This window comes from Rhinopithecus roxellana, chromosome 19 (assembly GCF_007565055.1).
Source record: "Rhinopithecus roxellana isolate Shanxi Qingling chromosome 19, ASM756505v1, whole genome shotgun sequence".
Taxonomy (NCBI): Eukaryota; Metazoa; Chordata; class Mammalia; order Primates; family Cercopithecidae; genus Rhinopithecus; species Rhinopithecus roxellana.
This window is the reverse complement of record NC_044567.1, coordinates 46722564-46866742: the sequence shown is the minus strand read 5'-3', so window position 1 is coordinate 46866742 and position 144179 is coordinate 46722564. Positions and strand designations below refer to the sequence as shown.

Sequence of the window (144179 nt, the reverse complement as noted above, 5' to 3'; positions counted from 1 at the left end):
GAAGTGTCTTATTAGTGCATGCCTAACCTTTCATACCAGTTTTCTACAATGCTTCTGCTGTCTCATTTTTCCCTGCTGCATGCCAACCTCCACGGGGCAGCCAGATTTGTCATCCTGAAGCAGTTTTCTCAACCTGATTTTTTCCATGATCACTACCCCCACAATACACATCAGTGAATTTTTTTTTTGGCTGGAGTTTCACTTTGTGGCCCAGGCTGGAGTACAGTGGCACAATCTCAGCTCACTGCAACCTCCGCCTCCCACGTTCAAGCGATTTTCCTGTCTCAGCCTCCCGAGTAGCTGGGACTACAGGCGCCCGCCACCATGCCCGGCTAATTTTTTTTTTTGTATTTTTAGTAGAGATGGGGTTTCACCATGTTGGTCAGGCTGGTCTCAAACTCCTGACTTCAGGTGATCCAGCTGCCTCAGCCTTCCAAAGTGTTGGGATTACAGGCGTGAGCCACCGCACTCGGCCACAGCAGTGAAATTTTAATACCACAGAGATATTGTATGTCTGTTTGCTTATCGTACATACATCTGTGCTTTATACACAAAAAGTACAATTTTTTTTTTTTTTTTGAGGCGGAGTCTCGCTCTGTCACCCAAGCTGGAGTACAGTGGCCGGATCTCAGCTCACTGCAAGCTCCGCCTCCCGGGTTCCCGCCATTCTCCTGCCTCAGCCTCCCGAGTAGCTGGGACTACAGGCGCCCGCCACCTCGCCCGGCTAGTTTTTTGTATTTTTTAGTAGAGATGGGGTTTCACCGTGTTAGCCAGGATGGTCTCGATCTCCTGACCTTGTGATCCGCCTGTCTCGGCCTCCCAAAGTGCTGGGATTACAGGCTTGAGCCACCGCGCCCGGCAAAAAGTACAATTTTTTACTCCCCCAGAACCAATTTCTGCCCCTTTGGTAGCACTATTTCCCCACACTGAGCATGTAGTTTGCTAAAAAGAATAAGCCCAGTTTTCCCAGACTGGCAATTTAATTGCTCTTAGCTGTTGTCTTACTCCATTCCTGCTACTATAACATAATACCTCAGATTGGGTAATTTATAAATAATATAAATTTGTTTCTCAGAGTTCTGGAGGCTGGGAAGTCTAGGGTCAAGGTGCCAGCAGGCGCTGCTTTGGGCCAGGCATGGTGGCTCACTCCTGTAATCCCAGTACTTTGGGAGGCTGAGGCAGGCGGATTGCCTGAGGTCGGGAGTTCAAGACCAGCCTGGCCAACATAGTGAAACCCCGTCCTTACTAAAAACACAAAGATTAGCCGGGTGTGGTGGCACATGCTTGTAATCCCAGCTACTCAGGAGGCTGAAGCAAGAGAATCGCTTGAGTCTGGAGGCAGAGGTTGCAGTGAGCCGAGATCGTGCCATTCCACTCCAGCCTGGGTGACAAGAGAAAAATTCCATCTCAAAAAAAAAAAAAAAAAAAAAAAGGTGTCAGCCAATTTGGTGTCTGGTGAAGGCTTGCTCTCTGCTTCCAAGACTGTGCCTTGCTGTATCCTTACTTAGCAGGAGGGCAAAAGGGGGACAATTAGGATCCCTCAAGCCCTTTTACAATAACACTAAATCACTTCCCGTAGGCCTCGTAGTACCAGCACCTTGTGGGTTAAGTTCCAACGTATGAAGTTTAGGGAGACACAAATATTCGGACTATAGTAGCTATGCTCTTTGTGTAAAGCCATTCAATGATTTCTGAGGCATGTTTAGTTGATCCATTCAATCTGGTGGCTCCGGTAGTGTGACAGTGACATGGCTAGCTGGAAAGTTACAGCATGGATGAAGGGTACCCCTAATGGAAGCCCTGTAAGTCAATGGTTGGATCAGTTCTCTATCATTTCATAACAATTACCCTGAAGCTTGGTAGCACACACACATCATCTCTTTTCTGTGGGTGAAGAACCTTCGTGTGATTTAGTTGGGTGCTTATGCTTAGGGTGTCTCACAGGTTGCAATTGAGGTGTCCGTCAGTTCAACTGCGGAGGGTCTGCTTTCAAGGTCACCCCGTGGTGGTTGGCACAGCTCAGTTCCTCACAGGTGAGTGGACTAAGGACCTCAGTTCGTTGCTGACTGTTGTCTTCAGGCTGTCCTCGGTCTCTCCTTCACATATGAGCCTTCTCATGAGGCAGCTGGCAACATGGCAACTTGCTTCATCAGTGTGAGTGAGAGCAGGGAGAGGGGAGAATGGAGAGAAAGAGAGATAAATATGGGGAGAGTAGCAGAGGGGGAGAAGGAGAGAGGGAATTTGACCAAGACAGAAGTCACAGTCTTTAGAAGCAAGACACTCCAGAGAGGGGATTGTACAAGGTGTGAATAGCAAGAGGCAGGATCATCACTGAGAACCTTTCAGAAGCTGCCTACCATGGTGGTCAAGCCAAAGTCAGGAAACACACAAGTCACAAAAGTCATTGGTGGTCTAGATTGGGTGGATGATCAATAATTGGGCAAGCAGCCAGGACCTGCCCTTAAGGCAAATCCATGGGCCAAGAGCAGGAAGGTGGCATGGAATCAGGGGTCAGCAGGAGTCCGAATTCCAAGCAAGGCATTGAGTCAAGTCAAGAAGGACACCAAGGACTCTGGGAACCATCACTGGTCAAGCAGCCCAGGCAACAGAGATGAGTTAGAGTGGTAGGAAGATTCTTTTTTTTTTTTTTGAGACGGAGTCTCACTCTGTCGCCCAGGCTGGAGTGCAGTGGTGCAATCTCGGCTCACTGCAAGCTCCACCTCCCAGGTTCATGCCATTCTCCTGCCTCAGCCTCCCGAGTCATTGGGACCACAGGCACCTGCCACCATGCCCAGCTAAATTTTTTTTTTTTTTTTTTTTTTGTATTTTTAGTAGAGACAGGGTTTCGCCGTGTTAGCCAGGATGGTCTGGATCTCCTGACCTCAAGATCCGCCCGCCTCGGCCTCCCAAAGTGCTAGGATTACAGGTGTGAGCCACCGCGCCCGGCGGAAGATTCTAAAGCTAGGTAATGGCTTTGTCAGCCAGGAAGCCTCTTATACAGCAATTCCCTGGTAAAAACTGCCCCCAGTCCCTGGTAGGTCTAGGGCCTGGAGATGGGAGCAGTGATCTTCTTAGGAAGCTGTGAGAATTGAGCACCCTAGAGACAGAGCTCAGAGCAAATGGGGAAGCAGCACAGAGAAGATTCTAGAAACAGACAGGTGGGCTTTGAATGCCAGCCCAGCTACTTGCTACTTGTGTGGTGTTAGGTGAGTAAATTGACCTCAAACATGAGTTTTCTTTTCTCTAAATAATCCTCAATTCATAGTAAGGCTGACAAAGATGAAACAGGATACTAAAATCTTAGTATAGTGTCTGCTACAGAGCAAGCATTCAATAAATGTTTATTATTGCCATAATTCTTATTATATAAAGGTAATATATTTAGGGGAAAAACAATGCATTCCTTAAAATCAAAATAACACCCACCAACAAGAGCCTAATATTCCCTGATTGAGAAGATGCCAATTCAAAATTTAACCCAATTTCATATTTACTAATAAAGGGTGACAGGCAGTATGGGAATTACAATTGTTAAAGGGCTACTTCATGTCAGGCATTGCTCTAGGTGCCTTGTAAAGCTAACTTCATGCCATTCTTTCAACCAACATGCGAAAGTGGAGTTGGTATTCCCATGTTATAGATGAAGCAACAGAGACTCCCAAAAGTTGAGTGAGTTGCTGAAGATCATGCAGTTAATAGGAGATAGCACCGGACATTTGACACAGGCTAGTTGGATTCCAAAGCCCAAGGCCATCAATCCTATTTTATGCTAACACGGTTGGGGGGAGATGTTAACCAGAACCTACACAGCTTGCTTATGACATAGGGAGGAGCTGAAGAGTGAGTCCAGGTTGCAAAGAATGTGACAAGAGGAGCCAAGGAATCAGTCAACTCCCAAGGGCAAAAGAATGATGTTTTCATTCATCACCATCAGGAAAGAAAACATATTTCTCCTTAGGAAATCAGAGTCAGAATCCAAGATAGAACCAGCACAAAAGCCGGGCGCGGTGGCTCACACCTGTAATCCCAGCTCTCAGGGAGGCAGAGGCGGGAGGATAGCTTGAGCCCAGGAGTTCGAGACCTGCCTGGGTAATATAGCAAGACCCCGTTCTCCACAAAAAGGAGAACCAGCACAATAATAGCTTGACCTTATTAACAGGAATCAGTTCTTTAATATTTGAGTTTCCCCTGGGAAGGAATAATCTCTCCTCCAGTGCGTTCTCACCCATGAACAGACCTAATTTTACATCTAGTATTCAGAAGGCTTCTGGGCTGCTAAAGAGATTTTCACCGTGGATGGACAATTCTCTAACACTATTTTTTAGATACCACAGCTCGATCACAAGCACTGTCGGTGGATGTACATATACTAAAGATCACTGCCAATTGTAGCTATACCAGTCAAGTTTCTTAGTTGCAGAAAAGTTTGAGCAGAAAGGGATTTACAGCTGGGTGCAGTGGTTCACACCTGTAATTCCAGCCCTGTGGGAGGCTGAAGCGGGTGGATCACCTGAGGTCAGGAGTTCGAGACCAGCCCGGCCAACATGGTGAAACCCCGTCTCCACTAAAAGTACAGAAATTAACTAGGCTTGGTGGTACACACATGTAATCCCAGCTATTCCGGAGGCTAAAGCAGGAGAATCACTTGAACACGGGATGCAGAGGTTGCAGTGAACTGAGATTGTGCCACTGCACTCCAGTGTAGGTGACAGAGTGAGACTCCATCTCAAAAAAAAAAAAAAAAAAAAAGGGATTTACTACCAGGTATTGTATTATTTTCGGTATTTCTAGGAAGACTGGAGAACCAAGCTTGGATGTCACATGGCCAGGAACAATGCAGCCCAGCCAACCATGTTGCAGCACTTTTCTGGTTTTAAATTCTGTATTAGAAGAGGTTTGGGACTGGGTGCAGTGGCTCACTCCTATAATCCCAGCAATTTGGGAGGCCAAGAAGGGTGAGTTACTTAAGCTCAGGAGTTCGAGACCAGCTGAGGCAACATGATGAAACCTCGTTTCTATAAAAAATAGAAAAATTAGCTGGGCATGGTAATGTGCGGCTTTAGTCCCAGGTACTTGGGAGGCTGAGGTGGGAAGACTGCTTGATTCCAGGAGGTAGAAGTTGCAGTGAGCCAAGATCATGCATGGGTGACAGAGTAAGACCTTGTCAAAAAAAAAAAAAAAAAAAAAAAGTGCCTGGAATTTGCTTTGAATATGGAAATGGAGAGTAGGGGTACAGACGAAAATAAGTTGACACAAGTTAATAATTATTGAAGCTAAAACAGGTACATGAGGTTTCATTTCGCTAGTCTTTTGTTAAAATAAATTTATTGAGATATAACTTAATGAGTGCAGTGTACATTTAGTGATACACTAAAAGCCCAGACTTTACCACTATGCAGTATATTCGTGTAACAAAATTGCTCCTGTGTTCCTTAAAATTTTACAAATAAGATTTTAAAAGGGGAAAAAGAAAAAAAAAAAACAGATTTATTGAGATATGATGTATATGCTATAAAATTTACTCATTTTAAACTGTACAATTCAATGCTTTTTAGTATATTTACAGAATCGAGTAACCATCACCACAATCTAAATTTGGAACATTTTTATCACCCCCCAAAAGAAACCCCATGCGCATTAGCAGTCATTCCCAATTCCTTCTCTTTCCAGCCAAGGGAAACCTGTAATCTACTTTCTGTCCCTATAACTTTGCTTATTTGGGATATTTCACACAAATGGAAATATATAATATGTGGTCTTTCATGACTGGTTTCTCTCTCTTAACAGATTTTCTAGGTCCATCCATGTTGTAGCATATATTAGTAGGTTATTCTTTTTGACTGTTGCATGATACATACATTCAGTTGTATGTATGTCACATTTTGTTTAGCCACTAATTAGCTGGCAGGCATTTGGATTGTTTCCACTTTTTGGCTATTATGAATAATGGTGCTAGGAACATTCATGTGTAAATGTTTGTATGGACACTTGTGTTTATTTTTCTTGAGTATTCCTAGGAGTGGAATTGCTGGGTCATATGGTAACTTTATGTTTCACATTTGCAGGAACTACCTGGTTGGTTTCCAAAATGGCTGCACCATTTTGTACATTTCTACCAGTAACGTATGAAGGTTCCAGTTTCCCCACATTGTTACCAACAATTGTTATACTGTTATTAAATTTTTATTTTTTATGTGGTAAAAGACGTACTACTTTAACATGTACTACTTTAGCCTTTTTTTTTTTTTTTTTTTTTTAAGACAGAGTCTCGCTCTGTCACCCAGGCTGGAGTGCAGTGGTGCAATCTCAGCTCACTGCAACCGTCACCTCCGGGGCTCAAGCAATTCTCCTGCCTCAGCCTCCCGAGTAGGTGGGATTACAGGTGCATACCACCACACCCGGCTAATTTTTGTATTTTTAGTACAGACGGGGTTTCACCGTGTTGGCCAGGCTGGTCTTGAGCTCCTAACCTCAAGTGACCTGCCCGCCTCAGCTTCCTGCACCCTGTCTGTTTTAGTCATTTTAAGTGTGCAACTCAGTGCCATTAAGTACATTCACAATATTGGTTGTATAACAATCACTACTCTCCATTTCTAGTATGTTTTCATTGCTCCAAAAAGAAACGCTATACCCTTTATACAATAACTCCTCATTCTCCTTTCTCCCCAGTCCCTCTCCTTTCTGTCTCTATGAATTTGCCTACTCTAGGTACCGCAGATATGTGTAATCATATAATCTGTGTCCTATTGTGTCTAGCTTCCTTCACTTAGCGTAATGTTTTCAAGGTTCACCCATGTCGCAGCGTGTATCAAGATTTCATTCTTTTTCATGATTGAATAATATTCCACGTTACCTATATACCACATTTTACTCATTCATCTGCTGATATACACAAGTTGTTTTCCCCTTTTGGCTATTGTGAATACTGGTGCAAAATAGCTGTTTGAGTTTCTGCTTTCAATTCTTTTGGGTATATACCCAGAAGTGGGATTGCTGGATCATATGGTAATTCTATGTTTAACTTTCTGAGGAGACGTCAAACTGTTTTCCACAGCAGCTGCACTGTTTTACATTCCCATGAGCAATGCACAGGAGTTCCAATTTCTCCACATCCTTGCCAATACTTGCTATTTTTGATTCTAGCCATCCTAGTGGGTGTGAAGTGGTATCTTATTGTGGTTTTGATTTGCATTTACCTGATGGCTAATGATGCCGAGCATCTTTTCACGTGCTTATTAGCCATTTGTATACCTTCTTCAGAAGAATGTCTATTCAAATCCTTTACACATTTGAAAGCGATTTTTAAAAAATCTTCTAATTTGAGTTGCAATACTTCTTTGTCGATTCTGAATGCAAGTCTCATGTCAGGTATATAATTTACATATGTTTTCTTTTCACTTTCTTGATGGTATTGTTTGAAGCACAAACGTTTTTAATCTTGATGAAGGCCAGTTTATTTTATCCTCTATTGCTTACGCTTTGGGTGTCTTATCTAAGAAATCATTGCTTACACCGATGTTGTGAAGATACACTATTATGTTTTCTTAAGAGTTTTATGGTTTTAGCATGTCAAAAAGGTCTATGATCTATTTTCAGTTAATTGTTGTGTATAATGCAAAGGTCCCAACTAATTCTTTTCCAAGTAGATATTAATCCCTCTACATTTGTGTATGGTGAGGCTTTCCCATAATAAAACCTTAACTTAAGAAAAAGCAGTTCGGGCATGGTGGTTCATGCCTATAATCCCAGCATTTTGGGAGGCCAAGGCAGGCAGATCACTTGAGGTCAGGAGTTCGAGACCAGCTTGGCCAACGTGGTGAAAAACTCTGCCTCTATTAAAAATACAAAAATTAGCTGGGTGTGGTGGTAGGCACCTGTAGTCCCAGCTACTCGGGAGGCTGAGGCAGGAGAATCGCTTGAACCTGGGGAGGCGGAGGTTGCAGTGAGCAGAGATGGCGCCACTGCACTCCAGCCTGGGTGACAGAGCAAGATTCCATCTCAAAAAAAAAAAAAGAAGAAGAAGGAAAGAAAAGAAAAGCGATGACAAAAAAGTTATATACTTGGTAGGAACTGCTTTTCATTGTTAATGACTTCTACCTAAAAAAAGAGTGTCTTTAGCACTCTTATGTTTGGTTTTTAAATTTATTTACTTTAAGTAAAAGAAGTTCAGAGGTAGGCAGAGCTGATAGGGCCATTCTATTCTATCTATGATTGTTGTTGACCCAGGACCCTACTATTTGTTTGTTTCAAAATTGCTACACGTGGCATCTATCCTCAAGGTTACCATGGTCATGATGTAGCTGCTGGAGCACCAGCAACACCTTTGCAGTCTAAGCAGGAAGAAGAAAAGTTAAAAAAAAAAAAAAAAAAAAAAGCCGGGGGTTGGGGAGCTGGGAGAAGGAGAGTTATCCCTTTGAACTACTTTTCCCCAAATTTAATGTAAAGACTTGAGTTTATAACCCATTGGCTATTCCCATAGTAGGGAGGCTGGATACATTAACATATTCATCAGCACAAGAGTCCTAACATTAAATTAAATGAGGATGTGTGGTGGATATCAAGTAGCCAAGGCAGGTGGCTGTGGTGTGGGGTGCCACCTGGCCACCCACGACCGATTTTTAGTCCTCTTAGTGGCAAATAGGATTGTGGGATTAGACAAGCCAAGTATTGCTAGAGCTTCCAAGTTTTAGAGGCTTGAATTCTACATTTAATATAAACTCTCCAGATTTTTCAATGCTGGTAACCAATCCAAAAAAAACAAAAGTTTAACCTTGTCTGGGCCAAACACAGTACGTCTATGGGCCTGTTCCACCTCTGTGCTGCCTGCTGGCATCCTCTGTTTCCGGGTGAACATTAGAGCTCTTGAGACATCTGAAGGGCCCAGGAGTGGTACTACAATTCCCCTGTGTGGCTCCGAGCCAGTGGGTAGAAGTCACAAGGAAGTAGATTTTGGCTCAACTTTAGGAAGAACTCCATCCGCAGAGCTGTCAAAAACAGAAGGAGCTGCCTGGGGAGGTAGGAAGCTCTCTGTCGCTGGAGGTGTTTGAGCAGATGCCAGAGAAGCACTTGGCAATGACGTCTGAGGTCTTCCCAACCCCAAGAGTCTCTAAGGCTATAAGAAAATTACTGTGATGACTACTGCTGCTTCAATGACTCACTGAAAGGAGGACCCTGTAGGAGGCAAGAGGAGGATGAGACGCCACACATCTGGATTGCTAAGGAGCTAGCAACCTACCAGCTGCGGTGTCCTGCCCTGCAAAGGGCAAGGAAGGGGGAAATGGGAAATGCCTTCACCGTGGGGATGACCTCTATTCAATGTAGCCTGTAGGGTAGCAAAGAGTTCCTTCCCAAATATTTACAAGCATGATTTGTTTCATCTCCATGCATTGCATAGGGATACACAACAGATATGTGGCTTTTCTTATGCAGGATGATTCAGGTTACTAAGCTCCACTCTTTTATTTACTCCTACTTGCAGGTCTGGCTTCCTGGTATGCGACCTGTGCAGGTGTAGAGGGCCCTGCACTCAGAAGGACCTGATGCTTGGTTTAATGCTCTGCTATTACCATCTTAAAATTCTCATTTTTGAACAAGAAGTCTAAAATTTTCATTTTTCCCTGGCCCCTGCAATTATGCAGTGGGTACTCCACACTCTTACTCAAAATGTACTCAACGTAGAAAATGCTAAGCATTGGGGGCCAGGCACACTCTGTCACCTGAACTGGAGTGCAGTGGTGTGATCTCAGCTCACTGCAACTTCTATCTCCCAGGCTCAAGCAATCCTCCCACCTCAGCCTCCTGAGTAGCTGGGACCACGGTGGCATGCTGGCACACCCAGCTAATTTTTATCTGTTTTGTAGACGTGGGGTTTCACTATGTTGTCCAGGCTACTCTTGAACTCCAAGGCTCAAGCCATCCACCTACCTCAGCCTCCCAAAGTGCTGGGATTACAGGCATGAGAAAATTTATATATTTCAAGCCACTGCATTATGGAATCTTTCTGTTAGCCTACTTGACCAAATACCGTAAGTAAATAGGAGTTAATTATGTGAAAAAAAGGGAGAGGAGATAGACTCCAAAGTGCTCAGTCCAGGGAGAATGTGGCATATTCAGGGAACTGGGAATGGTTCAAGATGCTTGATACTCTGGTTGTGGGAGGGAGAGTGGTGACTTAGTCAGCTCAGGCTGCCATAACAAAACATACAGACTGGGGAACTTAAACAACAGACATTTATTTCTTTTTTTTTTTTTTTTTTTGAGACGGAGTCTTGCTCTGCCGCCCAGGCTGGAGTGCTGTGGCCGGCTCTCAGCTCACTGCAAGCTCCGCCTCCCGGGTTCACGCCATTCTCCTGTCTCAGCCTCCCGAGTAGCTGGGACTACAGGCGCCCGCCTCGTCGCCCGGCTAGTTTTTTTGTATTTTTTAGTAGAGACGGGGTTTCAGCGTATTAGCCAGGATGGTCTCGATCTCCTGACCTCGTGATCCGCCCGTCTCGGCCTCCCAAAGTGCTGGGATTACAGGCTTGAGCCACCGCGCCCGGCCCAGACATTTATTTCTATCTCTCTCTTTTTTTTTTCTTTTGAGACAGAGTCTTGCTCTGTTGCCCAGGCTAGAGTGCAATGGTGTGATCTCGGCTCACTGCAACCTCCGCCTCCCAGGTTCAAGTGATACTCCTGCCTCAGCCTCCCAAGTAGCTGGGACCACAGGCACCTGCCACCACACTCAATCAATTTTTGTATTTTTAGTAGAGACAGGGTTTCACCATGTTGGCCAACCTGGTCTCAAACTCCTGACCTCAGGTGATCCACCCCCCTCGGCCTCCCAAAGTGCTGGGATTACAGCTGTGAGCCACCGCTCCCAGCCCAGACATTTATTTGTTACAGTTCTGGAAGTCCAAGATCAAGGTGCAGACAGATTTTGTTCCCAATGAGGTCCTTCTTCCTGGCTTGCAGATGGCCACCTTCCTGCTGTGTTCTCACATGATGGAGAGGGGGATGGAGGGGGAAGGGTGGGAGAGGAGGGGAGGGAGGGGTCTGTTGTCTCTTCTTCTTTTTATGAGGGCACTAATCTCATCTTAAGGATCCCCACCCCCACCCCAAATACCATTACATTGTGATTCAGGACTTCGAACACATGAATTTTGGGAGGACACAGACATTCAGACCATAACATGTGGGCCACGTCACCAAGAACCTTGCATGTCAGGTGTGGAGCCTGGATATCATTCACTGGACGGTGGGAAATCAAGTCGGGCACTGACATCCTTTCTCTTTTGCCAGCTTGGGTTGCAACCTGTGCTAAGGTTTGCTATGGTTTATATATTTATCTCCTCCAAACCTCATGTTGAAATTTGATCCCTATGTTGGAGATGGGGCCTAATGGGAAGCACTTGGATCATGGGGGTTTGATGCCATTCTTGAGGTAATGAGGTCTCGGTCTCATGAGACTGGACTTGGGGAGGGGAGTGTGTTATGAAGCCAGGATGCCCTTCAGGTTTACTTTCTCTTCTGACGTGTCTGCTTCCGTTTTGACCTTGTCTGCCACGTTTAACTCAGCACAGAAGCCCTCACCAGATGCCAAGCAGATGCCGACACCATGTTTCTTGTACAACCTGCAGAAGTGGAAGCTAAATAAACCTACTTCTTTAGAGATTATTCCTTTGGGTGTTCCCCACACAAAATGAACTAAGACAAGCTGCAGATTTTAAAATGTATGAAATGTTTCATAAGACTGGCTAATAATACAATGAGCGCTCACGCACCCACCACCCAGCTTGAAAAACACGTTGCAGATAAAGTCTCCAGCGTTTTCTTCCTGATCCCATCTTCAGTTGAGTTTTTTTTTTTTTTTTTTGAGACAAAGTATTGTTCTGTCACCAGGCCAGAGTACAGTGGCGTGATCTCAGCTCACTGCAACTTCCGCCTCTCGGGTTCAAGCGATTCTCCTGCCTCAGCCTCCCAAGTAACTGGGACTACAGGCGCCTGCCACCACGCCCAGCTAATTTTTGCATTTTTAGTAGAGATGGGGGTTTCACCATGTTGGCCAGGATGATTTCGATCTCCTGACCTCATGATCCGCCCACCTCGGCCTCTCAAAGTGCTGGGATTAGGGGTGTGAGCCACTGCACCCGGCCACTTCAGCTGAATTTTTATTTTGTTTTGTTCTGTTTTGTTTGTTTGTTTTGAGATGGAGGGTCGCTCTGTTGCTCTGTCACCCAGGCTGGAGTGCAGTGACGCAATCTTGGCTCACTGCAACCTCTGACTCCTGGGTTCAAATGATTCTCCTGCCTCAACCTCCCAAGTAGCTGGGACTACAGCTGCCCACCACCATGCGAGCTAATTTTTGTATTTTTAGTAGAGACAGGGTTTTGCCAAGTTGGCCAGGCTGGTCTCGAACTCCTGACCTCAGGTGATCCACCTGCCTTGGTCTCCCAAAGTGCTGGGGTTACTGGCGTGAGCCACCATGCCCAGCGTGTTTGTTTGTTTCTTAAGGGCACTTGGACAGGGCAAAATGGAAACAGGACATACATCATTGAACCTCTCGTATGTCCTCAGCATTTTGCCAGGTACTGTGATGTATACATATGGAAGAAACAGCCACAACCGGGTAGAAAACAACAACAACAACAATAACAATAAAACCCAACCTTTGTGCTTTCCCAGAATGCATTGACTCCTTCCTGCAACCAGCTGGGGGGTGCTCAGAGGGGCACCGTATTTCTGGATGTGAGGTGATGGAATATTTGCACTGAGTCTCTAGCCATTACCCACTTCTGCTGACTCATGTGCGGATAAATGGCGCAGTCCAAAGAAGGCTGAAATATGTGTCTGGAAGTTTTAAAGTTCTGAGAAGGACATTGAAGGATTTGGGGTTGTTCCATCTTTTCCTCTGGCTGATGGCTGGGACTTTGGAGAGAAGAGAAAAGATGTTGGGAGTGAGCAGCTGGTGAGCAAAAGATGTTGATGGTGTTGGTGAGGATTTCATTTCCTGGGCCAGAGCCCAAGATACTAGAGTACAAGGCTACTGGCAAAACACAGAGAATGCCGCAAAGTCAGGGAATAATGTGCTGGGCAGATTACCCAATGACATCAAAGGACACTTAAAAGATTTCTATGGTCTACATAGTAGACAGCTGTTGTTTTTGTCTGCTCAGCATTTCTTTGCCATCTTCTTTTAATAACCTCTTTATTTCTGAAGGGAAACCAGGCATTTTCATAGTCTATGCAGCTGAAGAGGGCCGACTCATCCTTTGTCTTCATGAGTGAATATGCAGCTCAGCAAGAGTCTATCAAAATCTCAATGATTGGTTCAGAGGTGGACACACGACTCAGCCTGGACCAATGAGAGTTTTCTCTGGGACTTTGCTCACGTGATTAGGAATGAGATATGCTTTCTTAGAGTTGTTATGATGATATTTAGTGTGAGACTGAGCTTGAATGAGACTGAGAATGAAGTGAACATAGCAGAAAGTTGAGTCTAATGATGGAGAGAGAGAAATTCCTGAAAACATTAGGGCACTTGGATTTAGCCATGTCTGAAGCTAGCCCTACCTCTTGGATTTTTTAGTTACGTGAATCTATATCCTTTGATCCTCTCTCCCCCGATCAACCTGGTTTAATGTAATTTCTGTTTGGTTACTGTCATGTACACTGATAGTTGAGAAAATGTAAAACAGTCTTCGTGATTAGAAAGAAACAGGATGAGCCAGGCACGGTGGCTTACGCCTGTAATCTCAGCACTTTGAGAGACTGAGGTGGATGGATCACTTGAGGTCAGGAATTCGAGACCAGCGTGGCCAACATGGTGAAACCCCGCCTCTACTAAAAATACAAAAAATTAGCCTGGTGTGGTGGTGAGCACCTTTAGGTCCCACTTACTTGGGAGGCTGAGGCAGGAGAATTGCTTGAACCAGGGAGGCAAAGGTTGCAGGGAGTTGAGATCACGCGACTGCACTCCAGCCTGGGCAACAAGAGCAAAACTCTGTGAAAGAAAGAAAGAAAAAGGAAGGAAGAGAGGAAGGAAGCGAGGGAGGGAGGGAGGGAGGAAGGAAGGAAGGAAGGAAGGAAGGAAGGAAGGAAGGAAGGAAGGAAGGAAGGAAGGAACGAAGGAAGGAATGAAGGAAGGAACGAAGGAAGGAAGAAAGGGGATTGTAGAGACAGTGCCCAGTTATTCTTGGGCAAAAATAGAGGCAACAGGACCAGAACTTTATTTATGGTTTTACATGTCCATCTCCCAGTGCAAAGGGTGTGGGGGAAATGGATAAGGTAAGATGTTCATATTACTGAAAGAAGAAGAAAACTATAATGTCAGTAGCATCACTGCTACTTAGGAGGGGAATCATAACTGGAAAGTGACAATGTAAGGATACATTTTATTTGAAAGATACAAATCTAATAGAAAGGGAATATTGTATAGCATTATCCGTGAGGAAGATACTAAGTGGTCTGCCTGTCAGTATGGAGAACCTTGGGGTCAGGAATAGCAAGGACAACCACAGAAACAAGACTTCTCCCAACGCGGGGCCAGAGGAAGCCTGGAGAAGATGCTTTCCTAACACACATCCCCAAGCCACGCAAGAGTTTCATTAGGAATTCCAGTTATGCAGACATAAGCTGGAATTCTTGTTTTGCTAAAGTTTAGAACATCTGATGAATTGTTATCTTACTTTGCTAACAGTTTCTCAGAACACGGAAGTAGCAATAGTGTAAGCTGCTCTGTTTTCCTTTCTTTTAAAAATCATATTTTTCCCTTGAATATAAAAGAAAGACATTCTTCTGGTGGAAAATTGAATAATATAGTGGTGACACTCATACATCTATTCCTCAAAGATAAGCGATTTGATCTGTGTGCCAGATGTTGGCAAAGTATTTAATAAATAGCCTCATTTAATCTCCACAGCATTAAGAGGTGCATTCTTGTATGATCCTTAGTTTGTGGATAAGAAGACTGAGGTTTAGTAAAGCTAAAAAAAAATTCTCCGAGATCATAGAGCCAAGTCGGTGTGAGAGCCAGGATTTGAACTAAGCCATCTGGGCTCTTAACCACCATACTACATTCTGTATTTGTGCTTCCACTTACATAAATTCCTCATTATAGTGTATATTTATAATTTTGTAGCCTGTTTTTCCCTTTCATTTAATTTTATAATATAGGCATTTTCCCATTTTGTCAAAGACTCTTAAATTTAAAAAATTAAAATATTTATATTTATACCTCTGTAAAGTAGACTACTCTAAGGGATGCCCATGGACCTGTCACACAGCTTCAATTACCAAGCAGTCTTGTTTCCTCTATCCACTCCCCATTCTTTTATCTAAGGCAAATTGCAGATGTTGTATCATTTTATCTGTACATATTTCAATATGAAATTTTAGTTATTCCTTAATATTCCGAGATATCCAATCTGTGCTAGAATTTTCCAGATGTAAACATTATTGTACATGTTATTCCAAATTTGGTTCTGAAGATACTTACGGAAGAATTGGGGGATGATGTGGAAGGGTTAGAAGCTTTGAGCCGAAGTGACCCTGTCACTTTGGAGTTTGCAATAGCAAAAAAACAGAAAACGATGCCCTGCACAATGAGGAAATCAGATTTTCAAAAGTTCAGTAGAAAGAAAGATAAACAATTCCGCCTAGAACTGCATTGTTCAATGTGGTGACACTAGTCATATGTGGTTATTTACATCAAAACTAATGAAAATTAAATAAAATTTAAAATTCAGTCCCTAAATAGCCACATGTGGCTAGTGGCTATCATATTAGATAGTGGAGATATAAAATACTTTTTTATTTTATTCTGTCTTTTTTTGTTTTATGGAGACAGTCTCATTCTGTCGCCCAGGCTGGAGTGCAGTGGCATGGTCATGGTTCAATGCAGCCTCGACCTCCTGGGGCTCAAGCAATCCTCCCACCTCAGCCTCCTGAGTATATTGGACTACAGGCATGCACCACCATGCCAGGCTAATTTTGTTTATTTTTTATAGAGATGAGATCTCACTATGTTGCCCAGGCTGGCCCCAAACTCATGGACTCAAGCAATTCTCCTGCTTCTGCCTCCCAAAGTGCTAGGATTACAGGCGTGAGCCACCATGCCTGGCTGATATAAGACATTTTCATCATCACAGAAAGTTCCATTGAACGTAGCTAGTCTAGACTTTAAGAAAGAATAGTATTTGCAGGAGGTAGGAGATTCTTAATGAAAAAATGTCTGCATTTGTGATTGTCAAAGGGCTGGAGGACTGCAGCTGCATGCACAGAGGCCTCTGATCAGCTTAGCATTCAAGAGGAGGTAGAGCACACAGCTCAAGTCTCATTGCTTATTTATTTATTTAACTGCTTTAATTGAACAGGCCCCACTTAGCCATGTGCCAACAAGAAGTTTGCTTTATTTTTGTAACTCACTTCCCTTTTGCTAAAAAATCCCTTTTCACGCTCAGCAGTGGAAAAACTGAAGTTAGCCCAGTCTTATAAATATCAGCCCCGTCCAGTCATTTCCAGTTTAAAATAGTTTCATTTCGAGTAAACATTTCACAGCGTTCAGGTATTTTTATCCTCCATCACCGTCTGGTTCAGAACCCCACTCCGAGCTTGGGCGTCAGAGGACAGCTTTGTCCTTTGCTGTCTCTTCTCTTCCTCCTTACAGCCCCTCAATAGCTGCTTCAAGAGTCCCCCACTGGGAAGTGGAGAAGGGAGACCTTTCCTTTCTTGGCCAGGCCGTGTTTCTCTATCTGACTGGGTCCTCAGTGTTATTTGGTTGCTTGGTCGGCTCTACCTAGGTGATGTCCCAAGTGGGATTCTGCTGTGATGTCATGCTCAGTATAAGTGGTGGCCCAGGTGATGTGTCTCTGTCCAATGTCCTAAGCCCAGTGGACCTTCAAAGGCTAGTGGCCACGTTTTCAGAGCCGCAGCCACTCTAACTCCCATCAAGCGATTCCCTTCCTTGCTCAACTGAGGTAACTATTCTGAGCTACCCAATTTTACCTAGTTCCTGGTGGGAACTTCATAGGCCCCCTTCTATGATGCTCCAGAGGATGGGGTATGATACTCGTCGTGCCCAGATGTGCCACCCCACAACTGCTCACGCAAGCTTCATGCTGGGCTCCGTTGTGAGTTGCCAACTATTAATATGTAATTTAAGAAAATGAGGGAGTATGTGCTCTGGGTTTCAGACTCTCTTCTACCTCGTAGGCACTTCCCTTGGAGTTCCCCAATTTTTTTTTTTTTTTTTTTTTGAGATAGAGTCTCCCTGTCGCCCAGGCTGGAGTACAGTGGCATAATCTCAGCTCACTGCAAGCTCCGCCTCCCAGGTTCAAGCCATTCTCCTCCCTCAGCCTCCCCAGTAACTGGGACTACAGGCGCCTGCCACCATGCCCAGCTAATTTTTTTGTATTTTTAGTTGAGACGGGGTTTCACCATGGTTTCTATCTCCTGACCTCGTGATCCGCCCGCCTCAGGCTCCCAAAGTGCTGGGATTACAGGCGTGAGCCACCGCGCCCAGCCTGGAGTTCCCCAATTTTGAGTGACAGGTCAAGGGTCCCCATAGCATATGACTGAAGATATAATTACTTCAGAAGGAATTTTGTTCCCTCTCAAAGATGAGCCCTCATCCCTTCCTGTCCTCTCTTCTTTTTCCTCATCTCTTCCTGGTGCTAAAAGCAACTAACCCAGTTTAGTTGTGTATTTTGGTGTCTATTTTTGACAGGCCAAATTACTCCAAGACGTAGCCACTTGGAACAACTTTTATTATCTCTCACAGATTCTGAGGATCTAGAATCTGGGTGTGGCCAACCTGAGTGGTTCCGGCTCAGGTCTCTTATGTGGTCACAGTCAGGATCTCAGCCGGGACTGCATTATCTGAAGGCTTGACTGAGGCTGGAGAATTTACTTCCAAGATGGCTCACTCACATGGCAGTTGGTGGGAGGCTCCGTTCCTTGCCACATGGACCTCTCCCTAGGGCTGCCTACAACATGGTAGCTGGCTTCCCCTAGAGTGACTGATCTGAGAGGGAGAAGATGATAAAAGTGGAAGTCAGAGTGGGTTTAGAGTGGGGTTGACTGTATTTTTTAACCTAATTCTGGAGAGAAGCTTCTACTTTTTACAGCTTTTTGGTTTGGGCTTCCTTCAAACATTTCCTTTTAGCCTTGAATTTTTACCAAATAATTTCCTCCTGATTTAATTTTTTTTCTCTTCTGGGAATTTGAAATCTCAGTACTTACTATTACATCAATTTTTCCAAAGAGTTTAAATCACTGTAATGCCAGAACATGGTAAATTTGCAGCCATTTCAAGCAGCTGGTGGTCTTTTTTATAACATCATTAATGGGCACTATTAAATATTCTGAGAGGTGAATGTAAAATATAAAAGGTGTAGGATTTTTTTTAAAAAAATAAAACAATAAACTTTCAAAGAGAAAACAAAACAAACAAAAACAAAACACAAAAAATCCTAGTCTCATAAGTGACATACCGTCACTTCTGCCATGCTGTGCTGGTCTCACTGACCATCTGGATGCAACATGGAAGGGTTTACACAGGGGGATGGATAACAGGAGGTGGGGCTCCTCGAGGGCCAGCGGAGGCTGGTTACCACAAGGAGGTTCACAGATTGTGGCAATCTAACCTGGGAGTAGAGATCCCTTTTAGCTTCGTTGTTTAGAATTTAGCCAAGCTGTTTTCAGTGAGCATGAGATTTTCCAGGGAAGACTCAGAAAGGGTCTGAGTCTTTGCTCTTGCATTTATAAAATTACATTTTCTTTTTGCTATCACACAAGTCATATGTATGAATTGTAGAAAAGGAAAATAATAGAGAAAAGTAAAAAAGCAAAAGGAAGTAATCTTCTGTTTGGTCCACCATTCAAAAGGAAGCTCTGACAACATTTTGGTGTATATTTTTACCAGATTCTCTAAGTTCATTCATGTATTTAGCAATTATTTATTTATTTTTATTTTTATAGAAATGGAGTCTTGTTATGTTGCCCAGGCTGGACTCAAACTCTCGGGCTCAAGTGATCCTCCCAACTCAGCCTGCTGAGTTGCTGGGACTATAAGCATGTTCCACCACACCCCGGCGTTAACAACTGTTTATTGAGCATCTATTATGTGTCAGTAATGCTACTTCCAAGAACTCACTTAAGGAAATATTCAAGACCATGGGCAAACATCTACAACCACTTTATCCCGATGCATTTACTCAATAACCTTGGTGTCGTTTTACCTTTGTTTGTAGTTCAGCCTGAAAACTATTTTTCTTTACGGTTCCTGGCTCACAAAATTCCTATCTACATATAAGATTATATAAATTAATTTTAAGAAGTAGGAATTTAAAATGTTTTTTTTTCTTTGCATTACAATCAGAAAATGTATAATTATGGCTGTTCTATAGCTACACTTTTCTTTCATCATGTTTGTTTCCATTTGTTTCTTTTCTTTGAATATTAGAAGAATTTTTCAAATAGGTCACTATGCATGCATCTTTATCTTATTTTTTATTTTTTATTTATTTATGTTTTGAGACAAAGTCTTGCTCTGTCACCTAGGCTGGAGTGCAGTGGTGCCATGTTGGCTCACTGAAGCTTCTGCCTCCCAGGTTCCAGTGATTCTCCTGCCTCAGCCTCCTGGGTAGCTGGGATTACAGGAGCACGCCACCGCACCCGGCTCATTTTTGTATTTTTTAGTAGAGTCGGGGTTTCACCGTGTTGGTCAGGCTGGTCTCGAACCCTTGATCTCAGGTGATCCGCCCGCCTCGGCCTCCCAAAGTGTTGGGATCACAGGCGTGAGCCACTGTGCCCGGCCGAATTTTTATCTTTAAAAAACTTTGCCAGGTGCAGTAGCTCATGTCTGTAGTCTCAGCACTTTGAAAGGCCAAGGTGGGCAGATTGCTTGAGCTCAGGAGTTCAAGACCAGCCTGGGCAACATGGTGAAATCTTGTCTACACACACACACACACACAACACACACACACACACACAAACTAGCTGAGTATGGTGTTCCATGCCTGTAGTCCCAGCTATTAGGGAGGCTGAGGTGGGAGGATCTCTTGAGCCCAGGGAGTTAAGGCTATAGTGAGCCATGATAGTGCCACTGCAGTCCAGCCTGGGTAACAGAGTGAGACCCTGTCTCAAAAAAAAATTTTTTTTAAATCCTTTTCTCAAGGTTTAATTAAATAATTAAAATACACAAAATAATATTTATAACATATGTATAAGGAATAAGCTACCATTATCAGCTTAAAAAAATCAAACAGTTCCAGCATCTTAGAAGCCTTCTCTTCCTTTCTGGTGATGACTATCCTGAGTTTTGTGCTTATCATCCCCTTGTATTTCTTGATATATATGAACAAACATATGACCTGTGTATCCTTATACAATACCTTGTTTGTTTGTTTTTTTGTTTGATTATTGAGACGGAGTCTTTCTGTGCACCCAGGCTGGAGTGCAGTGGTGTGTCTCAGCTCACTACAACCTCCACCTACTGGGTTCAGGTGATTCTCCTGCCTCAGCTCCCGAGTAGCTGGGATTACAGATGCCTGCCACCACACCTAGCTAATTTTATATTTTTAGTAGAGACAGATTTTCACCATGTTGGCCAGGCTGGTCCCAAACTCCTGACCTCAGGTGATTCACCGGCCTCGGCCTCCCAAAGTGCTGGGATTACAGGTGTGAGCCACTGCGCCCGGCCTTCTCTTTTGGATATATGCACAGCAGTGGGATTGCTGGATCATATGGTAGTTCAATTTTTAGCTTTTTGAGAAACCTCCATACTGTTTTCCATAATAGCTGTACTAATTTACATTCCCACCAAAAGTGCATAAACATTCCCTTTTCTCTATCTCCTCATCAGCATTTGTTATTTTTTGTCTTTTTGATAATCGCCATCCTAACTGGAGCGATATGTGATCTTATTGTGGTTTTGACTTGCATTTCCCTGATGATTAGTGATGTTTAGTTATGCAAAGTTTCCCCTTCTGTAAATAACATCAACTTGTATATGCTCTCCTGTGAATTGCCCCCCCACCCCAATTATGTTTGTGAGAGTCATCCTTATTGATATGCGTGGGTGCAGTTAATTCCTTTTTTTTTTTTTTTTTTTTGAGACGGAGTCTCACCGTCATCCAGGCTGGACTGCAATGGCATGATCTTGGCTCACCGCAATCTCCACCTCCCGGATTCAAGCGATTCCCCTGCCTCAGCCTCCTGAGTAACTGGGATTACGGGCATGCACCACTACACCCGGCTAATTTTTAGTAGAGATGGAGTTTCTCCACATTGGTCAGGCTGGTCTTGAACTCCCGACCTCAGGTGATCCACCTGCCTCGGCCTGTAATCCCAGCTACTCAGGAGGAGTGAGGCAGGAGAATTGCTTGAACCTGGGAGGCAGAGGTTTCGGTGAGCTGAGATCGCACTGTTGTACTCCAGCCTGGGCAACAAGAGTGAAACTCTGTCTCAAAAAAACCAAAAACCAAAATAAACAAAAACCATCAAAAACTGGGTGAAGGATATGAACAGACATTTCTCAAAAGAAGACATTTATGCGGCCAAGAAACATATGCAAAAAAGTTCATCATCACTGATCATTAGAGAAATGCACATCAAAACCACAATGAGATACCATCTCACGTCAGTTAGAATGGTTATCATTAAAAAGTCAGGAAACAACAGATGCTGGAGAGGATGTGGAGAAATAGGAAAGCTTTTACACTGTTGGTGGGAGTGTAAATTAATTCAACCATTGTGGAAGACAGTGAGGTAATTCCTCAAGGGTCTAGAACCAGAAATACCATTTGACCCAGCAATCCCATTACTGGGTATATACCCAAAGGATTATAAATCATTCTACTATAAAGACACATGCACACATATATACATATGCACACGTACTATAAAGACACATGCACACGTATGTTTATTGCAGTACTGTTCGCAATAGCAAAGACTTGGAACCAACCTGAATACCCATCAATGATAGACTGGATAAAGAAAATGTGGCGTATATACACCGTGGAATGGTATGCAGCCATAAAAAAGGATGAGCTCATGTCCTTTGCAGGGACATGGATGAAGCTGGAAACCATCATTCTCAGCAAACTAACACAAGAACAGAAAACTAACCACTGCGTGTTCTCACTCGTAAGTGAGAGTTGAACAATGAGAACATATGGACACAGGGAGGGGAACATCACACACGGGGGCCTATTGAGGGATGGTGAGCTAGGGGAGGGATAGCATTAGGAGAAATACCTAATGTGATGATGGGTTGATGGGTGCAGCAAACCACCATGGCACGTGTATACCTATGTAACAAACCTGCACACTCTGCACATGTATTCCAGAACTTAAAGTATAATAATAAAAAAAAAAAGAAGAAAAAGAAAGTAAGGGAATCTGACTGTGTGCAGTGGCTCATGCCTGTAACCCCAGCACTTTGGGAGGCCGAGGCGAGACGGGCAGATCACCTGAGGTCAGGAGTTCCAGACCAGTCTGGTCAACAGGGTGAAACCCTGTCTCTACAAAAATACAAAAATTAGCCAGGCATGATGGCTGGTTCCTGTAATCTCAGCTACTCGGGAGGCTGAGGCAGGAGAATTGCTTGAACTCGGGAGGCGGAGGTTGCAGTGAACTGAGATCATGCCATTGCACTCCAGCCTGGGAGACAGAGTAAGACTGTCTCAGTGGAAAAAACAAAAACGAAAACAAACAAACAAAAAACAATCAGCATGGGGATGCTAACATTCAACAATATTTGGACCCACTGCCCTAGGGTGTCTGCCTGGGAGTGGAATTGCGTGGTCATAAGGTATGTGCATTTTCAGTTGTAGTGGATATTGTCAAATTGTTTCCCATAACAAATGTGCAAGAGTTCCACCCTCCCGGCTAACACTGTGAAACCCCATCTCTACTGAAAATACAAAAAAATTAGCCAGCATGGTGACGGGTGCCTGTAGTCCCAGCTACTCAGGAGGCTGAGGCAGGAGAATGGCGTGAACCCGGGAGGCGGAGCTTGCAGTGAGCCGAGATCGTGCCACTGCACTCCAGCCTGGGCAACAGCTCCATCTCAAAAAAAGAAAAAAGTTCCCACTGTCTCAGGTCCTCACCAATATAAGGTATTGTCTGATTGTATTTTTTTTTTTTTTTTTTTTGGCAGTATCAATTCTACCCTTTATGAGGGAATTATGAATTTTAATCTGCTTTTGTTTTTAGTTTCCTTATAATCCTTCTTTATTACCCTTTTAATGCTACTTTCATTTATCTAAGCCTGCTGCTTTTTCATCTGAGTTTGTTCTCTCCTAATGATTTTTTGTTTCAGAAAGTCCATGTCTTTCTGTGCCCTAGGCAAAAAAGCTTCCTGACATGTTCCCATTGATCTGACAGTGGATGGTTTCCAGTGGTTTGTTCTTCCTCTGTGTCCCAATCATGCATTTTTTTTCTTTCTGTATTTTTTTATAGATCTCTTGATGGTTTTGTTCTCTTAATTCACTCATGCACAAAATACGATCTGACATTTGTCAACAGGTAGAAGGCGAATTGCCTGTGAATAGTCCCGTGCTTTCTTAGTCCACAGCTGAAGTGAAGTTTGACAAGCACAGATCGAGGTCTACTTCCTTCATTAAAACAGGCTCTCCTTTCCTTTTCGATCCACCATCTGTGGTGGACCCACCACCAAAATGCAGATTTTCGTGATAACCCTTACAGGGAAGACCATCACCCTCGAGGTTGAACCCTCAGACACAATAGAAAATGTATAGGCCAAGATCCAGGTTAAGGAAGGAATTCCTCCTGGTCAGCAGAGACTGATCTTTGCTGGCAAGCAACTGGAAGATGGACGTACTTTGTCTGACTACAATATTCAAAAAGAGTCTACTCTTCATTTTGTGTTGAGACTTCGTGGTGCTGCTAAGAAAAGGAAGAAGAAGTCTTACCCCACTCCTAAGAAGAATAAGCACAACAGAAAGAAGTTTAAGCTGGCTGTCCTGAAATATTAAAAGGTGGATGAGAACGGAAAAATTAGTCGCCTTTGTTGAGGGTGCCCTTCTGATGAATGTGGTGTTGGAGCGTTTACGGCAAGCCACTTTGACAGACATTATTGTGGCAAATGTTGTCTGACTTACTGCTTCAACAAACCAGAAGACAAGTCATTGTATGAGTTAATAAAAGACATGAACTAAAAAAACAAAAAACAGGCTCACCTGGGATTCTATCACTCCCTGACGCAGCATCTTCTTGCAGCCACCGGTTAAGATCAGAGGCTTTGCAGGGGAAAGGTCAGATTTAACTGATTCAGCACCAGGTCTGCCTGCATTAATAGTGGGGGTGGGAGCAAGTTAAAGAATCAGTAGGCTGGCTGGGCGCGGTGGCTCAAGCCTGTAATCCCAGCACTTTGGGAGGCCGAGACGGGTGGATCACGAGGTCAGGAGATGGAGACCATCCTGGTCTACACGGTGAAACCCCGTCTCTACTAAAAAATACAAAAAACTAGCCGGGCGAGATGGCGGGCACCTGTAGTCCCAGCTACTGGGGAGGCTGAGGCAGGAGAATGGCGTAAACCCGGGAGGCGGAGCTTGCAGTGAGCCGAGATCGCGCCACTGCACTCCAGCCTGGGCGACAGAGCGAGACTCCGTCTCAAAAAAAAAAAAAAAAAAAAAAAGAATGAGTAGTCTTTTCTGAAAAATAGAGATGATAATAGGGCCCCAGGATTCACTGCATAGAAAGGGCTTAGCGTAACATCTGGCAGACGGCAAACATTTAATAAGTGGTAGCTGTCACCATTATTATTTTATTAGTAGTATATTATTAGCATATTGTATGTTTGTGTGTATATTATTGACACATAGTATTATTACTGTTCACCCCACTGCATTGTAAGCTACAATGAAAGTAGGGGGTTTTCTCTATTTTGTTCATTTCTTTATCCTCAGCAATTAGAACAGTGCATGACACATGGTAGACATTCAAGAAATATTTGTTGAATGAAGAAAGTTTTGAGAATTTGGAGAGGCTATAGCAGGAATTGCTAACCAATTCAAAATGTGCCATTTTGCATCAGAAGTTGGCAGTGTTATTTACAATAGTGACCCATTTGAGTCAACCCACATGTCAAATGTCAGGGATTAGCTGAATAAATTACAGTACTTCATCAGCTGGAAGCTATGTCCCCATTGCAAACCATCTTGTGGAATACATTTTGACAGAGGAAAATATTTACTTACATAGTTGGAATTTTAAAAAGGAGGAGTCATAAAACAATATGTATAGTATCTAAAACAAGTATGTATATGTATTAAAAAACGTGAAAGTAGTATAACTCTTTATAACAATTGTCTCTGGTGGTGGGATTAAAAGCGATTTTAAATTTGCTTCCTTGAATTTTCTTTTATTTTCCGAATATGTTTTTTTTTTTTTTTTTTTTTGAGACGGAGTCTTGCTCTGTCTCCCGGGCTGGAGTCAGTGGCCGGATCTCAGCAAGCTCCGCCTCCCGGGTTTATGCCATTCTCCTGCCTCAGCCTCCTGAGTAGCTGGGACTACAGGCGCCCGCCACCTCGCCCGGCTAGTTTTTTGTATTTTGTATTTTTTAGTAGAGACGGGGTTTCACTGTGTTAGCCAGGATGGTCTCGATCTCCTGACCTCGTGATCCGCCGCCCGTCTCGGCCTCCCAAAGTGCTGGGATTACAGGCGTGAGCCACCGCGCCCGGCCTTTCCGAATATGTTTGCAGTAAGCATATATGATTCTTGAAATAAGAAAAAAGAACATATATATTTTAACAGACATGTACCAAAGATGAATGAAGTGGCATAAATCCCAGGGATGCAAAACAACCATGCAAATCTAGAAGAGAAAAGTCGGGAAGACTCAAGGATGGTTTAGGTTTCGAGGGAAGTTTTAAAAGACAACAAAATGGATCCTGACTCAGCCAGCATTCTTAGTTGCAGGCAACAGAAATGAACCGGCTGATTTCAGCAGCAAGGGAATATTTAGAGAGTACAGGGGTAGCTCACAGAATTGCCAGGAGGGGTGGAGGACCCGTGTCAGCAGCTACCCAGCCAGAAACAATGCTTCAAATCCCACCACACAACTGACCCGGCTTCCAACACTGACACTGGGTACAGCAGCAATTCTGCTCTCCTGGGAGCCTGGTCTTGCCCCTGCCACAATCGTCACCAAAGACCTTACTCTACTCAAAGGGTATTCCTCCACTCAGCAGCCTCAGCATCACGTGGAAGAGTCTTAGACATGCACATTCTCACGCCCCTTCCCTGACCTGCTGAATCAGACTCTGGGGTGGGACCCAGCAACCCGCACTTCAACAAGACTTTAAGATGACTGCAATAGGCACCCAGGCTGGAAAAGCACGGCTCCATAATCACTCATGATTCTTTGCATCATCAGTTATCACTTTGCATCCTTCACAGTCCAAGAGGACGCTGGACACGGTGGCTCAAGCCTGTAATCCTAGCACTTTGGGAAGCCAAGGACGGGGGCGGATCACTTGAGGTCAGGAGTTCAAGACCAGCCTGCCCAACATGGTGAAACCCCGTCTCTACTAAAAATACAAAAATTAGCCAAGCGTTGTGGTGGGCGCCTGTAATCCCACTAGTAATCCTCCCTAGGGAGGCTGTAATCCTACTCGTAATCCTTCTAGGGAGGCTGAGGCAGAAGAATTGCTTGAACTCAGGAGTTGGAGATTGCAGTGAGCCGAGATCACGCCCCTGCACTCCAGCCTGTGTGACAGAGTGAGATTCTACCTCAAAAAACAAACAAACAAACCAAAATAGACAACAACAACAACAACGACAAACAAACAACGCAGTCCAAAAGGAATGTGTCTTGATTGACAGATCCTAAGTCATGTGTCTTACCGTCTTGCTGCAAGAGAGACTGGGAAAGAGTATCAGCAATGAAAAGATTCCAGAGTGAGAGGCAGACGCTGCTTTGTACTGAGACTACAGGGATGAGGGATTCTCAAGACATAGAGATCAAGTTGAGATGCTGATCCACGTAAAGGAATGACTAGTGGGTCGTAGGAATGACAATTCCAGGGTATGGAGCAGTTAAAGAGACAAGGGTTTTGGCCAAATCAATTCAACAACTATTTCCAGGCTGATTAAAGAATGTAAACTACAAAGATAACTTTTAAAACTTTTAAGGGAAAACATAGAAGACTACCTTTTTTTTCCTTTTTTTTTTTTGAGACGAAGTTTCGCTCTTATCACCCGGGCTGGAGTGTGATGGCGCAATCTCGGCTCACTGCAACCTCTGCCTCCCAGGTTCAAGCGATTCTCCTGCAATCAGCCTCCCAAGTAGCTGGGATTATAGACACCTGCCACCACGCCCAGCTTTTTTTTTTTTTTTTTTTTTTTTTTGTATTTTTAGTAGAGACGGGGTTTCACCATGTTGGGCAGGCTGGTCTTGAACTCCTGACCTCAGGTGAGCCACTCTCCTCAGCCTCCCAAAGTGCTGGGATTACAGGCATGAGCCACCATGCCTGGCCTAGAAGACTATCTTTTTTACACCAAGGTAGTGAAGGATTTCATAAATCATCTTCAAAGAGCATAAAGTATAAAGGAAAAAGCCTGGTAATTTTGATTATATTAAATATTAAATCTTTATTATGTTAAAAAAACACCATAAATAAAGTAAAAAGCCAAAGTTTAGAGAATATACTTGTGTCCCTTATAGCTAACAAAAGATTAGTGTCTAGAATATTTTTAAAAATTCTATAAATAATAAGAAGAAAAACAACCCAATACAAAAAGTCTGAAGATGTTGTTTCAGTTTTTTGTTGCTGCATAAAAAATTACCCCAAAACTTAAGCATCTCTCTCTTTTTTTTTTTTTTTTTTTTTTTTTGGAGACAGGGTCTTGGAGACAGGCTGGAGTGAAGTGGCACGATCAAGACTCACTGCAGCCTTAACCTCCTGGGCTCAAGCCATCCTCCTACCACAGTCTTCTGAGCAGCTGGGACCGCAGGTGCATGCCACCACGCCTGGTTAATTTAAAAAGAATTTTTATTTTTTAGAGATGGGATCTCACTATATTGGCCAGGCTAGTCTTAAACTCCTGGGCTCAAGTGATCCATCCACCTTGGCCTCCCAAAGTGCTGCGATTATAGGCATGAACCACTGTGCCCAGCCAAAATACAACATCTTTAAACAACTATTTATTATTTCACAGTGGGTCAGGAATTTGGCAGTACCGTAACTGGGGAGCTCTACGGTCTCTCAAGAGGTTGTTACCCAAGATGTCACTGGGGCTGTGAGTCACCTGCATTTGCATTATTCACAGTATTATATTTATTTTAAAATCAATTATTGCTATAGGATAAGGGCAGCTGGGTTGGCAAGATCTCATGTGAAAATTCTAGGAGTCTTAGCCTTTTATAACCTGTTGATGGGAGTTTAAACTGGTTTCTGGAGGGTAATTTGGTATAAATATAATCAAAGCTTCATAAGAAAACACATCTTTTGACCTAGCAAGCCCATCTCTCAGTTATTAAGAAATCATCAGACAAGTATATGTAGAAATATGTATAGAATGTTTATCCAAGCATTGTTTATAGCAGCAAAAACGAAATAAAGTATGCAAAACCCATAAATAACACAAATGTCTATCCAGAGGGTGCAAAATATAAAACATGCATTGGAATATTATAATTCCAGTAGAAAAGACTAGAATTATTAGGCATAGTATATATATATACACACACACATATATATAAAATATAGAATATTGTGTAGAATATATATGCAATATAATAAGCACAGAAAATAGTCTGGAAGATTTCAAAATAATATGTTCATAGTAAATATCATTGGAGGTTGGATTGTAAGAGTTTTCTATTTGTCTTTTGTTTATTTAGATTTTCTAATTTTCTTTTCTTTTCTTTTCTTTTCTTTTCTTTTTTTTTTTAAGACGGAGTCTCACTCTGTCCCCCAGGCTGGAGTGCACTGGCACAATCTCAGCTCACTGCAACCTCCGCCTTCTGGGTTCAAGAGATTCTCCTGCCTCAGCCTCCTGAGTAGCTGGGATTACAGGCGTGTACCACCACATCTGGCTAATTTCTGTATTTTTAGTAGAGACAGGGTTTCACCATGTTGGTCAGGCTGGCCTTGAACTCCTGATCTCAGGTGATCCACCTGCCTCAGCCTCCCAAAGTGCTGGGATTACGGGTGTGAGCCACTGCGCCGGTCCCTAGATTTTCTAATTTTCTGCAAAGATTATGTGTTGCTTATAGGATGAAGCAGCAATGGGTTTTAAAAAATGAGTTTTAGTTGATAATACATTTAATCTAATCCAGTAATGTATAATGTTGATGCTAAAAAGTGATCATTTATGACATTAGGAGACTGCAAGAAGTAATGATCCCATTACACTCTTCATATGCTCCTAATGGGAATCACATTTTAAGGGTCCAGAGGAGGGACCCCAGGATGTTGTTGGATTTGAAAACTATGTTCTACAAGTAACTGTTGAGAAATCATGATGATTTATGTTTTTAAAAAGAGATAATTAAGGAAAAGTACTTTGTCTTCAAACGTCCAAATGTTTGTCTTATGAAGACTATTGACAAAGCACTGCTCTAGCAGACAGTCCCAGAATAAACTGCTGAAAATCCCATGGAGGAAGAGTTCGTTTTGATATAAGGAAGAACTTTCTAACAACTAGGCACTGTTACTATTGCCATTATGAGTTAAATCTGTTACGGTTCTTTGGTTGCAAACAATAGAAATAGACTCCAGTTAACAAATTCAGGAAAAAAAATTGTTCAAGGATAATTTGAATTATCCTATAATTTGGGGCAGCTCATAGAGGGGACTTGGGTTTGGAAAATGACGGAAGCAAAAGACGTCTAGGATTCCAGATAGAAGGAACAAGTAAATGGGATTTTGCTGTTGGCAAAAATTAGCCCTGCTTCTCCTCAAAAGGTTTTGACATAACGGCACGCAACATCCAAAGTTAATGGAGTAAGAGCCTGATGAACCTGGCTTGGCTGAGGGAAGGCAGCACTACTTCACTGACAGTCCCTTTAAGATTTTTTTTTTTTTTTTTTTTTTTTTGAGACAGAATCTCGCTGTCGCCTAGGCTGGAGTGCAGTGGCCCGATCTTAGCTCACCGCAACCTCCGCCTCCCAGGTTCAAGCTATTCTCCCTCCTCAGCCTCCAGAGTAGCTGGGATTACAGGCACCTGCCACCATGCCTGGCTAATTTTTTGTATTTTCAGTAGGGACGGGGTTTCACCATGGTGGCCAGGCTGGTCTGGAACTCCTGACCTCGTGATCCACCTGCCTCGGCCTCCCAAAGTGCTGGGATTACAGGCTTGAGCCATCGTGCCCAGCCCTTTTTTTTTTTTTTTTTGAAACGGAGTCTCGCTTTGTCGCCCAGGCTGGAGTGCAGTGGTGCCATTGCAGCTCACTGCAACCTCCACCTCCCAGGTTCAAGCAATTCTCCTGCCTCAGCCTCCCGAGTAGCTGGAATTCCAGGCGCGTGCCACCACGCCCAGCTAATTTTTTATATTTTTAGTAGAGACGGGGTTTCACCGTGTTAGCCAGGATGGTCTAGATCTCCTGACCTCGTGACCCACCCACCTCGGCCTCCCAAAGTGCTGGGAGTACAGGCGTAAGCCGCCGCGCCCGGCCCCTTTAAAATCTTATGTAGTGGGGAAGAGATCATTTCAGAGAGAGAGCAAAAGTGAATGAGAGAGCTGCTTCTATAAGAGTGGAGAATGAATTCTGGAGCCAGAAACAACATGTGCAAACATATCACCACTTCATTCTGCCGGGCGGACCGTTTGCTTCATCACTGAAGGACTTCAGCAGAGGCTGAATGGTCAAGGATGGGTAACTCCTCGCGTAGGCTGCTATGGGGAGATCCCCATGTTGGATTGGTGGGGATTGCGGGGAAGGAGGTGTGGACTAAATGAGTTCTGTGGTTCCTTACTAACAGTCAGCCCAATATTCCATCTCTGAGTCATACTTAGTGTGTTTTGTGAAAACCAGTGGCAGTTTTCACCCAAGATTAAAGGTGTGCTCCCTGGAACTCCCCAGCGTCCTCTTTAACACCTAATATGGTTCCAGTACCCATGAAATACACAAACCTTTCAGGAACTCATCTGTGTTTTTATACTCTACCTCTTCTGGGTAATTAGGTCCATCAGTTTGTGAATCCTAGAGACCATTATCATGCAAACGAGTCATTCTATTTCTTAGTCCTCCCTCCTCCCCCCAGTTCTGCTTCTTAACCATTCACAGATGTCCGCTGGTTGTCATTGCTTTGGGACTTGGTGATCAAGTTTATGTTTGCCCTCAAAACTTTAAACATTTAAAAACATCGTCTTGCTGCTCACTCTCTCCAGCTCAGGTTTATTAGGCTGTGGAATGATCTTTCACGGGAAACAGTGAGCAAATGATTATGGAATGGAGTGTTTTCTTCGCAAAGGAGAGGTTTTCTTTCCCCTGATTATTGCACCACGTAGTTAGAACAAAACTTGGGTGCAAGGAAACAACCACAGAATAAGGAGCCAGGAGGGAAAAAGAACCGACATTAATATCCCACTATGTTCTAGGCATTGTGCTGGGCCCTGGTGTCGTCAGGATTCCTAGTCATAAACACACAAAGTGACTGAAGCTGATTAAAGCAGAAAACATCCTCACCCGTTTTAAGGCTATTGGGGTAGTTCATAGATTTCTCAGAAAGATTCGATAACCAGCTGGAGCAAATAGGCAGGAAATGGTTCTCTACAGTCAGAGAACAGCAAAAATCATGCCACAGAACTGGTTCAGTAAAAGAAAAAAAGATAGCACTAGAAGTCAACCCGTGCACTCAGTCTAGACCCCTCAGGCCTGGACACTGGATACTGAGGCTGGCACCACTGCCACTCTGGCCGTGAAATTGCACATTACTGTCACTGCTAACACCACCGCGTTCCTCTTTCTGTGCTCCATTTCCCCTCTCTATGCTCATTCAAGGCCGAGGAGCATGTACATATGATTGACTGAGTCTAGGTGACCTGGCCATGCCTCAGCTTCAGGGGAGGCTGGGAGAGAAATAGCTAGGATTTTCCACTCCTCTGGAGAGAGCTCTGTCTCCCTTATTTGGACAGCCAAAAAAAACCACCAAAATTCCATGTTAGCACTTGCCATATTTCCCTAATTCAGCAACCCCATGAGTAGGTATTCCCCCCATTTGACAAATGAGTAAATTAAGGTTTGGTGGGCTGAGTAGCTGGATTAGATCATACAGTGAGTAAGTGACTGAACAATGGCTAAAACTGGTCTCCTTCCTTATCATCTCATGATGTCTTGTCTATGCCAGGTTCTATGTTCACATCTTAACATAAGAACCTATGAGCTAAGCATTATTATACTCATTTCACAAATGAGGAAATGAGAATTTACCCCAGGTTCTCAGCTCACAAGGCATGGAAAACAGGTGGCATGACATGAGTCAGCCCTTTAACCATTGCATTATATTGGCTCTTTGGGAAAGAGGGACGTTGGGAGAATCTTCTTTAGCAGTCTTTGTCTGAAAGGCCTTGGGGGGCAGGCCAAGTGTTTTAGTATGTTCTCACGCTGCTAATGAAGACATACTTAAGACTGGGTAATTTATAAAGGAAAGAGGTTTGATTAATTCACAATTCCACATGGCTGGGGAGGCCTCATAATCATGGCGGAAGGCAAGGAGGAGCAAAGTCACATCTTACATGGTGGCAGGCAAGAGAGAGCTTGTGCAGGGGAACTCCCACTTATAAAACCATCAGATATTGTGAGACATATTCACTACCATGAGAACAGTATGGGGGAAACTGACCCCATGATTCAATTATCCCCTGCTGGGTCCCTCCCACAACACATGGGAATTATGGGAGCTAAAATTCCAGATGAGATTTGGGTGGGGACACAGCCAAACCATCTCACCAAGTGACCACCCAGACACCTACTTCAGGCGACAGAACACTAATCACTTTGACATCCTAGGTTGGAAGCTTTGAGCATTCTCAACTCCTGGCTCTTCTGCATCAGATAAGTTGCAAGCTGTTTTTCCCCCTTTGTGCCCACAGCTACATCTCCAGTCTGGGTTTTATTACTTTATGCCAGTGATCTGCACTATCTTCTCAGTTGATCTCCTTCTGTCCTGTCTTCTCCTTGAGCATAGCCTTGGCAAATGCCTTTGTCCTGTCCCAGGCCTGTGTGACCTAATGAGACATGGTGGCGATGGGAGAGTGGTATCTGCTGGGGGGATGCATCAGAATTTAGTGGTGCCTGGATGTGTTACTGGAACGACCATTTTACAACCATCCAAGAATAAAGCCAATAGTAAGTGTTATGAAAGGAGCATGGTTATTAGAGGGTTTGATTATGCTGTGCCTGCAGCCTGCCTACCCATCAACTTCCAGTTAGGTGAGACCATACGCGTTCTTATGGTTTGTAACTGAGTTTCTACTGTTTGCAGCAGAGAGCATTGCCACTGGTAGTCATTTAGCTGAAATACAAATCCAATCATTTTCCTCCTCTGTGGTTATGTATTATCTTTGGAATCATGCTCACATTCCTTAATGTGGTTCACAAAGCTCCCGATGGGCTCATGGTTTACTGGTCAGGCCTGGTTCTCAGTCTCTGATGTCTACCCTTTTCCCCAGCAAACTTCAGGTCATCATCAGACGATCCGGCTTCCTCTTCCTCATACACACCTGCATATCAATGTTCTTTCTTTCCTAGAACATTCTTTTCCTCCTTCTCCGTCTACTATTACTTCTATTCATCTTTCAAGTTTAGCTCAACTGACAATCCTTCCACACATTTTTTCCTAATCCCTCCAGGCAGAATTAAGGAATCTCTTAAGCGTTTCTGAGCACTTTGTGTCTGTGTTATGGTGGGTGTCTGTGTTATGGTGCTTTCTGCAGCCTCATATACAATCACAGGCCACTTATGTTTCTGCCTCTTTGCTAAAGCATGAACCCCTTAAAGACAAAGACTATGTTCCATCCACCTTTTAGCTCTAGTGCCTGTGCCTTGTACAGGACAAAATGATTCTGTAAGTACTAATGAAATGTTCATGAATTCATTCAGATTGTAGGTAACTTAGCATGTGGTTGTTAACTGTTATTTATTTTTATTACAAATAAACAGTATTATTGTCAGTAATAATGTCTTTAGGATTTTGCAGTTCATGAACTTTTTAATATACACTATCTCAATTAACACAATACTTATTTTAAAATATTTATTTATTTATTTATTTATTTATTTACTTACTTTGAGACAGGGTCCTGCTCTGTTGCCCATTCTGGAGTGCAGTGGCACCATCACGGCTCACTGCAACCTCTGCCTCCCAGGCTCAAGTGATCCTACCACCTCAGCCTCCCAAGTAGTTGGGACTACAAGTGCGTGCCACCATGCCTGGCTAATTTTTTAATTTTTGTACAGATGAGGTCTCACTATATTGCCCAGGCTGGTCTCGAAGTCCTAGGCTCAAGCCATATGCCCACTTTGGCCTCCTAAAGTACTGGGATTACAGGCATGAGCCGTTGTACCCAGCCCCACAATATTTCTATAACACCAACGTTGTCCCCACTTCTCAGATGAGGAAACTATGCACCCAGTTAATGTATATATATTTGTTGGATGCCTATAATGTGCATAATACTGGGCAAGAAGCCAGCTGTGAAGGAAGGTTGCAAAGAAGTAAAAATCAGAGTCTCCCTTCTCACAGTGTTTACAATTTACTTGCAGAGATAAGAAATAATGCAGAATATTTCCATTAAAAGAGACAAGAGTATTGCAATATAACAGTGAAGAGATGTTGAAGACAGCAATTTACTACATAATAAAAGAACACAGGCCGGGTGCTGTGGTCACGCCTATAACTCCAGCACTTTGGGAGGCTGAGGTGGGCGGATCACGAGGTCAGGAGATCTAGACCATCCTGGCTAACACAGTGAAACCCCGTCTCTACTAAAAATACAAAAAATTAGCTGGGCGTGGTGGCGGGTGCTTATAGTCCCAGCTACTCGGAAGGCTGAGGCAGGAGAATGGCATGAACCCATGAGGCGGAGCTCACAGTGAGCCGATATCTCGCCACTGCACTCCAGCCTGGGCGACAGAGCGAGACTCCGTCTCAATAAATAAATAAATAAATAAATAAATAAATAAATAAATAAGTAAGTAAGTAAGTAAGTAAGTAAAAATAAAAAAAAAGAACACAAAACATAAGTACCACAAGAATTAAGATGGAACACAATGGTCTCACAGTGGAGGTCCAAGAAGGGTCTTCCAAAAGAGAGCTCAACTTGGATTTTAAGGATTAGAGGGATTTCACAAAATGAAGAAGTGGGCAAGGCATTCCATGTGAAAAGTGAAGGCTTAACAGGGTGCAACTGCTTCTCTGCTAAGCAAGGAAGAAGATAGGATAGTGAAAGCCCCAAGGAAATGAATGGATTTATTTGTGGCATAGATTGATGGATAGATAGATGGATAAATGGACAGACAAGTAGATGGATGGATAGATGAGTGGAAAGATAGGTGGATAGGAGGATGAGTAGGTGGGTGGATGGATGAACAGAGGAGTAAATTCACAGCATGCAGGGAATGGAGCTCATTTTGCCAAAATTGTCTCCAAACACAGCAGCATGATGATGAATTGTATTCTCTTTACGGAACAACTTGGTTTAACTTGTCCAGATGAAAGAAAGTCATTGTAGAAATCCATAAACACTTGTCGAATTAAGACCTTTGAATGTGGTCAGAGCTACAGAGAGAGGCCAGGGCTTAGGATGCAATCAGGTCAGTGTGGCCTTTCGACATTATGTGTGGGTGTTTTCTCACAAACACATGTGAAGAGACACACACAAAACTTCATTTGAGGTTTTCATTTTCCTTTTTACTGTGTGATGCCAAACTTCTGTTTTGACTGGTTTGTCACTTTCCAACTTTTCATGTGTGGGAGCTCAAAGCCCCATGAGTTGGCATGAATGAGACACTTTGACTCATAATGATGGTGGAGGCAAGTGTTTATGTGACTGGGATAAAAGATGTTATTCAGCTGGTCAGGGAAAAGATCACACTTGATGGGAAAGTGAACTTTATTCCTCAACACTATTCTTACATCTCATGAAATTGTATTCTGAGTCAACGGTCTTATGTGATCAAGACGAGATGTGAGATGTGAGTTGGTCTTCCTCTAGCTGTTTTGTTTTTTTTTTTTTTTTTTTTTTTTGAGACGAAGTCTTGCTCTGTCACCCCGCTGGAGTGTAGTGGCGCAATCTCAGCTCACTACAACCTCCACCTCCCAGGTTCAAGCAATTCTCCTGCCTCAGCCTCCCGAGTAGCTGGGATTGTAGGTGCTCACCACCACACCCGGCTAATTTTTTTTTTTTTTTGAGACAGAGTTTCGCTCTGTCACCCAGGCTGGAGTGCAGTGGCATGATCTCGGCTCACTGCAAGCTCTGCCTCCCAGGTTCACGCCATTCTCCTGCCTCAGCCTCCCGAGTAGCTGGGACTACAGGCGCCCACTAATTTTTTGTATTTTTAGTAGAGACGAGGTTTCATCGTGTTAGCCAGGATGGTCTCAATCTCCTGACCTCGTGATCCGCCTGCCTCGGCCTCCCAAAGTGCTGGGATTACAGGTGTGAGCCACAGCGCCCGGCTTCTTGCTTTTAAGTTTTAGCAACTAATGAACCACATTAGCATAATACCTCTTCCTTACTCCGCAATATAACCCATCATCCTTGTTCTCTGACTTTCTGACTGTGTTGCAGAGCCTGCAGCCATGCATCTGAACATAGAAGCTTTTCCTACAGTTGGGAGTTTCCAGCCTAGACTTTTTCCCAAGACTAGCCTAGTTCTGGTCTAACTCACAATGTTTGGACTCAGCCTAAAATGTGCCAATTTTTAAAAGGTTTTAAAAAATTTCCCAGCCTAAGATGGCTTGCGCAATCTTCAGCCTGATGTCTTGTGGTTCTCTGTGAAGGCTTTTCTGGCAGACACTGTTGGTTGCCTACACAACCCATTTCTGACCCCCTTCTTTCTCTTCCTACCTCTACTTGTGGAAGGAGGAAATTCAAGTACAGAATTTCCCAATCTCCCTTGGGCTAGATGTGATCATGTGACCTGACTCAGGCCAGTGGAAGAAGAGGAAGTCTACTTGGGGCTTCTGGGAACATGTTTTTTCCTTACATAGGAGATAAGTTGGGATGTTGCCTTTCCCTCCTTTTTCCCATCTGGAATGCAGAGGTGATGTCTAGAGGTACAGCAGTCAACCTGTGGCCATGATGCTGCAAGCATGTGGAAGAAAAACCAAAACACTAAGAATGGAAGAGTAGAAAGGTAAAAAGATGCAGGCTGGGCCAGGCATGATGGCTGATACCTGTAATCCCAGTACTTTGGGAGACTGAGGCAGAGGATTACTTGAGTTCAGGAGATCGAGGTGAGACTGGACGACATGGTGAGTCCCTGTCTCTACAACTACATTAAAAAAAAAAAAAATTAGCCAGGTATGGTGGCGTGTGCCTTTAGTCCGACCTACTCAGGAGGCTGAGGCAGGAGGATTGCCTAGACCAGGGGCTCAAGGCTATAGTGAGCTACTCCAGCCTGGGCAACACAGCAGGACCCTGTCTGAAAGGAAGGAAGGAAGGAAGGAAGGAAGGAAGGAAGGAAGGAAGGAAGGAAGGAAGGAAGGAAGGAAGGAAAGAAGGAAGGAAGAAAGGAAGGAAGGAAAAATAAAAGAGGCCGGGCGCATTGGCTCAATCCTATAATCCCAGCACTTTGGGAGGCCGAGGCAGGCAGTTCACCTGAGGTCAGGAGTTCAAGATCAGCCTGACCAACATGGAGAAACCCCGTCTCTACTAAAAATACAAAATGACCTGGGCGTGGTGGCACATGCCTGTAATCCCAATTACTTGGGAGGCTGAGGCAGGAGAATCACTTGAACCCGGGAGGCAGAGGTTGCTGTGAGCTGAGATGGCACCATTGCACTCCAGCCTGGGCAACGAGAATGAAACTGTCTCAAAAAGAAAAAAAAAAAAAAAGCCCAGATGACATAGTTGGGCTGCTCAGGCAAACAGAGACCACTTTCAACAAATGTCCACATCATTTAAACCTTTGTTGTTGAGTTCTCTGATACTTGCAACTGAACACATCCTAACTGGTGTGGTCTGCCAGTGTTTGGCTGAAGGATGCTGTGAGGAACAAGGTGAGAACGTGGATCTGACTTGGGATAGAGCCAAGTATGGGAAACCAGAAATGGGGGAATGGGTTGATGAAAGGATTCATCTTGCCATATTCCTACTTGAGTTTTTCTTTTTATTTTTTTTGAGACAGGCTTTCACTCCTGTCGCCCAGGCTGGAGTGCAGTGGCACAATCTCGGCTCACTGCAACCTCTGCCTCCTGGGCTCAAGCAATTCTCCTGTCTCAGCCTCTCCCGAGTGGCTGGGATTATAGGCACATGCCACTGCGCCCAACTAATTTTTGTATTTTTTGTAGAGGTGGGGTTTCGCCGTGTTGCTCGGGTTTGTCTCGAACTCCTGGGCTCAAGTGATCTGCTCACCTTGGCCTTCCAAAGTGCTGGGATTACAGGTGGGAGCCACCATGCCTGACCAAGTTTTCTTAATATCTTCCACCTTCCATATGACTCTTGGTTTAAGTTTTTGTTTGTTTTTGGAGATGAGGTTTGGCTTTGTTGCCCAGGCTGGAGTAGAGTGGCACAATCACAGCTCACTGCAGCCTTGAACTCCTGGGTTCAAGGGATCTTCCCTCCTCAGCCTCTTGGATAGCTGGGACCATATAGGTGTGCACCACCACACATGGCTAATTAATTAATTTTTTTTTTTTTTTTTTTTTTTTTTTTGTAGAGACAGGCTCTCTATTGCCCACGCTGGTCTTGAACTCCTGACCTCAAGTGATCCTCCTGCCTCCACCTCCCAAAATGCTAGGATTACAGATGTGAGCCACCCCACCCAGTCTTGGCTTAAGTTTTAATGCATTAACTCTCTTTATAGGAAATTCAAGATATTGTTGTGGAAAGATCCCACATATGCCTTTATTAGTAGTGAGTTAAAAATGATTCACCCCGGCCAGGCGCAGTGGCTCAAGCCTGTAATCCCAGCACTTTAGGAGGCTGAGGTGGGCGTATCACAAGGTCAGGAGATCGAGACCATCCTGGCTAACACGGTGAAACCCCGTCTCTAGTAAAAATACAAAAAGTTAGCCGGGCGCGGTGGCGGGTGCCTGTAGTCCCAGCTACCCGGGAGGCTGAGGCAGGAGAATGGCATGAACCCGGGAGGCAGAGCTTGCAGCGAGCTGAGATCATGCCACTGCACTCCAGCCTGGGCGACAGAACAAGACTCTGTCTCAAAAAAAAAAAAAAAGATTCACCCCTAGAACCAAGCTCTATAAAGGCATGGATTTTATGCTGTTTTGTTCAGTTATTTAGCCCCAAATTCCAGAATAGTGCCTAGCACATAGATGTTCATTAAATATTTGTTGAATAAGTGAATTATTGAGACTTTGTCTCAAGAGGCTCTTACTTTGAAAGGCAGAAAGTTTGGCAAATGAAAATCTATGATGCTTATAATCTGGTTATATTGCTTTGATTGTGGACTGTACTCCACTCTGCCTAAAATCCTTTTCAATAATAGTCTTAAGTTCTGTCATATCAATACATAGCTTAAAAATAGTTGAAAAATCACCAGTTTCAGAGAGCAGGTTTAGAAAAAAAATGACTGTTCCCTTGTGAAATTCCAGCCGTGCTTCTGAAAAGAGGAAGTTCCATTGGACCTTGAGATTAGTCCGGGAAAGGGAGAGTCTCATTTCGGGATATTTTGAGGACAGAGTCCTGAATAGCCCATGTGGATGGCTTCCTCTGTTTTATTTTAATCATACGCTCAGTGTAATGTGCTTAGTCTTTACCATTCTGGTCTGAAAGTACCTTTCCAGCCTTCCTCAGCCTCCCTCTCTGCACTTCAGTGACATGCCCGGAACGCCCTTGCCCACTTCTCATCTCACCACCTCGGAGTCAGCCCTCAATTCCCAACTTGGCCTTTTCCAACTCCTGCAGGTGGGGATCATTGCTCTAATCCTAGAGATCCTACAGTCTCTCATTCCTGCCTCTCTGTAGCAGCTTGTCGGGCTGCCTCACCTGCTGGAATCATGGCTTTCCCATTTCTCCCCTCTAGTACACACTGGCTTTGCGGTGAATAATGACAGTCATAGATCACGTTTATAGAAAACTCACTTCATGCCAGACACAGTTCCAGGTGCTTTATATGTATTAACTCATTTACTCTTCCCAAGAACCCCGAGGTAGATACTACTGAGAACCCCATTTTACAGAAGAGGATTTAACACATTCTGCAAATATTTATCGAGTCGCTACTGTATGCTTGGCACTGTCTCAGATACTAGGGATGTAATTTTTTTGTTGTCTTTCTGTTTGTTTGTTTTTGTTTGTTTTTTGAGATAGAGTCTCGCTCTTTCACCCAGGCTGGAGTGCAGTGGCACAATCTTGGCTCACTGCAACCTCTGCCTCCCGGGTTCAAGTGATTCTTATGCCTCAGCCTCCCGAGTGGCTGGGATTACAGGTGCCCACCACCATGCCTGGCTAATTTTTGTATTTTTAGTAGAGACGGGGTTTCGCCATGTTGGTCAGGCTAGTCTTGAACTCCTGACCTCAGGTGATGCTGGGATTATAGCTGTGAGCCACCACGCCCGGCCTAAGGATGTAATGTTGAACAAGACTGGAAGGAGGGTAAACTCAACAAAGTAAACAAATTGATGAATTGGTATTTATAGAAATTGGGCAGATCTGATGTATCAGAAAGGAACTTTTTAGGTCTGAGGAGTGAGAATGGATCCTCCCACAAGGTGCTACTATTAAAATAACCACAGATAAGGGAGGTTGAAGATGAAAGATTCATACCAGGAAACTTCACAAAACCCACTGGGCAGAGATCAATGTTAACCATGAAAGGAAGGACAAAAGCAGGAAGAGCCGAACTGAAAGAGCGACAGGGGTTGGAGAAGCACAAGTCCAAGGTGCAGGGAGAGAAAAGGGAGCTTTAAGAAAAGTCTTACAACACGACCATGGCAGAAAGAGGAGCTGATGGTAATGAAAGGGATTCTTGCAAGTGCCTGGACATAGGCTGGCGCTGATCCTACAGGCTGAGGCTTAAAAAGGCTTTGTTCTTCTGTCGGATAAGGAGAGCCATTGTGGTCCCCAGGAAATAAGGAGTTTTGTGATGCGAGCATATATGTGAGACTGAGTGGGGAGGGGGGATTCCTTGCCCGAAATGCAGAATGATTGTCAGTGTCCACTCTGTTCCTTGCACCTGCCTGACTGGAGGAGTTGGAATTTCTCCCACAGGGACCTGCGTGAGAAAGCCAGGCCTGGGGGTGGGGATCACAGGAGATGGGCTTGGCCTTGCCTCATGGTACATGACCACCTGTGAGCCAGCCTAGCACACGGGATCTGCAGCTGGGCATGGAGTCCCTGCTTTGGGGCCCCAGAGCCAGCCTGGTGCAGGTGTGGATGTGACAGGGAGGAAGAAAGGGGACTGACTGCAGCACCCAAAACCTGCTCCAAGAGTCTCTGAGTAGGAGAACCAGTGGCCTCTGGACCACAGCTGCCCCGATGGAGCCCCTGTGACTCCTAAGGCCACCTGGATCCTAAGGTCTGACCCAGGTAGCCTCTGGAGAGGGACCAGGGACCCTTTGGGAGGGCTGCAGAGAACACCAGCCTGGGTTTTTCTGCTTTCCTTGCCATCCCTGCTGCTAGCGAGGCAGTACAGTGAGGTGCTCCGGAACCCCATCCCAGAGCCAAAGAGAGTCTGGCTCTTCCCTTTCCACAGTGTAGCTTTGGATAAATTTTGACCCCTGTTTCTGCATCTACAAAATGGGTACAATAGTATCTCCCTTACAGGATTGTAGGGGAGTGAAAAGCTTAGGAAGGTGTGGAGAACACAGTAAGCAGTCAATAAACATAAATAGTGGTAGTTATTAGTATTATTTTTGCCTCTGGGGATTGTTTGGTACAGGAAGGGCATACGCTCTTTGGAATATACCTTTTCCCCTCATCCCTTAGTTTCAGGGACAACCTCAATTTTCTGGTACAGGAAGTCCAGGAGCAAACCTTGAAGTCTCAGGCCTCTTAGTTGCCACTTCCTTCCTCTTTTGTCCTTGGTGGCGGTAAATAACCCTGGGAGGAGGGTTATTTAATAATAACTGCCAGGAGTCGTGCCTGGAAATAAACAAGCCCACTTTGACAGGGCTCTGCAGAAATTAGAATAGCTGAATGACATTAGTTTGGGTGATCTGGGTGTCTGCTGCCCACCTCCTCCCAGTTTGCACTTTATTACGGGCAGACATGGCAGTAGTTAGCTAAACCCCTGATCCCGTGACACTCTCGCTGCCTTCTAGATTCTGCTCTGCCAGGGCGGCCTCCCCACTCCTCACTTACTGTCTGCTCATTGCTCCGCTGGGCTCTCCAGGGAGGCAGAGGTGGGGAGATGATTTGCATAACATCTGAAAATAGAATTTTGGCAGCTTTTGTCAGATGCCAGGAGTCTTGGGAAGGGCACGGATGCTAAAGAGGAAAAAACAAAAGGAAGTATTTTGGGAATTCCCAATTTGTTCTTGGCACCAGACAGGAATTCTAGTTCACTAAGAAGATTTTTCTCTGCATCCCCAAACCCTTCAGCCCATCCTTCACCTTTCTCTGAACACATTCCTGAACTTTGTGAATGCCTGGGGCTATTTTGAGTCTGAAGCAAGCTCTTATGGGTCCTGGTGGTTCCCTTGGGTTGACCTCAGGAGAGAGAGAACGTTTACAGAGCAGGTGAGCTTAGAGTGTGTCTACATCCTCCATGGAGTATGGTGACAGCGGCCAAAGCCCTCTGGGGACCAGGGCATGAGGGATTCCACTAAACCTTGGCCTGGATATTGTTTCTCACCTGTATTTTTTGGCCTTGACCTTTTTTTTTTTTTGAGACAGGATCTCACTCTGTCACCCAGGCTGGAGTGCAGTGGCAGGATCACAGCTCACAACAGCTTTGACCTCCCAAGTTCAAGTCAGCCTCTTGAGTAGTTGGGACTACAGGTGCACACCACCATGCCTGGATAATTTTTTATTTTTTGTAGAGATGGGGGTCTCGCTGTGTTGCGCAGGCTGGTCTCAAACTCCTGGATGCAAGTGATCCTCCTGCCTCAGTCTCCCAAAGTACTTGGATTACGGCACCTAGCTGGCCTTGACTTCTGCTACCTAAGGTTATGCTGGGGAGCCTGAGGGAATGCTGTTTCTGTGGCTTTGTAGACCTCTTCATTTATACATTTGTTCATTCATTCATTCACTCATTTATTTATTTTACCCTAAAATAATCACATGAAAAACATTGTGCGTGTATGTGTGTGTTTGTGTGCACAATTGCTTATGGGGAAGGTGTCTACAGCTTTCATGGGGTTGACAAAGGTGTCCCTGACCCCGAAGAATAAAACAAGACAAAACAAAACAAAAAAAGACAAACAGAAAAACCCCACCTGTATGGAGAGGTAAGAAGATTGAATTAGCGTTTGTTGAGGCCGTTCTATGCCAGGTGCTCTACTAAATTTTTGTGTTTTTTGTTTTTTTGTTTGTTTGTTTTGGAGGGAGTGTAACTTTTAAAAATGAAATAATAAAAAAAAAATCACTGTAGGAAATTTGAAAACATAATGAGAATAACATAGAAAAAATTCATCTGTAATCCAACCATACAAAGAGCTCTTTAGTCATCGTGGATCTGTTATCTTCAAACCATCTTCCTATAAAACTGGACACTTCACACTTCTACAACTCCCTGACATGGTTCTTTTGAGACGGAGTCTTGCTCTGTCGCCCAGGCTGGAGTGCAGTGGCGCGATCTCGGCTCACTGCAAGCTCAGTCTCCCGGGTTCACACCATTCTCCTGCCTCAGCCTCCCAAGTAGCTGGGACCACAGGCGCCGGCCACCACGCCCGGCTAATTTTTTGTATTTTTAGTAGAGACGGGGTTTCTCCGTGATAGCCAGGATGGTCTTGATCTCCTGACCTCATTATCTGCCCGCCTCAGCCTCCCAAAGTGCTGGGATTACAGGCGTGAGCCACCGCGCCAGGCACCTGACATGGTTCTTATTCCTAAGTCGTAGAAGACTGAGAGGCTGAAGCCACGCCCCTCGTACCGGGAGGCTTGCAGCCTTAGTTATCAAGGATAGCTTTTAGGGGGTGAGGAATACACTTAGCTACCAGAGTAAGGCAAGTTCTAGGATTGAGAAATACAGGACTGAGGGTCACGAAGGAGCAGGAGGGAGTCTTGAAGGGACCCCTCCAGAAAGGTAATAATTCAGCAGGTCTTGAAGAACTAGCCCAAGTTGTTTAATGGTTATAGAGTTTCAGTTTTACATGATGAAAAGAGTTCTGGAGCTGGATGGTGGGTTATTTCACATAATGAAAGTTCTGGAAATGGAGTTGGTAGATGAAAAAGAGGGAATTACTGAGATATGGCTTGGGTACAGGGGGCACCGATGGGGTAGAAACGGGCACTGCATCTCATAGAAGCTTGATCCCACCTCGAGACTGACACGATTCTGCCACCATGGAATAGCTGTTAATGCATTATGGAATTTCTCTCACCACTGTAATTCCCATCATATATTTATTGCTGCTTCTTCTGGAGATATCAACTTTACATGGTATAAAATTGACTTTGGAATTTGCTCAGGAAGAAATTTGGCTTGTACTCGCTGTTTTTTTTTTTTTTTTTCAGTTACGTGGTTGTTTTTAGCCCCACTTATAGCTATCTTTACCACTCTAAATAATACGCTTACCCTCTGCTGCCTATGTTATCCAACTTTAGATGGCATCAGTGAACTTTCCCTTATGGAGGATGAGAAGATCAATGCTATCACTCATCCTTCACCTCTCTTCCGCCCCCCTCCACCCTAACTCCTGACATCTGTCCACGGGATGCTCAGTTTTAGGCTGTCAGAGTTTATAATAGTTATATTCTGTTCTGTAACTGAAACCGGGATTTTAAAAAAATTGTGATAAAATATACATAACATAAAATGTACTGAATTTGCTGTCTTAACCTTTTTTTTTGTTCGTTTGTTTGATTGTTTTTGTTTTTTGAGATGGGGTCTTGCTCTGTCACCCAGGCTGGAGTGCAATGGTGTGATCTCGGCTCACTGCAACCTCCACCTCCCGGATTCAAGTGATCCTCCTGCCTCAGCCTCCTAATTAGCTGGGATTTCAAGCACCTGCTACCATGCCCAGCTAATTTTTGTAGTTTTAGTTGAGGCAGGGTTTCACCATGTTGGCCAGGCTGGTCTCGAACTCCTGACCTCAAGTGACCACCCGCTTCGGCCTCCTAAAATTCTGGGATAACAGGCATGAGCCACCATGCCCATCCATCTTAACGTTTTTTTAAATGTATAGTTCAGTGTTAAGTTTTCACATTGTTGTACAGTCATCACCACAACCCAGCTCCAGAACTCTTGTAAAACAGAAACCATGTAACCATTAAACAATTCAGGCCGGGTTCAGTGACTCACGCCTGTAATCCAAGCACTTTGGGAGGCTGAGATGGGAGGATGGAGTGCAATAGTGGGATCACAGCTTACTGTAATCTCGACCTCCTGAGCTCAAGTGATCCTCCCATCTCAGCCTCCTGAGTAGCTTGGACCACAGGCATGCACTTCCATGCCTGGCTAACTTCTGAGCCCAGGAGTTCAAGACCAGCCTGGGCGACACAGGGAGACCCCCTCTTCCATCTCAAAAAAAATTAGCCAGGTATAGTGGTGCATGCCTGTAGTCCCAGCTACTCAGGAGGCTAAGGTAGGAGGATCACTCGACCCAAGAGGTCGAAGCTGTCATGAGCTATGATTGCACCACTGCGCTCCAGCCTGGATGACAAAGCAAGACCATGTTTCAAGAAAACAAACAAAAAATACAAAACCCCCCACAACACTTCATTTCACTCTCCAAGTCCCTGGCAACCACTATTCTTTTTGTCAGTATGATTTTGATTACTCTAAGTACCTCATATAAGTGGAATCATACAGTTTTGCATGTCTGTTTGACTGGTTTATTTCACTTAGCATAATGGCCTCAAGGTTCATCCATGTTGTAGCATATTGCAGAATTTCATTTCTTTTTAGGCTGAAGAATATTTTGTTGTATAGATATACCATATTTTGCTTATGCATTTATTCCTCAATAGACATTGAATTGCTTTCACCTCTTGGCTATTGTGGAAAATGCTGCTATGCGTGTGATTGTACATCTATCTCTTTGAGACTCTGCATTCAATCCTTTTGTGCATATACCCAGAAGCAGAATTGCTGGATCATGGCAATTCTAGTTTTGATTTTTTGAGGAACCATTATACTGCTTTCCATAGAAACTACGTTGTTTTACATTCTCACCAACAGTGCACAAAAGTTCCAACTTTCCCACATCCTTGCCAACTCTTGTTAGTTTCTGATTTTTTTTTGATAGTTGCCATCTAATGAGTGTAAGCTAATATCTCGTTGTAGTTTTGATTTGCATTTTCCTAATGATGAGGGATGTTGGCATCTTTTCATTAGGGAAATGCAAATCAAAACTACTGTGCTTGTTGGCCATTTGTATACCTTCTTTGGTGAAATGTCTACTCAAGTCCTTTGCTCATTTAAAAATCAGGTTGTTTTATTGTTAATGAGTTGTAGGAGTTCTTTATATATTCTGGATGTTAACCCCTTACCAATTACATGTTTTGCAAATATTTTCTCCCATTATGTAGGTTGCCTTTTCACTCTGTTGATTGTGTTGTGAGATGTACAAAAGTTTTTATTTTTATGTACTCCAGTTTATCTATTTTTACTTTTATTGGCTGGGCTTTTGGTACCATATCCAAGAAATTACTGCCAAATTCAATATCATAAAGCTTTTTCCCTATGTGTTCTAAGAGTTTTATAATTTGGGGCCTTTGATCTATTCAGTTAATTTTGTATATGGTGTATGGCAAAGATGCAATTTCATTCTTTTGCATGTGAATATCCAGTTTTCTCAACACTATTTGTTGAAAACCCCCCCTTTCCCTATTAAATGATCTGGTACTGTATTAGTTCATTTTCACACTGCTATAAAGAATACCTGACATCAGAGAGTTTATTAAGAAAAGAAGTTTAATCGACTGACAGTTGCACATGGCTGGGGAGGCCTCAAAAAACTTTCAGTCATGGTGGAAGGGGAGGCACGTCTTATGTGGTGGCAGGCGAGAGAGAGTGTGTATGTGAAGGAGGAGCTGCCAAACATTTACAAAACTCACTCATTACTCACTACCACGAAAACAGCATGGGGGAAACCACCCCCATAATCCAGTTACCTCCCATCAGGTACCTCCGTTGGCATGTGGGGATTATGGGGGTTACAATTCGAGATGAGATTTGAATGGGGACACAGAACCAAACCATATCAGTACCCTTATTGAAAATTATTGACATTTCTGTGAGGCTTTATTTCTGGGCTCTCTATTCTAGTCCATTGGTCTATATGTCTGTCTTTATACTAATACCATACGATTTTGATTATTGTAGCTTTGTAGTAAGTTTTGAAATCAGGAAGTATGAAACTTCCAACTCTGTTCTTTTCAAAATTGTTTCAGCTATTTGATATCCCTCAAGATTCCATATGAATGAAATTAAGTTTTCTGTGCCTTGTCTATAGATTGACTCTAAAAAGTGAAAACCAACAAAAGACATTAACTATTTTTCATTGTTGAGCCAAGCAGTGTAATCAGACCTGTAGAGAGGTATACTTGTTTGTTAGGGTGGTCCTAATGAAGTACCACAAACTGAGTGGCTTAAACAAGAGAAATAAATTATTTCATAGTTCTGCAGGCCAGAAGCCCAAGATCAAGATGCTGACAGGGTCATCCCTCTCTAGGGCAGAGGCTAGGGGAGGATCAGTTCCAGACCTCTCTCTTAGCTTCTGGCTTTTGGCAGCATAAATCCAATCTTCACATGGCATTCTCCCTATATGCATATCTGTGTCCAAATTTCCCCTTTTTATTAGAACACTAGTCCTACTGGATTAGGGCCCACCCCAATGACCCCAATTAACTTAATGTTAACTTAATTACCTTTGTGAAGAATCTATCTCTAAATAAGGTCATATTTTGAGGTCCTAGGGATGAGGACTCCAATGTATCCTTTTTGGGGGAAACAATTCGACCCATAACAAGAGGAAATGTAATCCTGTCTCACTAACTCTGTTCCATTTGATGGAAAATTCCCAAGTGTCAAAGTCAAATGGACACCCTTTCTTTACACTCCATCAAAATCATGTCATATTTTAGTTTGCTTCATACTTGAATAGAAATGTTCTGGTTCAGATTTTAGTTTCTAATTATATTTCTTTTTCTTTTACATAAAAAAAACAAATAAAAAACTATTAAGTCTCACCTTACCAATAAGTTCATCCGTGTTCTAAATTATATCATTATGACTAAATGCGGGACCCTGACAATCTAGGTTCAAATTCCGGCTCTGTCAATAGTTCTTTGGGCATATCACTTAAACGCTATACTTCAGTTTTCCCATATTGCTAGTGGAGTAAGAATGGTATCTAACTCTTCGGAATGTTGTGAGGAATGGAATGAGCATGCAAGAAGATTTAGAGCAGTACCTGGCACGGAACAAGCACTCTCAACAAATATTCACTATTTACTGTGGCATACTATTTGTTGAAATAAAACTGCTTTCTCTTAAAAGAGATGTTCTTCTCAGTGCCCCATGAGTCTTTTTGTAGAGCCAACATTTCCACCTGCCTTGTTCTTCTTTAAGAGTGTCTTAGGTGTTTTTTTTTGTTTGTTTGTTTTGTTTTGTTTTGTTTTGTTTTGTTTTGTTTTGAGATAGAGTTTCACTCTGTTGTCCAGGTTGGAGTGCAGTGGTGCGATCTTGGCTCACTGCAACCTTAGCCTCCCTGGTTATAGCAATTCTCGTGCCTTGGCAAGTAGCTGGGATTACAGGCCTCCACCACCATGCCCAGCTAATTTTTTGCATTTTAAGTAGAGATGGGGTTTCGCCATGTTGCCCAGGGTGGTCTTGAACTCCTGGGCTCAAGCATTACACTGGCCTCAGCCTCCTAAAGTGCTGGGATTACAGGCATGAGCCACTGCACCTAGCCAATAATGTCTTAGCTATTCTTGATCTTTTACTTTTCCTTATAAAATCTGGAATTATCTTTTAAGCTCTGTCAATGAAAAAGAAAGAAAGAGACAGAGAAAGGCAGAGATGGAGAGAGACAGAGTGAGAGATGCGTACAGAGAGGAAGAGGGAAAGGAAGGAAGAAAGAAAGTTCTGTAGAGACTTTTTATTTAGATTGCACTGAATCAATAAATCAATTTGGGGGAATTGATACCTTTCTCATAGAGGTCTTATACATGCTTTGTTTGACTTAGCGCTAAGAACCTGATTCTTTTTATTTAATTAGAAACAGCATAGTTTTAAAAAATAATTTTCAACCTTTGAAATGATTTGATGCTTGTATATACAAGTACATAGTGAGAGCCCTCTTTTTTTTCGGTTCCAAGAGCCATTTCAGTATACCTCATTGCATTTAGTGTATTTTGATTTTTGAAAACAGCTACCTTGCTAAACCCTCTTATTAATTCTAATATTTTATATATTGATTCTTTGGAAATTTCTTTGTATACAATCAACAAATAATAATTTTGTTTTTTCCTTGAGTCTTCTAATCGATGAATGTGGTATAACTTTAAGTCTTTTAATCAAATACTTCTGTGTGGGAAAAAAACCTCTTGCATGGCGAAAGGCATCTTGAAGATAAACTCCAATGATGACCAGTGTTTAATTCCTGCATACCAAGGTGGTCTGCAGCCAGGTCTTACAACAATACCTGTAGCACAGATAACCCATCATAAAGATGGTCACCTAACCTCTCCAGTGGTCATGAGTTGCAGTAAGAAAGTCTGAGATATGACTAGCTGTACCTGTTTTACCATAAAAGCTTGCTATAGAAAATATATTTTCTGAAGGGTGGGTATGGGTATCCACTATGTCATGACCACCAGAGACATCACTTCTGTTCATAAGTCCCCATTAAATATTTCTTCCTGAGAAACTGGATTTGTCAGCCTCTTTCTTTGGCTTCTCAGCTCCCTTGGCCTTTGGGTGTAGGTTTGTATAGACCTGCTCACCTCAGAACACTCTTAATGAGAGTGTTTTATGATATTTCTCATAGAGGTCTTATACATGCTTTGTTTGACTTACTGGGTGAACCTGATTCTTTTTATTTAATTAGAAACAGCATAGTTTTAAAAAATAATTTTCAACCTTTGAAATGGTTTGATACTTGTATATACAAGTACAATTTACTTTTGTATTTTAAGTCAAAAAAATTTTATAGCCAGGCGTGGTAGCTCATATCTGTAATCTCAGCACTTTGGGAGGCCAAGGTAGGAGGATCATCTGAGGCTAGGAGTTTGAGATCAGCCTGGGCAACATAATGATAGCCCTGTCTCTACAAAAAAGAAAAAGAAAAAAGAAAAAAAACTAACTAGCCAGACTTGGTGGTGTGTGCCTGTAGTCCCACCTACTTTGGTGGCTGAGGTGGGAGGACTGCTTGAGCCCAGGAGGTCGAAGCAGCTGTGGGCTGTGGTCGTGCCACTGCACTCCAGCCTGGGTAACAGAGCAAGATCCTGTCTCCAAAAGAAAATTTTAAACCAACAAAAATTATAAATAAACATTTCACTTGAGAATAATTTTAGATTTATGGAAAAGTTGCAAAGATGGTACAGGGAGTTCCTGTATACCCCGAACACAGCCTTCCCTAATGCTAACATCTTATGTAATCATGGAACGTTTGTCAAATGTTTGCACGGTACGTACGTTGCACGGTACGTTTGCAAACAGATCAACATTAGTACATTACTAACGGGTAAACTCCAGGCTGTATTTGGATTTCACCAGCTTTTCCACTAGTCTTTTTTTTTTCTGTTCCAAGAGCCAATTCAGTATACCTCATTGCATTTAGTGTATTTTGATTTTTGAAAACAGCTACCTTGCTAAACCCTCTTATTAATTCTAATATTTTATATATTGATTCTTTGGAAATTTCTTTGTATACAATCAAAAAATAATAATTTTGTTTTTTCCTTCCCAATCCTTGTATTTTAAATTTCTTTTTCTGGCTCTATTATATTAGATAGGACTTCTAGTACCTTGATGAATAGAAATAATGATGGTTGGCATTCATATCTTATTCATGATCTCAAAGGAAACGCTTTCAACATTTGCTTAATCTGATGTTTTTGTAAAACTTTTGTAGAGACTCTTTATCACATCATGGAAGTCCCCTTTTATTCCCAGTTTAAGAGGAAGCATTTTAAAAAATCATCAATGGCTATGAATTTTATCAAATATATATTTTCTGCATCTATTGAAATGATCATATGAATTTTCTGCTTTTATCTGTTTATGTAGTGTATTAAATAGATTCTGTAATGTTAAATTAAATTTAAAAGACTGGAATAAATCCAACTTTATATCAGGTTATATTATCTTTCTTATATATTGCTGAACTCAGTTTGCTAATATGTTTTTTAGGATTTGTTGCATCAATGTTCATATGTGAAATTGACCTATAATTTTTGTTTTGATATCAAGATAATACTGGCCTCATAAAATAAGCTGGGGCATGACTTTCTTGTCCCCATTCCTCCTCTGGAAAAGTTTGAGTAAAACCAGAATTATTTCTTCCTTAAACGTTTCACTCTTATCAGTGTTTAAAGACAAGAAATATAGCAATCCTGGCCTGGCGTTGTGGCTCACGCCTGTAATCCCAGCATTTTGGGAGGCCGAGGAGGGCAGATCACCTGAGGTTGGGAGTTTGAGATCAGCCTGACCAACCTGGAGAAACCCCGTCTCTACTAAAAATACAAAATTAGCCAGATGTGGCGGTGCATGCCTGTAATCCCAGCTACTTAGCAAGCTGAGGCAGGAGAATTGCTTGAACCTGGGAGGCGGAGGTTTTGGTGAACTGAGATCGTGCCATTGCACTCCAGCCTGGGCAACGAGAGTGAAACTCTGTCTCAAAAATAAATAAATAAATAAATAAAATTAAATCTAAAAAAAGAAATATAGCAATCCTGACATGAGTGTTTCACAACCGTCCTCACTGCACTGTTTTTTTCCAGAGCCTCAAAGCATCTCCTCATGTATTACACTAGTCATTTACAGTAATAAGTAGGGCACAGATACAGCTTCTCTGCTCTGGGCTCTGTAATCCTGGAAGCAATGGGAATACCGCAGATCATTTACACCAGTCTTCCCTTAAGCCTGGTGGATGACTAGTTTTTGTAAATTTGCAGGATATGCGATGGGGGGATGACCCCATGTGCTTGCTTTTTCCCGGGGAGGGAGAAGACGGGATTATAGAAAGCGAAAGTACAGGGTCCCTAGAACCAGTGCAGCAGCTAAATTCACATTCCCTCCAAAGCTGTTAGTGGATGTATTGGCTGGGAGCAGAATCAGCATAGTAGTGTGGGTGTGATAAGGGGTTCTCCTTGTTCTCTAGTTCTAGGAGTCTCCCTCCATCCCCCTCTTCTCCCTGCTGGCTCAGACATGCTCAGCCCATTCAGTGATGGGGAGAACAGGATGTGACACTTCCCCTGGCATTCTAGGGGAGCTTTCCAGGGTACATTCCAGGAAAGGAAGTGGGAGGTTTCCTTTTCCCTTTTCCTCCACTGAACCCTGGGCATGTTTGCTTCACCGGGGGCGGGTTGAGGCTGTGCTGAGAGAGGAGTAGAAGGAGATAACTCCTGGCCACAATAGACTTCTTCAAGGTTTAGCTAAAAGGTTCCCCAAAGTTTGGTCTCTGGACCCCTTTACACTCTTAAAAATTATTGAAGATCCCAAAGAATTTTCGTTTATTTGGGTCCTCTCTGTTGAAATTTACCACACAAGACACTAAAACTGAGAAATTACAAACAATACTAATTCATTAAGATAGCAATACTTAATGCATTACCTTAATATAATCTATTTTTATGAAAATGACTATTTCCCCCCAAAAAAATAGTGAGTTGAAAGTAGTATTGTCTTACATTTTTGCAAATCCTTTTTTTTTTTTTGAGACGGAGTCTCGCTCTGTCGCCCAGGCTGGAGTGCAGTGGCCGGATCTCAGCTCACTGCAAGCTCCGCCTCCCGGGTTCATGCCATTCTCCTGCCTCAGCCTCCCGAGTAGCTGGGACTACAGGTGCCCGCCACCTCGCCCGGCTAGTTTTTTGTATTTTTTTTTTTTTTTTTTTTTAGTAGAGACAGAGTTTCACTGGGTTAGCCAGGAAGGTCTCGATCTCCTGACCTCGTGATCCGCCCGCCTCGGCCTCCCAAAGTGCATTTTGCAAATCTTTAAAACTTGAAGTTAGCTGATTCTCAAGTCTGCTTCTATATTGAATCTTTAAGCCTTTTTTATGGCTGAGTAGTGTTCCATAGTGTATCTGTACCACATTTTCTTTATCCAGTCCACCATAGATGGGCACATAAGTTGATTCCATGTCTTTGCTATTGTGAACAGGGCTGCAATGTACATACAAATGTATGTGTCTTTTTGGTAGAAAATAAATCGTTTGGTAGAACGATTTATTTTCCTTTGGGTGTACACCTAGCAATGAGATTGCTGGGCTGAATGGTAGTTCTAAGTTCTTTGATAAATCTCCAAACTGCTCTGTATTTTTAGTGAGACAAGGTTTTGCCATGTTGGCCAGGCTTGTTTCGAACTCCTGACCTTTTTAAATTGCTGACTCAAGTAAACCTCCCACCTCAGCCTGTAGGTGTGAGCCACTGCGCCCTGCCTTGCTGGAGTCTTTAGGGTTTTCTAGGTATAGTATCATATTGTCAGCTAAGGGAGATAATTCGAGTCTTCATTTTCCTATGTAGATGCCTTTTATTTTTTCTCTTGCCTGATTGCTCCGGCTAGGACTTCTAACTATATTGAATAGGAGTAGTGAGACTGGGCATCCTTTCCTTGCCCTTGTTCTTAAGGGAAATGCTTCCAGCTTTTGCCCATTGAGTATGACGTGGTTTTGTCATAGAAGGCTCTTATTATTTTGAGGTATGTTCCTTTGGTGCCTAGTTTTTTTGGGGTTCTTATTATAAAGGGATGTTGGATTTTATCAAAAACTTTTCCTGCATCTGTTGAGATAATCATATGATTTTTATTTTTAACTCCATTTATATGATGAATCACATTCATTGATTGTGTATGTTGGACCAATCTTGCATCTCAGGAATAAAGCCTACTTGATTGTGGTGAATTAACTTTTTGATGTGCTGCTGGATTCAGTCTGCTAATACTTTGTTGAGGATTTTTGTATCTACGTTCATCAGGGATATTGGCCTGTAAGCGTCTTTTCTCATTGTGTCTTTGCCAGATATTGATATCAGGGTGATGCTGGCTTCATAGAATGAGTTAGGTAGGAGTCCCTCCTCCTTAAATTTTTGGAATAGTTTCAGTAGAATTAGTACCAGCTCTTCTTTGTAAGTATGGTAGAATTCAGCTGTGAATCCATCTGGTCCAGGGCTTTTTTTGTTGGTAGGTTTTTAAATTGCTGATTCAATTTCAGAACTCGATATTAGTCTGTTCAGAGTTTCAATTTCTTCCGAATTCAATCTTGGAAGGTTGTGTGTTTCTAGGAATTTATTCATTTCCTCTAGATTTTCTGGTTTATATGCATAGAGGTGTTCATTACAGTCTCAGGATTTTATTTTTTATTTCAACAGTTCTTGGGGGAAAAACGGGATATTTTTTATTTCAATAGTTTTTGGGGAACAGATTTTTTTTGTTACATGAATAAGTTCTTTAGTGGTAATTTCTGAGATTTTGGTGCACCTGTCACCTGAGCAGTGCATACTGTACCCAATGTATAGTCTTTAATCCGTCACCACACTTCCCCTTTCCCCCTAAGTCCCCAAAGTTCACTATATCATTCTGATGCCTTTGTATTCTCTGAGGATCTTTTGTATTTCTGTGGGATCGGTTGTAATGTCATTTTTGTCATTTCTGATTGTGCTTATTTGGATCTTCTCTCTTTTTTCTTTTTTAATCTACCTAGTTGTCTGTCACTCTTGTTTATCCTTTTGAAAAACAAAGTTGGCCGGGCGCGGTGGCTCAAGCCTGTAATCCCAGCACTTTGGGAGGCCGAGACGGGCGGATCACGAGGTCAGGAGATCGAGACCATCCTGGCTAACACAGTGAAACCCCGTCTCTACTAAAAAATACAAAAATCTAGCCGGGCGTGGTGGCGGGCGCCTGTAGTCCCAGCTACTCGGGAGGCTGAGGCAGGAGAATGGCGTAAACCCGGGAGGCGGAGCTTGCAGTGAGCTGAGATCTGGCCACTGCACTCCAGCCTGGGCGACAGAGCGAGACTCCGTCTCAAAAAAAAAAAAAAAAAAAAAGAAAAACAAAGTTTTGGTTTTGTTGACCCTTTGTATGGATTTTGGGATCTCAATTCCTTTAGTTCTGCTCTGATTTTAGTTATTTCTTTGCTTCTGCTAGCTTTGGGGTTAGTTTAATACTGTTAGAATATTCTTCATATTAAGCTAGAGTCTGGGTCCTATAACTCTTATCCACTGCTCTGGACCTGTCTTTTAATCTAGATCAGTAGTTCTCACTGTGTGGTTATAGTGCCAGCAGCATCAGCACCTCCTGGGAGCTTGTTAGCAATCCAGATTCTCAGGCCCCACCCCAGAGCTAGTGAATCAGAAACTTTGGGGATGGGGTCGGCAGTCTGCATTTTAATAAGCCCTCCTGGTGATTCCGAGACTTGCTGAAGTTTGGGAACCACTGTTCTGTACACAGTTTCTCAAACCCTCTGTGGTAAAGGATCCTCCCACCTCCATCCTTGCTGGCCATGAACTCGATGTCACCACAGCATTAAATTGCTTTAAAAGTGTCCAAACGGCCAGGCGCGGTGGCTCACGCTGTAATCCCAGCACTTTGGGAGGCCTAGGCGAGTGGATCACTTGAGGTCAGGCGTTCGAGACCAGCCTGACCAACGTGGTGAAACCCTGTCTCGACTAAAAATACAAAACATTAGCCAGGTGTGGTGGCACATGCCTGTAATCCCGGCCATTCTGGAGGCTGAGGCAGGAGAATCGCCTGAACCTGGAAGGAGGAGGTTACAGTAAGCTGAGATCGCATGATTGTACTCCAGCCTGGGCAACAATAGTAAAACTCCACCTCAAAAAAAAAAAAAAGAAAAAAAAAAAAAGCATCAAAATTCTCTCAATTTCTTATCCCATGGAAGATCATTAACAAACAGTTCAGAAGATGAGCACTTGTCCCTGGACCACAACTTGAGTGGCAGTGCTCCAGATCTGCACTTGTCAAACTTAATGTGGGCATAAGTCACCTGGGGATCTTGTAAAGGATGCTGTAAGGGATTCACTACATCTGGGAGGGACCTGAAATTTTGTATTTCTAAGTGCCCAGGGGATACTGATGCTGCTAGTCCATGGACCACACTTAGAATAGCAAGCTCTAGACTAGAGCAGTGCAGAATACATCTGATATCTTTTCTCATGAGTGTCTATGTAATATTTGAAGCTAATCATCATCCTCCCATTCTCCAAGCTTCTTCTCTAGGCTAAATATGACCAGTTCTCTCAACTCTTCCATGTCCGTGATATTTCCAGATCTGCTCCCCGCACCTTACAGGCTGGCCCTACAGATGCTATCTGTTTTCTGCCCCTAAGCCAATGCCTCTTCTTCTCTTTTCTTATTCTTCCTCCCCACCCTCTCAGCATTTGTAGCTGTTTTGTTCAGTGTTTCCTGGGCTTGCTCCAGCCCTTGGGGGATTTTCAGATGGCTCAGGCTTCTGGGAAGCTCTTGCAGCTGGAGGAGGGAAATTACCCCAGAGCTGGACAGTGGAATGTGCATCTGCCTAACCTGGACTCTTGCCCTGGTGTGCCTCCTGCTCTCACTGATCTCTCAGAGGACCCCTGCCTGCCCCATCCAGAGTCACCTCAATTTGACTCAAGTAACCTGGGCTTTCCTTCCTCCACTCACTCCTTAAAGCATCCTGGGGAACTTAAGGGGAAAGGAGGATAGCATAGAGAGGTGAGAGGGGCTCTTTGTTTGCTCTGGAGAGGGGCTTCTGATGAGGTCAAGACCCTTCTCAAGGATGCCCCATCTCCACTAACCCAATGTTTCTTATTTCATCTCTCAGGACTGCTCAAAGCCAAGCTCAGTCCCTGAAAGTCAGTCTCGAGCCAAGGCTTTGTTTTCAGAAGTTCTTATAAAATGTCTTTTCTGGGAAGGCATGATGGGATTGAGCCTTCCCAGAAAGACTTGCGTCTCACTCCTTAACATCTCAGCAAGGATTCATCTGTCAAATTAGTGAATAATTTGCCTACCCCAGAGGGCATAAAACTCATAGGTAGATAACGTAAAAAAAGGATACACAGTTTTACAGAGAAATGAAGACTTAAATAGATTAGAAGTTCCATTTCATTCCCCTGAATGTTGGCTTTTCTGACATTTCCATACATTTTCACATGGTTATGATTAGCATGAGTATATTAATGTAGACTTCTTTCATTTAACTTCTTTTAGTATGCATTAATATATACATCTCAAGGCAGACAAATGTGGTGTGCGGTTTTGCCCTTTAGCAGGTACATAACCCTCCAAGTAATCCTAGAGTAGCATGGTGGTTGTAAACTCAGGCCCCATCACTTACTAGCTGTGTCACGCTGGGCAAATTATTAACCTTTCTGAGCCAAACGTGTAAAATGAGGATAAAATAAGAATGCACAGCATAAAGGTTTTGTGAGAATTAAATAAGCTGAGGCATGCGAAAACTCCTAAAACAGCACCTAGCACCCAATAAGCACCCAATTAACTTTAGCTGCTATGATTATAATTATTACCATAGCATATTCAGGCAGTCATCTGTTTCTAAGCATTTTAGGTTATTTGCAGTTATTTTGTTATTATAAAAAAGTTGTTGTGAACCTTCGTCCTTTCTGGCAGCCATGTAAAGATTGCCTTGTCTACTAGAAGATATTAAGATGATAATGAGAATGCCAAGATAATATGAGAAGAGAATGATTACAATAAGCAAAGGGCTCAGAAAGGAGGCATTTGCTAGGGAAGGAAGAGAGCAAGTGAGGCAGGTCAGATGAATTTGGGATATCTTTGAGAGGAAGGCACTTCAAATTCTTGTCATTTATTTCACTACGGTGCTCTCTGTGCTTGGAACAGCTTGATATGGTTTGGCTCTGTGTCCCCACCCAAATCTCATCTTGAATTGCAGCGTCCATAATTCCCACGTGTTGTGGGAGGGACCCGGTGGGAGATAATTGGATCACCGGAGCAGGTTTCCCCAGTACTGTTCTCGCGGTGGTGAATAAGTCTCACGAGATCTGATGGTTTTATCAGGAGTTTCCGCTTTTGCGTCTTCATTCTCTCTTTGCCTGCTGCCATCCACGTAAGATCGGACTTGCTCCTCTTTGCCTTCCACCATAATTGTGAGGCTTCCTCAGCCACGTGGAACTGTAAGTTCAATTAAGCCTCTTTCTTTTGTAAATTGCCCACTCTCGGGTATGTCTTTATCAGCAGCATGTAAACGGACTAATACACAGCTCTTGGCACATCATAGGTCCTCTGTCAACTCCTGGTTGAATGGATGAGTTGTCTGCTAGCTTCAGCAGGAGCCGCCAACCTGCTGTGGGCGGCCCTGGGTCCGGATCCCAGCCATGTCCAGATTTTTTGAGTCCAGATGTTTTGTCTGGCGCCACCTGAATCTCTCCTTCCTGAGTCATGGGACGAGAAACTCCTGGCTGGGGGCAGTGGCTGTGAGCAATGGTCTCTTTCTCCTCCTGTCAGCAGTGAGAGGCCTCACATGGAATTTGGGTCATGGGGGTGGGGGTGGGGAATGATACTCATTAAGAGAAGTTGGACTCTTAGCAGGAATTGAAGGACGAGAGGTGTCTGCTGGGTCTGAGTGCCCGCTGGTTTAACAGCAAGGGAAGAAAGAGATATAACCTGCATCTTAGAATCTTAGCAGCACTGTCTCTTTCATGGGAAAAGGACGAGTGAGGATAAGTATAGAAGAGGGGGAAGTGCCTACTGGCATTCCTAGATAGCTTACTTTGGGGATGGGGGCATTTGCAGCCATCGTGTGGTTTTGTCTACACAATGATCCAATGGGAAGGCGTGACCCGCTGAAATGTAAAAGTGAGAAATAGACTCAGTGCAGTCTAGTGAGCCCTCATCATGGTATTCCTTGTCTCTTTCCACACTGTTTCTTCTGGGAATAGGAACTTGACCTAGTAGTGGGAGGGGTAAGAAACACCCCTCTTGACTCTCAGTTCACGCAGTCTGGGTGGAGCTGCTTCCACCCAAAGCTTCAGAGGTGGGCTCATGAATCAGATCTGATTCATCAAAGTACCACATCCTCCTACCACCTCCTGACCAGGGGCATGTGATCATGCTAGGCAATTAGAGCCTATGAGAATCAGCCCTAGGGTTTTTGCTGGAACTATCTTTAGGCTCCTAAGATTTTTAAGATACAGGTTAGAGGCCTGGCCATTTTGTCATCCTAAAGGGGTCACCTTCTTGGGAACAAAGTTAATTTAGAGGAAAGAAGAACTGAGAGAAAGAAAGAGAGAAGAGATTAAGAAATTGTCTTAAAACCCAGATCTAACCATGAATCCGTGGATCGAGTCAGCCTGAAGATTGACTACCCTTGGAATTTTCATTTAGGTGAGCCAATACATTTTCCTTTTTTTTTTTTTTTCCCCAAAAGACTTGTAGTTGACTTTCTGTTACAGTTGAAGGAATTCTTATCATAGAGTATAGCAGTGAAGTTGAGACTTGGTCAGCATAGTTTACACTTGTCTTTCTGCCTTCCCTCCCTTCCCTGCACTGTGCAGTATATAAATCCCTAGTCCTGAGAAGATTTCTCAATTTGCTACCTTGTGTAAGTTTACCTAGTTGGACTTGTGGGTGGTTAGGAAGGGTGGGTGACCCTACATATTCCAATATCTTTTTTAAAAAATTTATTTATTTAGAGACAGAGTCTTGCTCTATCACACAGGCTGGAGTGCAATGGTACAATCCAGTCTGCTCACTGCAACCTCCGCCTCCCAGGTTCAAGTGACTTTCCTGCCTCAGCCTCCCGAGTAGCTGGGACTACAGGCATGTGCCACCACACCCAGCTAATTTTTGTACTTTTTAGGAGAGACACGGTTTCGCCATGTTGGCCAGGCTGGTCTCGAACTCCTGACCTCAGGTGATCCACCTGCCTTGGCCTCCCAAAGTGCTGGGATTACAGGTGTGAGCCACTGCACCCAGCCTCCACGATTTTTATATATAGAGCTGCAGTTGCGTTTTTACTTGGATTTCACTGGGTCCACTCAGTAATGTGCTGGTAAATGTTTAACAAAGAAAGGAAAAAACCCTCTTCTGTAGTGTTTGCCGATTTCTGTGGTGCAAATATTCCAGCCATGTCTAATCCCAAGCTAACAGCGTAACAACACTGAATGCAGAGATGGAAAGAGGTACAAAGAGCACATGATTAGATAGTATTTTCACCACACAGATTTAATAGTTGTAGGTAACCTCAAGAGATTATAGATACAATGTAGTAAATAATCAAGAAGTTGCAAGTTTTGACTATTTAGTACCTTTCTTATTAATATAATTTATTTAATTGTAAGTTACATAATTTAATTTTGACAGTGTCTCTGTTTAACAACTGGCTCACAAAATTCCTGAAAATTTTGTAATTGGCTCTTCTGAGTTGGAATGAGCTAGTTCTAGGCCACCACTGATCTCACTTAGTGCCAGGTGGAAATGATTGTTTCTTCAAGAGTTAGGAGTGTAAGCTCTGGCTTGAATTAAAAAAGAGACCTGAGGCCAGGCACAGTGTCTCACGCCTGTAATCCCAGCACTTTGGGAGGCCGAGACGGGCGGATCACGAGGTCAGGAGATCAAGATTGTCCTGGCTAACACGGTGAAACCCCGTCTCTACTAAAAATATAAAAAATTAGCCGGGTATGGTGGCAGGTGCCCGTAGTCTCAGCTACTTGGGAGGCTGAGGCAGGAGAATGGCGTGAACCCGGAAGGCGGAGCTTGCAGTGAGCTGAGATCGCGCCACTGCACTCCAGCCTGGGCGACACAGCAAGACTCCATCTCAAAAAAAAAAAAAAAAAAGAGAGAGAGACCTGAAAGCAATCTTAAAAGCTTGATTTTGGTGAAGGTCAGTGCCAAGTTGAAGTGTGCAATGAAACTGAATACATTACTGTCTACTGAATGGAATTTATGACCTGAAGATATTCACAAATAGCTGTAAGGTAGCACTCTTACCTTGCATGGCAGCTGGTCCTGCTCTGTAGAATGGGCTATAAAGCAGTAAAATAGATGGGTAGGGCAGGAGTCCTGTGTCAGGCAAGTTGAACCTGTGGAAAACAGATAGCACATCTGTATTAGTCTGTTCCCCCACTGTTACAACGAACTACCTGAGACAAGGTAATTTGTAAAGAGGTTTAGTTAGTTCATGTTTCTGCGGGCTGTACAGGTTCTGGGGAACCTCAGGAAACTTACAATCATGGCAGAAGGCAAGGGGAAGCAGGTAATGTCTTACATGACTGAAGCAGGAGGAAAAGAGAGGAGTGGGAGGTGCTACACATTTTTAAACAACCAGATCTCTTGAGAACTCACTATCATAAGAACAGCAAGGGGGGAAAATCCACCTCCATGATCCAGTCACCTCCCATTAGACCCCTTTTCCAACACTGGCGATTACAATTTGACTTGAGATTTGGGCGGGGACACAAATCCAAACCATGTCAGCATCCAAATTAGCATAATATGAGGACTGTTTGAGGAACAGACTCTCTACAAAGGTGTGGGCAGGTATAGAAAAACCACAGAGATAGAGTAGAATTCCAGGTCTATTAACAGGGCTTCATTACCTTCCCCAGGCCTGCAAAGAGGTACAAGCTGGGGGTAAGAGGGACTTGGTTACCAGAACCTGGAGACAGAAGGGTTGGGGGACTGGGATACCTGACATGGAATGGGGTTTTGGACTACAGGGAGAGACAGGGAATAAATACTGCTCTCAATGTCCTTCGCTCTGCTCTTCTATCCCAGCTCCTCTTTGGCTAGGCCCACCCAAAGGCCAGGGCAAGGGATCCCACTGATGTCAACCTCTTGGGGGCCTTGAGCACGTTGGAGAAAGGTGGAAAGGGTTTCAAGGGTCAAATGGCATCTTGAGTATCCTGTCGTGGAGTGCACGTCCTGTCCTGTGTTGGGCTAGAGAAAGGGCCAGGGAACCTTGCTTTTGGAATTGCTATGGGCCACCTTCATCCCAGAAACGTTTAGGGTCTGGTCACCTGTTCCTGTGAAGGGCAGGAGGCTATTTGTGTAGGTGTACTGCTTCTCCCCTGGGACCAACACTTCTCTTCCAGCCTGGCAGAGTCTTCTAGGATGAGGAGCATGAGGTTTGGGGAGAGACCCTTGACCATGTCATACTCTTTACTGCCAAGGCCATCACTAGGGACCACTCTTTGCCTGTCCAGTGAGTCTTAGCCCTCCATCTCAAGATTCTGTAAAGTCCTTTTCTGTGGATACTCAGTTGGGGAAGCCCTGGTCTGGGAGCCAAAAGACCTGGGATATCTGATTCTGATGCTATATCTTGAGGGGTTACCAGATCCTATCACTAACCTGGATTTCTGTCATTTGCAAAACCAGTGGGCTGTTCCAGATGAACATGATTCCCAGTGACACCTCTGACTCTGAATAGCTAATCCAAGATTTTATGAGTTTCATCTCTAGGTCATTTGTATAATGAAAAGCATGCCTTTCCACAGCCAGGAGGTGGCAGCAAAGCTCTGTTTTGAAGGGGGCGTTGGGCCAGGGTAGGCACTGCTCTCCAACTCCCTCGAGCTGAAAGTTCAGGTGTGGAGGCTGGGTTTTACTCCTGAATAACAACAATAACAGCATTATTATTTTCATTATTGTTAGTAAAATAGAAGCAACAGTGCCATCTTCAATTTGGGCAATGCTGCATAGTTGAAGAAACGTTTTTGTGCATTGCATGGGAACCTTTTAACAACTGCATCCTGTAGGTAGGTAATGCCAGGACTTTTAGCCCCATGTTGAGGCTCGGGAACATTTCTTGACTTGCCCAAGGCCCTCTGAAAAGTATTGACATGCCAGGATAGGAACCCAAGCTTTCTTGCTTTTGTTCTAGTTCTGTGCACTCCCTGTCTTATGGTGTGGAAGACCCAAGGCAAGGTCCCCTCTACCTCCTTTTCAATTTTGCAAGAGAGTAGGAGGGTCCAGAGGTACCCAGCTCAGCCTGAGGGCTTAAGACTGGTTTCCCGCTGCCAGATGAAATTTGACATATACATGCTGGGAAAGAAAACTCAGCACACAAACCTCGGCTTCACTCTCTTCTCTTTCTTCTAGAAAAGAAAAAAGAAATTTATCTTTAGTTACTTACCATCAGGGAGTAACTGGTGTCTCTCTTATTCATTCATTAATTCATTCCTTCAGTAATCAGAGTTCTGATTAAGTATAAGACACTGTTATGTACTGTGAAGGATATAGGAATATTCTTTCTCTTCTGACTCATAAATCCGGGGGTCAGGAGCTGGGATATGGGAGCCAGGTAAGCGCACAGCTCCTTGGAGGTATCTTTTTTTTTTTTTTTTTTTTTGAGACGGAGTCTCGCTCTGTCGCCCAGGCTGGAATGCAATGGCCGGATCTCAGCTCACTGCAAGCTCTGCCTCCTGGGTTTACGCCATTCTCCTGCCTCAGCCTCCCGAGTAACTGGGACTACAGGCGCCCGCCACATCGCGCGCCCGCCACATCGCCCGGCTAGTTTTTTTGTACTTTTTTTAGTAGAGACGGGGTTTCACCGTGTTAGCCAGGATGGTCTCAATCTCCTGACCTCGTGATCCGCCTGTCTCGGCCTCCCAAAGTGCTGGGATTACAGGCTTGAGCCACCGCGCCCGGCCCCTTGGAGGTATCTTAATCCTATAGAGACCCCACTGAACTGGGAGTTCTTGAGAAGATGGAATTCAGATTTTGTTTTGTTGGCGTGTCAGGGAGAAGTGAATCCACAGGATTTAAAAAATGACCCCCAACTCCATATGTTAACTTCTCAAACCAGAGAAAACCCCTTAGAGACACGGCCAAAACCTCAGACTGTTGTCCACCTGAATCCCTGTCTTGTACTCCACCTACCTCCTGGGGCCAGGTCTCAACCCTCTGCATCAGGATAACGGGTTATCAGAGTGCTTACTGTGTGCCCCACTCTAGATCACCTGTGCTTCCTGCATATTCTTATTTATTTCCTAAAACAACCCTATAAACTGTTACACTCTCTTTTACATCTAAGGAAACAGAGGCTTAAAGTCATGAAGTAACTTGCCCAGGTTCTCAAAGCTAGTGAGTGGTAGCAGAATTGGGACCCTGACAGGTTGGGACTCAGGATCCTGGCCACCTGTCCTTACAGAGGGAAAACCCACCAATGTGAGACTGAAAAGCTGCAATCTCGTCTCCTCCTCAAACACTGGGCAAGTCATAACTTGTCTGCATCACCTCCAGAAAATGAGGGTATTATACCTGCTTGGTCTTCTAATAGGCTTGTTGGGAGGATGGAATGGAAAAGAGAACAATGGGCGTGTGACCACTTAGCATCATACAATGTTGTTCTGTGTGTTTGAAATAATATTATTCTCCTTCCTGACCTTGGATTTTTTTGACTGTGAAGATGAGGCAATTGAAAAGATCATTTCAATGGATTCTTTCAGCAATGTTGATGGTGATGGTGATCTTGAGAAGGTGGTGGTGGTGGTGATGATGGTGATCTTGAGAAGATGCTGGTGGTGATGATGATGGTGATCTTGAGAAGGTGGTGGTGGTGGTGATGATGATGGTGATGATGGTGCTCTTGAGAGGATGGTGATGGTGATGATGATGATGGTGATGGTGGTGATGGTGATCTTGAGAAGATGGTGATGATGATGGTGATGGTAGTGATGATGATGATGGTATGATCTTGAGAAGGTGATGGTGGTGGTGATGATGATGATGGTGATGATAGTGATCTTGAGAAGGTGGTGGTGGTGATGATGATAATGGTGATGATGATGTTTGTGGTGGTGGTGATGATGATGATGGTGACGAGGGTGATCTTGAGATGGTGGTGGAGATGATGATGATGATGGTGATCTTGAGAAGATGGTGATGGTGATGATGATGATGGTGATGGTGATTGTATGATCTTGAGAAGGTGGTGGTGGTGATGATGATGATGGTGATGGTGGCGATCTTCAGATGAGGGTGGTGATGATGATGATGGTGGTGGTGGTGGTGATGGTGATGGTATGATCTTGAGAAGGTGGTGGTGGTGGTGGTGATGATGGTGATGACGGTGATGACAGTGATCTTGAGAAGTTGGTGATGGTGATGATGATGGTGATGGTGGTGATGGTGGTGATGGTGGTGGTGATTTTAATAGTGATGAAGGTGATGATGGTGATAATGATGATGATGGTGATGATGATGGTGATGATAGCCATAATAATGGTAGTGGTTAAGTTAGAGGAAGGTGACCTCAGAATCATTTTCTGCTACCACCACTGCTGCCAGTCTTCCTCAATTTCCAACCCCACTGTGTCAAAGGCATTTGGGGTGGGCTGGTGATGAGATGAAAAGGAGAATCTAGAAGGCCAGAGAGAAGGAATAATCTAAGATGTTAGAGAATAGTGTACTTATCTCAGTGCCTGGTACATAGTAAGCCAGTACTTACTATCAGGTAATAGAAGCTATGAATTTTTGAAACAGTTTTACTAAGATGTAATCATACACCATACAATTTATCAGTTTAAAGTGTAAAATTCAATGGCTTTTAATATATTCATAGTTATACTGCTACCACTACAATCAATTTTAGAACATCCATTATCCCTAAAGAAGCCCTGTCTATGCCTCTTGCTGTCACCCCAACGCCCTCATTCCTCCTGGCAAAGCTATGATTTTTATTGTTATCTACACCTTACAGAATAAGGAAATTGAGACTAAGCAAGGAGAATAACTTGTCCATGGCCACACAGTTAGTATGTGACAGCATTGGGATTCCATCTAGGTTTGCCAGAACCTAAAGCCTGTGCTTCTGTCCACACAGGTCAGTTTGACCAATGAGGAAATTCAGGTTCAGAGAATGTATGTGATCAACATAAGGCCACACAGCTACAGCTATTAAGTGGTCAGGATGAGGCTCACATTTGGTCCTGGCTCCTAATCCACCCATAAGGGTCCTGATTCCATTTTACTGTGCCCCTTCGGGGTAAGCAAATCAACATAATCAGAATGGATGAGATCCTTAAGATCCAAGAGAGAGATGTGAAACTAGCAGTAGTTTTCTTTCCCATTGAGGAGGGAGAATGGTGCCTGGGTCCAGTCTCGTCTTGGACTTGGAAAGTTAACATCTCTTTGGACCCAGCTGCTCCCTTTTCCTTTTGGCCCTGAACACCCTGAGGAGGCTCCATGCAGGTGGGGAGGAGTTACCCTATCCAACCTTTTCTAAAGCATCTGTCTTCCTAGGAGTAATGAGTTTGACAGTACCTGCTACCTTCTCAGATGTTAAGGGGAACTATGGGTGGGCATGAGAGAATTATATGACAAAGCCTCTAAAAAGGATGGGATGGAAAAGTAGAGTTGCTTGGCAGCCTGCAAGTCTAGGATCTCCAGGGTGTAATTTTCACTCTGCCCTAGACAACTATAGTCAGAGTGCTTAATCCGTCTGGGCCCCAGTGTCCCTATCTGTAAATTCAGAGAGAAAATGGGGAAGTGAATTTGCAAGAATTATGAGCTCCTAGGAGGAAAATGTGCTACAGTTATCTGAAAGAATCTTTATTTTCTTTCCTTCTTTCTCTTTCTTCCTCCCTCCCTCCTCTCCTTCCTTCCTTCCTTCTGGATGTTTTCAGCTTTATTGAGGTGTAATTGACAAAAGGAATTGTATATATTTCAGGTGCACAAATTGATGTTTTAATACATGCATACATTGTTAACTATAGATAGGCCTGGTGCTGTAGATCGCCAGAATGTATTCATCTTGTATAACTGAAAATGTGTACCCTTTGACAAACATCTTCCCATTTCCTCCAACTCCCAGCCCCTGGCAACCATTATTCTACTCTTTGCCTCTATGAGTTTGACTATCTTAGACTCCACATTGAAGTGAGGTCGTTGCAGTGTTTGTCTTTCCGTACCTGGCTTATTTCACTTAGCATAATGTCCCCCAAGTTCACCTATGTTGTCACAAATTGCAGGATTTCCTTCTTTTTTATATGAATATATATTCAAATTTGGCTATATATGCACATTTGCATGTATATGCACATTGTGGAGCTATATACATATATATGAGATATCTACATATATATATACACACACACACACACACACACACACACACATATACACATTTTATCCATTTATCCATTGATGGACATTTTGTTTCCACATTGTGGCTATTGTGAACAGTGATGCAATAAACATGGAAGTGTAGGTATCTCTTCAAGATCCTGATTAATTTCCTTTGGATGTATACCCAGTAGTGGGATGGCTGGATCATATATGGTAGTTCCATTTTTAAGTTTTTGAAAAACTACCATTAGGTTGTACCAATCTGCGTTCCCACCGACTGTACACAGGAGTTCCCTTTTCTCCATGTCCTCACCAACACTTATCTTTCATTTTCTGATAATAGCTATTCTGAGAGATGTAGAGTGACATAGGGTCTTTATTTTTAAATGTTTGTGGAAGCTAGTGATTTACCTGGCCATGGTTTGAATTTCCATGTTTTCTACTTGGAGCAAAGATCCTCCACTTTCACATCCCTTATTTAATATTTACAATAGAGCAGCAAGAATCTAAATATCAGCTTCATGGAAGAGGAATGGACCATGATAATAAACACAGCAGAGCCGGGAATCCGAGTATTTAGGAGAATTTATTTCTCACACATTTTCCCTCCACTCTCTCTGAGGTGTCCCATGGCAACAAGCATCAGGTGAGCCTCATTCTTCCATCTTCTGTGGGAGGAAAAATAATTGTACATAGGAAATGAGTCAACTAAACGGGAGACTGAACATCGCCTTGAAGTGGAGCAGCTGGAAAATCGGGAACTTCAGAAAAACGTTAAGGAATGGCATTGTTTCCCTTTGCACATTGTAAAAGCAAACCAATCTAGCTACTAGCGACAGGACAAATGCCCTGCAAATCAGGGGCTTCATGGGCAGCATCTGTAGCAACAGGGAGAGACAGGGATGACAGTGTCCTGCCTCACTGCTCATTCTCCCAAGAGCCTGGAACCACAGGAGTCTTTGCTAAAACAGTAGCATTTGGGAGTGTGTGACCAGCAGCAGGAAAGAGAGGATCAACAGTCATCCTCCAGGTTCTCCCTGGGTGGTCCATGGGACTCCCCCGGGGCTTGGGACTTCTTGGGAAGAAGCCATACTCAGGTATTTGCTCCTACCTGGCCACCTACATCTCGGGTACCAGCTCTTACCTGGTCCCCACATCTCAAGTACCTGCCTTTATCTGGCCTTCCACACTCAGGCTTTCGCCTCTTACCTGGCCCCCATATTCAGTGTCTGTTCTTAGCTGGCCCCTACATCTCAGGTACCTGCTCTTACCTGGCCACCCACATCTCGGCTCTTGGCCCTCAGCTTGTTGACCTGGGACTCAGCGATATCCGCCCTCTCCGCGGCCTCCTCTAGCTCATGCTGGACTCTCCGGCATCTGGACAGCTGCGTGTTGGCCTGCTCCTCCTACACAGGAGACAGAGGGGTTATGAGGCTATAGAGCCCCTCAGTCTGATTATGAGGTGCCCTGTCCCTGAAGGCCTCTGAGGAGTTAAGCAACCAGGGCCTTGGATTCCCCAATGGCAAAGAGGGCAGGTAGGCCTTCTCCAGAGTGTGAGGACAAGGCTCCCAGCTCACAACCATGTGTACTGCCTCGAATCACCTTGCAGGTGCTACTGTCCCTCCTAGGATCTCCAAAAATGTTCCCTTGCACCTCTTCTATATGGTATCTGTTCCACAGAGATCTTTGGGAAAGACCTAAGTCCAGCGCTCTCCCAAGGCATCTGAAGGTATAGAGACCAATGGCCCAAGTCTCCCTCATCCTGTGCCTCTGCCCAGCATCATCTGTCTAGGGCCAGGCCACTGTACTGGTCTATTTGGGGGAATGTCAAGGATTCCTGACTAAGGTGTCCTCCTGGGCACCCTCTAGCCTGCCAAGCCTGCTGGGACTGTACTCATCCCATGTGCACGAATTGCTCTCAATATTGAACCGTTCAAATCTGCTTCTCTGAGGTTAGGATTGAACCAACCAGGCTCCAGGGAAGGGAGGAAAAAGAGCAATGGGAGAAACTCAGTCATTTGTCCAGGGCAGGCTCCCCTAAATTTTGGTCCTTAGAACATTAGCCCTGTGGGATGCTCTGCATACAATAAGAAGGTTCCAAAGTCAATGAAGTGTGAGAAATGGTATATTCTGGAACCCCGCTTCCACTTTGTAGAGTTGATGACATATGAAACTCTACAACATCTACACAATCTGAGAAATCCTTGAAGTAAAGCAACCAGTGTAACTTTGTTTAACTGAGATTTTCCCAAACTATTTCTTCTCTGTAAAATAATAAGCTCCTCCTCATGGCAGCCCAACTTCCTGCTATTAACATCCCTCAGAACCAGGGTCCTCAGAAGACACTTTGGGAAACACAGATTTTAGCCCATTCCATTTCTTTCCTGTTGATTTCACCTATTTGATCAAAGGGCGAATCAAAAAAGATGGAATGGAGTGGAGGGAGTTGGGAGGGCTGAGGAAGGCTGGAGATGCCTAAGAGGGTGGGCTGTGGTGGGATGGTGGGAATTAGGATGAGGTGCCTCAAGTCAGGTCATGGGAGCAGGAAGGGTTGGGAGGGTAGGCTGGGGTGGTTTGAGAGAGTCAGGGTTGATCCAATGCCAGCCAGGGTAGGCTAACATGCTCTGGGGTGGGTCAAGTAAGTCACAGTGGGCAGGATGAAGGGGATGAAGGGGGTTGGCCAAGTAGGGTGAGGCAAGAGGACACAGAGGTGGTGAAGGTGGGGAAGACTTAACATGGACCAAGAGAGGAAGAGGACAGGTGTCTCTGTGTTTATAGCCTGCAAATGCAAACTCAGGCCTGAGGCTCAGAGGACTTTACCCAACCAGGAACCTGCTCCCACTCGGGGATGGCGGGGACACCCAGGCTGCCCCAGGGACTGTCTGTCTGTGGGCACTCCCGGGGACCTCCTGTGCTCACCGCCTCCTCAGCCTGCCTCTTGTAAGACTTCACTTTGGCCTGCAGCTTGTCCACCAGGTCCTGGAGCCTGAGGATATTCTTGCGGTCCTCCTCAGCCTGCAAACAGGGTACACGTGGCAGGGGCCCGCAAACCTATGGCCACTTCTGATGGGGCTTGGTCCATACAGCATTCGCTGAGGAGGTTTTTGGGATCTCTACCTGGTAAGTCATCTCCTTCACTTTGCGTTCGTACTTGTGGGCTCCCTTCAGGGCTTCAGCTCCCCTCTTCTGTTCCACATCAAGCTCATTTTCCAGCTCCCGCACCTGGGTAGGATGAAAAGAACACAGAATTCAAGTCTCCTCTCCCAGGCTTCTCTCATGGACTCATGGGCCAATCATTCTAGCGTGAACTCAAGATCCCCTAATGGTCATTAAAAAGTCAGGAAAACAACAGATGCTGGCAAGGATGTGGAGAAATAGGAACACTTTTACACTGTTGGTGGGAGTGTAAATTAGTTCAGCCATTGTGGATGACAGTGTGGCGATTCCTCAAGGATGTAGAACTAGAAATACGATTTGACCCAGCGATCTCATTATTGGATACATTCCCAAAGGATTATAAATCATTCTATAAAGACACATGAACACATGTGTTTATTGCAGCACTGTTCACAATAGCAAAGTCTTGAAACCAACCCAAATGTCCATCAATGATAGACTGGATAAAGAAAATATGGCACATATACATCATGGAATACTATGCAGCCATAAAAAAGGACGAATTCATGTCCTTTGCAGGGACATGGATGAAGCTGGAAAACATTCTCAGCAAACTAACACAGGAACAGAAAACCAAACACTGCATGTTCTCACTCGTAAGTGGGAGTTGAACAATGAGAACACATGGTCACAGTAAGGGGAACATCACACACCAGGACCTGTCGGGGGGCGGGGGGCTAGGGGAGGGATAGCGTTAGAAGTAATACCTAATGGAAATGATGGGTTGATGGGTGCAGCAAACCAACGTGGCACGTTTATACCTAGGTAACAAACCTGCACGTTCTGCACATGTATCCCAGAAATTCAAGTTAAAAAAAAAAAAAGATCCCCTAATGGGATTTTTGCCAAGATGTCTCCTCCTAGGGCCCAGGAGCCGTATTTTACTGGCAAGGTCACCACGAGTCCATGCAGGTGCTTTGAGCAAGTGAGAACAAGATGCCGTCATTGGGCAGAGGCAGCCTCAGGTGCACAGAGCATAGCTGGTGGGTCAGGCTTTGCACAGATGCACCCTTTTGTGGAGCCAGGTAGTTTGGCAAAGGCAGCAAAAGCTAACCTGATTTGTCCTTGCAGTTGAAACCTACCCAGCTATTCATAGTGGCCCTGATTACAGATCAAGTAAGGCAGCAGGGATCATGAAGAGAACCTGGGCCAGGAGTAATCAAAGCATACTCCAGGCCCACTTGATAGATCCAAAGCAAGTGAGTTGCCACCACTGAGCATGAGTTTCTGTGTATTTAGGATGGAGATAATATTTCCTGCCTAGCCTGCCTCCAATGTGGAGGTTGAATTAAAGTATGTGAAAGTATGGTTAGAAGGACAAAGCACTACACAGGTGTTGTTAATTTCATAGTTGCTTCTGCCTTTCCAGAAGTCTTGAGGGGAAAGGGTGGCCACTGAGGACGCAAGTCACCAACTGTGGTCCCAACTCCACAATCCAGAGATTGAAGCCAAGGAGGGGCAGCAGCTAGCTGCATTCTCCACTCCACCGGGAATCACAGTGGCTGCAGAGCAGGGACGACTCCAGGCTTGGAGACTCACTAGATCAATCTTGAAAACTATCAATAGGACAGGCTTACTCTGGGCACTATTCCCAAAACCTCCCCACCGTCCACCTCCTGGACCCAGGAAAGTCTTCCATCAGGTTCTACAAAACATTTGTTTTCCTAGGAATTCTTTCTAGGCTTCTGTAAGGTTTATGGAAGTCACATAACTGGGCAGGGGATGGGAGGACAGTCAAGGCACCTCACCATGGGAGGGGGAGGGTGGCCAAGGGCTCCCTGCCAATCCAGGAATCATAGTATGCCAGAAGGTGTCACGAGACCTAATCCTTTTCACATAGGAGGGATCCATGAGAAGAACAGGCCTAAACTCATTGTGATGGAATAGGACTGGGAACCATCGAAAATAAACATTCAAGAACTTGGGGGGAAGTTCTAACTTCCCTGGTGTTAACTTTTGTTATTCAAAAAGTCTACGGCCTTGTTGTTTTTAGCACCCCCCTAAAAAAAAGTCCTTTCACATTTAATGGGACCATGTGCCTGGGGAGGAAATCCTTGGTGGTTTGCAGGTTTGCATAAAGAATGACAGTATTTGGGGGCCTTCCTGCTGGGAAAAGTTGTCTCCTTCTCTTTCCCTCCTCCTCCTCCTTTCCTCCCACTCTTTCATTTCCTGTCTCCCTGGGACAAGAGACACTCGAACAGCCTCCTCCGCAGAGCCCTCCTCCAAAATGTCAACCGCTAGTACAGCCCATTTTAAAATGATTGAAATAAACCACATGGGTCTAAAAGGAAAAGTAAGGGGGGCAGGAAACAAAGGGAACAGTCAGCAAAGAAACGGAACAATAGCTGCAGGATACACTTCCAGATAAAGAAAGAGCAGGATGTCCTGGTGACGGGGGTTGAACTTTTCTGGTGCATCAACCTAAAGGGAGAAGCCCCGATCGCCCTCTTTTGGGGCTGGAGCAGGAGACATACCTGTCCCAGAATTGCAGCCTGCACTGAGAGATGAGAAAAGCTGGGGAGGGAAGGAAACCTGAGATTGGGAGAAAACAGAAAGTGCAGATTTTATGTAGGATGGGCCGTGTTTATCAAAGTGAAACTTGGTCCAAAATGTAAATGCATTAAAATGTGTAATTTTATGACTGTAAAGTATATGTTCATAGCTTTTTCCATGTATGTGTGTGTATCTGAATCTACACAGCAAACGGAATGTGAACATTAACACACATCATTATATTACATTTACTGAGGTGTGAGCATACCAAAATAGATTGTGTGTGTGTGTATGTGTGTGTGTGTGTGTGTGTGTGTTGGGGCACAGGAACAGATGAAACAGAAAGAGGTGAGAAATGAGGCTCACAAGGAATTTTGCAAGCAGTCCTGAAACTGAATTTGCAATCTATTCAATCAATGGCCTTTTCCCACCATCTCAATTTCTGGACTGTGGTTCTGTCGGAGACTGTCACTTTCAGAGTAAGAGTCCTCTCAAAAACTCTACCCGGTTCTCCAATTTCTGGATCTGCTTCTTCCCGCCCTTCAGTGCCAGCTGCTCAGCCTCATCTAGACGGTGCTGCAGGTCCTTCACCGTCTGCTCCAGGTTCTTCTTCATCCGCTCCAGGTGGGCGCTGGTGTCCTGTTCCTTCTTTAGCTCCTCAGCCATCATGGCAGCCTGGTTAAGTTCACAGGACACATCAGAGGCCCCGTCCGCCCATCCCTACCTGGAGCTTGCAGAAGAGGAGAATGTTGGGATCATGGTGCTGAGCCTCCCCTGTCTGACTCGGGCCAGTCTTTGCTGATTCCTCAGCCTCCCCTCCCACTTTGCCACTGCTGAGACTGTACCTCATTCCATCTGTCTGGGAAGCCACCACTAACCGATTGTGGTCATAAGAGATGAAACATACTTGCCACACCCTGGCTCAGAGGCCCCCCTTTCTCAATTCCAAACCCCATCTCTGAAAAGGAAGAACAGAGCTCACATCCGTGATGGCCTTCTTGGCCTTCTCCTCTGCATTCCTGGACTCCTGGATTGAGTTCTCCACCTCTGCCTGGCACTGAGCTATGTCAGCCTCCAGTTTTTTCTTGGTATTTATCAGGCTCGTGTTCTACAAGAAGAATTAGATATCAGGGGTGTGGGTTCTATCTGGGCACTTAAAAAAATGGAAGGGGAGGGTTGGGCAGGGAAGGAAGTACATGATGATCCTGTTCCATTTCTTATTTTTCACATGGGTGACCTGCTGGGTACAGTACTGTACATTATTCTTTCTTTATTCTTTTTTTTTTTTTTTTTTTTTGAGACAGTCTCACTCTGCCGCCCAGGCTGAAGTGCAGTGGCGTGATCTCCGCTTATTGCAAGCTCCGCCTCCTGGGTTCACGCCATTCTCCTGCCTCAGCCTCCCGAGTAGCTGGGACCACAGGTGCCTGCCACCATGCCCAGCTAATTTTTTGTATTTTTAGTAGAGACGGGGTTTCACTGTGTTGGCCAGGATGGTCTCAATCTCCTGACCTCATGATCTGCCCACCTTGGCCTCCCAAGTACTGGCATCTTTCTTTATTCTTAACTGAACAGAAAGTCCTGTTTCTGTTCAGTTAACAGACCCAAGAATGGTACATCAAAGAATTGAGTAAATGATCAAAGTAGAATTTCAAATATTTGAGGATGGATAGATTATTCAGTAAAAGGTGTTGGAGCAAGGAAATGATTGATAGACATACTATATAAAATGAAAAAAAATTCAAATAATCAAACTATGCCATAAATAGAATTGTGAGGGTGATGACAAACTGAAAAACATTTGCAACGTATATTACAGAAGAAAATATTCTCTTTCTTGACATATAAATAAGGCAAATCAATTTAAAAAAAGGGCAAAAAGTACAAATGGGTAAAACATACTAGAAGAAATACAAATGGCCAAGAAAAGTGATAAAATGTTCCACCTCATTAGCAATAAAACCATACTAAAAACTCAGTGAGGTATGCTTCGGCAATAAAATTGGTGAAGATTTTTAAAATAAGAGCTGAGAATTATAGAATTTGAGAATTTATAGAAGAGAACTCTCACACATTTTCCCAGAGGAAATAAAAATTGGGACAACCTTATTAAAGAACAATTTATAAAATATTACAAATATCTTTGCTGTTTGGAACCTGAAATTTCATTTTTAGAAATTGATTTACTTCTAGACATATTAAGTGATAGTAATCATGGAAGTATATGAAAATTTAGTTATGAGGAAGTTCATCAAAACAGCCTTTCTAAAAGTAAAATTTTTACGGAGAACAATCTAAAATAACCACAGAAGACTGATTAAATGAAAGTGCAATAATTTACAGGTAGAATAGCCTACTTTTCTGTCATTAGAAATCATATTACAGAACACTATTTAAAGATGTCGAGGCTGGGCACAGTGGCTCATGCCTGTAATCCCAGCACTTTGGGAGGCTGAGGCTGGTGGATCACCTGAAGTCAGGAGATTGAGACAATCCTGGCCAACATGGTGAAACCCCGTATTTACAAAAATACAAAAATTAGTTGGGTGTGCTGACGTGCACCTGTAATCCTCAGGAGGCTAAGACAGGAGAATTGCTTTAACCCAGGAGGTGGAGATTGCAGTGAACCGAGATCGCACCACTGCATTCCAGCCTGGTGACAGAACGAGACTCTGTCTCAAAAAAAAAAAAAAAAAAAAAAAAGTCAAAATATGTTCATGATTGTTAAATGAAAAAAAGAGATTGCTAAAGATTGCTCATCTTTTTACTCTCTATATATGCATTTATTTTTAATTAAAATTCTTTTTTTTTTTTTTTTTTGGTAGAGACAGGGTTTTGCCATGTTGCCCATGCTGGTCTCAAACTCCTGAGATCAAACAATCCCAAAGTCCTGGGAGGCAAAAACATAATATTTATATAATTCACAAGGGGCCTAAGAATGAGAGACCCCAGAATGTTAATAATATGCTTGACTTTTTTCTTCCATGTATTTGCTTACTTTTTCTATTTTTTTAAACAAAGGAGTTTTTAAAACGTTTATAAAAATAATTATTTTGTGGTTTTTTTTTTGGTGTGTGTGTGTGTTGTTGTTGTTTGTTTTGGCAGGGTCTCCCTCTGTTGCCCAGGCTGGATGGAGTGCAGAGGTGAGATCACAGTTCATTGCAGCCTCAACTCCTGGGCTAAAGCCAACCTCCCACCTTGGTTGGCCTCCCAATGTGCTGGGATTATAGGTGTGGTACTGAGCTGGGTCAAAAATAATTATTTTGAAATAAAATCTTAATATTCTAAGCTTTCCTCTTAAATAGTACTTCCAGGCGCCTTACACAATAATCCTTCGCTGCTCTGATTTCCCTACAACGTGCAAGATGTTTAATGTTTGGATCAGAAAAAGCTCAGAAATCTGTCAATCAAGAGTCAGTTATTCCAAGAAGCAAGCTTAAAGAAAATTGGTCTTGACCACTAGTCTGGGAGAAACCGGGTGCTCCTTTCCATGGCGTGGGCCCTGAGCCGAGGGATAGCGGAAGCAGCTAGGGGTGCAGGAGGCGCTACCTGCCCCAGGGTGGATTTTCAGCGGAGGAGTGAGGGCCGACGCACCTGGGAGTGCAGGAGCTGCACGCGGTCGCTGGCGTCCAGCAGCTCCTGCTCCGACAGCCTGCGGGTCCGCTCCGTCTGCTCCAGGGCCACCTTCATTTCCTCCAGCTCCTCCAGCAGGAGGCCATTCCTGCGCTCCACGATGGCCAGCTGCTCCTTGAGGTCCTCATTGCTCCTCAGGGCGTCGTCCAGGTGCAGCTGGGAGTCCTGCAGGGGAGACCTGGGGTGAAGCCAGAGCTGCCCGGCAGGCTGGAGCCCGTCCAGGTACGCAGAGGCGGCCACCGTGCTCACCTTGAGCTGGCCCTGGACCGTGCGCAGGTGCTTCTGGGTCTCTGCCACCTGGCGGTTGGAGTGGCCCAGCTGAATCTCCATCTCATTGAGATCTCCCTCCATCTTCTTCTTCAGTCTCAGGGCGTCGTTCCGGCTGCGGATTTCAGCATCCAGCACGCTCTGCATGGCCTCCGTTGCCCGCTGGCTGTTTCTTTTTAGCTGCTCGATTTCTTCATCCTTCTCAATGACCTTGCGGTCTAGCTCGGATTTCACTTGGCTCAGCTCTAGTTGGACGCGCAAGATCTTGCTCTCCTCGTGTTCCAAGGAACCCTGACGAAAGCAAAGGAGTGACTGGGGGTGCTGTGGACAGCCACCTTCATGAATGAGTATTTTCATCCCCATATAATCAAATGGGTATTCTTTTTTTAAAAAAAATTAATTTTTTTTCTTGGTAGAGACAGAGTCTGGCTATGTTGCCCAGGCTGGTCCTGAACTCTTGGGCTCAAGTGATCATCCCTTCTTGGCCTCCTAAAGTGTTGGGATTACAGGTGGTGTGAGCCATGGTGCCCAGCCCAAATAGGTTTTTTTTTTTGACAGAGTCTCTGTTGCCCAGGCTGGAGTGCAGTGGCGCAATCTCGGCTCACTGCAACCTCCACCCTCTGGGTTCAAGCGATTCTCCTGCCTCAGCCTCCCCAGTAGTTGGGATTACAGGTGCCCGCCACTGTGCCTAGCAAATTTTTGTATTTTTGGTAAAGACAGGGTTTCACCATGTTGCCTAGGCTGGTCTCGAACTCCTGACCTTCCAGTTGATCAGCCTGCCTTGGCCTCCCAAAGTACTAGGATTATAGTTGTGAGCCGCCATGCCCGGCTACAAGTAGGTATTCTTATACCGATTTTATAGATGAAGAGAACAATACTCAGAGAGGTCTGAGTATTTGGCTTGCTCCCAGATATCCCTAATAGTGATGAAACTGGGACTAAAACTTTGTATCGCTCATAAACAAATTATCTTATGACTTGAGATAGAGTATCCTTCTTAATTAGTGAAAATTTTACTGAGGGTGTCTATTTTAATAATGACCATAAATTGGGAGTCAACCTATTCTCCAAAATGACAGGGCAATTGCTCTCCTGTTATCCTGTGTTGGTTCGTATTTCCCTGGAAACCACCAGTCATCCTGGCCACCGCCGATTACTGCATCAGGAGACTCTGGGTGTGTTTTGATTATACAGGATTCTTGATAGCCAAAGATGATTGTCTGTGCCTCTATGTTAAACATAACTGAGAGATTCTGCACTGCTCTCAGGATGTTAGGTGATTGATTTTCTGCTTCCTGAGAGGAAGACATTGAAGACATAATGAACACATTAATTTATTTTCAAAAGGGGAGCTGTGCCAGAGGACACCCAGGAGATAAAGTAGCAGCCCGTGGATGTTTCAGCCCCTGGGATGGCTGAATGTTTCTCCCACCGGAAACTCAGGGCCTCCTGGCAGGAAGGGCCCCATGGGGTGGTGAAGGGCAGCCTCTTTCAGTTCCTGGTCCTCCTGAATTTCTGAACGTCATATCCCAGACACTTACCTCCACTTCTTCTAAGGCGACCTGCAGATCTGACTTTTCCTGCTCCACTAGCTTCTTGGTCTTTTCCACTTCCTGAAGATTCTTGCCAGTTTCTGCAATCTGCTCAGTTAAGTCAGAAATCTCTTCTGCAAAGGACAGGCTCGATTTAGGCTGTTTCAACAGGCTCCAGTTTATAGCATAGGCATTTGCCAGGCAATTCAGGGATGGGCGATTCATTCGTGATGTTTATATAGGAGAGAATACAGGGTAGCTATTCAGATGAGGTGTTGGCAAGACAGGGATGTGTTACCTCACCTGCACTAGGCAGACAGGAACCACAAGTGAAGAATAGAAACTTAAAACTTCAAAAGTACTGTATACAAAACAGTCATAGAGCAGACCAGAGAAAACAATTGTGGGGAAAATGCATAGAATCATAGTCTGCAGAATCAGAAGGGGCTTTGGAAAGTGCTGGGTGTGGTCTTCTGACTTTGTAGATTGGAAGTCTGAGGTCCTAAGGGATTCAGTGGCATACCCAAGAATACAGAGCCACTTAGAGACAGAATCACTGAAGGGTCTTCTCTAACAGAGCAGTGGGCTCAGCAACCCATTGTGCCTTCGGTTCTTGAAAATGAGACTTAGCTCCTGCTGTGCCTTACATTAAAAAGGTTTGGATCTTGGGGCAGACTGAGTAATGTGAAGCATGATGGGTGAGGATTGTGTGGGGCAGTGGGAAGAAGGCGTCTGGAGATGGCTGTGACCAAATGGGGAAGGGGTTGGCAGGAGGAGAGGGGGACGTAGCACACACCGGTGGTGGAGAGAGCTCACCTTGTAGATTTTTGTTCTCCCGCCTCAGTGTCTCTAACTGGTCCACCACCTCCTCGTAGGCGTTCCTCATCTTGAAGAGTTCGGTGCTGAGTGACCTGGACTCCTTCTGAGCAGCTTCCAACTCAGCCTGGCTTTCGTCCAGCTTTTGCTTCCACTCTGCAAGGACCTGGGAGATAACAAAGGGACATAGGAGAAGCAAAAAGCAGGGATGACTCAGAAGAGTTCATGCAAACAACGGCTGTCAGTAACACCAACGTTTTGCACTTGCATCCTTAGGGACTGAAGAAAGAGGAGGAGCACTTTCTAGATCTGGGACCCCAAACTGTGATATTCCCGCAGGCCCTCTGCTGTGTTCTCACAGACATTACGATCTCAATGGAACTGAATTAGCTTTCACTGAAAACAAAATTGCCTTTGGAGGGACTGTCACAGTAGTCAAGAGACACCTCAAGTCCCCCAAACTGGGAAATGATGCTCCAACTGGGGGCCTTGTAGGATGTGCAGGTATCTCACACATCTAAGTGTGAAACTGTTGTTTTCACCACTGCCACTGCAAAACATTTGACCGTTTTCCAAATTCAGGTATATTCATGTAAATAGCATTTCCCCAATTTGAATCATCCCCATGCCTTCTTCACAAAGAAAGTGGCTGGGGAAGGACCTTGTCAAAGTTCCTCTGCTTCTTGTCCAGGGTGGCACAGGCAGTGTGGGAGCGCTCCAGATCCAGCATCAGATCGTCCACCTCTCCCTGCAGCCTCTGCTTGGTTTTCTCTAAGGATGCGCACTTGGAGTTCGCGGTCTCTGTGTTCTCCTCTGCTTCCTGGAGCCTCTGGGCCAGTTTTTTCCTACAAAAACCAGATTTTTTTCCCCCTTGGCAAAGGTGGAATATTTCAGAAGGTAACTGTCAGATGGGAAGAGAAATGAATAGCATGGAAGGGATTGATGTTTGATGACACCAAGACCTAGGATTTGGTGAGTGGAGAGGATCCAGGTGTCACTGGGAGAGTCTCAAAATGCTTGGTGGCAAAGCAGGTCCCTAAGGACCCCCCGCAGGGAGCTAGGTGGAATGGACAGTTTCCAAGAAGAAGGACAGGGACCCCCCAGAGGGTGGGGGGCACAATCTGAATGTTTCAGAAACCACAAGGCATGGGCAGGAAAGAGACAATCTCTCAAGATACGAAGACTCCTGGTCCCTTGGCTTGTGCCCTCAGGCTCCCTCTGCTATTGCCACCCTGGAGTCCCTACTTGGCCTCCTCCAGCTCCTCTGTGCGCTGGATGGCGTCCGTCTCGTATTTGGTCCTCCACTGAGCAACCTCACTGTTGGCCTTGGACAGCGCCCTCTGCAGCTCGGCCTTAGCTTCCTGCTCCTCCTCATACTGTTCCCGCAGCAGGTCACAGTCGTGGCGAGAGGACTGCAGGGCGTGTGCCAGGGCGTTCTTGGCCTGGGAATGACAGTGGTGACAAATTGCAAAAACATTTGATGCTTTTCCAAGTTCAGGTATTTTCATTTAAATAGCTTTTCCCCAGCTTGAATTATCCCTATACTGTTTTCACCAAATTTGCCATATCAGCATATCACCTGGTTTATTTAATGTTTTTCAAGTGGACTCCTTAATTGTATTTAAATATATTTAATAAAAGAGTAAACTGTTACAGGACAGTAAGTGGAAAACCACTGACATTTGCCAGAAACAGAAGGTAACCATCAGTGCAATGGAAATAAAGCAATGTTATCACGTCTAACTAGGTACTGTTGCCTGCTGGGACTCCATGCCTGGGGTCTACCCCCTATTTCTTAATAGGGTAAGTAAGCAAATGCTAAGGAAGTATGGTTCACGCTGAGGCCTTTTCCTTGATAGAATCAGAAGGTTTGGAACAATTAAAAAGGGAAGAATTTTCTCGCTACTTGATGCAATGGTACGGAATGCTGTGACCAGGAGAAGCCTGAAAGCATCTTTTGATGTCACCAGTGGGCTGTGTCCCCACACTGGGGACTGCTGATGTGAGCTTTGCTGTTTCCACGGCCCGACTTCCTCCTCCTAGGCAGAGAAGACATGCCTAGTGGCATGTGTCCCTCATTCCCTCCCATGTGGAGGGATGGAAGGGCAACAGTTTAGCTCCGACTATAATGGCCACAAGATGCCCTCTGGTGCCACCATCAAAGAGAGAGTTCTGTCAGCCCACTTTAGTAATCTGTACATTTTCATCTTTTTAAAAATGCAGTAGGCCAGGCGTGGTGGCTCATGCCTGTAATCCCAGCACTTTGGGAGGCCGAGACGGGCGGATCACCTGAGGTCGAGAATTTGAGACCAGCCTGACCAACATGGAGAAACCCTGTTACTACCAAAAATACAAAATTAGCCGGGCGTGGTGGCCCATGCCTGTAATCCCAGCTACTTGGGAAGCTGAGGCAGGAGAATCGCTTGAACCCAGGAAGCAGAGGTTGCGGTGAACCAAGATTGCGCCATTGCACTCCAGCCTGGGCAACAACAGTGAAACTCCGTCTCAAAAAAAAAAAAAAAAGGTCAATAAATGAGAAACTTTGCCTAAGAAGGAAAACAGGTGTTGCTGTATCCTGGCCAAAGGACAGCCCGCTCCTCCTGCAGTGGCCCTCCTCAGTACTTGTTCAGGCTTGGGTTCTCACCACTTCCCCCTGCCCCCCCTCATCTACCAAAGATCTTCACCATAGAACAGAAAGATGGGAGACAAATATGGCGCTTGTCCTTTTTCAGAAGAAAAAGGTGGAGTTTGGGAAAATTCCAGAAGATTGCCCTATAAGTCTTAGCCAGCGTACAGCAACCTCGGAATTCCATTCATGCAGTTTTTTGGACTCTTGGTTCCCTATTCTGATACTTGAACATGAATTGGCAGCACCAAGCACCTACTGTGTGCACTGTTCTTCTGGGCAAAGTAGGTACAGTGAGGACAAATTATTCTTGCCCTCCATGAGATTACAGATCTGTGGGGAGACACATATTATAAACATAGTATCTAGATCTTGAAATCAAGAAGGCGATGATGTTCATGTTTATGCAACTGTCTCCCGGGTGCTCCCAAAACCATGGAGTCTTTTTGGAGGAAGGTAGCTTGAAATCAGATGGTATAGGAGGTGACACACCAGGAATAATGAAGAAGAAAGAGGAAGGGATTTCAAGTGGCCAGGATGAATTGCTGGGCAGAATGGTCAAGTGTGTACAGTGATCGGGAGGAGGTGCCCTGGCTGGAGAGGGGAGTTTCTCAGACTACCCTGTGGGGGACAGAGGAGCCTAGGGCATGGACCACCATGGGTATGGTTTCCTATCCCTGAAGAAGGAAATCTAATGCCAAGGTCCTCTAACCTTAAAGGACAGGTTCGCATCATGCTGCAAGGCAGACAGGAGAAGCAACAGGTTTCTTCTTTTCTTTCTTTCTTTTTTTTTTTTTAGCGGAGTCTTGCTCTGTCTTCCAGGCTGGAGTGCAGTGGCGTGATCTCGGCTCACTGCACCCTCCGCCTCCCGGGTTCAAGGAATTCTTTGCCTCAGCCTCCCGAGTAGCTGGGATTACAGGCACCTGCCACTACTCCCAGCTAATTTTTTTTTTTTGTATTTTTAGTAGAGATGGGGTTTCACCATCTTGGCCAGGCTGGCCTTGAACTCCTGATCTCGTGATCCACCCGCCTCAGCCTTCCAAAGTGCTGGGATTAGAGGCGTGAGCCACTGTGCCCGGCCACAGCAGGTTTCTTGATGTAGCACTGCTCCAACCAGCTTCACAGGTGAAGTGGTCATACAGCCTGGTTTCTCAGGTTCAATCTGACTCTATATCTTTACCTTTGTTTCTTCTTCCATTTGCCTCTTAAGCTCCTCCAGCTGCTGGGTGAGGGCCTGCTTGCTTTTGGTCAGCTGTGAAATCAGAGACTCCTTCTCTTCCACTTGGTGGCTCAGCTCCCCTGCCAAACAGATGTGGCCCCCATGTCAGTGTTATCGACCACCCTCTCCCATGGCCCGGCTGGACCCCAGAGCCCTGCTCATTCTCACCATTCTGGGTCTGTAGTCTTGCTTTCTGCATGTTCAGATCATGGATCAACTGTGTCTGTTGCTCGTCCTTGGCTTTGATTTCACTAAATTGGTCTTCTACCGTCCGGCACGTTCTTTCTATGTTACTCTTTAACAAACAGAAAGTCACCATGAATGGGAAAAAATGGATTCCTAGTGCCCAGCATTGAACTGAACAGTGTGATCGTTTAGCTTCTTGTCAGGTAAAATAAAAATACAAATACAGAACCAAAAAAAAAAGTCAGTTTAAAAAAATCATAATTGACTGGGCGCAGTGACTCACGCCTATATCCCAGCACTTTGGGAGGCCGAGGCGGGTGGATCCCTGAGGTCAGGAGTTTAACACCAGCCTGACCGACATGGTGAAACCCCATCTGTACTAAAAATACAAACATTAGCTGGGCATAGTGGCAGGCACTTGTAATCCCAGCTACTCGGGAGACTGAGGCAGGAGAATCGCTTGAACCCAGGAGGCAGAGGTTGCAGTGAGCCGAGATCATGCCATTGCACTCCAGCCTGGGCAGCAAGAGTGAAACTCCATCTCAAAAACATAAAAACAAAAAAAGAATCATAATCATTTCAGATTTGTGAATGCAGCTCAATCACCAATCGCTTGGAACATCTGTTTTTGGTAGGTAAGTATTTAATGATTTGTAAACAACCCTTGGAGAAGATGCCACTTTTAAGTGGATCCTTGGGATCCTCTTGTAATATAAGTAATATGTGAATAATTGCAAGCAATACAAGCCTGTGAATATTTGCAAGCAATATATTCAGATGACAGTGTTAAGCATTTCGTTCGATAACACAAAAGGTTCCCGATGGTGGAGGTGGTATGAAGGGATTCACCTCCCCAGCCTCCAGTTGGCCTGTATTTTTGTGAAGTTTGTTCAAAACCCTTATGTGTGTTGACCTTTCTCTCCTCCTGCTGCTCCATAAAATAGAAAATAAAACGTCTGGAGCATATGTTTTTCCTTAGAATGCGAAGTATGAGCTGGCAGTGGAGGAAGCAGGGATACTGATTCCAGGGGAGTCCTGGAGGAGCTTAGGATCTCTTTGAGAAGATGACACGCAAGCATGAAGGAATCAAAGCAGGGAGGGTGGAAAAGCGATGGCGACTTGCAAGAAGAGACGTCAAAGGGGACAACTGAAAAAGCGTAAAGAAACATGAAGTGCTGCTTCCCCTGGATGTTAAAATTGAGAACAGAGAGCAGCACACGGCAATTCTGGAGAGAGGGAGGCTGGAGTGGGGGCTGTTTATCGGCATGGTGCGTGGGGGCTGCTGGAGGCTCTTCCTACCCACCTTCCCCTGCAGGCTGGCCTGGCTCGCAGAGAGAGAGGTGTGGGAGGGGAACATATACAAACCCAAGTTCTTAGAGGAAGAAAGAAAACCAAGAAAGGGAAAAAGGGCAAACAAATGGGAAAGCAGGAAAGAAGGAGAAAAGGAGTCATCACTCGCAGCCGGAGGCTGCAGTCGGGGAGTGAAAAAGCAATCAAGGGAAAACAAGACAGTGTCGACGCAGACCCTAAACACTGGCAGCAGAGGGCGCTGGAGAGACCACGCTAGTTCTCTGATCCACATCTCCCTTCCTTTTCTGGACAGATGCCCTGACCTTCTGGGAAATCCTCGGTGAGAGGCCCACAGCCCCACTTCTAGGGTCACCACTGCTTCTTCCAGCCCAGCCAAATAGCTCCTAGTACAGCTCAGAGCACCCTGCAAGGAGGGCAGGTGTTAAATCGGGAAGCACACATGCTCCACGAGGAATGCTTTGCTTTGAGGTCATGCACAGAGGTGGATTCACTATGAAGCTTGTGAAATAAGCTTCAGGGCCCGCGTTTGCATGGACCCCAGAGAGTCTGGGAGCTGCAGAAGGTTTGAGGGAAGAGGAGCCATCCCAAGCAGAAGATATTCTAGAAGGCATTTCTGGCAAATGGCCCAAAGAGGCCTCAGGAGAAAAGAACTTGAGTCTTCAAGGTAACCTGCGACACTTTTGTGTCATCATAAATATTAACTTTCTTGCCTAATTTTCATAAGTTTGTATACTTTTTTCTTAAAGAGCCCCAGTCGGCCAGGCACAGTGGCTCATGCCTGTAATCCCAGCACTTTGGGAGGCCGAGGTGGGTGGATCACCTGAAGCCAGGAGTTCAAGACCAGCCTGGCCAACATGGTGAAACCCCATCTCTACCAAAAATACAAAAATTAGCCGGGCGTGGTGGCGGGCGCCTGTAATCCCAGCTACTTGGGAGGCTGAGGCAGGAGAATTGCTTGAACCTGGGAGGTAGAGGTTGCAGTGAGCTGAGATGGCACCACTGCGATCCAGCCTGGGGAACAAGAGCGAAATAGTGGCACCAGATCATCCAACTGTGCTTGAATCAAGTGGTCTTGATGCTTTGGTCTTAAAGTTTGTGTCTCCCCAAAATTCATAATTTCTAGTCCAGTGGTGTCGGGGGGTGGGGCTTTTGGGAGGTGATAAGGTCACAGGGGTGGAGCCCTTATGAATGGGATTAGTGTTCTTATAATAGAGGCCTGAGAAAACTTGTGCACCCCTTCTACCACATGAGGATGCAATGAGAAGGCACCATCTGTAAGGAACAGACCTTCAACAGACACCGAATTTGCTGGCACTTTGATCTTGGACTTCCCGGCCTCCAAAATTGTGAGCAATACATTTCTGTTGTTTATAAATTACCCACTCTAAAATATTTTGTTACAGCAGCCCAAATAGATAAGACAAAGGACGTGAGTGAATTTGAGGAACTGGAAACAGGCAGAAATAGGGAAGAGGGTTTCAGTGTAGAACATGCAGTGGTTTGGAGGCATCAAATTACACATGCCCAGGGGCAGGTGGCCCCTGGCTGCCTTGCATTCTCCAAGAGCAGAAGGGTCAGTCAGGTACCTTTGACTTGGAGATGGCTTCGATGTTGCTGGCCATGTCATCGATCTCCATCTTCAGCTCACTCTTCTCCTTCTCCAGCTTCTGCTTCACCCGCTGCAGGTTGTCAATCTGCTCCCCAAGCTCGGCCACACTGTCCGCGTGCTTCTTCCTCAGGGTGGCCGCCGTAGCTTCATGCTGTAGGGTGGCCTCCTCCAGGTCCCTGCGCATTTTCTGGAACTCAGCCTCCCGCTTCTTGTTCATCTCAATCTGGGCTGAAGTGGCCCCACTGGCTTCTTCCAGCCTCTCACTGATCTCCTCCAGTTCCCGGGCCAGATCTGAGCGCTGCTTCTCAATCTTGGCTCTGAGTGTGTGTTCTGCTTCAATTTCCTCCTCCAGCTCTTCTATGCGAGCCTGAAAGGATCACTCTATCAGGACTGTTATTGTGGAGGAGGGGGCAGCCTCCTTTGAGAGGGGCTGGGTGTTGAGGAATTGCAGGTAGGCAGCACGAGGTGGGTGGATCATTTGAGGTCAGGAGTTTGAAACCAGCCTGGCCAACATGGTGAAACTCTGCCTCTACTAAAAATACAAAAATTAGCTGGGTGTGGTGGAGGCCACCTGTAGTCCCAGGTACTCGGGAGGCTGAGGCAGGAGAACAGCTTGAACCTGGGAGGTGGGGGTTGCAGTGAGCTGAGATCACGCTGCTGTGCTCCAGCCTGGGTGACAGAGACTCGGACTCAGAAAACAAACAACAAAAAAAGAATTCATTATAACATTACATTGGTGAAAAAACTTGGAAACAACCTAAATGTCCATGAATAAGGGAATGCACAAATCAATTGTGATGGAGACTTGTTCTAGAAGTCTATGGAGCAGGTAGACACCAATCTACGTCTATCATGGATAGCTCTGCAGATCACGTTGCCAAAAGAAAGGAGCAAGTTGCAGAGTGATACTCTCAGTGTGATATTTATGCTAAGAATATAAAGAAACAAGAACCTTTTCTGCATGTGTACTATATATTTTTCGGGGGTTTTAAATGTGTACAAAAACACATAGCAAAAGAGGCAGAAGGATGTACATCCCACTGAAACTGGTCATTACTTTTGAGAAGACCGTGAGGGCACTAGGCTTAGGGGTGGTGGTCAAAGCACACTTATCAATAATATTTAGCTTTACTGGGCCTATTTTGAGCCTTTGCAAGGAAGTATGTTTATGGGTTACTCAGAACATTAAAATATTATTTTCAAAAACTAGAGGAAAGTTCAGGACATCTTCTCTAGCTTTAGCAGGAGGAAGGAAAGAAGCAGCTAAAGAAACAATGGGGAAGGAGTGAGGAGGGGCACTCTTGCAAGGGATTGTCATGATTGGGAAGGTTTTGATGCTTTTACCTGCAGTTCTTTAATCTTCTTTTGAAACTGCAGACTGTGGACTTGTTCGTCATCTATTTTGGCTTGTAACTGACTGATTTCAAACTCCTTCCTGCAAATAGATTTTAAAAAAAGAACATGAGATACAAGCCTCTTGGAGGGGATGAAAGTTGGCTTTTAGGCTGAGACACAGAGGTGGTAAAAGAAATATCTACTTTTTTAATTTCTCTTCTATTTGCTGCTTGTCATTTTCTAGATCCATAATGGATTCCTGGGACATTTTCAGATCTCCTTCCAGCTTCCTCTTCGCCCTTTCCAGGTCCGCCCGCAGTTTCTTTTCCTGCTCTAAGGAACCCTCAAGCTGAGAAGACACACAGGTAGAAAAGTAAGCCCCTGCTGGGGAAGTGTTTGCTCTTTTCATTGGGCGCAGCCATACACGTGACCTGGGGCTTCCTGGGGCTCCTGTAGGGTGCTGGCTGCAAGCCTCTGGCCCCGGGAGGAAGCAAGTCTTGCCCCCTACCTCCCCTCTCTTCTGTCTTCCAGAAAAGGCTACCCAGGGTGGGGCTGGATCCTTCATGGGCCTCCTGGTGCCTCTCTCAACTGATTCCCACTCGGCCTGGCCCAGACCATGTTCCATGGAGGGGTATGGTACTCATGGGTGCACACTCTTGCACAGACAATACAAATGGGGGTTTCTATGGACAGCACTGTGAAGGTCTATGCTCTACACCATCACACATTCCCTGCTAACATTACGCAACCATGGGAGGCAAGGAATTCATGTGTGTGTATGTGTGTGTGCGTGTATGCACACACACACACATGCACACATGGGAACAGGAAACAGGGGCGTAGAGGAGGAGCACACCTACCCTGGGCTCAGAAACATTAAAGTTATCTAGAAAATCTCTAGCCACAATAATGATTAAAACCCAAAAACTTCAAAAGTGGCTCTTGGCCGGGCGCAGTGGCTCAAGCCTGTAATCCCAGCACTTTGGGAGGCCGAGACGGGCGGATCACGAGGTCAAGAGATCGAGACCATCCTGGCTAACACGGTGAAACCCCGTCTCTACTAAAAAAAAAATACAAAAAAACTAGCCGGGCCAGGTGGCGGGCACCTGTAGTCCCAGCTACTCGGGAGGCTGAGGCAGTAGAATGGCGTAAACCCAGGAGGTGGAGCTTGCAGTGAGCTGAGATCTGGCCACTGCACTCCAGCCTGGGCGACAGAGTGAGACTCCGCCTCAAAAAAAAAAAAAAAAAAAAGTGGCTCTTACATCAAGAATAATAACGTCATGCGATGGGGGTGGAAATAGTAATTTTCGTGGCCACAAATGGAACTCATCTTTAATAACGTTACCACAGGATTGGAGGTTTTGGAACCCAAAGGACCTACAGGTGGATGCTAATAATACTGATGATGGTGATGAGAGCAATAATAGCAGCTATGTTTTGCTGAACACTTTCTATGTGCTGAGCTTTCTGTGAAAACCCTCTGAGATGAAGCTATTTTCATCGCATTTCACAAGGCACAAATGGAGGCTTTGCAAGGGTAAGCAGCTTGCTTAGTATCCCAGACTCCTTCAGGGTCAGGATGGGGCTGAGATCTGAACTTAGGGATGCTGATTCCAGAGTCTGACCTCTCAAGCCCTGCGTCCTAGTTAGACCGTCTCTTGTCTGTGCTTCCACAAGTGATAAATGCTAAAGCATAGTAGTAAAATATCCTCACATCATCTGTTTGCTGTTCAAGCTTGGCATTTATTTTGATTAGACCATTGACTTTATCTTCTTCAACCTGAAGGTCATCCAGTGTTTGCTGATGGGCCTCCTGTAGAGACTTCTTTTCTTTGGTCAATTTGGAAATGGTTTCTTCAAGTGCTGTCATTTCTTCGGAAAGATTCTTTACCTGGGACAATATCAACACTGATTTAATATGGAAAACCATTAAGCCAGAAGCTTCCATCAACAAAAGTTATTGCTTCTTTGCTCATTTTTCCTCTTTCCCTTTTCTTTTTGGCTATTACTTTTTTACCTCCTGGAATGGACAGACTCTCAGTTCTTTATCTTCCTTAACGGTCTATCACGGCGCCTCAAATTCTCCCATTAGGATTATTCATTTAAGGAGGGCATTATATTCTACAAGGAAGGGCACTGTTAAAATGCAAATGTGCTACCTTTGAAGGGTAACACATCAATCTATATTCGCTCATAATACGTCTGTGGAAATGTGTTTATTAGGCTGGCTGGCTGAATAGGGTTTAGAATGAGGCAGGAAGGGGAGGAGAGGCATGAGGTGCTCTGCAAGAAAATTCACGCCAGGTGCAGTGGCTCACGCCTGTAATCCCTGCACTTTGGGAGGCCAAGGTGGGCAGATCATGAGGTAAGGAGATCGAGACCATCCTGGCTAACACTATGAAACCCCATCTTTACTAAAAACACAAAAAAATTAGCTGGGCGTGGTGGCGGGCGCCTGTAGTCCCAGATACTCGGGAGGCTGAGGCAGGAGAATGGCGTGAACCTGGGAGACGGAGCTTGCAGTGAGCAGAGATGACACCATTGCACTCCAGCCTAGGAGACAGAGTGAGCCTCCGTCAAGAAAGAAAGAAAAAGAAAGGAAGGAAGGAAGGAAGGAAAGAAGGAAAGAAGGAAAGGAAGGAAGGAAAGAAGGAAGGGAAGGAAGGAAGGAAAGAAAGCAGGGAGGGAGGGAGGGAAGGAAGGAAGGAAGGAAAAAGGAGAGAGGGAGGGAGGGAGGCAGGAAGGCAGGAAAGAAAGAGAGAGAGAGAGAGAAAGAAAGCAAGCAAAGCAAGAAAAGAAAAGAAAAGAAAATTCAGAACAGGAGTGCTGTGTTATCAGGAAGCAGGAGGAGGGCACCCAACATGGAACTTGAAGGAAGTAAGTGAAACTTTTTCCACATCCAACAGGCCTTCAGATCAGAAGTTGCTAACTCCTAATCTATGGGCTGAATCTAGCCATATTTTCTTTAGTCCACATAGTAGTTTACAATGTTATTATTTACAATGTTACAGTAGTTTTTGTTTGTTTGTTTGTTTTTTGTTTTTGTTTTTGAGATGGAATCTCTCTCTGTTGCCCAGGCTGGAGTGCAGTGGCTCAATCTCTGCTTACTGCAAGCTCCGCCTCCTGGGTTCACACCATTCTCCTGCCTCAGCCTCCCAAGTAGCTGGGACTACAGGCGCCCACCACCACACCTGGCTAATTTTTTGTATTTTTAGTAGAGATGGGGTTTCATAGTGTTAGCCAGGATGGTCTCGATCTCCTGACCTTGTGATCTACCTGCCTTGGCTTCCCAAAGTGTTGGGATTACAGGCATGAGCCACCGCGCCTGGTCTGTAGTTTTTAAAATGTTATCAACATTGAAAAAAATGAGACTTCACGTAAAACTTGGATTTCTGGCTTCTCATGGAAAACCAGAAGTTCTGAAAATGCTGGAGTCCCATTCCCCGCTGACAACAGTTGGCTGGGGCTGAGTCACCGCTGCCTTCTGTGGACAGGGCAAGAGCTCTTCAGTTCGCCACAGTCCCCAGCCCTTCCGAGTGTCTTTTTCCGTTACTCCCAGCGTCTATCCAACACTGACTCTGAGTGTCAACTGTCATTGTCTCTTATGCTCAGCAGTTCACATCCCTTAGCCCACCTCATGGGCAACCCATTCTGATGTGAATCATGTAAGTGGTTTTGCATATTGTTGTTGAAATGTATGTCGTTGTGTTGTGTGCATATGATTTTTGTCCACATAAATGCTATTATGCTGTATACTTCATTTTCTTTTTCTTTTCTTTTTTTTTTTTTTTGAGATGAGTCTCACTCTGTCACCCAGGCTGGAATGCAGTGGTGCGATCTCGGCTCACTGCAATCTCTGCCTCCCAGGTTTGAGTGATTCTCCTGCCTCAGCCTCCCAAGTAGCTGGGAATACAGGCACCCGCCACCATGCCCAGATAATTTTTGTATTTTTCATACAGACGGGGTTTCACCGTGTTAGCCAGGATGGTCTCGATCTCCTGACTTCATGATCCGCCCCCCTTGGGCTTCCAAAGTGCTGGGATTACAGGCGTGAGCCACCATGCCTGGCCCTATATTTCATTTTCTTACATTTTCTCACCACTTAGCAGTATTTAATATTTGCTGTGCACAACCCATTGTTCCTAATGGCTACGTAGTGCTCCCTGGTGTGTGTCTACTACATGTTATCTCTCCGTTTTCCCCATGGTGGACCCTGGCACTGCCTCCAGCTGTCTCCCACAAGCAATGCCACCACAAACACCCTAGGACATGTCGCCTTGTAGAAAGTTGGAAGAATTCCTTGATCTATACACCCAGGAACAGAATTGCTGGGTCATAGGGTATCTGGATTCTTAATTCGACTAAGTCATTCCAAATGACTTTCCCAAAGGCTGCATCAGTCTCTGTTCTGCCGGTACCCGCTCCTCTCAGTCAATCCTTGGTGTTATCCAGTCTTCTGCCTCCTTCACTATCTGCCTGGCCCCTGTAGGTCTTCTTGTTTGCAATCCCTGTGCTTGGTGCTATGGGAAATGAAGAATATGAAACAGTCCTTCCCCTCAACGAAATGCTAGAAGTTTGTGATACAGTCATGGAGGTTTGAGAAGAGTCTATGGGGTCGGGCGCCGTGGCTCACACCTGTAATCCCAGCACTTTGAGAGGCCGAGGCGGGTGGATCACCTGAGGTCAGGAGTTCGATACCAGCTTGGCCCACATGGTGAAACCCCATCTCTACTAAAAATACAAAAAATTAGCTGGGCATGGTGGTGTGCGCCTGTAATCCCAGCTACTTGGGAAGCTGAGGCAGGAGAATTGCTTGAACTCGGGAGGCGGAGGTTGCATTGAGCTGAGATCGTGCCACTGTAGCGAGATCTGCCTGGGTGACAGAGCAAGACTCTGTCTCACAAAAAAAAAAAAAAAAAGAAAGAAAGAACAAGATGAAGGAGGAGGAGGAGAACCTATGGGACAGAAAAGACGGCAGGGAACAGAACTTGTTGGGACTTAACTACCCTGCTCCTTGACTCCAGCCTCTCATTTCTGGGCAATGTTGTATTGACTGGACTCCTGCGCCACCCTTTCTCCTTACAGACAGAGAGAGAAACCTGGTTAAGACAGTGCGGGAATCCCTTGGGTTTGCGCACCTTGTTCTCTGTGGCATGCTTCTCCTTTTCAACTTTCGTCAAGGTCAGCTCCAGGTCATCAATGTCTCTCTTGAGAGAGCAGCATTTGTCTTCCAGATTCCTCTTCTTGGCAACCAGTTCAGAATTCATGTCCTCTTCCTCTTCCAGTCTCTCAGTCAGCTCCTTGACTTTTGCTTCCAGTAGGATCTTGCTTTTGATGAGTCCTTCACACCGTTCCTCAGCGTCCATCAGATTTTCTGTTTCCTGAAAGAACCAGGTCATTTTATGTTTTGATTGGCCTCTTTGAAAATGCTACAAAGAAAGGGTATCACCCTCTTAAAGCCCATTATCTACGCCTAAGCCAAGAAATGGGTCATGCACACACATGCACGCACATGTGCACACGCTGCACACATATGTGTACATAAACTTAGATATCACCCATAAACACATTTTTTTTCTTTTTAGATGGAGTGTTGCTGTGTGGCCCAGGCTGGAGTGTGGTGGAACGATCTTGGCTCACTGCAACCCTGCCTCCCAGGTTCCAGCGATTGTAGTACCTAGTTGCTGGGATTACAGGCATGTTCTACCACACCTGGCTAATCTTTGTAATTTTTGTAGAGATGGGATTTCACCATGTTGGCCAGGCTGGTCTCAAACTCCTGACCTCAGGTGATCCTTCTGCCTCGGTCTCCCAAAGTGCTGGGATTACAGGCGTGAGTCACTGCACCTGGCCAGTATACATGCTGTTTTTTTGTTTGTTTTTAACTACCAAGGACATTGCTTATAGAAATTCGCATATAATAATTTGTCCATTTATTTCTTTAGAGACAAGGTCTTGCTCTGTTGCCAAAGCTGAAGTGCAGTGGTGTGAGGCAGCCCACTGCAGCCTCACACTCCTGTGCTCAAGTGATCCTCCCACCTCAGCCTCCCAAGTAGCTGGAACTACAAGGTATGTGCCATCATGACTGGCTTCTTTTTGTGTGTGTGTACAGATGGGGTCTCAATGTGTTGCCCAGGCTTGTCTCAAATTTTAGCCTCAAGTGATCCTCCTGCCTCAGCCTCCCAAAGTGCTGGGACTACAAGTGTGCGCCCCCATGCCTGGCCTCACTTATAATTTCAAACAGAGGGTTTTGTGAAGTTACAAGTTCATTTTAAAGAATGAAGCGTCTGGAAATTTGCCACATTTGAACTGCTGTTCATCTCACTCTTCCTGCTACCACCAGTTGGCAAATGACTCATCTACTCCATGTTATCTCAAGCTGACAAAATTGTTTCAAAACATTACTATCTTTTAACTTCCATTAAATTTGTTTTTAAATGTATGTATTGATTTATGTTCTAGAGATAAGGTCCCACTATGTTGCCCAGGCTGGTCTCGAGCTTCTGAGCTCAAGTGATCCTCCTGCCTTGGCTTCTGAAAGTGTTGGGATCGCAGGCAGGAGCCACCAGGCCTTGCCCTTTCAATGGAAAAGTTCTTCCTGTGTCTCCTTAGCTGTGTCTCCTTGAACCACAGAACAGAAAATTAAAAACACCCAAGAATTCGTGATTGAATACATATGTCCTAGAAGATCCTGCAGTGAGTCTCTTGGACAGACCAACATCAGCTACTTCTGTTCTAAATCGGGCTATATCTTCCCATATAAGAGTATTTATTTATTTATTTTTTGAGACAGAGTCTCACTGTGTCTCCCAGGCTGGAGTGTAGTGGCGCAATCTCAGCTCACTGCAACCTCCGCCTCCTGGGTTCAAGTGATTCTCCTGCCTCAGCCTCCTGAGTAGCTGGGACTGCAGGTGTGTACCACCATGCCCGGCTAATTTCTGTATTTTTAGAAGAGACGGGATTTCACCATGTTGGCCAGGATGGTCTTGATCTCTTGACCTCATGATCCACCTGCCTCAGCCTCCCAAAGCGCTGGGATTACAGGCATGAGCCACCGTGCCTGGCCCATATAAGAGTTTTTTTTTTTTTTTTAGAGACGGAGTCTCACTTTGTCACCCAAACTGGAGTGCAGTGGCCGGATCTCGGCTCACTGCAAGCTCCGCCTTTTTTTGGGTTTGCGCCATTCTCCTGCCTCAGCCCCCCGAGTAGCTGGGACTACAGGTGCCTGCCACCTCGCCCGGCTAGTTTTTTGTATTTTTTAGTAGAGACGGGGTTTCACCGGGTTAGCCAGGATGGTCTCGATCTCCTGACCCTGTGATCCACCCGTCTCGGCCTCCCAAAGTGCTGGGATTACAGGCTTGAGCCACCACGCCCGGCCTAAGAGTATTTTAAGACACATACTGCAGGGTAATGCGTGGGAGGAGACTGGCACATGTGCTAATGTTTATTGAACATCTATAAACATGAGCTGTGTGCTAGGCATTTTACAGGCATTAACTGTTCATTCTTCAACAGCTGGATGAGGTGAGTACTGTGACTATGCCCATTTTACAGATGAGACAACGGAAGCACAAAGAGGATACATAGCTCGCCCAAGGTCACGCGGCTCTCAGGTGGAACATCTGGGATAGAAACCCAGTTATCTGGTTCCAAGAACTGTTCTCTTGCCTGCTGTGCCTGGGAAAGTGCTCCTGTTAACTCACTATAGGGGTTGGGAAATCACGTGAAAAGGGGAGTGGAAAATGCTCTGCATAAAAAACAAAAGGTAAAAGTATTTGGAGGTTTATTAAAAAGGGAAAATTATAAATGTCTTCACTCTGTGAAAGAGGCAATTATACTGCCCCATTTCTTTTCTTTTTTCTTTTTCTTTTTCTTTTTTTTTTTTTTTTTTTTTTTGAGATGGAATCTTGCTCTGTCGCCAGGCTGGAGTGCAGTGGCGTGATCTTGGCTCACTGCAACTTCCACCTCCCGGGTTCAAGCGATTCTCCTGTTCAGCCTCCCGAGTAGCTGGGACTACCTGTGTGTGCCACCACACCTGGCTAATTTTTTTTTTTTGTATTTTTAGTAGAGATGGAGTTTCACCATGTTAGCCAGGATGGTCTTGATCTCCTGACCTTGTGATCCACCTACCTCAGTCTCCCAAAGTGCTGGGATTACAGGCATGAGCCACCACGTCCAGCCTATATCCTCCCATTTCTTTGATAAAATTATGTATGTTTAAAGCACTTTTTTTTTTTTGAGATCGGGGTCTCACTATGTTGCCCAGGCTGGAGTGCAGTGGCATGTTCTCAGCTCACTGCAGCCTCAACCGCCTGGGCTCAGGTGATCCTCCCACCTCAGCCTTCTGAGTATCTTGGACTAGAGACATGCACCACCATGGCTGGCTAGCTTTTAGAATTTTTTTTTATAGAGATGGGGTTTTGCCATGATACCCAGGCTGGTCTTGAACTCCTGAGCTCGAGCGATCCTCCCACCTCGGCCACCCAAAGTGTTGGGCTTACAGGCGTGAGCCACCGCGCCTGGCCTAAAGTACTTTTTACGTATTATTGTAAATCATATATGGACAATTACTCTTGTGACTTTGAATTGGGTTAATTTTGATTATTTATTTTTATTCGTATTGTTTAAAAGGTGTGGTGCATATACGTATGACACATATATATCCCTCATGCCCACAGCAAAATATATCTAATTCTGTGATGTCGGGGACAAATCAGAGCACAGATTCTCTTTGCAGACATAATTTCTGGCACTCACTGCTTTGGCGAAGCCCGGGACCAGGCATCCTTTTACAAGCAATACTCCATACAACCACTGGGTGGCACCACTGTCTCTTGAATAGACACCTGATGGTGCCCTCAACCTTCCTCCCCCTTTTCTGTCCTCCAGAATCTGTGTTTTGCGTTCTTAAGTAGGAGGTACTTACAGACTGGACCTGCAATTGGAGGTCATTCTTTTCCTGCAGCAGGGAGACCATTTTCTCCTCCAGCTCCTTCCGGCGAGCCTCGGATCGGGCCAGTTCTTCCTTGGTCCTCTTGAAGTCTTCCTTCATGGTGGCCATCTCCTTCTCGGCCTCTGCACTCTTCAGCAGGGGCTTGATTTTGAAGAACAGGTTCATCCAGGGCCAGTGCTTGACGTTCATAAAAGAGCGGATGTTGTACTGGATGCAGAAGATGGAGTCCCTGTACACCCATTAGGACTCGAATTAATAAACCCAGCAAGGTCTGGTCTCTGCACCCCCCACCTGCCCCCATGGGCCCCATCCTCCATCCTTCCTGGTTAGGTGGGGAGGTGCAGCCAAGCTTGGCAGATCCTCTGGATCCAGAGTAGGTCTGCAAATGAGGGGCAGAGGAGACAGAGGCACGTGCACAGGTTGGAAGGTAGGAGAGGTCATGGGGCCTCCTGCAGGCACCTGGTCACCTGGCTGCCCCTTCCACCACCCTACTGAGTGCCCTGCCTGAGGGTATCAGTGACTTCCTAATGCTCAATTCAAGGAATAGCTTTCATTCCTATTTTATTGGGTCTTTCTCCCACATTTGATGTGTTAATCAGTTCTCAACTTTTGAAACTTTCTCTGCCTTAGATTCCATGAACATTTTTCCTGTTTCATTGTATTTTGCCATATGAGGTCCCTCTTCCTGCTGAAGAAACCAAGGACTTGTCCTTGGTCATCTCCTAGTCTCTTGCCCTGGTAGAGTTGATCTGTCTTCCCAATTTCTTTCTTTTCTATATATTTTTTTGAGACTTTTTTTTTTTGAGATGGAGTCTTGCTCTGTTGCCCAAGCTAGAGTGTAATGATGCAATCTTGGCTAACTGCAACCTCCACCTCCTAGATTCAAGCAATTCTTCTGCCTCAGCCTCCTGAGTAGCTGGGATCACAGGTGTGGACCACCATGCCTGGCTTTTTTTTTTTTTTTTTTTTTTGAGACAGAGTCTTGCTCTGTCGCCCAGGTTGGAGTGCAGTGGCGCGATCTCGGCTTACTGAAAGCTCCACCTCCCAGGTTCACAGCATTCTGCCTCAGCCTCCCAAGTAGCTGGGATTACAGGCGCCTGCCACCATGCCCAGCTAATTTTTTGTATTTTTAGTAAAGACAAGGTTTCACCATGTTGGTCAAGATGGTCTCGATCTCCTGACCTCGTGATCCACCCGCCTCAGCCTCCCAAAGTGCTGGGATTACAGGTGTGCACCACCATGCCTGGCTTTTTTTTTTGGAGACAGAGTTTTGCTCTGTCGCCCAGGTTGGAGTGCAGTGGCGCGATCTCGGCTTACTGAAAGCTCCGCCTCCCAGGTTCACAGCATTCTGCCTCGGCCTCCCGAGTAGCTGGGATTACAGGCGCCTGCCACCATGCCTGGCTAATTTTTTGTATTTTTAGTAAAGACAAGGTTTCACCATGTTAGTCAGGATGGTCTCGATCTCCTGACCTCGTGATCCACCCGCCTCGGCCTCCCAAACTGCTGGGATTACAGGCGTGAGCCACCACGCCCAGCCCATGCCTGGCTAATTTTTATATTTTTAGTAGAGACAGGGTTTCGCCATGTTGGCCAGGCTGGTCTCGAACTCCTGACTTCAGGTGATCTGCCCGCCTCAGCCTCCCAAAGTGCTGGGGTTACAAGCGTGAGCCACCGAAACCAGCCTGTATTCCTAATTTCTACTGCTGTTTTCATCCCAGCATCACCCACATGATCTCCTCCCCTTCACCCTCCACAGCTTTGTATTTACATAGCTCATGGATTCCTGAACACTGGCTTCTCTTTGCCCTTCTTGAGATTCTTTTCATCTCCGTGCTGGCTTCCATCTGTTTCACCAAGCTCGATGCCTGGGAGTCATTCCTGACGCATACGTAATGGCGGTCCATTATGGCTCTGCCAGTCAGAGTCACACCGGGGATCAGGGAACCAGGGAGAACAGGCTCTCTCGCACACTCTCCCTGCAATCCCTGCAGTCATCAGTGCTGCGATACCTTCTCTTGAATTATCAAAGGAATCAGACTTAAACATTCCTTTAATCCGTGCCCTGCTCTCTAAACCACCAACCACGTCCTACTTCAGGTCCTTGTCATCCCTTGTTTGGACTTCTACCACACTGTGGTCTTGCCCTTCCATAGCCCTTGTGTTCACCCTCCTCCTAGCTGCCAGAGTGACGCAATCCCACCCCTCATCTCCCCACACACCTTCTACAGCACTCCATCAATGACAGGGTACAGCCTGGGTTTCCGAATGTGACACACAGGGACCTCCACTGCCTGCCTCTTGCTCTAGATTCTAGTGACGGCCATTTGCTTGTCGGGCTTCCTCCCAGACCACCCACTCTCAGCTTATGTAGACCTTGCTTCAGGAAGTGCTTTCTTCAGCCGGGCATGCTGGCTCACACCTGTAATCCCAGCACTTTGGGAGGCTGAGGTGGGCGGATCACCTGAGGTCAGGAGTTCAAGACCAGCCTGGCCAACATGGTGAAACCCCATCTCTATTTAAAAAAAAAATATATATATATATATATATGTGTGTGTGTGTGTGTATATATATATATGTGTGTATATATATATATGTGTGTGTGTATATATATGTGTGTGTATATATATGTGTGTGTGTATATATATATGTGTGTGTATATATATATGTGTGTGTGTGTGTATATATATATATATGTGTGTATATATATAAACTAGCCAGACATGGTGGTACACGCCTATGATTCCAGCTACTAGGGAGGCTGAGGTAGGAAGGTCACTTGAACCTGGAAGGTGGAGGTTGCAGTGAGTTGAGATTGTGCCACTGTACTCCAGCCTGGATGATAGAGCAAGACTCTGTCTCAAAAAAAAAAAAAAAAAAAAAAAAGTGCTTCCTTCTCGCTGACATCTTCATGCCAACTCCAACCCCCCAACTAGGCTAGGGGCTTATTCTTGCCAGTTCCCTATCCCCCGACTATAACACGAACATTAGGCTTGTCACAGGCATTAAAACCAGCCATGCACGTGTCTGCTTCCCACTCCTTTGTGACCCTGTGAGGGTTCATTTCTGTCTCCCCAGTGCCATGCAGAGCACCCAGCCCAGGATTGCCGCTCAGTAGATGTGGGTTACACAAATGAAGGAAAGAAAGAGCAAGCACATGGATATCCCAAGACGAAAAGCAGGAAGCGACATCAGCTGCTAAGCAGAGAAGGCAGGATAAGGTGGAGGTGAGGGTCTATGTCACCTCCTCTCCATCATCTTCTTGAACTCCACCCGCATCAGGTACCCCCTGCACACAGCCTGTGTGCGCGTCATTAGCGTCACCAGCTTCTCGTCTCTCATCTCCTCCAAAAGCCCCAGGAGCCCAGCTTTGAAAAACACCTGCATTAAAAGACAGAGGAGCCTTGATCTTTTTCCCCAGCAGGTGTTCAGCCAGGCCCTTGAGAGGGCCTGTTTCTGCCCAGCTCTGAGCCTCAACCTCAGAGCATGGCAGGGGCAGCAATTCCGTTTCCAGGACTTGTTTCCTGGTGACTCTGGTCTCCTCAGTGGCCCCTCCTGGGCGGTGAGGCAGCCTGTTCCAGAGTCTGTTCCAGGCTGGGTGTGGTGGCTCATGCCTGTAATCCCAGCTCTTTGGGAGGCCAAGGCAGGCAGAACATTTGAGGTCAGGAGTTCAAGACCAGCGTGGCCATCATGGTGAAACCCTGTGTGTACTAAAAACACAAAAATTATCCAGGCGTGGTGGTATCTGGGCACCTGTAATCCCAGATACTCAGGAGGCTGAGGCAGGAGCATCACTCCAGCCTGGGAGGTGGAGGTTGCAGTGAGCAGAGATTGCGCCATTGCACTCCAGCCTGGGCGACAGAGCAAGACTCTGTCTCAAAACAAAACAAACAAAACAACAACAACAAAAACCCAAAACAACAACAAAAAAACAACCTGTTCCAGGCCCCACCAACCCACAGAGACCAGTTCTGACAGAGCTCACGTACAGGAAACAAAGATGAGTCCAGAAAGAAACCATGGGATGCGATTGTGCCCAGATCAGAGAGACTCACAGATGCACTGGCTTCACTCTCTTTCTCTGTCCATCCGGGAACGTTGGTCCTACCCTCAGGCCCACTTCACCCACTCCCTCCGTAACATTCCAGGGAAACCAAGCACCCTGTGGGGCCAGCAGGCTCTTCCTTGGTGGGGACCCCCAGCCTGCCCCTTTCTGAGATGTGAATCTTCGGAGGCAAGCCAGGATTTGAAGCTGACCTTTGCCACTTACTATCTATCCATGTGTGACCTTGAGTCAGTTTCTAAACCTCCCAAGAACCTGAAGAGTCAGTGCCACCCTTGTCAGCATCACTCCCACCTCGCTGGATAGTGAGGAGTCAGTGAAGTACGTGCAGGAGGCTTCTCACGGGGCTGATACTCACGTGCTCAATAAATGGCAGCTAGTTTGTCTTTGTCTTTGTGTTTTGAGACGGCTTCGCTCTGTTGCTCAGGCTGGAGTGCAGTAGGGTGATCAAGCGCACTGCAACCTCCATCTCATGGCCTCAAGCAATCCTACTTCAGCCTCCCAGAAGCACTGGGATTATCGGCATGAGCCACTGTGCCCTGCCTGATAGCTGGTTTTATTGGTTATGGTCATTCTTCTCAAGGTGTCTCTGAAGTCCTCTCTACGTTCTCCTCTTTTCAGCTCATTCTTATCTCTGGGACACTAGAGTTCCCCATTGGCTTTTCCTATCCTTGCTGCATGGTGAGGCTTAGGCTTCCAATCTAAGCTTCCAGCCACGTACAAACCAATAGGGAGATAAGCTCTCTCTACCTAGACACAGAGCTCCCTTTACCTAGGTGACTGGGCAAGGATGGTCAGGTGGAGCAGAAGGGGAAAGGGATCAGCTAACAAGCAGCCCAGGGCTGTGGGGTTACTAGGGGAGTCCCACCCTCACCTCTGCTCACCTTGGTATTACCGAACCTGAACTGCTCCCGGTCCACATCGATGGAGTTCAGGAGCTTCTCTGAGGCATTTTTGCTATCAATGAACTGCCCTTCAGGGATAGCACTGGCATTGAGGATCCGGTACCTAAGGAGAGAGGACATTTCCCGAATGGATTCCAATCCCTGGAAAGGCTTCATAGCTGAGACCAGGCCTTCTAGAATCTTCTCCTGCTCTAGCCTTAGGAGGAAGTGGAATATTGTACAGCTGGTCTGGGAGATGGGAATAGCTAGGGGCTGATTCTAGCAAGGAGGCCATGGTGGGTGGGAGAGAAGCATGAAAGAAGGAAGCCCAGCTGAGTGCATGGTGGGAAGTTTGCTGTCAGAGGAAATGGTTCTCCTCTGGCTTAGAAGAGCCTTGAAATCAACCGTGACCTGCAGACCTTAGTTCTCCTACTTCTGGAAGTTCCTCTCCTGTCCTCCATCCTGGATGAGGCCTGGATTTGCGCACCCCAATGGCGGCTCAGAGGACAGAGTTAGTCTAGAGCTGCGGGCCTCAGCTGGGGGTGATTTGGCAATGTCTGGAGAGTTTTGATTGTCACAGCTCAGCGGAGAGGGGTGTGGTTTGCCACCACATCTCTGAGTAGAGGGCAGGGTTACTGCTAAAATCCTCCCACACCCAGCACAGCCTCCACAATAAAGGACTGAATGTCTAGCTTGAATGTCCATAGTTCGGAAGTTGAGACATCCTGGCCTAGAGTCACAATCAGGCTAGAGGGTCTGGGCTCTGAATTTGGAACCACTTGGGCTGGCCCAGCACTCACTGTGGGCATAGTGTCAGTTCCTCCAGCAAGAGATGAAGTCCGTGGAAACTCTGGGAGGCTTGGGAGCTCCCCAAATACCCAGGCCGAAGAGTGTCTTTGGGGAATGCAGAAGTTGCCCTCGGAAGGAGAGAGATACACAGGAGAGAGGGAACCTACCGCTGCTTGAAGTCAGCATAGAGGATCCGGCTAGGGAATCCCTTTCTGCAAATCCGGATGCCCTCGAGGACCCCGTTACAGCGCAGCTGGTGCATGACCAAGTAGTGGTCCATCACACCTGGAGAGAGAACGTCCCGGGGGTGTGCCTGTGACCCCTTCATTTGTTGATGGTCTGAGGCACTATGAAACCCTCCAGCACATCCACACTTGAGTGGGAGAGTCAGTGCCAGCTCCAAGGTAGAGGACTAGGAGTGGCTGGAGCCTGCCTGCGGGTCCCGCAGTAGAAATAATCCCAACCTCTTGGGGAGATGCTAGCATCCCATAACCATGGCAATAAGAGCCAAAGCATTGTGCTTTCTGTCCTCAGCCCTGACTCTATAGCAAGGCTGCAAAAGGGGGCAGAGTGAATGCGGGGTGCACTTGGGCTTCCTGTGGGATAACCTGAGATGTCTTCTTGCATCTACACAATGATGGAGATGGAAAAATCTGCAGGCTGCGGCTGCAGAAGAGTAACCCAGCAAAGAAGAGGAGGCCGGCTGGGCATGGTGGCTCATGCCTATAATCCCAGCACTTTGGGAGGCCAAGGTGGGTGTATTGCCTGAGGTCAGGAGTTCGAGACCAGCCTGGCCAACATGGTGAAATCCAGTTTCTACTAAAAATACAAAAATTAGCCAGGCATAGTGGCACACGCTTATAATCCCAGCTACTTGGGAGGCTGAGGCAGGAGAATTGCTTGAACACAGGGGGCGGAGGTTGCAGTGAACTGAGATTGAGCCCTTGCACTCCAGGCCTAGGCAACAAGAGTGAAACTCTGTCTCAAAATAATAATAATAATAATAATAATAATGAAAGAAAGAAAAAAGAAGAGGAGGCCATGGGAGGGGACCCAGAGGTGGGCTGAAGGCAGGGCGGTGGTCATCTGCTGACCACTCAGCCCTTGCTCTAGGAATTGGGGGAGAAATGGAGCTTGGCTGGAAGGAGAGGAGCCAGAGGGGTGAGCCCCCCTGGGGAGGTAATGCGGGTGCTCGTGGTAACCAGCCTGGGTCAGGCACAGATCAAACTAGGATGGAGAAAATTCTGTCTCAGGTCTGTGTGAGGGGTTAGAGGAGAGGGGCTACGGCAACCTGATGGCTTCTCTTTGTGGACTCCCTAAGTTGCTGGGAGGGGGGTGGGGCCAAAGCTGGCTTTGACTTAACCTTAGAGAAGCTTCTAGAATGCCCACATGCTTCCCTGGTAGTTGTGAGGAGACATCACTATACAATTAGATGATTTTTTAAGGCTTTGGTAGAGCTGCAATGTCAGATACAGTAGTGACCAGCCACATGTGGCTATTTACATTTAAATTCATTAAAATTAAAAATTAATTAACATTTTAAAACTTTTCATGTAAATGTAAACATTTCATGTAACGGTGGCCACCCTATTGAATAGTGCAGACATGGGGCATTTAATCATTTCTGAAAGTCCTATCAGGCGGTGATTCTCTAGAAAAAAATGTGATTAAGAGCAAGGAGAAAATGTCTCAGACATTCAGAGAACCAGCCAGGTGCAGTGGCTCACGCCTGTAATCCCAGCACTTGGAAGGCCGAGGTGGGCAAATCACCTGAGGTCAGGAGTTCGAGACCAGCCTGGCCAACATGGTGAAACCCCATCTCTTAAAACTACAAAAATTAGCCAGGCGTGGTGGTGGGCACCTGTAGTCTCAGCTACTGGGGAGGCTGAGTCAGGAGAATCGCTTGAACCCGGGAGACGGAGGTTGCAGTGAGCCGAGATCATGCCACTCCACTCCAGCATGGGTGACAGAGCAAGACTCAGTCTCAAATAAATAAATAAATAAATAATTAAATAAAATAATTAAAAAAAGAAATTCATAGAACCGCCCATGTGGAGAGAACTTTAGAAATGGTCTAATTCGACTCCCATGAGCTCTCAGATGATGATTCTGAGTGTCCTGAGTGGTTAAGATCCCAGCTGTGCTGTTTACTAGCTTTGTGGACTCGGGCTGTATCTGCCTCAATGTCTCTATTTGTAAAATAAGGATAATAATGTAGATTGAGCGTCCCCAATCAGAAAATTCAAAGCTTGAAAACTTTGAGCTCCAACCTGCTGCCACAGTGGAGAATTCCACAACTGAGCTCGTGAGGCAGGTTGCAGCCAAAACTGTTTCATGTATACAATTATTTAAAATATTCTATACAATTACCTTAGGGCTATGTGTATAAGACCCATATGAAACAGATGAATTTTGTGTTTAGACTTAGTCCCATCCCAAGATATCTCATTAGGCTCATATAGATATTCCAATAGCCACAGAAATTTAAAGTGTAAAACACTCCTGGTCCCAAGCATTTCAGATAAAGGGATATTCAACCCATAGTATCTATTTCATCAGGCGGTTGAGGATTAACTGAGTTAAGATGAGTACAGGCTGGGCACGGTGGCTCACGCCTGTAATCCCAGCACTTTGGGAGGCCGAGGTGGGCGGATCGCCTGAAGTCAAGAGTTCGAGACCACCCTGGCCAACATGGTGAAACCCTGTCTCTACTAAAAATACAAAAAATTAGCTGGGGGGCGTGGTGTGTCCCTGTAATACCAGCTACTCGGGAGGCTGAGGCAGGAGGATTGCTTAAACCTGGGATGCAGAGGTTGCAGTGAGCTGAGATCGTACCACTGCACTCCAGCCTGAATGACAGTGTGAGACCCTGTCTTGAAAAAAAAAAAGAGAGAGAAAAGATCAGTACAGAGGTTAAAATGGTGAAAGCAGGCATGATTAACACTTGCTTTAACCATGTGCCTGAGGCCTCTTTCTTCTTAAGCGCCAGGAGCAGAGAGAAAAAGGCATAATTACAAGAAAATGGAAGCTTCTAGAGCCAGAAGAAAGCCAAAAGGACCATCATTTTATGGTGGGGAGGCCAGAGCTGCCACCATGCTTGCCAGGCTGTCCATCCTGTTAAGGGCCGTGTCCCACTTGGACTGGGAGATCTTTTCTAATTCCTGCAGAGGCATCCTATGGGGTGGCAGGGCCCTGGGGGAGACTGAGGCCCAGAGAGGTGAAGGGCTTTGCGAGGCCGTAGCAGAGCTGATGCGGGACTCTCCTCTCTCACAGGGCCCTCTAGTTTGTGCAGACTCAGAATCCTGAGCTGAGTTCTCTTATGGCTTGCCCTGTTTTTCCTCAAACCTGGCCTGAGTTGTTTTCTATCAGGTCCATGTAAAGGGCCTCCTTTGTTTTTGTACCAACGTGCAAAACTTCTAAAAATTTCCCTGAGCTATTCTCTCATTTTTCTGCTCCAGCTGCTGAAGGGTTTTTCCTCTTTACTTCTCCAAGTGTATCACTTCCATCCCACTCCTTTCTCCAGCCATCTTCGCCTCCATGGGCAGGGGTGTTCGCCATGCTTTTGAAATATGCTGTATCTTATGATGCTCTGGCATCTTGGGGCCTCGCTGGTTCAGGAGAGACTGCCCTTCCTGGGGGCTAGCTAATTCCAGGAGATAGCAAACAAATTCCCGCAAGCACATCTTTCAGATGCAAACCAACTATCCAAAGCCCTTAACCCCCGACCCCTACCTTTGTCAGGCTCTCACAGGGCTCTTACACTCTGGGCCAGTATTTCCCTGCCCTGGTCACCTCAGGGCCCCGGGTACCGGCCAACTTGAGAAAGTCCCTACATTTTGAAGCCCTGCTGAAACCATTCAAACTTGCCAGTGCTGAACCTGCTTGGCCTGTTCATGCTTCCTCACTGGCTCCATCCCATGGGAATGACCCTCAAGGCTCTGGCCTGTGATTTCTCCTTACTCCCCCACCCCCAAACCCAGCCCTGGTGCTTCCCCTCATGGCCCTCTGTGGCAGGCCCCCTCCTCTCGAGCACTGCGTCTTTTTTTTTTTTTTTTTTTGAGACAGAATCTCCCTCTGTCACTGAGGCTGGAGTGCAGTGGCGCAATCTCGGCTCACTGCAACCTCCGCCTCCCGGGTACAAGCAATTCTGCCTCATCCTCCCAAGTAGCTTGGATTACAGGCATGCGCCACTACGCCAGGCTAATTTTTGTACTTTTAGTAGAGGCACGGTTTCACCATGTTAGGCTGGTCTCAAACTCCTGACCTCAGGTGACCCACCCACCTCAGCCTCCCAAAGTGTTGGGATTACAGGCATGAGCCACCATGCCCAGCCGTGACTGTCTTTTTAATGGTAACCATCTTCTGGTCTGTTGACCTCTCCATCCCTTAACAATAATAAAACCTACATTTAAAAACAGCAGCGAGCCAGCCTTTGGTGAGTCAGCAGCACAGACTTAGCAGGCCCCAGGTTTGCTGCACGAGGAGAATGAGAGGAGTAGAGGCTGGAGCCTGCTCCTGAGGGTTCCCTGTTCAGCAGATGAGCACAGGATCTGTGCCTGTGAAGCCCCGGAGGATTCGGGAGAACTAGCAAACCGCGTATGTGCCTGTGGGTGGGGAGGAACTTGAGATTTGATCGTGGATTGTGATTCCCAGCCCCTGCTCTAGGTGCCCTGGGGTGAGGCATGGAAATCTCCATAGTCTCTAGTCTTCTAGAAAATAAAGAGGGCACACTAGGTGCTGTCTAAGGTGTCACCAGGCTTCTGTATCAGTGTTGGGCTATTCCCAGAAATGGACATGAAAACAGAGATGTAGGTGCCAGAGCTAAGGAGAAGCAAGCACAACAGAAGAGGACAGATATTTCAGCAACATTTACCTTCCCAAAGAAAAGGTAGGGCCGGGCGCAGTGGCTCATGCCTGTAATCCCAGCACTTTGGGAGGCTGAGGCGGGCAGATCACGAGGTCAGGAGATCGAGACCATCCTGGCCAACATGTTGAAACCCCATCTTTACTAAAAATACAAAAAATTAGCTGGGCGTGGTGGCGGGCACCTGTAGTCCCAGCTACTCGGGAGGCTGAGGCAGGAGAATACCTTGAATCAGGGAGTCGGAGGTTGCAGTGAGCCGAGATCGTACCACTGCACTCCAGCCTGGTGACAGAGCAAGGCTCTGTCTCAAAAGAAAAAATAAAATAATGTAAGCCAGTGCATTACCAAAAGCCTTCCTCCCAGAGGTACAGTTTAAAGCCATCTCCTGCCACGTTGCAGGCCATCTGCTGAGAGAGGAGTCAGGCCACAAGCATGTTTGATTTATGCAAGCGTGTACTCAACGACGACAGTAATGGAAACGGATTTTTTCCAAGACCTACATAAAAGCCAATGATTTTGTGTGATGCTTAACCAAAGAAACCACTCTTCCCAACACTGGAGAAGCTGGTTCACTGGTCAGGAGGCTGCAGGATACCCCAACTAATGCATATCACAATGATGTAGCTGGTTATTGCCTTTGACTTAGACTTTAGAACCTAACTTTCATGGAAGATACAATTTCACTAACTATACCACACCTGGCTATTGGGGAGTTAAAGTTTCTAGTTCTGAGTGACGACGATGATGATAATGATAATAATAATAATAATAATTAACATCCAACATTTGCTGGGTGTTCACAATGTGCTCAGCCCTGTTGTAAATGCTTGACTTGCACTTACTCATTGAACCCTCACGACAACCCTCTAAGATGGGTTAAATGAGCTGATATTTGCAAAGTGAGTAACCACTTTATGACTGCTTATTGAAGAAGGAAATAATAGATAAAAATGCCACTTGTATCCTTGTTTTATAGACAGAAAGCTGAGGCAGAAAATGCTCAGATGCTCTGCTTAGGGCCACGTGGTAATAGGAGAACTATTTTTTTTTTCCCCGACAATCTATACCTCTGCTTACTTGTAATGTTGCAGAGGCAGGATGTTTAATTCTGAGCTGGGAGGCCCGTGTTGGGCATAGAACAGCTCAGCTGGTGAGTGCACTACCCCATAGGCACAGCTCCACGTCGCAGTTGGTTTTCCTCTTTGTGACAAATAACACTGAAAAAGCTAGACTCCAAGAATGTTCGCAAATCAGGATGAAGTGACGGTGAAAGGAGTCCTCTATTGCACAGGGTTCTATATTTATACATAGTCTCTGATTCTCAGTTTTCTCATTTATAAACTGGAGATCAATACGTGTATCTTGCAGAGAACTGTTGCAAGGATTCGGGATAATATAACAAAGTGATTGACATGAAGTATGGCCTCAAACAGTTGTTACTGATGCTAGTTTGATTATGGGATACCTAAGATGATTATTTACCTAATGTAGTGGTATTTAACTTTGGGCTAAAGGAGGCCAACACAGACTTCATCTTATGAAAGCTGTGGACACACAATATTTTGAATAGGATTCCATAGTAGGCGTGCCAGATAAGATACAGATGTGCCGTTCAATGTGAATTTCAGATAAACGATGGATACTTTTTTGGAGGAAGTATATTCCAAATATTGCATGGGTCACATTTATATTAAGACATTTTTCATTGTTTATCTGAAATTGAAATGTAATAACATTTAATACGGCATTCGGTTTTTAACATTTTTGTGGTCACATAATAGTTGAACATATTTGTGGGGTACACGTGGTATTTTGATACAAGCGTGAAATGTGCAAAGATCATATCTGCATAACTGGGATATCCATCACCTCAAACATTGATCATTTCTTTGTGTTGGGTACATCCGGTATTTTTATCTGCTAAATCTGGCAACCCTATTTCAGAGACCGCTTTCAGAAATGATACAGACCATCACTCTTTCCAAGAGCACACCCACAGAATTCTGCATTTATCTCAGGGCGTCCTGTTCTGTTCAAATACTTGGCAAGATCTCTGGTACTTACCAGGAGTCTTGGTCTCATTGGGAATCAGACATCGTACAAAGTGAGGGTGGGTGCTCCTTAAGTTAGTCATCAATTTGTTTAGATTTTCCTGGGACATAAACCAAAACAAGCACATTTAGCAAATGCCGTTTCACTGGGCAGAAAAACAACCGGATGTGGAAGCTGCCAAAACACCAACCCTGAACACGGCCGACACAGTCTGGAAAGAGGAGCCCTTCTTCTTCCCGCCCTTCTTGCTTCCCCCGGAGTCGCCTAGAGACAGACACAGAAGGGCATGTCAGATGTATCCCAGAGGACCCAGCAGTGGGCTTCCTGAACCACCCCTTCCCAGTCCCGAGTTCTGGTTTCCTTTTGACATGAGAGACCTGAGGTTTTGTTGCTTTGTTTGTTTGTTTTAGACAGTCTTGCTCTGTCCTCCAGGCTAGAGTACAATGGCACAGTCTTGGCTCACTGCAACCTCCACCTCCCAGGTTCAAGCCATTCTCCTGCCTGAGCCTCCCAAGTAGCTGAGACTACAGGTGTGCACCACCATGCCTGGCTAATTCTTGTATTTTTAGGAGAGACAAGGTTTCACCACGTTGGCCAGGCTGGTCTTGAACTCCTGACCTCAACCCCCCAAAGTGCTGGGATTACAGGTGTGAGCCACCGTGCCTGGCCTGTTAGTTTGTTTTTAAAATGCCTCCAAACTACCCAGGATTGAGAACCCTCAGCTTTATCATTGTGGGAACGAGGTGGGAGTGAGGTGTGGGTAGTATTTAACTGAGAGTATAACTCAAACTCTCAGTATGAAAGGGAAGTCCTTTCCTTTAGAAATCAGACCTGAAAGCAAACTGAATAATTCGCAAGATTGAGATGTCCCTCTTAATGTTTGTAGTTTCTTTCTTTTTCTCTTTTTGTTTGTTTGGTTTGAGACAGAGTCTCACTGCGATGCCCAGGCTGGAATGCAATGGTGCAGTCTCGGCTCCCTGCAACCTCTGCTTCCCAGGTTCAAGCGATTCTCCTGCCTCAGCCTCCCAAGTATCTGGGACTACAGGCGAGCATCACCATGTCCGGCTAATTTTTGTATTTTTAGTAGAGATGGGTTTCACCATATTGGCCAGGCTGGTCTTGAACTCCTGACTTCAAGTGATCCGCCCACTTGGCCTCTCAAAGTGCTGAGATTATGGGTGTGAGCGACCACGCCTGGCAATGTTTGTAGTTTCTTTCACGAATTTACCTCCTTTTATTCTTTAATCCCTGTTTATCTCTAAATGAGTACGTAACTGAAAGTAGTAACACGGAATTTTCTCAAGAATATTTTATAAGTTGATTTGTTTTTCCTTTCCTAAAGGAAACAACTCAACTTACCATCTTAATTTGGAGTCTACTTTTTCCGAATGACTCAATTTTCTCTGATACTTAATCAAGATGTAGCCTTGGGGGAAAATGCCATGTCTCGGTCTCCCCCGTCTTCCTTTCCCTTCACCCCACTTTGTCCCCGGCGTCTAGCATGAATCTGTGTTTGGACTGGGGAAGGGAAGGCAGAAAAGCCACTTCCCCAAATCCACATGAACACAGGGTCTTATGTTAGAGTTGATGTTGTGTCTAGGTGAGTTTATGCAATGTAGTTACAGAGATATTGTGATCAGATTCAAAGAAAATGATTTTCATCATTGAGGTTTACGTATGTGCCCATTTCCCATTTATTGCATTCCCTTGCCCAGAGGATATTAGGCTTTCATTTTTAAAAAATAATCTCATTGTCTAATGAATAATTATATTTCATATAGTGTATTAATTTATTAATTGTATGCATTTAAAATGGCATATAATGTTAAAACTCTATGTTGGTAACTATTTAAAAGTATATTTACTGGTAATCTTGAAAAGCGATACTGGCTTGTGTTACTTATTTATTTGAGATAGGGTCTCACTCTGTCATCCAGGCTGGAGTGCAGTGGCACAATCATGGCTCACTGTAATCTCAGTCACCCAACCTCATGTGATCCTCCCAGCTCAGGTTCCCAAGTAGCTGGACTACAGGTGTGCACCACCACTTCTGGCTAATTATTTTATTTTATTTTATTTTGTTTTGTTTTGTTTTAGAGACAGGATCTCTATGTTGCCCACATTGGTCTTGAACCCCTGGCCTCAAATGATCCTTCCGCCTCAGCATCCCAAACTGTTGAGATTACAGGTGTGAGCCACCACACCTGGCCCCTGTGTAGCCACTTTGGGAAGGAGTTCAGAAGTTACTCAAAACTTTGAACACAGTTGTCATATGACCCAGCAACTCTACTCCTAGGTACTGTATATACCCCAAAAGAATTGCCAATATATGTTCACATATAAACTTCTATACAGATGTTCATAGCAACATCATGCTGAGTAGCCAGAAAGTTCATCGGCTGATGAATGTGCAGACAAAATGTGATATATTCATACAATGAACTATTATTTGTCTGTAGGAAAGAACAAAGTCCTGATACATGCTACAACAGGAACAGACCTTGAAAACAGTAGCCTGAACGAAAGAAGCCAGACACAAAAGAGCATCCAGTACATAATTCAGTTTACACGAAATGCCCAGATAGGCAAATCTACAGAGATAGAAAGTTGATGAGTGGTTGCCAGAGGCTAGGAATAGAAATCTGCTCATGGGGACGGACGCGGTGGCTCACGCCTCTAATCCCAGCACTTTGGGAGGCCGAGGCGGGTGGATCATGAAGTCAGGAGATCAACACCATCCTGGCCAACATGGTGAAAGCCTGTCTCTACTAAAATACAAAAAAATTAGCCAGGTGTGGTGGTGCATGCCTGTAGTCCCAGCTACTTGGGAGGCTGAGGCAGGAGAATCTCTAGAACCCGGGAGGCGGAGGTTGCAGTTTCACCTTGTTGGCCAGGCTGGTCTCAAACTCCTGACCTCAAGTGATCGGCCCCCGCCTTGGCCTCCCAAAGAGCTGGGATTACTGGCATGAGCCACCGGGCCTGGCCAAAACCACTACATGGTTTTAAGGGGGAATTTTATTATATGTGAATTATACCTCAATAGAAAACTATTAAACAATGTGATGTTGACTATCTTGGCCACTGAGAAGTCCTGTTTACCTCCATACAGCTCTATCTCTGACAGAAGAGGAAGAATAAGAGCAGGAGGAAGAAAAATGGAGCTGAAAGACAGAAACATCATACTCAGCTGAAGCTCAGGTCTGATTACTGCTTCTTCACGAGCAGCTCTGGGTTAGAAGTAATTACATAGAACGTCCCACAGAGGGAAAGAAATGATAGAATTTTACCTGTGTCTGCACCAGCATAGTTGGAAAAAAGGAAGGAGAGAAGCTTCATTGCAGACTTCTGGTACAGCCCCACCACAGTCTCGTTCAGGGGGTCCTTGTTCTTGTCGAGCCAGCCGGCAATGTTGTAGTCCACGGTGCCGGCGTAGTGCACCAGCGAGAAGTGAGCCTCAGGCTTGCCTTTGGCAGGCTTGGGCTTCTGGAAGTTATTGGACTTTCCAAGATGCTGGTCATACAGCTTGTTCTTGAAGGAGGTGTCTGTTGCCTTGGGGAACATGCACTCCTCTTCCAGGATGGAGAAGATGCCCATAGGCTGGAAAGAGGATAACAGAGTCTACACCTCCACATATACTAGTGCATACCCACGCTCCATGGTCTGGAGAAGCCAAAAGAACTTCTTTGGTGCTTTCGCTCCGGTACTAGGAACGCTGGCATGTACGCTCTGGGGGAGCAAGTCTCTTGGTCTGTTTGGGGGATGACCAGAAAGTGCTAGGCATAAAGTATGTGCTTAATTAATAGCTGCTGAACAAAAGAATATAGGATGAAATTATGTGTGTATAAATGTAGCACACTTTTTTCAATAGGTTTACAAAAAAAGTAAAGTTTCATATATAGCCATAAAGTAATGTGAGTAATATTTTTGAACAATAATGTCTCAATTTCTCAGTAGCCACCTTAGGAAGATATACTCATTCCAACATGAGCAGTGCTCAAATGTTATGAGAATTCCTTTTTAAAAAGTTAATGTCGGCCCAGCATGGTGGCTCACGTCTGTAATCCCAGTACTTTGGGAGGCTGAGACGGGCAGGTCACAAGGTCAGGAGTTCGAGACCAGCCTGGCCAACACGGTGAAACCCCGTCTCTACTAAAAACACACACACACACACAAATTATCCAGGTGTGGTGGCAGGCACCTGTAGTCCCAGCTATTCAGGAGGCTGAGGCAGGAGGATTGCTTAAACCTGGGAGGCAGAAGTTGCAGTGAGCCAAGACCGTACCACTGCACTCCAGCCAGGGTGACAGAGCAAGACTCCATCTCAAAAAAAAAAAAAAAAAAGTTAATGTCCACTCCTGTTTTCATAGTTACATCCCTCCAAGAGCCACACTGCTCCACGGTTCTGCCTGCTTGGGTCTTTGGGTAAGTCAAATAGGTAAGAAATGCCACAGTCCTTACTGGGGTTCTATCACATTCTTGCAGATAACTGAGCCCTTGGATTTTAATGACCCATAAGCCTTTTTAAGTGTCAGAACAGATTTAGGACATTCATTCTCTTTGCACAAAGACATTCAGTTATCTATCTGAAGGCTTGCAGCCTGGGGACTGGGGGCACCAATCTGTGAGCAGAAAAGAATCAGAGCAAGAAGGGGAGGGTCCCCACCAAGGAGGAGCTGTCCTGGGAAGCAGTATCTCTCTACCTTCTCGATGAGCTCGATGCAGGCAGCCAGGTCCATCCCGAAGTCAATGAACTCCCACTCGATACCTTCCTTCTTGTACTCCTCCTGCTCCAGCACGAACATGTGGTGGTTGAAAAACTGTTGCAGTTTCTCGTTGGTGAAGTTGATGCACAGCTGCTCCAGGCTGTTGAACTGGGTGATTCAAATATCAAAGAATTTGAGTGACCTTGGAAAATACATTGGAGATGCAGCAAAGCAGACAAGAAAGTAGAAGGCCACAGCTCACATCAAAGATCTCAAAGCCAGCAATGTCCAAGACCCCGATGAAGTACTGCCTGGGCTGCTTGGTGTCCAGCTGCTGGTTGATGCGGGTGACCATCCACAGGAACATCTTCTCGTAGACGGCTTTGGCCAGAGCACCCACCGAGTTGGTCACCTTGAAAATGGATCACCCACTCAACCCTTGAGTTAGTGTTTCTATGGCTGCATTAAGTTGAAACATATGAAATTGACTTGAAAATCAAAAGCTGTTGGCTGAACATGGTGGCTCACACCTGTAATCCCAGCACTCTGGGAGGCCGAGGTGGGCAGATCACGAGGTCAGGAGATCGAGACCATCCTGGCCAACATAGTGAAATCCTGTCTCTACTAAAAATACAAAAAACTAGCCGGGCGAGGTGGCGGCGCCTGTAGTCCCAGCTACTCGGGAGGCTGAGGCAGGAGAATGGCATGAACCCGGGAGGCGGAGCTTGCAGTGAGCTGAGATCTGGCCACTGCACTCCAGCCTGGGTGACAGAGCGAGACTCCGTCTCAAAAAAAAAAAAAAAAAAAAAAATACAAAAATTAGCCAGGTGTGGTGGCATGTGTCTGTAGTTCCAGCTATTCAGGAGGCTGAGGCAGGAGAATCACGTGAACTTGGGAGGCGGAGGTTGCAGTGAGCCAAGATTGCGCCACTGCACTCCAGCCTGCAACATAGCGAGACTCTGTCTCAAAAAAAAAAAAAAAAAAAAAAGAGAAAAGAAAAAAGAAAATCAAAAGCAGTTGAATATTGGCAATTTCAGATCATTCAACATAATATTAAATATTTTGTGAGGTGTTTGCCCAGCCCACGCTGTTCCCCTTTCTTTGAGAACGATCATATTTACAAAGATATTTTTCCAGCAACATGGTGATAGCACATGACTCCAGCCCCTGGCCACACTTAATTAGACCCGAGGTGAACACTTGATCCAGGTTGGATTAATTGAGTATCTCTCCTAAGAATTTGGAATTGGGATCAAAAGACACTGGTTTCAGTCTCAGGGTGAGGCTGGAAACACAGAGATATAAACTTGGGAGCTATGGGGTGGCCACAGGCAAGAGAGGTCCAGGAAACTTATTTGCTTAGCAAGGACACAACAGAGGAGAGAGTCAACAGCCCATGAACCCCAGAGGAGCTGGAGGGAGGCTGCCTGGCTCCAGTGGGCTCTTCACTTTCTAATTCCAGGTCCTCATGGCGTCCAATGGGCACTCAATGATTTGCATTCCTTCAGTTGCCTCTGAAGCCTAAAAATGATTTTTCTCTTAATGTGAAAGCTGGTTTCATGTGCATTTCTGATACCTGCAACTGAAAGAACTGTAAAATAATGGCTCAAATAACAAAAGATCTCAATCAACTGGATCAGAGCATCTCCATTACCTGCTGGACATTTTGCCCTTTAGTGACATATTCATTCCCAACCTTCACCCTCGGACAGCACAGGCCCTTAAGCATTTCTGCAGAATTCAGTCCCATCAGGTATCCGGCTTTGTCAGCCACTGAAGGAAGAGAAAAAAATGGCATCATGCAAAAACAGTAGCTGCTAGTGTCCAGTCAGCCCCTGGCTTCTCCCAGAAGTGTTTCTGTAATTCTCTTAGATGTTTTCATGTTGTTGTATCTGTACCAGGTCTGGACTTGTCCACTGAAACTTCAGTCCCATAGTCCAGGGCCCCATGGTTCTCAAGAACTTCCAATTTGCCTCCTAGATGCAACTTTTTTTTTTTTTTTTTGAGACGGAGTCTCGCTCTGTCGCCCAGGCTGGAGTGCAGTGGCCGGATCTCAGCTCACTGCAAGCTCCGCCTCCCGGGTTTATGCCATTCTCCTGCTTCAGCCTCCTGAGTAGCACTGCAGGCGCCCGCCACCTCGCCTGGCTAGTTTTTTGTATTTTTTTAGTAGAGACAGGGTTTCACCGTCTTAGCCAGGATGGTCTCGATCTCCTGCCCTCGTGATCTGCCCATCTCTGCCTCCCAAAGTGCTGGGATTACAGGCTTGAGCCACCGCGCCTGGCCCTAGATGCAACTTTTAATAATAAGAAGCTTCTTGGCCAATCCTGACCTACTGATATTTTGATTTCCTAAAACATGTTAATTACAGGCCAGACACGGTGGCTCATGCCTATAATCCCAGCACTTTGGGAGGCTGAGGTGGGTGGATCACCTGAGGTCAGGAGTTCAAGACCAGCCTGGCCAACATGGCCCTGTCTCTACTAAAAATACAAAAATTAGCCTGGCATGGTGGTGAGTGCCTGTAATCCCAGCTGCTCAGGAGGCTGAGGAAGAAGAATCGCTTGAACCCGGGAGGTAGAGGTTGCAGTGAGCCGAGATCATGCCATTGCACTCCAGCCTGGGTGACAAGAGCAAGACTCCGACTCAAAAAAATAAAAATTAATTACATAGTTATGTTGGAGTCTGACAATACTTTAAAATGTTATATGAGTAAAGGAGCCACCACTTGGACAGTTGACAGTATACATGAGGCACCTTCCTAATTTAAGCAAAGTACCATGCTCATAGTTGAAAGAGAAGTACAAAACCTGACCCTGCCTTCAGATGTTTGGAGATGGTCAAAAGCAGTTGACTTTTGGCTGTTTCCTACAGATCATGGGTTACATGTCTGCATATATTTCAGCAGATGTTCATTGACTTTGAGAACGACCTGGTGGCCTGTATTGAGCTCATCAAAAAGGCAGAGAAATGCTGCTCCCCAGGGACTACTACTTTTTTTTTTTTTTTTTTGGAGTTTCACAATGTTGCCCAGGATGGAGTGCAATGGTGCGATCTCAGCTCACTGCAAGTTCTGCCTCCTGGGTTCATGCCATTCTCCTGCCTCGGTTTCCCAAGTAGATGGGATTACAGGTGCACGCCATCACGCCTGGCTAATTTTTTGTATTTTAGTAGAGAGGGGGTTTCCTGTGTTAGCCAGGATGGTCTCGACCTCTGACCTCAGATGATCCACCCACCTTGGCCTCCCAAAGTGCTGGGATTACAGGCATGAGCTGCTGTGCCCGGCCTGCTCATGACATTTCTTCTGCTTGAACTGATCACTCCCCCAATTTTTCAGAATCCTACTCATCCCTCAAAGTCCAAGTCAGTGCCCCTTCTATCAGGAAGCCTTCCCTGATTGCCCCAGTCAGAAGTGTTTCCTGTGTGAAGACTTGGAGCCCCCTCCACTGTGATGGGCAGGATTCTAGGATGGCACCCAAGGTGTGTCCCCTGGTGTACATGCCTTGTATAATCTCCTTTACTTGAGTGCAGTGGAACCTGTACAACTCCCATGATGAGGTGACCAATCAGGTGACTTTGAGTTAATATAAAGGGAGAATCATCCCAGGCAGGCCTAGGATAGGAGGCTGCTGAGCCTTTATGGGACACTGATAAGGTTATGTAGATTTTTCCGCCCTTTAATTTATGGCTTCACTTCCTTTTTATTACTTGAGAGTTTAAAGCGTACTGCTTCACACACCATGGGGCTGTGATCAAAAGGCAGAATTATCAGGAACCATCCATGTTGCCAGGCTTTAATTCAAGGAACTTGTAAGATGCATCATGAGTGCTAAGAAGTCTAATGAGCAGGATGTATGGGGGGGGGAGTCAGTCACTGCTCAGCCCTTCCTGCTGCCCTCTGCTCTAGTTCCAGGCCTCTTAGGGATGAGGCAGAGGGTGGCGGTAGGATCAGCCAGGTGAGAGTTATGGGGAGGAAGAACTGTTCACCATTCTTGGTTCAGGGCCAATTTCAACAGATGCTGGGGTGCAGGTGATGGGAGGAAGAAAACTTGGCTTCCACTTTACCATATCATTTTAGGCCTGAGTGATGAGGACTGCATTCTGGTGGAGAGAAAGAGAAGTTCACCTAACAATATTGTCTCATGAGAGTCCACCTTAAAAAAAACAACCACATCACGCCTGTAATCCCAGCACTTTGGGAGGCCGAGGCAGGCGGAGCACGAGGTCAGGAGATCGAGACCATCCTGACTAACACGGTGAAACCCTGTCTCTACTAAAAAATACAAAAAAAAAAAAAAAAATAGCCGGGCATGGTGGTGGGCGCCTGTAGTCCCAGCTACTTGGGAGGAGGAGGCAGGAGAATGGCGTGAACCTGGGAGGTGGAGCTTGCAGTGAGCCGAGATCGCCCCACTGCTCTCCAGCCTGGGTGACAGAGCAAGACTCCGCCTCAAAAAAAAAAAAAAAAAATCCTTGGTTTTCAAGGATTCACCACTCTAAGAGTCCTTGACTGAGTGAGCAGACTCCTAGTGTGTGCTACAGTGAGCTTCAGGAAACCTAGATTTAATTTATGCAGTTTTGGAAGAACAGCTCTTGAAATGAATGCAGTTTATCTCACGTGGCCTCGCCCACACACGAACACAGCGGGAATACAGCGGGACCCGATCGCATCCCTTTCCCCGTATGCGGTTACCTTCAGTGCCGTCCGGCTCCGCCTGCTCCTCACGCTGCTTCTGCTTGAACTTCATGTTCCCATAATGCATCACGGCTCCCGTCAGTTTGTAGATCCCAACTTTCTCCTCTGAGCTGAAGCCCAGGATGTCAATGGCATTCTGGAAAGAAAAAAAAGACAACTGTCATAGTAGGACTCAGGGATCCATATGCAGCCTTTTCTTGGCAAAGATCTTACCTCTTTTTTGTATAGCATGTGAGACAGCATTTGCCCAAATAAGTGGATGACAGGTGGGGTGTGGTAAATTAGAAACCATTTGTTTCACATGTTTGTGTGGGTGGATGGAGACTATGGGAAAAAGGTGTGACTTGTCTGTTTCCTTTCATCAAGTAAGAACTGATTACGTAAGGCCGGGTACAATGGCTCACGCCTGTAATTCCAGCACTTCGGGAGGCCGAGGCAGGCAGATCACGAGGTCAGGAGATCGAGACCATCCTGGCCAACATGGTGCAACCCCATCTTTACTAAAACTAGCTGGGCATGGTGGCGGGTGCCTGTAGTCCCAGCTACTCAGGAGGCTGAGGCAGGAGAATCCCTTGAACCCAAGAGGCAGAGGTTGGAGTGAGCCAAGATTGCACCATTGCACTCCAGCCTGGGAGACAGAGTGAGACCCCATCTCAAAAAAAAAAAAAAAAAAAAGAACTGATTATGATCTTTTCGCACTGTACATAGATTTGGGGGGCAATTTTCTGGATGAGGCTACTGGGAACCACTGTATGATACTGAGAACTGGGAAGTCATGGAAAATGACTGGGAAATAATGTTTAACAGATTAAGAGTTTGGCATTGTAATCCAGAAATTCCAGCATTGTTCGGACTCAAGACAATCAACATGCATTATAGAATATTAGATCTGGAAGGGAAGATCGTCAAAGATGATATCATCATTTCCCAAATGAGAAAGGGGCAAGCTTTTGCAGAGCCCTTTCTATGTGCTAGACATTGGGTAGGCATCATCTGTATGTTATCTTATTAAATCCCCATGAAGCCCCTTTAGCTGTGCAGGTTTTTCCAAATTTCTGGATGAAGAATTGAGGGTCTAGTTGGTAAGCAGCCTGTCAAAAGTCATACAGGGAGGGTGTGATAAGACTGGGACTGGAGTTAGGTCTCGATCCCTTCAAAACCTATGGTCATTGCTGGTTTGGTTTTATAACTACGTTGCCTGTCTTCCACCACAAAGGTTTCAACTAAAAGAAATCCTTCTCTGGGGTTCACGTATTGATTATGCAGTAGAGTTTGCAGGCTGAGCCTGTAGAGTATCTGCTGGTAGGACTAAAACATGTCTGGACATGTTTGGTGAGTGGGTAGGATAGACCCAGTAGGCCATCACCAGCAGGATGATATTGGAGAGTCAGGCATTCTTGGAGTGGCACCCCCTTTTAGTGGAGAATGAGCCTATGCCAAGAGCTGGGATATATGGGGAGGAGAGATTCCGAGGCCATGATGGTCATCCCTTGAATCCATATCCCATTTCAGGGATGCATATCTCTGTCCTAGAGAGGGGTCATTGTAGGTTAAAAGAGAAAGAACTCTTTCAAAAACACTGAAAGGAGCGGGTGAAAGCGTTACTGCCTGGGGACCCTTTTGGAGAATGTCATCTCCAAAGGTGGAACCTGGGTATATGATGAGATGTCACTCCCATTATGAGGTTACCAATCAGTTGACTTTGAGTTCATAAAAAGGGAGACTATACCAGGCAGTCTAGAAAAGCTCTGTGAGGCCAGGCGCAGTAGCTCACATCTGTAATCCCAGCACTTTGGGAGGCTGAGGTGCGTGGATCACAAGGTCAGGAGTTCAAGATCAGCCTGGTCAACATGGTGAAACCCCGTCTCTACTAAAAATACAAAAATTAGCCGAGGGTGGTGGCAAAAGCCTGTAATCCCAGCTACTTGGGAGGCTCAGGCAGAGAATTGCTTGAACCTGGGAGGCAGAAGTTGCAGTGAGCCAAGATCGCGCCACTGCACTCCATCCTGGGGACAGAGCGAGACTCCATCTCAAAAAAACAAAAAGAAAAGAAAGCAAAGAAAGCTCCGTGAGAGGAAGGAGCAACAGCCGCATCTGGCAGCAGGCATCTAGGTGAGGACATGACTTAGGCATGGTGACTTCTAGAATTTCGTAGGTGGGCCTTTCTCAGGGAATGGGGGCCTTGCAGTCATTAGCCTGGCCCTTTCTGTGCTTACAAGTTAGTGAAGACTGAGGAAACCTCATTAAAAATATATAACAACTTAAATTCAATTAAATGTGGTCTAAAACTGCCTCCATACATAGCAAACTACAACCTAAATCAGTACGTAAACAAACTGCAACCTAAGAGTATATGCTTGTGACAAATAGCTGAGTCTCAGCCAATCACAGCAGCTGAGCTTCAGCCAATCACAGGCTGCCAAACTGATGAGATATTGTCCATATAACACAAATGCTTCTTCACACCACCTCCAGATAAGGCAAAGGCTGGCCTGCAACCAATCAAGCTGTTTCTGTATGTCACTTCCTTTTTTCTGTCTATAAATACTGCCTGCCATGTTGCTGGGTGGAGCTCTCTGAGCCTCTCCTGGTGCTGAGTGCGGTCCAACTCATGAATCGTTCTTTGCTCAAATAAACTCTGCTGAATTTAATTTGTCTAAAATTTTTCTTTTAATACTATTAGACCAAATGAAGGCTAAGAAGCTGGTCATGGGGCAGTGTCTCTAGGATGATGGGCAAGACCCCTTTTCACAAGCTCTTGCAGCTGTTATATGGGTGGAGCCAACAAGGGTGGAGATGAATTGCTCACAGATAGTATACTTTAATTAAAAATGTAAGTTCTGTAGTTAGGCAGACCTGTGTTTAAATACTTTGTCATTGGACCTGGTGCAGTGGCTCATGTTTGTAAGCCCAGCACTTTGGGAGGCCGAGCTGGGTGGATCACCAGAGGTCAGGAGTTTGAGACCAGCCTGGCCAACATGGTGAAACCCCAATTCTACTAAAAATACACACACACACAAATTAGCCAGGCATGGTGTTGCATGCCTGTAGTTCCAGCTACTTGGGAGGCTGAGGCAAGAGAATCGCTTGAGCCCAGGAGGTGGAGGTTGCAGTGAGCTGAGATCACGCCATGGCACTCCAGCCTGGGCAACATAGTGAGACTCTGTCTGAAAAAAGAAAGAAGAGAAGTAAGAAGGAAAGAAGGAAGGAAGGAAGGAAGGAAGGAAGGAAGGAAGGAAGGAAGGAAGGAAGGAAGGAAGGAAGAAAGGAAGGGAGAAAGGAAGGAGAGAGAGAGAGAGAGAGAGAGAGAAAGGAAGGAAGGAAGGTAGGAAGGAAGGGAAAGACTCTGTCATTGATGAACTGCGTCTTCCAGAAAATTATATATATTTTAAGAGTCAGCTTCCACATTTATGAAATGGAGACGATAATGACACCTATGCCAGAGTTGCTTTTGAGACTATAATGAGATAATACAGGTAAAGCCACTTAGCTCAGTGTCTGGCACATGTAAGTGCTCAATATATTTAGTTATTACTGTGATTATGATTATTAATCCTGCAGGTACTTCCCCCAAATAAACACCACAGGCCAGACAGGTGTATTGAGGAGCTGGGTGTCTAAGGTGAGCCTAAAGTGAAAGGCAGAAAGGAAAATGGAGAGCCTGTTACAGAGTGGGGTTGGTTTTCTGCTTTATACTTTTTTGTATTTTCTAAATTTTCTTGAAGAACCATATAGATGGTTTTGCAACATGAAAACTTTCAACAAATGTTATGTTAAAGATCTTATAAATGCAAAAATGCATTCTAGTTAAAATGCTAGAGAACAGAACTGAAGGCCTGCTTCGGTGAACCTTCTGGATTCCCATTTTGGAATGCTGTGAGGTGGAGCTGAGTAGGGAGGGGCCAATCTGTGCTAATTCTCTGAGCTCTTGATCTCTGAGATCTTGAGTCTAATCACCTAGTATCCCTGGATTTCAGCTTTCCCATTAGCTCACTAACGTGTCTCTCAGTTCATAAACTCAATAATTCTGTGCATAAACAGACAAATAAATGGCATGCTTACATCTGTCGCCAGCAGTTCTTCACTGTCATCGATACTGGCCACTGTGACCTCTCCTTGGCTCACGAAGGGGAAGTCGAAGGGGTTGGTGGAGATCAGAAGCAAGTCTGTGAAACACAGAGATCCCTTTAATGGCTTATGCATAACTTACTCTGGGTTTTTTTTTTCCCCCAATGTCACTGATTTGGAAGATAAGAAAGGTATTCCAAGAGCTTACCAATTAGTTCTGGCTTCTTGTTTGACATAATTTGGTAGAAAATATGATAGCTTCTCTCACTGGATAATTGAAATGTCACTCTGGATTTTTCTAACAGATCTAAGGTAACAAAAATAACGTGATTTCAGATTCCCAAGTGGTGCTTTTGTGGCCAAAACACCAACAGTTTTATAGTGTCTGGACTCACAGGTTTCGATGTCTGCTGATGCCAGCTTTCCTGTGGCTCCAAAATGAATCCGAATGAACTTCCCCTGTCCAATAACAGGTGGACAAACGTTACAGTTATTTGATTTATGTGGTTTTTGTGGCTGGCCTTGGATAGGTGCTGCCACAGATAAATTATAAATGCAAAAATGCTAGAGAACAGAACTGAAGGCCTGCTTCAGTGAACCTTCTGGATTCCCGTTTTGGAATGCTGTGAGGAGGAGCTGAGTAGGGAGGGGCCCGTGTGTGCTGATTCTCCGAGCTCTTGATCTCTGAGATCTTGAGTCTAATCACTTAGTATCCCTGGATTTCAGTTTTCCCATTAGCTCACTAACGTGTCTCTCAGTTCATAAACTCAATAATTCTGTCCACAAACAAACAAATAAATGGCATGCTTACATCTGTCGCCAGCAGTTCTTCACTGTCATCGATACTGGCCACCGTGACCTCTCCTTGGCTCAGGAGGAAGGGATGCCAGAACATGGGCACCTCTCCACCTGGTGCCCAGAGCTCCCAAACTGGGTCAGCCAGGACTCAGGTAGCTCTACCCAAGCACCTGGTCCTGTTCCTACAACTCAGGAGATGCCCATAGGCTCCTTCTCCAGCTCTCTTCTTGGGACTACTCCATTCTTGACTACCTGCCTGGTTTTTATCCTGTTCTCTTATACCTGGATTCTTAACTCTTCATAACGCCTTTGAATTCTCACTGGTCAGATTGTTCTGTCTTTTTTTTTTTTTTTTTTTTTTTTGCTTGTATTTTAATAGATGATACTTGTGAGATTCCTTGCTTGAGTTTCACGTATGGCTGACTACAGAAAAATCTAGCTCACAGGCCTGGGCTCAGGCTCAGGCCTGGCTCTCTGGCTGCCAAAAGAACAACTCAGGGTCTAGGTGGCCCACTTTCTAGGGAGTGGGAGGTAAAATTTCATATGCGTGTTTGTGTGTATGCACCTGCTTCATACATTGTCTGCTTAATTGGTCCTCAGCGACACTGCGAGCAAATTTGAGGACAAAAAATGTTTTCTTGCTTGTTCCCCTACAGCAATGGGTGAACTGAAATGTGGATGATACTTAGTAATGCCTCAATATTTTCTGAATGAACCCTAGGAAAAGTTAGTGAAGGATCAGTAAAGGCATGCGTGCATTGTAAGTGCTGGGTGTTAAGTATTTTTAGCTGCTTAATGGAAGACAATGGAAGTCATCCCTAGCCTGCAAATATTTGGAGGGTGGAAAGAGGACAAAATAATTAGAATGATTGTGACTTCTGGGTCAGGGCTAAGAGTAGAGGCCCATGAACTCAGTAAATGGGAACGAGAAGAGGGAGTGCCTGAAGGTATCGTCTTTCACGTTAAGCTGGTATCAGGCCAGTGCAATAACTAACTTGGTCCAGGCATGGGTAACATACCTCTGCCATGTAACATGTGCCCAGACCTTCCACAAGGAAGAGGAGTTTATTTGGGCACCGGGGAGGATACACAGGCAGACTGGCAGTGCAAAGAACATATCCAAGGAAACAAAAGTCAAGGCTCAGAGCCATGGTCCTTGATGAATGTATCTACTTCCTCATCGATAACCATTTTATCTTTGAGGGGCGACAAAATACAAGTTTGAGACTATCCAACTACTAAGATGTGTGAAGTTTTAATGTACTTTTGCAACCATAGGCACAAATGATGGCTTCGTCTCTGAGTACTTGCTCCACTGGCCAGTGAAATGAAATAGAGGGTTGGATGTATGTTTATTTCCAATGGGAAGTAAATGTCTTTTTGATTAAGCCAATCCTAAGTAAAAAGTTGAAGGATGGCACACATCCTTCAATATGTCTTCAGTATGAATCTATTCCATCTTTTTTTTTTTTTTTTTTTTTGAGACGGAGTTGCCCTCTGTTGCCCATGCTGGAGTGCAGTATTGCAATCTCGGCTCACTGCAACCTCCACCTCCCGGGTTCAAGCAATTCTCCTGCCTCAGCCTCCCAAGTAGCTGGGATTACAGGCAGGCACCACCTGCCCAGCTAGTTTTTTGTATTTTTAGTAGAGATGGGGTTTCGCCATGTTGGCCAGACTGCTCTCGAACTCCTGGCCTCAAGTGATCCACCCATCTCAGCCTCCCAAAGTGTTGGGATTACAAGCGTGAGTCACCGTGTCCAGTCTATTTCAAATTTTTGAGCTCTTCTGCCTTCACTAGGTTTGCCGTGCTCCCAATCCCTGCTGAGTTGGAAGAGGTCAAATCTGCTAACTTCATTCACACTAAGGTTTCCGTGGCTAGGTCAATAGATATGGCTTAATGGATGTTTACATTTTAAAATGTTTCCCCACAGAGAGATCCATTTTAGCATAAAGTTGATCTCTAATTGTCGGATGTGAATCATGTGAGTGACTTCAGGATGCTGTGAGGTGACATTGCCTTGTTAGGGTAGGATGGCAAATCCTCCCACTGCCAGGGCCAAACCAACACCTTCCTCAAAGTGTATCAAAATATTCCCGGTGGGTAGCCTGATCTCAATCACTTGGAGGTAGAAAAAGGCCCCCGCATATTCTAGTTTATGGGGCAGTTTTCCATATTCAGCATTTTGGGAGAGGGTATGGTTTTGGGAGGATACTTGAAAATTGGGCTGGGTCTTACAAATCTTGAGGAGTTGTCATTCCTCACAGTCTTGGCATTTCCAAAGGCCTCCAGCAGCGGGTTGGCTTGGATGATCTGATCCTCCAGGGTTCCCTAATCATAAACAAGAAGAGGAAAAAGAGGGTTTTGGATGGTTTTCTAAAGCAGCTCCTTGGTGAATACAACGGTAGGTGCTCTGGGTAGGTTCAGGGAGAGGTGTCGACCAGCTCCACCTGGTGGTCAGTGCAGTATCTTCACCCCCCACCCCCACCAGACCTAAGGCGTCTTCAAGGTGCCATCCTAGACAGGCTTTTATTAGCATAGCATCGAAGTGACTTCTGGTCATGCCAGGTTCTAGGCAGGAATATTACTCCCTCCATCAGAACATCCAGACTGCCTTTCTGATAACATTTCATTATAAATCATGGATTTTAATAACACGTACCTCTGTTATTGCATGTAATATGACCCACCTAGTATCACAGATATTTGTGTTCAAAAGGAGATATAGAATGTGAGTAAAGCAAGTGATCCACGAGATAATACAATAAAAACAGTGGTTCTCAAAAAGGTTTTTTATGTACCAAAAAATATGAGAATGATTATTCAGAAATCCACTCTAGAAAGCAGAGTTTTCACCTTCACCCTTCTGGGCCCGGAGCAACTTAAAAAATACTGTCAAACCTAATGGTTCTCAAAGTGTGGTCCCTGGACCAGCAGCATGAACACTACCTGGGAATATGGGAGAAATGCCAGGTATGGTAGCTCACGCTTGTAATTAGCACTTTGGAGGCTGAGGCAGGAGGATTACTTGAGGCCAATGGTCTGATACCAGCCTGGACAACATAATAAGACTCCATCTCTACAAAAAATTAAAAAATGAGCCAAGCATGGTGGTTCCTGTAGTACTAACTACACAGGAGGCTGAAGCAGGATGATCGCTTGAGCCCAGGAGTTTGAGGTTACAGTGAGCTATGATGGTGTGCCACTGTACTCCAGCTTGGGTGACAGAGTGAGACCCTGTCTCTACAAAATAAAAAGGAAGAAAAATGCAAACTATGAGGTCCCACCCTAGATCTACACAATCAGGAATTCTGGGCCTGGGCTCTGCCGCCCTTTGTTAAGAATCCCTCCTGTTGATTCTGATGTGTACTCCAGTTTGAAAACCACTGGTGTAAACATTCCTTCTCCAGAGGAGGATGTGGAGTTGGTCAAAGTCCCTCAGCTGTAGCTGATGGAGCTGGTGCCAGAACTCAAGTCCATTCTGGTGGAACCACTTCCTGCTTTGCTCCATGTGATACTGTGATATAATAGGAATGGTATATTTTGGTCTTTTTCTAGTTTCCTGGCACACAGCTCCTAAAACCCTTGGAATACCTGAAGTGATAAATGTCTTTTTGTGTGCTGATGAGATGATTGGTGGCTTCGGGGGTCCTGGAAAGCTCAGGATGGGGGCTGGTTGCCAGGGAACCAACCATGTGATTAGAAGTTTGGAACTTTTTGTCCTATCCTTGACCCCTGGGAAGGAGAAAAGGGCTGGAGGTTGAGTCAATCGTCAATGGCCAGTGATTTAATTAATCATGCTCTTGTAATGGAGCCTCTGTAAAAACCCTACACAGAAGGCTTCAGAGAGGTTCCAGGTTGATGAACACCTGGGGGTGCTGGGAGGATGTCACCTGCAGAGACTATGCCCCTCCCCCATACCTTGCCCTAGACATCTTTTCCACTTGGCTTTTCAACTGCATCCTTTGTAACATCCTTAATAACAAACTGGCAAATGTAAGCAAAGTGTTTCTCTGAGTTCTGTGAACCATTCTAGGTCATTATCAAACCTGAGAAGGAGGTTGTGAGATTCCCCTGATTAATAGCTGCTTGGTTAGAAGTTCAGGAGGCCCGGACTAGTCCCTGGTATCTAAAGTGGGGGCAGTTTTGCAGGACAGAGCCCTTAACTTGTGATATTTGATGCTTTCTCTAGGTAGTGAGTATCAGAATTGAATTGAATTGTAGGACACCCAGTTGGTGTCTGCAGAGAATTGGAGAATTGTTTGGCATGGAAAAACCCCATACGTTTGATGTCAGATGTGTTCTGTGTGAGGATACAGAGAGGAAAGAAAGAGTTTCTCCTATTTGCCATCTCTGCTGAGCACATACCCTGCATACACTTGGTGCTCATCCAGGCTTTAAATTACACTTATTCCAATAAGCCTCCAGATGCAGGTGGCTGCTTACCTGCATTTTGCCTGGCTGTGTCTCCTTCTTCTTGTCCCCAGTGACTGCAATTGTTGCAAAATACTGGATGACACGCTTGGTGTTCACAGTCTTCCCAGCCCCGGATTCTCCGCTGCCAATTTAAAAGTAAATGGGATAAAGGAGAGTGGCAGGGAGGGCACTGGTTTCCAAGACATGATGGTGCAAACAGGGGTTACTCACGTGATGAGGATAGACTGGTTGTCTCGATCTAGAAATGCAGAGGGAAGCAAAACAAAACAAATAAACAACAAACAGAACATTAAAATGAAGTAACACTGGGGGAGGTTGGAGAACATGGGCTCTAGTTAATATCTCTGCCATTAACCAGTGGTGTGATTTGGGTATGTCTAATCTTCTTTGGGACAATATAGGCAGATTTCTCAAATGTGGAATGTGCAACATGACCAGCCTGGGAGGTAAGTGATTCTCTACTCACTGTGGTGAGTCCCACAGTGTAGAAGTTACTCATGTTAGTAGATCTTTAACTCCCTGCTAGCACTTTCCCATCATCTTTTTCCATAAAGAAAGCAAGTGTCAGGTTCAGAGCTTGTGGGGTCACAGCTTTTCATTGGCATTTATAGATGCTGATTGGTTTTATTGCATTTTTCTTTTACCTTTACCTTCTACTTGTGAAAAGTGATACTGGTTTTTCACTTGCAATAGAGCATGGTTTGAACTGTGTCCCCCTAAAATTCGTGTATTGAATTTCTAACCCCTAGTACCTCAGAATATGACCTTGTTTGGACATAAAATGTAAGGTATTTAGTCAAGATGAGGTCATGCTGGAGTAGGGCAAGCCACTGATCTAATGTGACTGGTATCCTTCTAAACAGAAGAAATGTGGAGACACACAAGCACACAGGGAGAATGTCATATGAAGATTAAGGCAGGGATCAGGGTGATGTTTCTATAAATCAAAAACAACAAAGATTTCTGCTAGCAAATCATAGAAGCTAGGAGAGAGGCATGGGCCAGATTCTCTCTCAGCGTCCTCACACGAACCAATCCTGCTGACACCTTGACCTCAGACTTCTATCATCTAGAACTGTGAGACAGTGCATTTCTATTGTGTAAGCCCCCCAGTCTGTGATACTCTGTTACAGCAGCCGTAGCAAACTAATAGAAATTGTGGTATTAGTCTTCCCTTTTAAATTAATGTAACATTAATTGATTTCAAGAAAAATATTAAGTTTGCAGACATGGCAAGGAATGTGATTGTAAGAAAGAAATGACAGAAGTTTGGGCACCATTGCATTAGATGATTTTTAAGCATCTACAGGTCTCAGATGTGTGCTGCTTTTTTTTTTTTTTTTTTTTTTTTTTTGAGATGGAGTTTCACTCTTGTTGCCCAGGCTGAAGTGCAGTGGCGAGATCTCAGTTCACCACAACCTCCTCTTCCCAGGTGCAAGCAATTCTCCTGCCTCAGCCTCCTGAGTAGCTGGGATTACAGGTGCCCACTACCATGCCTGGCTCATTTTTTATATTTTTAGTAGAGACAGGGTTTCATCATGTTGACCAGGCTGGCCCTGAACTCCTGACCTCAGGTGATCCACCTGCCTCAGCCTCCCAAAGTGCTGGGATTACAGGCGTGAGCCACTGCGCCCGGCCTTGCTTCTACTTCTAGTATCTCTTCCAAGTCAAGTCAGGTGAAGGTTGAACAGACAGACTTGATATTAGGCATCATGGCATGACAGTGTTATCATGTCTGTACTCCCCAGGTCGTTCTGGAAATTTAAGGAGTTGATGGGGAGACCGAGTTTGGGGAAGAAGGCAGGAACACTGCTTTACCCATTTGTCTGAGTGGCTGCCAATATAGTTTCTCTTCAAAGTACACCTGGATTGGGAGTTCCCTGGGGACAAGGTAGGGCATCTCATTGTGTTCCACCTTCTCACAAATAAGCATGTAGCTTCAGCCATAATCACAGGCCTTGTCATGCACTGTGACTGGCAATGGAAGATGTACCCCTTGCTTTTCATCCCCAAATCATTGGACTCTCTGAAGATCACTTTGATTATTGCACCATTCAGATGACCAATGCCCCCCAAAGGCTTGAAACATTAACTATGGATGGCTTCAAAAAATGTGAATCAAAGAAATTACTCACCAGTCAGCATGAACTGATAGGCATTGTCAGAGATGGAGAAGATGTGGGGTGGAGCCTCCTGGCGCTTTTTGCCCCTGTAGGCAGCCACCACCTCGGGGTTGTACACCGGCAGCCACTTGTAGGGGTTGACGGTGACACAGAAGAGGCCTGAGTAGGTCTGGAAAAATCAGAACATTTATCATTTGGATCTTGTTTTTACTCAGAGAGAGACATGAAATAAAAAGGTATTTACAGACACTCACGTAGATCATCCAGGCTGCGTAACGCTCTTTGAGGTTGTACAGCACCGCAGGTTCATGCAGGTGAGTCATCATGGCCATGTCCTCGATCTTGTCAAATTTGGGAGGGTTCATGGGGAAGACCTGGTCATTGTTCAGAGTGAGCGTCTGGGTATTGAGAAGAAAAGCAGGTAATAAATGGGTGAGCCAAGTACCTGCATTGCACTTTACTGATGTGGTGGAAGTAGTGAGATATTGTGGAACAATTACCCCATTGTGATGGATAATTTTGTGGATCCTTTCCATGACCAGACATGATCCATAAATAACAGTTCTTGAAGAATCTGTTTCTGGTCAAACTACGTGACCAATTCTGGTCCGATGCCCCCCGTCATCCTGTTATCATGTGTACCAGGAGTGGGTTACAGGTGTGCAGAGCTTTGGAGCCCTTGGGTCCCAAGGCCAGTTTGCCTCTGTTTACCTTATTTATTGTGAGTGCTGTGATGAGACAAAGGTTGGAAGGTTACAAAGAACTGCTCCCAAGTGTTCTGTGCTTTTCCATCTCAATATCTCTGCTCATGAGGGTTCCTTCAGCTCGAATGTCTTCATGAAAATTTTGTTTAGAAACCTTCAAAACTCATCTCTAGCACCATCTCTTCCACGACCCATCTCCTCTCTCCCCTATTGCTTCAAGGCTCCCATAATTATTTGTACCTCTGCTCTAATAGTTCAAACATTTGGGGGTGCATCATGGTTCTTTGCTGAATATTTTCAGAAAATTAATTATTTTTTTCCCTTCTCTGTGTTTTTCCCACCTTTCTCCCCCATTCAAGCTGGCTCTGTACTCCATGGCTCAGGAGAGATAGAAAATAGGGCAAGAAAAGGAAAAGAGCTTGTAATACTTCCCAGATTTTGATTTCCAAAAGCCTAAGTCCTTAGGAAAACTTTGAAGTTTTCACAGAAAGGTAAAAAGAAGGAGTTTTGCTGGTATAGACCAAATTTTTTGAGGAAGGGAGGCACTTCCATTCCACCACCCCAGACTAGAAAAAGAGAGACAGACACCCAAGGTAGCCAAAGGGGAGGCAGAAAAGTCTATGTATCCTGAACTTCTAAGAACTGGGGTTTATTTCTTTTCTTTTCTTTTTCTTTCTTTTTTTTTTTTTTTGAGAAGGAGTCTCGCTCTGTTGTCCAGGCTAGAGTGCAGTGGCATGATCTTGGCTCACTGCAAGCTCTGCCTCCCAGGTTCACGCCATTCTCCTGCCTCAGCCTCCTTAGTAGCTGGGACTACAGATGCCCACCACCACGCTGGGCTAATTTTTTGTATTTTTAGTAGAGACGGGGTTTCACCGTGTTAGCCAGGATGGTCTCGATCTCCTGACCTTGTGATCTGCCTGCCTTGGCCTCCCAAAGTGCGGGGATTACGGGTGTGAGCCACCGCGCCTGGCCAGACTGGGGCTTATTTCTTAATAGATCCTCCAGGGAGGCTGTGAGTCCCCATTGTGGTGCTGTGTAAGGTTCTGAAAATGTGACACATCCCTGAGGCGGTTGGTGGTGGAGTGACCCCAAGAGTGACTGAAAAAAACTTGTCCCAGCCCACTGAAAAGGGGTCGGAATCAGAGGCTAAGTTTAATAAAAATAAAAGCAAGGTCTGTCTCATATGCCTGAGTTTGTGAAATGAGATTCATACCTGCCATATACATCTTTGGGAAATTCTGGGAAAGCAGGTGCAGAGGTATGCTTATATTTGCAAAGCAATCAATGCTAGGACCTAGACCTGGTGGATGTCCAGTAAGTACTGAATGGTACATGATAATTCTCCACATTAAACGCGTCAATGGCTCCAGAGCTTCCTCTGTAGGAGCCACTCTACAGTCCAGAGAGGTATAATTGGTCGGCCCATCCAGTATCAGCCTCTTCCTTAAATAGCCCAACCTTTTCTGCCCTCACCTGCTGTCTTCCTCTAAAGCAAACACAACAAAACCCCTCAAAGCCCAAGTCCTTGGAGAAGGAAAAAGGGAAGAGTGAAGATGCATGCAATAGCAGCTTTCACCTGCTACCTCACCGCAGAGCAGATAAACTAAGTTTTGTTCTATCTTCAGATTCCAAAGGACCAGCATGCAATTTCTAATATTCTACTCCAAAGAAAAATGAGCATGTCCGTATTATCAAAGACATCTGGAATCAACACTCACCCGGTCATCAAGGGTCTTGACTATGACTTTGTCATTTTCCCTACTCTGGATCATGCCTTTCACATACATTTCCTTATCATCTGCTACAAAGCAGGCTTTCTTGGAATCGAATGGACGATTTTGAGCCTCGATTCTCTCCTTCTCTGGTTTCCGGAGGTAGGGAGCTGCTTCTCCAAAAATGGCCATTTCTGCATCAGAGCTCATGGCTGCAGAGGGCTGGGAAGACCAGAGGGACTGCTGAGTCTCATGCTTGGGTGGACTACTGAAGCTGCAGGGCCCCAACCCTTATTCCATTCAAACAGGCGGCCAGATTCAAAGGCTCCTAGATTGAACATAGGTCCTGAGGGATCTATGGCCAGGTCTAGGAGCTTCAAGTGTGAAAGCGGGAATAAGCTAAAGGGGATATTTTATTCTAACAAAAAAGTATGAAGGTTTTTTTTTATCCTCTGAGTGTCGATTTTGGGAGTATTTTAGTTCAGTCCCATGTGTACATGTCTGAATCAATTAGAGCCAAGGTGAACCCAATAAAAGAGGCTTCAGGAAGTACTTTCTTTCCTTCTTTTTTTTTTTTTTTTTTTGAGACAGAGTTTTGCTCTTGTTGCCCAGGCTGGAGTGCAAGGGCTCCAGGTTGCAATCTTGGCTCTGCAACCTCCACCTCCCAGGTTCAGGTGATTCTCCTGCCTCAGCCTCCCGAGTAGCTGGGAATACAGGTGCCCGCCACCACACCCAGCCAATTTTTTGTATTTTTAGTAGAGAGGGGGTTTCACCATGTTGGCCAGGCTGGTCTTGAACTCCTGACCTCAGGCGATCTGCCTGCCTCGACCACCCAAAGTGCTGGGATTACAGGCGTGAGCCACCGCGTCCGGCCTAGGAAGCACTTTCTAAATCGCTCATCATGTTTGAGCCTGTGATCTCTGTGTCATTCTAAAATCTTAAGAATATTTGAATATCATCATTGGAATGCTGATAATTCTTATTAGACATTTCAGTTAGCCCCGTGAAAAGTGAATGACTTGAACATGAAGATTTGTCACATTTGTTTAAATAACCAAGATGGTGGGAGGCAAAATGGCCCAGGGCGATGATCCCAAACTTTAACATGCCAGAATCCCCTTGAGGGGTTGTTAAAGCACAGATTACGGGCCCCATCCCAATAGTTTCTGATTCAGCAAGTCTGAAGTGGGGCCTAAAAATGGGCTTTTCTAGCAAGTTCCCAGGTGATGCAGATACTGCTGATCCAGGGAGCACACTGAGGATGGCTGGCATAGTGCCTTCCTGTTCCCAGAGTGGTGCTTGAAATGTAGCAGCTTCAGGCAGGACTTCATTAAGAAATTCAGAATCTCAGACCTACCCAAGCACCCACCTGACCTCAGGTGATCTGCCCACCTCGGCCTCCCAAAGTGCTGGGATTACAAGCATGAGCCACTGTGCCTGGCCAACATAAATATTTTAATAAAAATTACCATGTTTTCTGAAACAAAAAAAATTAGTGAGAAGGATAATGTTGTTTTTGATTTTTTGCAAATCTCTTTACTGTCTCCTTAATGGAAGACTGTTGGATTCTCATATCTGCTTCTGTATTCATGCCTTTGCTGTATGTTTGGTGAGAGTAAATATAAAATATTTAGCTATGTAATTCAGAAAAGGCAAGAGTATTTTAGTCACCTTTTCAAATAATTGTGAATTTTCTTCTTACTCTACCAAAGCTTGACAAGTGGTAGTTTCTTAAAGGCTAGTTGCAATGTGGAATCTGAAGCCATATCAATAAACATTTCATTCTCCATTACATTATAATCTACTAGTCTGTCTTGCATTTTGAGTCAATCTTCTTTTTCCATATGTGGATTTTATACATTGGTTGTTTGGAAAATACTGGTTCACTGAATTATATAGTACTTTCAAATGTGGACACGTTTTCTTACATTATATAAAAAAATTACAATCCTTAATATCACCACCATGATATCATTTGAAAATTCTTTCAGTACTAGGAAGCTGTCAAGCTAATGGTGGCAAATACATGTTTTCCTGTACGCATTCTCGTTTATATTTGAAGGCTCAACGTTGTGATTTATAACAAATGCTGTCAGTTTTTCCTCAAGATGACAACCACATTGTTCCTTTTGGAGAACATGTTTGCCAAATACCCAAGTCTGAATAACTAGAGCTTGTCTGCTAGTTGGTCTTTTAAATAAAAATGGTGCTTTGTGAATGAAGTGGCTAGTTCAGCTTGCAACTCACACAAACACACATGTGCTTTTGCAGGAGACAACCATCAAACTTTGGTGGACTTCCCATTTCATCACATAAATTTTTTTTTTTTTGAGGCAGAGTCTCGCTCTGTCGCCCAGGCTGGAGTGCGGTGGTGCGATCTCGGCTCACTGCAAGCTCCACCTCCCGGGTTCATGCCATTCTCCTGCCTCAGCCTCCCAAGTAGTTGGGACTACAGGCGCTTGCCACTACGCCCGGCTAATTTTTTTGTATTTTTAGTACAGACGGGGTTTCACTGTGTTAGCCAGGATGGTCTCGATCTCCTGACCTCGTGATCCGCCCGTCTCGGCCTCCCAAAGTGCTGAGATTACAGGTGTGAGTCACCGCGCCTGGCCCATTACATAAAATTATTAATGAAACTTTTTAGTGCAAGTGTAGGGTAGTGAAGAATACAGTAATTACTAATGCAGTTTGGTGTCGTGCCTTGATTTGTAATAAGGTACCAGCCATGTATTCATCCTTGCTTTTGCATCACTCATGCAGTGAAAATGGCAAATAACAGCTAGGTGTTATTGTGAAATTGTTTTAGCCTCATGTACCTCCTAAAACGTTCTTGGGATTCTACAAGGACCCACAGACCACACTTTGAGAATGACTGCCCTATTGCATAAGGGAATCCTGACTGGTTACAGGTTTACGACCTTATAATATGTAGCTTGGCTTAGCGTTAAGCGTGATACCCAAAAGTGTTGGAAGATGATTTACATCAAAACCATCTGTAACGTAATCTCTGTGACTGGGACCAGGGAAACTAATTTTTTGATAAGGGCCTCAGAGAGATGTTTGGGAACCACTGGTTTAAAGCATTACTTTTATGAAACTACTCTGCTTTTCCAAAGCCAAAACCACGGCACAATCTCATTGCTTGTACACAAAATAATTTTAGGCAAATTTTTCTTAATTTAATATTTTGTATGCTTACTTTAAAGCCTATTACCTTATTTTATCAAAACATGCCATCAATTATAAGTTCCACAAATAAAGAAAAAAATGCAGCTAATTTAAACTGCAATGCTCCTTTCTATAGATTGTGATATGTATCCTCATTTCAGAGAGAAATTTGTAAACAATGTACAAAAATCAGAATTGATAGAAATAGGGTAATATTTGCTTAACGTTTAAGAAGTGTGCTACATCCATGTATTCTATGATATAAATCAGTGTTTCTCAAACGTAAATGGGCATATGAATCCTGCTGTGAATATTCACTAGGTCTGGGGTTGGGTTTGAGCTTTTAAATAAATATCTTACAAATTTCTCAGCTAATGCTGATATAGCAAGAACATAGGTAACTTTAAAAACAAATAAGAAAAAATGAATCAATGTAAATAAAAATATTAAGCAAATTGACAGTATTGGTGTTAACATGGCTATTGCAAAACTTGCGATGGCAACAGAAGAATAAAATCTGAAGTCAGGGAAAGGCTACCAGAACTGATAATTGAGCCATATTTTTAGTCCTCCTGGAAAAACAAGGCTTTTCCATCTGGGCCTCACTGACAGTTTTCAAGTAGAGATTTTTCTCCCTTCATTTACTCTAACCGTGACTCAGAACCCAGTATCTCCTAGTAGTGTTACCTAGATGATGCTTGAGTTATCCCTCCATATTCCTGCAATGGTGCATCTAACCTCGTTGAATACTTTTAGGCACAACTCTTTTGTCTTTGGGGCAGGTTTGATAGGCCAAAAATTCTTCTTGCTTTAAATTAAAATCTCGCTCTCCATAATTTCAGGACAATAGTTTCTCATTCCACCCCTTGGTAACAGCAGAACTAGTTCAAACCTTCCTACGTGACAACTCTTCAGTCTTTTGATGGCTGTTCTGTGTTCTGCTTAGCTTTATCTTCTCCATGCTAAGTACCTTCAGCTTCCTTTGCTTCTTCTGTGATGTGCTTCTGAATCCCTTACCATCTCGGTCACTCTTCCCTGAACCCACTCCTGTTAATCTCTTACAGTGTGATATCCAAACCACATGTCACCCTCCGCTGGAGTGTACCCTCACCTCTCTTGACCTAGGTGTCATGCCTGAGGTGGTGATTGCCTGTTGGCAGCCACGTCTCACACTGCTGACGTGCCACTCCCTTTCGAGCAAAACCCCTCAATCCTCTCCGTGCACGCAGTTGCTAAGTCAGATCTTCTCCTTATATTTATGCAACTGGGAGTTGGGACCCAAGGGAAGACCATTCATTTTTGACTGATAAACTTCACCTTGTTAGATTTGATCCAAGTCTCTAAGCATGACTCATGCTGCCCACTGAGCACCACCCTCAAGAGTTTCCTTAATTAGCCTCTTCTCTGTTCCAAGAGCAGGACCTGCTTCCAACGTTGCATAGCTGTGCCCCTTCAACCACCTCTGTTCCTGTCTTTAAGGGCCTTCTAACTGAGATGACCACCCCCGCCTGCTAATCTCCATCACCCACTTCTGAGGGTTCCTCTCTCTCTGTTTACCCTCTGTGTACCATGACACCACTCTCAACTTTCATCCCTCTCCCGGGAATTTCACCACTACTGTGTCTTGTCAGCAATGATGTGGTCATGAGTCAATGACACCTTGCGTTTTTTGGTCCCAATTCATCTAGAGTTACCTCTAATAAGCACACATTTTAAGGGGATAGGGTTTTTATTACCACACCGGGCATAGGATTGTATGGATCCCTCCCCATTCCTTCAGTATTACGCATGAGGGAAGGTGCAGCTGTGCGGATTCAGGGGTGCAGAGTCTGCTCAAGGAGTAGCAAAATTAGCCTGTGTGTGGAAACTGCATCTGGATCCTATGAACATCATGTTCTGGGCCAACTAAGTACTGTATATTGACTTGGAGCTTGTATGTCAAAATTCTGCATCATATTTTGTACATTTTGGTGTAATGAGCAAATACGAGAAGCCATTCTTCCTTTGGTAAAACCTGTATATATTTTAAAATCTGTGTTTAAGAATAGTTAAGTTATTGGTTTCAAATTCATCAATTTCATCTTCTTACGCATGTAGCAAGAATGAGAACGTGTAAAACAATGTTGGCTAATTTCAATGATTGCATTCATGACCAAGCTGAAAATAACCCTTACCTTCTTGGTTCCCAAGTGATGGTCAGTGTCCTTCAGGAATAAAGCGTCTTCCTGGGGATAATTTGAGAAACAAAAACCAAACCAAAAAAACAAAACAAAACAAAACAAAAAACCCAAATGAGCTACAAAGAGTTTAAATAAATATAGAAACTATATTTGTTCCAGTGTATCTACCTTAAATAGAAACACAGTAGATGGTGTGGAATGAAATAAACTTGCTGTTTTGAATTTTCACTTTTGATTAAAATCATTATTCTTTAAGTAGTTGGTTAATTACAATATTTAATTAATACTCTCTTGAGAAACTTCTGTGTGTATAATGCACTGTGTCAGCTCCTTAAGGGGGTATGAAGAAGAAAGTACAGTATCTTCCCTATACAAATGCAAAAGTTAGTAAGGGATAGGAGAATGCTCGAATAAGTCTTTGAACAGGATTAAGACAAATTTTTAAGGAGTCTAAACCAAGTACTATAGGAACTTAGAAAAACTGCTTCTGACTGGGGGGCTGTGAGGGGTCAGGGAAGAAAGAAAGTAGAGAGAGGAATGCTCCAGATTGCAGCTTGGATGCTTAGGGGAAGTCACCTTTTTTTTGGCAAGAAGAGAAAAGTTATAAATTGTGGACAAAGACTTCTTGATTCTCTTCAATGCTCTAAATTCACCCTGCAGATGATGAAGGTAGGGCAGCTGAAAAGTCACGTGGGACTAAGGGAGCTCAGTTCTAGGATATAAACTATGTGGCTATCTCAAGGAGGAATGAGTGTCTGAAAAATTTTCAATATCAAATGTAATTTAAGCAAACGTCCTATTTACCATTCAGTGCTTCTATGGAGCCAGGGGAACATTTCATGAAGCCCCATTTAGGCAGGAACAGACACTTAGGATTTGGTTTACTATCCTTGTTGCCTCCTTCCTTCTCAGTCTTTAATGCATCTTAAATAATCTCCAACTGTATCCTAAAATTCTCACAAATTTCTTAAAAAATTAAAGTATTACATACTGTATTCTGAATCTCAATTTAAAAAAATATGGAGGCAGAGCTACAGAAATTCTAATATCAGCTCTGTTAAGTAGCTGGTATGCTTTCTTTGGGCTCCTGTTTCCTTCTGTAAAATGAATCAGATGCACCAGAAAATCTCCAAGGTTCCTTTCAGCCCTGTGAGTCTATAACAGAAAGTACCCCAGTAGAGATGGTGGCCTGAATTCAAAGCATCAGAAGTCTCTGAGGGATGCTATGCACTGTCAGACTCAATTCAGTCCCAAGTCCATAAAATATGCCATGTGAGAACCAGTCAATTCAAATCAGACTATGACACATTGTAAGATGGGTAAGATGCTTGAGATTATTTCTTCCCACAGCCATTTTTCAGAAATCCTGACATGGGAAACAAATTAAATAACCATAAACATGTCAAATAATAGCTTAAGCAATCACAGAAGTTACCATGTTAATTTGCTAACTGAACAGTATAACATTGACCTGAATAATCAGAGGAGGAATCATGCATTATATTCAATTTTGTTCTGCAGGTGAATATTTTTTGTCTTATAACTGCTTATATTCTTGTCTTTTCACCCCTTGTAAAAGTTTCTTTCTTTCTTTCTTTTTCTTTTTTTTTTTTTTTGAGATGGAGTTTTGCTCTTGTTGCCCAGGCTGGAGTGCAATGGCACAATCTCGGCTCACCACAACCTCCACTTCCCAGGTTCAAACGAATCTCCTGCCTCAGCCTCCCTAGTAGCTGGGATTAGAGGCATGTGCCACCATGCCTGGCTAATTTTGTATTTTTAGTAGAGACAGGGTTTCTCCATGTTGGTCAGGCTGGTCTCGAACTCCCGACCTCAGGTGATCCATCCACCTCGGCCTCCCAAAGTGCTGGGATTACAGGCATGAGCCACCATGCCCGGCATGTAAAAGTTTCTTGAAAGGCAGTTGTCTTGTCTTTCCATTTTGTCTCCAACCTTGCCCTCAACACAAGACCTTGCACTTAGTAGGCCCTCCGTAAAGGCTGCTTTGTTGTCTACCCTCCTTGACTGGTAACCTGATCAGGTGCAACTATAGCTACATGGAGCAAAAAAGTGGGCACTTGTGAGCACTTACCTAGAGATGCTGCGGTCACAGCAATTTTGGGAGTGTGACCCCCCAGCTCTCTTTATACTCCCAAATCTGCCAGCCCAGCACTCTAACTTGGCTATATTTGGGGGATCACCATTTACTTGTTAGATGTAAATGCGTCGCAGCCCTGATCTCTCACTCTTGTTAAGTTACTTGGATAAATGACCAGCGGAGGCTGTATAATGCCAAGTCAGCTGTGTAGGGATTTTGACGTTGGACACAGATCTTGGAGACTTAGAGAGTCCTAGGGGCTGAGTGGAACTGGAGCAGGGTGTGCTAAGAAGGTCACTGAAGGGCAGAACCACAGGATGCTTTGTCAAGCAATGGGTGATCAATAGTGTGGACAGTAACTACACTTCATTTACCCAGTATTGGTATGGGATGGTGTGCTCCTCATCTCAGAAATCTCTGGAAATTTAAGGTTGACCTTTTAACACGTCCAGTCTTATTTACGTATTTGTTTGTTTAAAAATCTACTGGATGGCCGGGCGCGGTGGCTTAAGCCTGTAATCGCAGCACTTTGGGAGGCCGAGATGGGCGGATCACGAGGTCAGGAGATCGAGACCATCCTGGCTAACACGGTGAAACCCCGTCTCTACTAAAAAAAGTACAAAAAACTAGCCGGGCGAGGTGGCGGGCGCCTGTAGTCCCAGCTACTCAGGAGGCTGAGGCAGGAGAATGGCGTAAACCTGGGTGGCGGAGCTTGCAGTGAGCTGAGATCCGGCCACTGCACTCCAGCCTGGGCGACAGAGCGAGACTCCGTCTCAAAAAACAAACAAACAAACAAAATAATAAAAAAATAAAAATCTACTGGAAGAAAATTTTTCCAGAATGTATTTTACATTATCCTGCTCTGTGTAACCTACTATCTTGAATAGAATTTAAGCTTTTCTTGATCACTCTGGGGTTCTGGGAGATGATATAATAAAGTCATCAAGGATCCGGTTCTTAGTGGGCCATGCCTGCCCTAATTGTTCCTGCTGTGAATTTTTGTGTCTACTTTTATTTATTTATTATTATTATTATTATTATTGTTGTTGTTGTTGTTGTTGTTGTTGTTAAGACAGAGTCTTGCTCTGTCTTCTAGGCTGGAGTGCAGTGGCGTGATCTCAGCTCACTGCAACCTCCATTTCCCGGGTTCAAGCAATTCTCTTGTCTCAGCCTCCCGAGTAGCTGGGATTATAAGCATGCGCCACCACTCCTGGCTAATTTTTATATTTTTAGTAGAGACGGGGTTTCACCATGTTGGTCAGGCTGGTCTCGAACTCCTGACCTCAAGTGATCCTCCTGCCTTGGCCTCCCAAAGTGCTGGGATTACAAGTGTGAGCCACTGCACTTGGCTTAGTTTTTGGATTTTCTATCTTTGCCTTCATGGCCAGCCTCTCAGGTGTAATTTCTTTCTGTGGCAAGTTTGTCTTTACTAGCCTGATTTTGTATTATCAATTGGGAAAGAGATGACAAAATTAAGATCAGGCTAAAGTAAGAGTAAATAAGTTCTGAATGCAGCTTTAGTGAGTTCTAATGAAAATACGTGGTCTTTGTGACAATTCTTACGGTTACTTAGGATACTTTTCTTTGCTAAGATATAAGTGATGTTTGACTATTTAGGAACAACTGTACATGTAGAAGTTAGAGCCATTTACTGCAATCCAGTGCGATCTGTTTACATTGTATACAATCAGTGTTTGCTGAATCAAAGGTTCCTTAATCAGTCTCCAGTGGGTAGAATTTCATGTAGATGGGACATTTCCAAAAGACAGTTTGCATTAATCAAAGTGAATTTTTGACCAGAGGAGGAATAGGTAGAGATAGGACTTCCACAAAGTATTTTCTTTCCTTTTCTTTCTCTCTTTTCTTTTTCTTTCTTTCTTTCTCTTTCTTTCTTTTCTTTCTTTCTTTCTCTCTCTCTCTCTCTCTCTCTCTCTCCCTCCCTCCCTCCCTCCCTCTCTCTCTCTCTCTCTCTCTCTCTCTCTCTCTCTCTCTCTCTCTCTTTCTTTCTTTCTTTTATTTTTTTTTGACAGAGTTTTGCTCTTGTTGCCGAGGCTGGATTGCAATGGCACGACCTCGGCTCACCATAACCTCCACCTCCCGGGTTCAAGCAATTCTCCTGCCTCAGCCTCCTGAGTAGCTGGGATTACAGGCATGCTCCACCACACCCAGATAATTTTGTGTTTTTAGTAGAGATGGGGTTTCACCATGTTGGCCAGGCTGGTCTCGAATTCCTGACCTCAGGTGATCTGCCTGCCTCAGCCTCCCAAAGTGCTGGGATTACAGGCGTGAGCCACCGTGCCCGGCCTCCACAAAGTATTTTCTTTTTTTTTTTTTTTTTGAGACGGAGTCTCGCTCTGTCGCCCAGGCTAGAGTGCAGTGGCCAGATCTCAGCTCACTGCAAGCTCCACCTCCCGGGTTCCCGCCATTCTCCTGCCTCAGCCTCCCGAGTAGCTGGGACTACAGGCCCCCGCCACCTCGCCCGGCTAGTTTTTTGTATTTTTTTTTTTTTTTTTGGTAGAGACGGGGTTTCACCGGATTAGCCAGGATGGTCTCGATCTCCCGACCTCGTGATCCGCCCGTCTCGGCCTCCCAAAGTGCTGGGATTACAGGCTTGAGCCACTGCGCCCGGCTCAAGCCCCACAAAGTATTTTCTAAATACCCCACAAAGTATTTTCTAAAGTAGATTTGAAAGAATGCAGATTGGGAGGGTCACTGTGAAATAAATGGTCCTGTGGTTAAATGAATTTAAGAAATGTGTTAAGCTCTATTCCCTCCTGTTAGAGATTTATCATAAATATTAGCATATTAAGGGATGTGAGAAGTTTTTCAGTAAAGAAATATAAATACCTTTTTTTTAGACCTGGAACTTCCCTAGGTGATTTGATGTTGGAACACCAACTTATTTATTTTCTGTTCCAGAAAACAAGAGAGGAAGGCTGAAGGACATAATCCATAGCAAAGTTCTGGCCCAGAAGAAAGCAATAGAAAATGATCAGGCATAAGCACAGTTGCTTTTATTTGAAGTGCTGCCTTTTGCATGTAGCAGATGCTCAGTAAATGTTCATTCTGGTGAATAAATGAATCAAGATGACTCGTAGGGGAGTCATCCTGACTCATGTGTTGAAAGGCCTGAAGTCATAAGAAAACAATGGAATCAGACTCTGAGTTTCATTTAATGGTAATAATTAAGACTTAAGAACTAGGCTGGGTGCAGTGGCTCACACCTGTATTCCCAGCACTTTGGGAGGCCAAGCCAGGTGGATCACTTGAAGTCAGTAGTTCGACATCAGCCTGGCCAACATGGTGAAACCCCATCTCTACTAAAAATACCAATAAAATTAGCCAGGCGTGGTGGTGCACACCTGTCATCCTGGCTACTTGGGAGGCTGAGCATGAGAATTGCATGAACCCAGGAGGTGGAGGTTTGCAGTGAGCCGAGATGGTGCCATTGCACTCCAGTCTAGGTGACAGAGAAGGACTCCATCTCAAATAAAAAAAAAAAAAAAGAAAAGAAAAGAAAAGAAAAGAAAAAAGACTTAACAACTCACCACATGCCAGGCTTTATCCATATTGATTCACTGAAGCTTTATAATAGTCCTGTGAGGTAGGTGCTAATATCATTCCTATTATACAACCACTGAGAGTTTAAGCAACCTGCCCAAGGCCATACAACTAGTCAGAAGCTGAAATGAGTTTCAAATGCTCTCTGGCTCCAGAGCCTATGCCTGTAACCTCTCATTTTTGGAAGTGCATCATATTTGAGTGCCTACTCGGTACAAGACTCTGTGCTGGGAATGGGGAACAGGTGTATGAGCGAAGATCACTGCCCTACAGGAGCTGACAACGCAGATGGGAAGAGAGGTGCATAGACATGAAAAGGATAAATCATTTTCCCAAGATGAAGCTATCCTAACTGATTGGATTGTGGACAGTGGATTCAATTATGTACAAGGTATTTGCAAACCACAAAGTGTGTTGTATATATAAAATATTAGCAGAATTGTTATAATAGTTATTGATAATAACATTTTATTTATTTTGAAGGAGGGAAGAGACCTGGAGGGGAGTAGTGACTGTAGATAACAATAATCTTTTAGTACTTTTCAGTTTACATGACTATTTTATATATTTTACTATGTTTATTTTTCTCTACCAGGCTGAAGGGCTTATACAATTCATATTATTATTATTCCCACTGTCTAAATGGGGAAACTGAGGCCTAAAAGGGTAAGGAATTGGATAAAAGGCCCCACAGCTAGTATGC

At 44.8% G+C, this 144179-nt stretch overlaps 1 protein-coding gene and 1 pseudogene across 1 annotated transcript; one reads left to right on the top strand and one right to left on the bottom strand.

The window, feature by feature from the left end:
• Nucleotides 1–23660: 23660 nt before the first annotated feature.
• Nucleotides 23661–24161, top strand: LOC115894934 (annotated as a pseudogene).
• A 43842-nt stretch (nt 24162–68003) lies between these two features.
• Nucleotides 68004–139936, bottom strand: MYH13 (myosin heavy chain 13). The gene is made up of 41 exons (XM_010379594.2): nt 139910–139936; nt 137815–137865; nt 132479–132694; nt 130311–130454; nt 130069–130225; nt 128144–128171; nt 127943–128054; nt 125735–125827; nt 123096–123159; nt 122909–123007; nt 122695–122798; nt 118630–118768; nt 115597–115715; nt 114205–114354; nt 113940–114110; nt 112527–112836; nt 109430–109503; nt 109252–109339; nt 102491–102608; nt 101535–101658; nt 99832–99968; nt 96564–96819; nt 92776–93018; nt 89352–89528; nt 87841–87986; nt 87647–87737; nt 86280–86669; nt 83365–83491; nt 83158–83276; nt 80597–80793; nt 80013–80196; nt 79352–79517; nt 78545–78669; nt 76986–77294; nt 76698–76901; nt 74089–74214; nt 73611–73781; nt 70554–70658; nt 70356–70451; nt 68708–68842; nt 68004–68104 (listed from the first exon to the last, which is right to left on the bottom strand). The coding sequence occupies exons 3-41, from the start codon at nt 132680–132682 to the stop codon at nt 68090–68092; spliced, it is 5817 nt and encodes a 1938-aa protein (XP_010377896.2). The 5' UTR covers nt 132683–132694; nt 137815–137865; nt 139910–139936; the 3' UTR covers nt 68004–68089.
• Nucleotides 139937–144179: the final 4243 nt, after the last annotated feature.

Bases quoted from the DNA above. Each gene is read 5' to 3' on its own strand.
- MYH13 (XM_010379594.2), bottom strand. From the start codon at position 132,682: ATGAGCTCTGATGCAGAAATGGCCATTTTTGGAGAAGCAGCTCCCTAC. The intron at 99,969-101,534 runs GTGAGCAGAGGT...CTTTTAATGCAG, and splicing joins TCAGGTTCGGTAATACCAAG to GTGTTTTTCAAAGCTGGGCT. The intron at 86,670-87,646 runs GTAAAAGCATCA...TGATCCTTTCAG, and splicing joins AGAAGATTAAAGAACTGCAG to GCTCGCATAGAAGAGCTGGA.